Source organism: Sabethes cyaneus, chromosome 1 (genome assembly GCF_943734655.1).
Source record: "Sabethes cyaneus chromosome 1, idSabCyanKW18_F2, whole genome shotgun sequence".
Lineage (NCBI taxonomy): Eukaryota > Metazoa > Arthropoda > Insecta > Diptera > Culicidae > Sabethes > Sabethes cyaneus.
Window position 1 is genome coordinate 7,252,601 of NC_071353.1, and position 144,179 is coordinate 7,396,779.

The following is a 144,179-nucleotide window of genomic DNA, read 5'->3' on the forward strand; positions in this document are numbered from 1 at the left end:
GCCGTTTCATCAGAAGTGTAGTGAAAAGATGTGCTGTTGATAAAATAGGATTGAATTGGTAAAATCCCTTCAACGTGGGAAACCATGGATAATAAAATCAATCTTTAATTTCAGTAAGGTAGCAGGAAAGCAATAGTTTGTGTTCTTGATTTTGTTAAATTGTTTTCAAATGCACAATCTTTCGAGAATTGAACGTATGCAATGTTACTACTTTGATAAATGTTACATACAACGCATGTAGCATGTATATATGTTGCATATAGCATGTATACATGAAGAATCGAATGATTACAAGCATGAATACATGCCACTATCACTACAAAGAGACTTACGTAGTCCTGCGTCACCTATATATGCGGTCGTGTCTTGTACACACCCCTCTGATTTTTTTAATTAGACTGTTATACATGCTTCTATTAACTCGCTATATTCGATACACCGCTACACTCGAGAGTGCCTTGTTGAGGTGTAACTCGTTTTTGGCGCCCCGTTAGAAATTGCTCTGGCATCACTACCCTAGAGAAACCCGTCCGACTTGCCTCCATATGATAAACGGTGCAAATTGCTGGGACTCGAAACCCTCGAAAAGAGGTGTACGACAGTCAGGGATTGTTCGATCCCTTCGACTCAATTTTGATTCATTTGGCAGTACCGTCTCAGTCGAGCAAAATTTAACAAAGTTGTATAGAACTTTGTAGGACTAGTTATTATCTAAAATTTTGCCGATTAGAGTTTTGCGGTATCTTTTGTATTTACGGTGTTACAATGTGAGTACCTCATTAGTGACTTAATAAACGTTCACTTTGTTAAAAATAAGGTACTAACATTGTAGCATAGTAACTACAAAAGATACAGCAAAACTTTGTTTAGCAAAATTGTAGATAATAACTAGTTCCACAAATGTCCCATACAAAACTTTGTCAAATTTGCCTCGGCTGAGACGGTACTGTCAAATGAATCAAAATTGAGTCGAAGTGATCGAACCATCCCTGACGACAGTTCAAGTTATGTTTGTTGCTCAGCTCTCAAAGTTGCGGAAGAAGGCGGAATGGAAGTTAACTTAGGAGTGCCCACGAAAGATAGTACTGTCCCACCACCTGATCTTCGAGAAATCAAATGAGAAATCGGGTTACATAAGACAAACAAAGTTTGGGACCGCTTACTGGCTGAGTTTTATGAACACTGCCGAGAAACGCAGGCAATAGCTTTACACTGGGTTATTTTCAAGATTTGGAAGGAGAAGAAGCTACCGGAAGAATGGATGGAAGGAGCGGTTTGCTCCATCTACAAGAAGGATGATCGGCTCGGCTGCTGCAACTATCGCGACATAATGTTCGCCAACAAGGTACTCTCCCGAATATTAATTTGCCGACTGTCACCGATAGCACAGGGTTTCGGCACAGGGAACTATCAGGAAGACTTCTAGGGAGCTCGCGTAACTACGGATAAGTTATTTGCCATCCGATTGATTTTGCAGAAATATCGGGAGTGCAACGTGCTCACGCATGACATCTTTATTGATTTCAAAGCAGCATACGATACAGTTGATCGAGATCAGCTATGGCAGATAATGGCCGAATATTGTTTTCCGGTTAAACTGACTGATCAGAGCTACATTGAATCGAGTGGCGACAACTTATCATGCATGCTGTTCTACATCACTTTTGAGGTGGTGATCCGACTGGGAAATTGGCGACGAATGGTCCAAGATCGAGTTGAATGGAGACGACTGCTCGAGCTATCTCGGTTCTAGACTCTAGGCTCTGAGTTTGTACACTTTAAGGGAATTTTGAATAGTTTCAAACACTGCTAAATGAGAGGTGTTGAGGGTTTTTAAACGCACGATTAAAAAGAAACGCGTCAAGTTGAGGTCGATAAAATTTTGTTCCACTCCGGCTGCGTGTAAAACGCGACTACTCTAACTCGACTCTAACGACAGTCAATAAAATTAGATTTGTGACGACAATCCGGTCCCTTTTCTAGTTCGATTCGCGTTCTTTCTCACTCTGTGCCACAGACAGCGTGCTTCGGCCTGCAATCCGACATAGTAGGAATCATTTTTTCCCCCGCTCAACCAGCGCCAATAAAAAGTTGACTGTTATCATTCAATTAAGAGCTCTGATTGTTATGGTTATGGTCGTCTATGGCTACTTTGATTGTACCTTTCTAGCGTTCTTGCTTTCTCTTTTCCTCCCTCACGCTTGTACGAAGTTATGCTCCAAAGTGAGCGAGTACGGCAATGACAATGGACATATTTTTCAAACTAAATGGTGTAGTCTAGCCCTGGCCTGGCCAGAGTCCATCATACAATGCACTAAACGAGAAAGCGAGTGTAATTTTGAACAATGTGGCAACAGTTTACGACAATGATGATGCCTTTTATGCTCTAAGCATGCTTATGGATTCCTGAAAGTTTTGTTAAATTTATCATTATATTATCACCTTGCAGCACACAGTTTTCCGCTTCATCGACCAGACCATGACCAATCTGTTTTAACGATCTATCGCTTAAGGTTACTGCATTTCGACGGCGATTATTGTTCATTTGGTCGCTGTCTCGAACAACTTTCTGCTTCAAAGTACCTCAATAAAAGTTAACTGGTTTCTCATTGACTCACCTTTTCATTTTTTCCTTCGTTCTCTTCCGCAGGGTCCAACTGGTCCACCTGGCAAGAATGGTCTTCCGGTATGTATACCCTTTGGGTGCAGCCTCCTGCCCGTGCGTAATAAATACCGGGCCCATAAATAATAATTACGACCTTTAAGGAAGCATCAAAGCAAGCCAGGAAAAACAAACATATCATATTTTAAACCACTCGCACGCCTTTGGCCGATCCCGGCGACTCTGTACAGTACAGACCATACCTTACCGCCACGTTCCCGCATGCCGTTCGCGGCTTTTTCACCTTTCCTGCTCATTTCTTTCTCTCCATCTACCTCTCCCCAAACGCACCGCAACAAGCTGGAAAACATAAAAGAGAAATGATCATCGATTTAATATTATTTTGACACCCAGACCCAGCATCCACCTCGGCTGGCAACAATTGTTTTCGTTCATTAATACAAACGTGGCAAGCACATTTTACCGTCCTTGTGTGTCGATAAAATCATTCATATCGACTGTTATTTCAGTTGGTGTAAAACATATTCAAGCACATAATTAATCTATTCATGTAGTTGCTTTGTCCGGATGATAAAACGAAATCATTTTAACGACACCACCTCCTTTCTGTACTGAATGCTTTGTTTAATGTGTGCATTTTCAATTCAATATTTTTACACTATTTTTTTCGAATTTAATTATTTAATTTCACTTTTTGTAAAACGAAAACAACGCCTGCCGGCGTAAATCGGACATAATGCATCAACGCCGAACAGCTTATGGGCATATTTTAATGACCGTCGTGTTCCGTATTCATTGGCAACCCGAGTAACCCACCCATTTCAGCCCCCACGTTTATGCGCGAAACAAAGCCAACCAATCAAAAAATCGTATCACCTCAAGGATTATACCATTTTAATTCATCATTCGTCATTGCATTTCTTTATTCTTCCATTTCTTTTCTCACCTATCCGTACCTACCTACGCTACTACGTGTGGAACGAAACGGCACGTTTACTGCACGCACTCCCGCATTCCACCCCCGCACGTAAACATTTCTGCAACCGTTCCGCATCGCATCCGCATGGCCCGCACTCTTGGCGACATCCGCGGGGAATCCATCATTTCGAACGAGCAGGGTCTGAAGGGATCCAAGGGAGACCGTGGTTCAATGGTAAGATTCATGTTACTCTTTTCGATAATAATAGGGATTTATTGTTTTATCCATTGATTCAACGTATTTGACTATAAGTAATTGCTGTTCTGTTTCTGCTCCCTACTGCCCTCCTGCCGGAACTCAAAACGGAAGAATTAAAATCGGTGTTCGGTTTCTTTTCATACATTTTACATCATAACCGTTGTTTTGCGGTTGGAGGATTACTTTTCTGACGTTCGTGTGTGTTAGAATAAATTAATCATTTGAAATCCGATTGCGAAAAGCATCTGGACACATTTACAAATTTTAAGCTTTATTGACGGTTCCTACCTATGTTTTCCTGCTTTTTCGTCGTTTTCCAGGTGTTGAATGAACATATTCAGATACAATTTTGGCGATTGTAATTGGAATTTCAGATGATTATTTAATTATTCGCGCTTCTTCCGGAATACACCGAACAGCGGGTAAGTGATGGCAATCAATTGAGACGAATAGAACTAAGGATGTTATGATTGTTAGAGTTTTTTTAAACAAAATAAAAACGAATTTCCAAAATGTATCCCAAAAACTTAGAATGAAGTAAAGTGGGTGCGTTGAATTGAGTGTTTAGTTCTTCGGATCGAGTCTTAGATGTGGTTGCTTGGGCAGACGGTAGAGCCACAAGGCCTTGGTAGCAGGTAAGCTTAATATGTGATTTTAATTACTTGTTTCGTTTTAGCTCATCAAGCTTCTCCTATCAATGAAAACGTTGGCCGTATCAAGTTTAAATAACACACATGGATATCAGAAGAAAAAATTAAATTAATTGGATATTAGATGCACTGATAGAATCTCAAGTGATGCAATTATATTTCATTCTAAGGATTGCTGGTGAGATTGTTCCATTTTGCCCTTATGTACTATATACTTCCCCTACGGTTGTTAGGACGTAGCCAGGTATATAATGCATTTATATATCATTCTACAATGTGCACAATCTCATATGCGCTAATGCTAATGATTTAATTATTTTTGCTTCTGAATCGGTTGACGCGTTGCATTGTTCCTTCTGAAGTACCACCTGAATGGGCTTCCCAAATGTTTCGTAACCGAAACCAGTTTCAATCCGTTCGCACCTTTGCTTTGGGAAACAACCACCGGGTGTATTTACCGTCAAATACCACGCCGATGAGATTAACCCACATTTGTTCGCTCTGCACCCCGTTGAGTTCAAATCAAACTGTTTTAAGACGATTATCGACTCCAAACCGCCGACCCACGTTCATTCATCTTTCACAGTTTCCAAACGGTCGACTGACTGGACTGGCTATATTATTTTACAACCAACAAACACTGGACCCGGACTAGAGAAAATAAAAACAGTAACACCGCAGTGTAGAAGTGATTGCCCTACATAAATCTTCAACTTTGAGTAAATATTGAACACTAAAATTTAATCCAGTTCCCTGCTCCCAATCGGCTGAACTTGCATATTTACGAGAAATTCCAAACCTAGAACTCGCAGCACGGCAATAATTGTAAGCGCAGGGGAGAAGTAACGTTACTAAACGCACCCCGCTGCTCGCACGTCGGGTAAAGTCAAAACAACCGATCGTTTGTTTATTATTAGAGTGAATGATTTCAAAACAAACCACATTGTGCCACTAGCGTCTGCTATTGCTGTTCTTGTCGCTGATGCTGCTGCTGCTAGGGCAGCTGATTTTGGACCAAACCTCATCTGATAGTTCCCTGGTAATGAGTTCAGTTTTGGTGATAAATTTAAGCGCTTTACTACCCATTTATCCAATGAAATCTGACTGTCAATAAATATTGCATCGCAAAGCGTTGCCTCCCGCAGTACAACAAAAAAAGCATAAATCAATTTATCTAGTTTCCAAATCGACAAGCCTGCTTTGTCGACATTTTGTCAAACGACATATGTATTGCTAATGAATAGATAATTTATCGACTCCAAAATTCCGAACGAGAATACTCGAATGTGGTGCCGTTCTTTCCGTCATCCACCACAACACGTGTGTTTGTGTGTGGAAAATTGCTAGAAACCCGCCCGGCCTTTATTCGCGGGAACCCTGCGTGACCATATTTTCTGCTCGATCCAGTTTCCAGTTAGTTTTCCGCTGTCAACGCGCGCAATTTATTCCGTTTTTGTGTGGCCACTTTACGTATACGTAAAGCCGCCGATTGGGTGACGTGCTCCGACTCCGGACTCGATTCGATATGGTTCCCGAGCCATGAACCAGGGGAAGACACATGTATGCGGGCGGGACAGGGGACTTGGGGTGTTGATACTTCCACAAAAAAACTTCGTAACTTATGGCTATCATCTCGCGGCAAGCAGTGCCGCGAGCCAACCGACGACGATCATTGATCGTAGGGTCACGCTAGTTATGAGAGTTTTCAATTCAAAACCATGCCACGGGCAGTGTGTGGTTTTATTATTCAGGATTAAAACATACAACAGTCAGTGACGGGTGACGGGTAGAGTGTCATGGTGAGATTTTTTTTTTGTTTTCGCTGTTGTAAGTTTTGCCTTTTGATGGGAGATTCCGTGCACGCAACTGCGTCGTTGTGGTACCAATTAAAATCCGAATCCCAACGTAACCAACGACAATTCGAAGGCACAAGCATTGCCTGATGCAAAACAGATAACAAGCTAGCTGTTTGTAGCGCTTTGAAACATAAATTTGTAGACTTAATTTCCAAATCGCCTTACGTGCCATTTATAGCCTGGTTGGTTCCATAATCAGCTTTTTGCAGATGACTTATATTTAATTTTTTAAATTTTAAGCCAATGAAATTGATGGAATTATGCTGGAAATAGAAAAATTATTACAGATGTGGTTGATATTGAATGCATCGCTGCAATCCATAACGGGACGCAAGGCCGAATAAACCCGCAGCCGACTGAACGCGAAGACGAATAGAATAGATGTCCGATTTCATGTCTAATCTAAAGCTTGCTTCATTGAGAATTGGAACAAAGTTTTGCTCATATTATGGCGCTCTTGGTGGACGAATTTGGAAGTTCTTGGCGCGCACTTGTCGGAAATTTTGTTAGCTTCATCTATGTATTTTTGACATTCCGCAAAACGACCGTATTTTGGAAACAAACAACATGGAAGCCGAAAGAAGGGAAAAAATTGTGCAATGCATTGTGGTCTACATCTAGGCTAGCTAAACAGCTGAAATTGCCCAGAAATACCGTATGGCGCGTTATCAAACGGTATAAGGAACCATTGACGACGATTCTGAAACCTCAAGCTAATCATCGGTGTGGAACTGTCGACCGGAAACTGCGCGGTAAGATTTTGAAGACCATCAAGAGGAATCCTCATAGTCCTCATAGTACCGTGAGGAGAATTTGACTCCGGGAAGGAATCAAATCGTATCGTGCTTGCTCGTATGTTTGTAAGTTCCACCATAACTCCAGAACGCCTTGACCGTTCTTTACCAAACTTGGCACACATCCCAAGTAACATTGAAGGTTTTAGTACACTATCATGATGGTTTTCGTGACCAAAATTGGTCATAAATGCCGTTATAAGAGTACCATGAAACTCAAATTTTTACTTGGAATGTTCCTTAATATATGGAAATCTGAACTGGAGGGTTGGAAAATGTTGGGAAAGGGGGGTGGGGGTTATAAATACAGGTAGGGAGGTTCCTACCAAAGGGGGGCAGGCTATAACTCCCAAACGCAAGGACGGTTCTTTATCAAACTAGCACACATGTTCTTTGACATAAGGGAATCAGCACTGAGAGGTTGACAAAAGGGAGTCCACGCAATGTCCGAAGGCAATTATTTAACTTTCATGCACCTCACATTTTTCTTCACATGATGTTAGTATTGATCAAAACAATTAATTTAGAGAAGGTCTTTAAATGTTCTATCGTGGGTTTTTTTCACGTAGGACTACGTCTTACGGCAAGTTTTGAGATAGGGTGTCATTCCAAAAAATCGAAAAATGCGAGCGTCACGAAAAATGAAAGGTTTTGAGCGCTAATAGCTCAGCGGTTTTCCGATCGATTTTCAATGTTCTTACACCAATCGATCGGAAAATCTTCTAAGAATTGACCCAAATGAAGAAAAGTATGGATTCTTGATGTTGAACTATTGAAAAATTTAAAATAATGAACCTATGTTTTACCAGAATTCTCGCTTTGTGATTGGTCGGAAGATTCTTTACGATGATCTAAACCTATACCAATTTGATATCTGTGCTTGGGAAGTAAGCCAAAACAAGCGACAAAGTTTCCTCATTTCAACAAGATTTCTTCACACCGCGGTTAAACCTAGACCATTTTGATGTCCTTGCTTGGGAAGTATGCCAGAAAGAGTGACAAAGCCCCCTCGTACCAACAAATTTCTTACGAACGCGATTAAACCTAGTCCAATTTGATGTCTGTGTTAGGGAAGTGTGCCAGAAAAAATGACATAAGTTCATTGTCCCAAGAGATCGCAAATTATTTACTGCGAGACGATTAAACCTCGGCGAATTTGATATCTGTGTTGGAAAAATGTACTACAGCTGTAGTGTTCGGTTATAATACGACTCTGTATGAATGCGCATGCTTGCCGTTCCATTAGAAGTGCAGTGAAAAGATGTGCTGTTGATAAAATAGGATTGAATTGGTAAAATCCCTTCAACGTGGGGAACCATGGGTAATAAAAACAATCTTTAATTTCAGTTAGGTAGCAGGAAAGCAATAGTTTGTGTTCTTGATTTTGTTAAATTGTTTTCAAATGTACAATCTTTTGAGAATTGAACGTATGCAATGTTACTAGTTTGATAAATGTTACATACAACGCATGTAGCATGTATATATGTTGCATATAGCATGTATACATGAAGAATCGAATGATTAAAAGCATGAATACATGCTACTATCACTGCAAAGAGACTTACGTAGTCCTGCGTCACCTATATATGCGGTTGTGTCTTGTACACAACCCCTCTGATTTTTTTTACAAAATTTAATGCTCAAGGTTATATAGGGGTCATTCCCTCTCAAGTGATCATATCCGTTGTAATCGACCACCTCTGATTTCAACCAAATTTGGTATAATTACTTATTCCGACTCCACATTCAATTTCCCAAAGTCTTGTACGGATTGATCAATCCCCCTTGCAGTGACATGCAATGAAAAATGATTTTTTTTGAAAATCTAAGAAAAATGGAGAAGCGTCACTGCAAGGGGGAGGTCCGAATAAGGTTGGCCCGACCAACCTTTCCTTAGTGGACAGAGATGAAGGGATGGTGGATGGCTCAAGTTTTATATGTATAGATATTGCTAGAGTACATTCAAGTTATTTTTTACACGAAGGATACGTTACGCGTGAAGCAAAACCGCGCAAATATCGAAAATCGCGTAATTTCCTAAAACATTTTATAGAATATCAGCAATACGATGCGAAAATGTTTTTTCAACTTTGATACCGATTGATTATTGACGTGAGAAATAAGGGCTTCCATAACTGAAAAGTAAATTGGTTCGACTATTATTCAGTGTTCTTTCCGCCGGTAATCAACCAAAAAGTGGAAACCCAAACAAGATATTTCTGTCGCCTACTTCACCCACTAACCAACTGCGACACCCAAATAACACGCTTCCTTTCACACGTTAATCCGGGCTGGATTTAAAATAAATTGTTTAAAGATGTCCCCATCCATGTATCCACTCTTGTGCGTCTTCTGCCGACGGATTCCGTCGTCATCCAGTCGCGTTCTCTACTAGGTATTTCTGTACATGTTTGACTGATCTGTACACGAGCGCCGCCGGATCTGCGGATGGATTGCCCTGACATGGGTGACACTCGAATGTCATCGGTTATAAATTAATATTTTCGTTTATGTATTCCACTTGATCGGTTGAGGGCAGTGTGTCGCAAGCAAACAAGCAAACACCCGCTCTACTAGCTTAATGGAGCTGTCGTGTCTGGTTCAAAGATGAATTTATCGCTTTCAAGTGGTAGCCTCCGTCTGTCATCCTGCACTTGTCACTTGTGACAGAATTGAGAGAAAAAAAAGAGAATAACGAAATAACGACAGGATGAGGAGGGATTTACGCATTAAAATGGTATGTTAATTTGCCGCTTTCTGGTAAACAATGTTTCCACTTCCATGCCTTTGCAGTTTGTGGGTCCAGCCAAAGGCATGATCATAAATTTGGATTACAAATGGTGTATTTGTTGGATAAATTGGGAACCGAGTGCACGAAATTGTTTGCCGAATCGCTTCCAGTCGGGTTTACGTTCTTTGATCCGACCGGGTGCCGTAGGAAAACTTTGATAAATGATTCAGTGTGATTCCCGGTTGGAATTTATGTTGATTTCGTATTCAGAAAACGTTCCGCTCGAGGCGTACGAGCCATCCACTACTGTAAGCGGGGTTTAATTTTAGGTCAAATTAAAGTTACCAGCAATCACTTTGGTGTCCTCTCCCCTCATTTTCACTCTAATGGGTGGCGTTTTACTACCACTACAGCCAAGGTAAATATTTTTACAGTTGGCCACGGCTGCTGCAGCCGTTGATACGACGATAGAACGTTCGCTTTAAAACTTTTTGTACATTAAAACTCAAACACGAACGCTGAATTTTCCTACCGCAGGCAAAATTTACGATGCCCAAATGTGTCGATCCAGTCAGTGTTTGCACTGAGAAGAAAATAGCTACCCTCCCCTGACCAAACAAGAAAAATGCATAACCGTAAATTATCGTCAAAGTGCAATGAATTCTGAAATTTGCTGTCTAACTTGCGGCCATAAACGAACAACTGGCCTCTCGTGTTTTTTTTTTGCTGTGATCAGGAGTAGGAGAAAAAAGATTATTAATGGATATGTTCGGTCCGGGTCGTAAACCAGTGCAGTGTCTAGCGTTGAACCATCCGGCGGCTCCACCAAACCGATGATGTTCGAAGCCGTGTCTGCTGCTCCCAATCAGTTGACCACCCTCTGGGGTAGATACTCGACTCTCTAGCAGAGTGCAGTGGAGTTCCGTCGCCAGGAATCCGAAATGGATGACTCCGTTGGCTATCAATCTCAATTCCAATCAAACGCCTGGCTTAAAGTGAAGCATTTGGTATTTTTCTCCACTGGCCGTCGTCCAATCCAGACGACGACGCACAGCAGATGATAGGTGAAAGTGTATGTATGCCTAGTGACCCTAGTTAAGTTTTTTGTGCACCCCTTGCACGATGCATTTCGTACCGTTTGTTCTGATGCCTGCAAAGCTGCGGAAATCCCAGAAGGATAAAAGTTTCACTTTCCAACGATGTGACACAATGTCAATGCTGCGACACTTGGTCGGAAAAGGCAAACATTTCGCAGTAATAAACGGGATCCTACTGTTTTCACTGTTAGCCGCGATTCCCGCCAAGTGGTGCAGCAAATTTCCGCGAAGGACGTACGAGAGTTTGACAATTGAATATTTCGTTTCCCAACCTGACGGAAAGCGGAAGCACGGAAAAACGGCGATAGTGTGGAAACTCGCGTGTGTGTTTGACAAGAGCACAATTTTCATCGATGCTGCATCCGATGCAAATATGCACCCCCATAAATGATGAAAATCAGAAGAGTGTTTCTAGCGGGGCTACAGGGTGGGAGTGACAGTGTGAGAGTGACAGACGGGTGTGAGTCTGGGGGCGATTTTCCCTTCGGAGATATGCCGTCACATCTATTTGTCATCGTTATATTGCTGAGCTAAAAGTTTTCCTTGCAAAGTGTGCCAGTCCTAATTGCAACTATGTTCGAAATGTGCATTGGAAGTAGTGTTAATGGCTTTGGGGGGAATTTAACTGTCTTGCACCTCGGTTTGCCGTAGCTGACAAGACAAGTGAAAAGCAGACAGTGGACCAAACACAGCATTCGTAAAATTTATATCCTGTTTTATCTAGATCATAATGAATCAGCTTCGAATGAGTATCAACCAATACTTTAAATGGTTTTATTCAATTGCTTCACATTTTAGAGCACTTGTTTATGTCATGCGTTCCATCATGAAACTGGATGGATGGATATGTATCAATCCAACTAAAAAATATCAATTGGCGAGACTTAAAAACAAATTGCGTTTAGCGTTGTTCTGAGCCCTACTGATAATCCAAAACCCCATGAAGAATGACTGCGTACTTGCAGCGCATCCCGGCTTGATTTTCCCGTCAGTAAACCCCGCCAGAAAGTAACACTAGAGTCATATGAATTTTACTATTACTTTCGGACTTTCAGCCCATTTGGTATGTTATTACCAAAGCAGACGACATCTATTTAGACGTGAGGTAAAATATATAAATAAATATAAGTAAATTTAGAACAAAATTTTAAGGTTTTCATATCTTTTGGATTCACTTACCTCGACATCGGCATCTCCTAGCTTAGCTACTCATTCTCGAGCATTACCGGGTATGGCCACGTAGAGGCGCTAAGTAGGGACTTAGGATGGCTAGAGCCATGTTTGACGCTTCTTAGTTGCCATTTGGAGAAGTCCCAAAAATCATGTTGATTACCAATTTGTGTGTTTATGATATGTAAATATGATATTCAGACTACTCAACCAAACCATTAAATATGGTTTCTAGTTGATGATTCTTCGATACAACGTTTATATTCAGCCGGGTTTTCTTCAATTTCTCTAAGCATAATGTACCGAGATCCGGCCCGGCCACAAGACTACATTTTCCTTCACGTGATACTTGATACTTTTTGATGATGGCGGCAACTTCCGTTTGACACTTCGTACTGAATATTTTCTCGTTCACCGTCGGTGCCAAACCCCGAAGGAAAGTATACTTGGACGGCTTGGACATTTCGTTCTTGCCGATCGTTAACCACAGAAGAACCTTTTTCGGGAATTTGATGTGGAAGACGGATGATAGGTATACGAACATTAGGCATAATGGATGATAGGCATAATGGGTGTTTGGCGTAATTTACAAAACTTCGCTTTCCTACTGATATGCACTTGAGCCAATTATTGCTCCATCACAATGCAATGAGCACTGGGGTCGCTTATTCAATATAAATTCATTTGGCTTAATGGCATAACCTAACATTGGCACTCCTAAGCGTGTAGGGCGCTATATCTCTGCATATTAGCGTTGGTAAGAGGAAATGCTTATCAACTTAGGGACTATATTGGCTCGTTTCATTATCCTTGATTTCCCTGATCGCGGATAAGTTCAAGTTGTTACGTGGTTTTTGAGCCGTAAATCTCGCATGTGCATAGTATTTTTCGATATAAATTAAATTATGGTTGTATATAAGCACCATTGGTATTGTATTAAATTTGTTAAAGAGGTATTTTTTATATCCTAATTTTTGTAGTTACTGATTTTACAAGAAAATTTTCGAATATCCAGGTTAGTCTCATATGACTGATGCTTACATACTTACATTATCCATCTAGCTCCGCCCATCTACTAACAACAATTCCTTTCCCGAAATACTTGTGAAGATGCAGAGGATTCCCTGGTCTTTAGTAGCAACAAGTATTGGACTAACATTCCTTTCCATCCCACCAGGACCCGCATTCGGACGTGGCCGGCGTCGGTATTGATCAGCATGCAGGGACCTGATAAGGTTGTACAATGAAAAATAGCGTGCTATCCCAAGTATGCTTTTTCCAGCCATCATTTTGCAATTTTCATTGGTCCTGGTCAATAACGGAGTAGCAGCACACGGGCGGTATCCTATGCTTATGCTTATGCTTAACCTAACATTGGCACTCCTGTTCCTAGGGCCGGTGGGGTTGTTGTTTTCGTCACACTGTCGTCCGGCATCCTTACGACGTGTCCGACCCACCGTAGTCTACCGACTTTCGCCAAATGTACGATGGGAATTTCTTCAAACAGTGCGTGCCTGTAGCTCGTGATTTATACGCCTCCGCCACTCTTTGCTTTCAGTATGCGCTCTGCCAAATCTCGTTCGCAGTACCTTCGCTCGAACACGGCAAGGGCACGAATGTCATCCCTGAGTAGCGTCACGGCTTCAAATCCATAAAGAGCTGTCGGTCTAATAAGGGTTGTTTTGCGAAAGGTACAGTAGGCCCGATTTCCTGCTTGGTTGTGCCGTTGGATCTCGTTACTGATGTTGTTTTCCGTGGTCACCAGCAAGCCCAATACACGAACTCATCTACCACTTCTAGTTCATAGCCGTTAATGGTTACCGTCCGTGGGAGGTACGTGTTTGTTTTCTTTGAGCCTCTTCCTTTCATGTATTTGGTTTTCGACGCACCAATTGCAGAATAAGCCGTCACCTTGTGTCAACCCTGGCTGTGTCTCGAAGGGACTCGATAGTCGAGATGCATACGAAACACATCACTCGATCTCATGTAGCTCTGATCATTCAGTTTATTTGAAAAACCAAGTTGTACTCGATAGTCGAGATGCATACGAAACACATCACTCGATCTCATGTAGCTCTGATCATTCAGTTTATTTGAAAAACCGTATTCGTGTATTATCTGCCATAGATGGTCTCGATCGATTGTTTCGTATGCTGCTTTGAAATCAATAAAGATGTGACGCGTGGGCACGTTATACTTCCGACATTTCTGCAAGGTCTGTCCGATGGTAAAAATCTGGTCCGTAGCTGCGCGAGTCCGGATAAAGCCCGCCTGATAACTCCTTGCGTGACCTTGTGCTAAAGGCGAACGGTTTGTTTCGACCCTTTCGTAGGTAATCCGGCTCACCCTATATGCAATGCTTTTTTAAACTGAGTTGATTGGACCTCTTACATATTAATGGCAGATTGCCTAACGTCCATTATGCCTTCCGCTTATCATGCCCATCGTCCATTATGCATGATGCATTTATATCCAGCGTCCATTATGCCTAACGTCCGTATGCCTAATGGAGTACAGCCGTGGGAGAAATATTTGACGTCATCGCTTACCTCACTGGTGGACGTCGTAAAGTACCCAGTTCTTTGCCAGACGTTGTCGTCTAGCGTCAAGTAGATCTGATTATGATCACCTCTCCAGTAAGATGTTTTAAGATGTTTTTACTCAGCACCTAAACAGCCGCTGGAAGCATGTCTGTCCCATGTTACAAAACACGAAAATAAGCTAATCGCACTCAGAGTAGAAAAACTAGTTTTTCCAAAATTGTTTAGTTTCGATGTTATTATTTGTCCCTCTTGGAGAAAATATTGAAAAACTTCGATCAATTTTGTATACAACTTGAAAAAATTTTATATGAAATAATATATGTAGTGAGACAAATACGCATCTATTTTTTCAGTGGGACAAACTGTTTTAAAATTTTTTTTTCGATTTTTTTCTAGTACAAACCACATGTTTTCGATTCTGATTTTAAAAACACAAATCGGATTATACCGTTAGACAACAAAATGTCGAAAATGACAACATGTAACATGGGACAGTTATGCTTCCACCACTACCGGCAGTACAACCGCTCCTTCTGGGTGATCGCCTACTGCTCAGACATGGCCGGCCTCGACCCTCGACTGACGCTTCCGCATAAAAATATCGATTTTGGCCAAATACTCTGTCACTGTTTGGTCGCTTACTCAAACCTCCCAGCCAAAAGCGCGGAACAATGAGGCTTTGCTTTTTGTCCAAATGGTATTTTATTAAATTTTGTAAGTTATGATACAATTTCGTTATTTAGATTTTCAAATTTCAATTAACAAAATCTTTACTTCGCTTCTTCGCAATTCCTTTCAAATAACATTGGCCTCACCATGAAATTTGAAACTTAACGGGTTGAAAGGCTCCCCTTTCATTTGCAATGAATTTCGTTCGAATAGAAATAAATTTCGTTTTTGCTTTGATATAACGTAACGAAAACAAAAATAGAGTCGTTTTATTTCGAGGTATTACTGTAGTAACATTTATAACAATCTTTTATATGCTCAATAGTGAAAATGTATGTAAAATTTCTAGGTCAAATTTCCCCATGCATTTTGTTAAATACACCATCTGTTTAGTGTTTAGTGCTTTAGACTAAACTCGTGTTTTTAGTGTTTGACCTTGAAATGCAGTCAGGCATTAATATTTAATATTTTTTGAAACGGAGGTCAAAGACTAAAACCACGAGTTTGGTCTATTTCATTGGTACGGAGCCTTTCTCGTAAAACCCGCGCTAAGAATCGCGGCTAACACGCTGACAGACGAACAGCGTCCCGCGCAAGTCGCAAGGGCCCGCATAGTGTCGTCGTCCTGCCAGTAAAAACAAGGTTGATTAAACTCCTCGGTCGGTGGTTTCTACAGTAGACGGAGGAAGAGGCACAATTTGTGTCTAAAACCCAACCAGACATGTCGCTATCTTAATAAGTGGGTTTTGCAGTCTCCTTTTGTCCAGCGACTCTGCGGTTCAAAGGTACATGGGTACCAGTGAGCCACATACCCTGGCGGATGTTGTGGGTTCGAATCCGGTTATAATCTTAGATTATAGCTTGGTTCGACCCATGCATCTTCCAGCATTGGACAAAAGGTAGGAGTCACAACGACTACTTGTTGAGCGTAGCTACCAATAACCCCCCCCCCCCCCTTCACTTTCCCCACCATTCCAAAAAATTTTCATTACTTTCCCTACCGTCCCTCCATCAATTGTAGAACCACCGTTTTAAAAAATATTAAATTTTAGTGCTTTTACAAAAAAAATAATCCTTTTGTTCCAACAGATCGAAGATTCTTTACGGCGTTTTAAGCCTACACCAATTTGATATCTGTGCTTGGGAAGAACTTCAGGTAAACATTGAATCTAGTCCAATTTGATGTCCTGAAAGTGAAATGTCATAGAAAAGTAAATAAGCGGTCATCCTTTCCTTTCGCTAGATTGCATCCATATATTGCAAGAATTTGTTCGGGACTATTGTCTTGCACGGAGACAGAGCTGATGGAATATTTGTGCATGTGACGTGACGCAGCAATTCTCAAAGCGAGGAAAATCAACGACTGTCTGCTGCTTTGCATCAGTTAGTTGCTTGCAATTCTTTCAATCAGTTTCAATTGTATTTCTGTCGAGTTTGCAAATAGCTGTGAAGTAAAGTGTCGGCAGAAACTAGTAAGTTGCATATGACGTTAATTAATTGGTATTTTAACTGGCTGTCCACATGTTAGTTGTGAGACTCGGTGGACAGTGGACTCTCGGAAAAATTAATCGATTGGGGAATGGGTCGATTTACGTTTTCCGGAATATTCACTTTTTAGAGTAGTCCTAAAAATCATTAAAAATGATAAATACAAAAGCGAAAAATGCATTCCGGGATATATGATACACATTTTTATGTATTTGAAAGTTGTAATGGAAAGAAATATGATTTTTATGAAACAATACTTAGTTCCTTTCAGTAAGCTTAAATAGTCGGTTACACTAGTTTACTTTTGTAGTTTAGTTTAGGATGCAAACATTTCGCAGGAGCCTGTAGTGGAGCACAATTTTGAGTCATCAAGATAGACGTTTGCGGGAATAGAATTGCATTTGCGTTTCGAGTTTACAAAACTTCAAAAGTCTTACGGGTTCCTTCGCACACGGTTAGTTGGCACACGGTGAAGATATGACTTATACAGGGAGACGTTAAGCATACTGGTACGTTTATATTCACGTTTTAATACTGCGGATCTTCGGCGCCGATATTTACGTAAATAGGCATTGTGTGAACGTTTTAAGGCTCGTCAACGTTGCTTGACAAAAGGCAAATTTGATTAAGCTACCAGTTAATAGCGTTACAGAATATACTGGCCATGTCCTCCACCTCGCTCGTTTCAAGAAGATTCTTCCTGTCATAGTTTAATAAACGTTCAGAAAGCAGGCCAAAATCTATTTTGCGGTAGTTTTTCGTCGTTCATTTTCTGGAGGTGAATGATTCTCGGGGCGGTCATTTGAAGCGGGTAACGAAATCAACGAATGTCATTCATCATGTCGTCATTGTATTCACAAACAATGCGTGGTTGATTATAATCACCGCAGGTGAGTATAGCTTCAGTTGAGGGTTTTTTTTTTCTTCGTACAACTCACGAATAGAAGAAACGTGCGATTCAATAACAACAGGATCCTAGATTTTGTCGGGAGGAATGTACACAGCGCCAAATAAAATTTTCAACACACGAGTTTTCGCGGTAATACAGACTTGCTCTAACCTACTTGCTTGTACTGACGTGAGGGCAACGCAAGGATACTGTGGGGCGACAGCGATTAATACACCTCCAAAGCTCCGCTTGTCACTATTACGGGACGAACGGTCGCAGCGAAAAACATTGAACCTTTCGCCGAACAGCTGCGCAGAATTAATGGATCGTCGTTGAGTCCGGTTTCCGTCAATATGATGACATCAAAACAGCAATCGCGAGAAGCCAAGAAGATATCGTCCACTTTTGTCCTCAATCCCCGGAAGTTCTGATAATAGATGACGATATCGTTGAAATACGTGTCACAGTACTGTAACATAGAATTACTGTACTATACGGATACTCGCCTTTGGCGGGAACCCGAAGGTTCCCACCGTCCACAAAAACTTCGCGTTATATTTAATTCATTGCAACAGCATCCTCCATTCGTGAAGCATTAGCAGGTTCCATACGCGAGTCCAAATGTTTTGACCGATCAATAACGTCACGGAACAATAAACCAGCAGGCCACGATAAAGGTAACCCAGAAGAGTTATGAAGAGTGCAGCAAGTCATGAAAAAATGATCGAAATGCGGAAACATCGCCAATTATTCAATTCAAGAAAATTCAATTTAATCTGCAGTTATTACTTGGTGGCCTTTAAAAAGACCGATTGATGAATGATATTCAGAATTGGCCTGAAACATTACTTGGAGCTTGTATGCCATGATAATTATGTGTCTTCTGGGACGGCATTATGGCTAATTCACTCAGCAACAAGAAACAAACGAAAGTCTGAACCTCACAAGCAATACCCGTAGCGCACTTGCTCACTGGTGTAGTGAGCCAAGTGAGAAGTAATGATACTCATAGATACACAGAAAAATACATATGGCAGAAATGCAGTTTGCATTAGTCTTTGATCTAATGATCTGATATAAAGTAATACTTCATCGAGTAAGACGTGTTATCAATGTAACGAGTATTATACGGCATAGTGCTACGTCACCCTTTCGTACAGCCCTCTTCTCTTCAGCCGTCAAGCAGCCGGAACCTGCGGACACAAAATGCCTACGTTCGCTACGGAGTGAAGCTGGCAGTACGAGCAAAGTACTGAGCGTAGTTGCTTGACCATTTTCGCTACTGCGGGTTTTGGCTACTGCAAATCAACTGACAACGCTGTCAACTTTCCGAGGGTTCAAAGGTTCCGAGGGGCTTTCACATTCTCACTTTCAAATTCCGCAGTAAAAATCTGTAAAACACGTCACAATTTTGGTTAGACTTAATTAGAGGTCCAATTAAGCATGCCGAATAGTTTTATCAATCATTCATTTGAAGGCTTCTGATCCGAAACTGTTCCGAAGTAACCATGAGCCATGAATCAAATCCGCCGAAAACAAAGTCAACTGCAAAACGAAGCGATTCCGCGAGAACAGTTTCATTCAATTAAAATGCAATTTCAGAGTTCGCCATCTGAAACTGGAATTCTGTTTCGCTCCGTTCAGGTGCGCAGTTAGCATCGAATGTAGCGGAAAAAAGTGCTCCACGAACGATGGCTAATTTGATTTCGTCGCTTTCGTTCGGCGGCCCCGTGATGGCGTTTTCGTTACAATCCTGAGACCCCCCGCCGATCTTCGACAGAAATATAAAGATTAAAAGTGGGTGGTTCTAATTTCGTTTTCTCGCCGAAAGCGCTGTGATCGCTTTCGTAAATGAAACTGAAGAAAAAAAGGGTGTGTCCACTTTAGAATGGGAAGGTGAGAATGTGATTTCCGGATGGCCGCTTGGCTGTTCGCGGTTCGGACGCAGTGTGGAAAATGGTTACTAATCCTAAAGATCTTGTGGCCTGCTTCTACATGTGCAACTACTTTCGAAACCATTCCGAGAGCAACCGAATATAAATGGCCATCCTGCGGTGATTTGTTTTCCCTTCGCCTGCAAGCCAAAGCAAGAAGCTAAAATGCTGGCTCTGCATTATGTTCGAAGGAGCAGCCCAAGCTTAGCCTTAGACTGCAAGGTTTGTTTGGTTTGGTCGGTCGTTGCTGCAGTCATCCCTAATGCAGCAACTGTGGTAGCAAAACACATAAATTAGCACAACGACTGTCAGGGAAAATCTAATAATCTGACTCAAGTTAACCCAATCTCATTTTGGGAGGTTTATCAGAGTCGTCCGGAAAATTCCATTATAGACTTGAAGCGGAACAATTTATCCCCTGCAGAGGATTTATTCTCGATTTGAGTTGGCACTCTAATTGAAATCTGGTTTGAATCTATTCAGAGCTCTCAAACGCTTACCTAAAGAAGGAGCCATCCTTTATTTGTATTATTTTTTTTTCACACCAGTCAAGTAGGCCTTCATCACAAATAGGAACATTGAAGTAGGGCCTACTTGAAGCCAAGTTGGCAGCGTTTTTAGCCTTCGCCCTAAGAGAAGGCGAGTGAAATCCGCTTTGACACAGAGCTAGACCTCGGCTGTGCTTCTTCACCACTTATTCCTTGCAACATGCACATACACATGTACCCGTACAGAGCCGTGCTCTTGCCGGCTGGGGTAGACACCCACTTGCACTTGCAGAAGGCTTATTGTGAGTACGATGCAGCCACTATCGTCCGCTGTCGAGTCAAGTTGATCCTTTCGAAACGAGAGTAAGGTCCTGCCGAGGATTACGTGTCTGCACTTTTGAACTTTCACTTGACTTTTCCTCAAGCTGAACGGAACGGCACAGTAGGCGAGTAGAAGTTGCACACACGACAAACACATGATATCCGATGTGCCGAAAATTTTTCCGACTACTGAAGGGGGATTTTACTCCTAAGCCTACTTCTCCTACTCCGGATGAAATGGATCAGAAATTAGCTTAAGCTGTTTAATTATAGTCACGTAAATTATGGTACTTTCCTTGACCAAACCGGTGACGAGCACAGACAGACAGGGGAAAACACAGAAATGGCAGGTTTTCCTTCGGTTTCTGCTTCATTTGTTGTGGCAGCACAAGTCCCATTGAGCCGCAAAAGGGAACAGCTCTGATGACTAATGTTTGCCATTTTTTCCTTTACGGTTTTCTTCGTCGCCTATGCGACTACTGGCTGAAATTCACCTTGCTTGTTAGTTTTCGGTATAATACCTTTTATTTACAAAGCGTTTCTCATTTATAATTAATCTGCTTTTTCCGTGTACCATTTTGCCGCAGAAAAACTGCTTTGCCAGTTGCCTGGAAACGAGGCAAGTGCCTCAATGGCGTACCTCAGCGGCAGCAGAAGCAGGCGTTGAAAAAGGACTGTTTATGAATTATGCAAGCGGTGCTCTGCGCTAGAAGTGTGATGTGTCAACATTGTAAATATTTTTGTACACAACCTTTGCTTATTAAGGTTACTTACAAAACGGTAAGTTAGAATAGGACTTGAATTTTCTTGCAATTCAGGTTGTATTTATACTCTAATGCAGACTAGTTATTGCAGGTTCAACTCTGAATGAGTCGGGAGAAGTTTGCAACCGCAAAATAACAACTTCCATAAACCTCTAATGACTTCGAGATATGTTCCGATAAGGATTAAAGGATCAGTAACGGCCACATATGGACTGAAACACTCTCCGTTACTAGCGTACAGGCGGAAGGTAAAACTTTCTTTATAATCTCTGATAGCCAATTCTGCAGCGAAACAAACAACACCCGTTGTCGCAAAATTATTACTGCTTTCCTGCTTCGAGTGTCATCTGCTCGAAAAACTTGTTCCTGCGATGTTCGTTCGTGCCTGCCCTGCTCTACTGAGCAGTGAGCAGAAAGGCTCATTTGCTGGCCAAGCAGCACTGCTGCTGTGCACGACGCAAATTACTTTTTCCAGCTTTTTTATTGCTAGTTTTCCAATCCTCCAGAGTGCCCTATATTTATAGAATACTAGGAGTATAAATAAAGCAATATTTTCGGACCATAATTTGCGATTAATTTGCGTTATAACATTTTCCGAAGCAAAGCGAAGAGACAGAGGCAAACTCCAAACGTTAATCATCCCAACAGACCTCCCGCAAGAATGGAAAACATCCCCGAGTACCCATCACACGCATCCAGCTAAAAAAAAAAATGAACAGCCAATTTACCTTCTTCAAACAATTTAATTTCCTCACGATCCTATCTTGCCAACAAAGCGATGCCGCGCGCTTTGCGTCGAACAATGAACCGAAGAAAGGAGCTGCGAATAACACGCGCAAACAGCAATAAAAATGAGCGAAACGACGAAAAAAAAATAACGCAACATTTCCCGAGCCGGTACACTGAATAAAATCAAGAAAGAAAACCATACAAAGCACAAAAAGGAAACACCTCCAGCAAATTTCCTCCCGTTTTCTCTGCTTACCTCCACATCATCCGCAACGCAAAGCGCCGCTCGACTCACTTTTCGCGTGCTGGCAAATTTACTCGCATAAATTCCCGGTATCTTTTCGCAGGGCAAGGAAAAACTTCACTGATGCGTGCCCTTATGTGCGCTCGTCTGCCTGCCTAGGGGAGAGTGGGGCAATTTTAACTAGCTTTTTGCATATTCCCTGCTGACCTCTTCTCTGTTTCGCTCACAGCAGCGTAACGTGAGCAGTGCAGGCTGTTCGAATTGGTTTCTTCGCACGGAACTGCCTCCGGTGAGCTCCAAGTCCAAAGCGGCGGAACGCACTGCGTGGGTAGGATGCAAAAAGAACAGAAACTTTGCGATCTCTCCCGCCCCCTGCTACTGCCATTGTGTTGTGTGGTGGTTTGGTTCGGCTACCACACCAAGATACACGCAGTGCAATTCAAGGGGGAAAATGAGAAACTACATAAACGGAAACCAATTTCGACATGTTTTACAAGGCGCTTTGAGGATTATTTTCGGAACAGGGTCCCCAATGTGGGCTTCAATTTAGTGGGTCTGTAACTGACCATCGCATATTAGATAATTGAATTATTTGTGCATTCGTCAACCGGTTGCAGACGGCTTCACAACCCTTAGTTCTATCACAGTTTGTCTGGATTACCTTCGAATGGCCGAAATACAAATGGCCGAAATAACAAACGACATAGTATATTTAGTGGCCGAATCACGAACTGTCGAATCACGAATAACCGAATCACGAATGGCCGAATCGCAAAAGGCCGAAAATATTCACGGTCTTCAACCTGCACGAAAGTTGGGTACATGCTGTCCTTACACGTGGCCGTTCGTTCGGACTCAACTAAGGGATAATCCCTACTCGGAAAATGCATGCACCCAAATTAGCAGTGGTTTCCCTAAACAGAAGGGGCAAGCCCCCACCCCCTCCCCCACCGCCGTTGCCGGCGCTTCCCACGGCGGGTCACAGGCGCACACTCGCGTCTCGCGCTGAAACATTTGCTACTGACACGGTAAATAGGTCTTGTTTTTTAACGAGTAGAGAAATCTGCTACCAGACACCTGAGAAGACAACTCAGGGAGTGGGGTTTGGTATCCCGAACCCCCTACTGGTGCGTGAGGATCTTAGGATCACACTCTTAGATAACTACTGGACTATGGTAGTTAGGCTGTTTATCCGCCGCGCCGTTGATCAGCTTTCCAGCGGTTTTGTTGCTCAAGTACGATCTGGGCAGCAGCCGCATTGACCGCTCCCCAGACGTCCGAGCTAGAACACATCCTTTGGACTAAGTTATCCGACTTCTCACGCCCGCGAAACGAGGGCATATGAAGAAAGCATATTCTGCAGATTCCTCAACGTCCACGTATTCGGGACACGCGGGGGACTCCGCATGCCCAAACTTATGCAGATACTGTCTGAAACAACCATGCCCTGGCAGAATCTGTGTCAGGTGGAAGTTGACTTTGCCGTGGCGCCTGTTGACCCACCCGGATAGTTCCGGGATAAGTCGATGGGTCCACCGACCCTTTGTGGAATTAGACCATGCCCGCTGCCATGTGGTCATCGAGGCCGATCTTGTAGTACTCCGTATGCCTCTAGTTCCACGTTGGTTGAAGCACTCTACGTTCTCGCTGATAATGATGCCAATAGGCATCATACCCGCTAAGACGCAGATTGCGTCATGTGAAACTGTGCGATACGCACTCGCCATTCTCAAGCACATGAGACGATAGGTGCTTTTGGTACCTAACGCCGATGACCACACCGGTCCGCCATACCTAAGTATGGACTGGACCACGTTGGCTAATAGCCTTCGCTTGCTGCCATATACCGCAGAGCTATTAGGCATCATACGAGACAATGACGAAGCCTGTGTGGAAGCCTTCTGGCTCCCGAACTTGAGCTTGTCGTCGACCATGACTCCCAGAAGTTTTGAGAACCGCGTTGACGAAATAGTGCAGTCCCCGACGCTGATATTTGCTTGCAGTACCGACTTGCGGTTGTTCACCACGATAACCTCCGTTTTATTATGCGCTAGCTCCAGTTTCCTGGATCGCATCCAATCTTTAACAATGCTTATAGAGTGGGCAGCCGTCAACTCAACTTCTCTGATAGCTTCATCGTAGACTTCCAAGGTGATGTCGTCCGCAAAGCCAACTAACACCACCCCTACCGGGAACTTTAGCTTCAACACCTCGTCATACATGACGTTCCACAACACCGGGCCCAGTATGGAACCTTGCGGGACCCCTGCGGTGATTGGAACGCACTTCCGACCCTCCTCCGTGTTGTAGCATAGCACACGATTCTGAAAATAATTTTCCAGGATCCTGTACAGCGAACCGGCACTTGGACGTTCCGAAGCGAGTTGGCTATGGAGTCCCAGCTAGCGCTATTAAACGCATTTCTCACGTCAAGTGTGACAACTGCGCAATAGCGGATACCTGTCCTCTTGCGCTGGATTGCCACCTCGGCTGTCTTAGTGACAGACAAGATGGCATCCACCGTAAAATTCTTGATCGTTTGCTGACTCATTCTTTTAAATTTTGCTACTTGGTCTGGTCTGATTTAAAAAAAGACGAACGTGCGGACGATAACCGTTTACGGCGACGAAACAGAAGTGGTAGGGTACAGGAGGGTATTTTCAGCAGGTTTCTAAATTCAGCCTATTTGCCTCTTCTTTCGCTAATAAAAATGCTTTGGCGGCATACAATTTTATTATGTTATAACTATTTTCTCAAGTCTGCAAATAATCTACTATTTTTTTTTCAAAGAACGAAACCACCTTTTCTTCCACTAGAACTAGTCCATAGGCCGAAAAAATATATGCCATCGCTTAATGGGCTGAAAATACCCTCCCGTGCCCTAGATGAGTTTGTGTAGGTGGGATCGCTGGCAGCCGCGGACAACAACACAAATAAGGAGATCCAGCGGCATATTCAAGCAGGACGACAGGCCTACTTTGGCCTTCGCAAACGGTGCGATTAAGAGGCAAAAGCCACCTTACGAACCTGACAATGTACAAACCCCCTATCAGACCGATAGACCATGCTGACGGTGGACGTACGCGCCTTTGCGGACGACATTGGATGGAGCTGATTACCAACGTACATTTGGCGAAAGTCGGTAAACTACAGTGAATCGGACACGTCGTGTGAGATGACTCGTCCAGGTCTAAAGCGACATTTTTTATTTTTTAAGTAAAAAAATACGACTTCAGAGATGCTTGGGAAATGGGCGACGAGTAACCCAAGATCGAATTGAATGTAGCTTAAAATACGCCGACGGGGATCATACAATCAGCTCCGTACATTTTCCTGTACTCTATACAACAGCTGGCTGTGAAATTTCAACCTTGAAAGTGTATAATAAATTTTGTCTTGGGTGGAGGGGGGGGCTTGAATAGAGAATAATAATGGCTCTTTTCGCTTGTGTGACCTAACTTGCCACTTCCATAGCACGCCCGAGTATCGTTCCTTTTTTCTTCTTCCTCTTGTCAGCAGCCATTGTAACGTTGGATGGTTCCTCTTCTATCTTTTCCTCAGCGTCCAGGAACAAGCCTCGAATGTCCAAAAGGGTGATACTGTAGATGCCTTGTCTCAACACTGAGTATGCTCGTCTTCTCACTTGCCAAAACTACTTTATCCGCGAATCCAGAATAATGCCAGTCGTCCATGACATACATAAACCGTAGCTAGGTGATCCAGATATTGTTTGGCCTAGTAGCAGTTCAGAACGTAAGCCATTGCGTCAAATTCCAAATATCTCCAAGAACCCTAGACCATTCGTCGTTCAGGTTAGGTGCGGCTCACGACAGCGTCGGATCCGGAGCGGGCGACTGATTTAAGAAATGTGTTGTCTCGGTACTACACCTAAGATGGCAGCCACCTCACGAGACTCGGTAGCGTGATCCTAGTAATGCAAGTACTAGCACGGTTGTTACAAAGTAGTACAAAGTAGTAACCGAATTATGAGTAATTTCAGTTGTAAGCCGGTTGCTTCAACAAAATGGACCTAAAGTGTGCTATTTGAGAACCTTCTCAAACCAAACTAACTACGAACAAATTTGAAAGACTACGAAATTCGACTAAGAACCTTCAGCATGAACAAAGACGACGAAATAAAGCCATGGAATAGATGCTTGGTACCTGAACCTGCAGATCGCTGAATTTCGTGGATGACGACAGGTTGCTACTCGGTCAGTTAAAAAGCCGAAAGTTCAGCATAGTGACACTGCAGGAAATCTGACGTAAACGCGAGAAGACGTTAAGGATCCGTGGCGGCAAGGCCCAGTTTTACCTGGGGGGTAGGGGCGATCAACGAGGGGATGTGTATGTTGAGAATTAAACGCTGTGTCTTCAATTGCACCATCATAAATGTGCTCTATCCAAACGAATGCAAGACCGGGTAAGATCCGGATTGGCTCGTGCTATCTGCATCAAGAATTTTTCTCCACTGAACTCGGTCCTGGGCTACTCGTCGCCAATTCATTGAGCGTCTCGACACATGCAAGTCAACTTCAACCTGGCCACGTTGGGCCCTTCTATTCCTGGTGGGGTTCTTGAAGAGAACATATTTTATTGCGTAGTCGTCCGGCATTCTTGCTAAGTGGTCGGTCTACCGACGTTCACCAGATGTGCGATAGGAATTTCTCCAAATATTCCTTGCAGCTTGTGGTTCATACACCTGCTTCACTTTCCGTTTGTATTCTGCCAAAAACTTGTTTTCCAAAGTCACAGAATCCAGTCCGTAGAGAACTACCGATCTGATTTTCGATTTCCAATTTGAATGTGTCGTTGAATCTGCTTACTCGTGTTGTTGTCGGTGGTGATCAGAGATTCCAAATATATGCACTGATCAACCACTTCCAGTTCATCACCTTCATTGATCGCTGTTCCTGGGAGGCGAACACTGTTTTCTCTGGATCCTCTTCCTGCCATATATTTAGTTTGTGATGCATTGGTTTTTAACTCACTCTTCCTAGCCTCCGTTTTTAGTCTGGTGTAGATAGCTTTTGGTGCCTCAAGTTTTCTAGTAATGAAGTATAGATCATTTGCGAAGACTAACAATTGGTTACTTTTACTAAAGATCGTTTCGATACTCGCTCACCGGATCACACCTATTAATAGCGATGCTGAACAACAATGGGGTTGTCGGCTTAATGCGACAAGTTTTTGGAAATTTGTAAACTCAAGCGTAAGAAAGATGGTTTACCTTCTAGTGTATCCGGAAAACGAGTAAGCTTCTACCGCAAACCGCAAATGTGATCTGATCGCTGGATATTTCTTCGCTTTGTTCTCAGTATGGAGATTGTAGCTGAAACGTTTAACGTTACCTGTGCGAATGTTGCTGAAGCCGTTGACAGAATGAAACAGTACTATTACCCTGAACTAGATGCCAATCCCTGCTGTGCTGTTAAAGGAATGCCGTGAGACTTTGAAATCGCCAATCGGTTCGTTATTCAATATCTTCATGCCATGTCGCCAATTTCCTTGTACTTGGAAGTCCTCCTTAGTCTTTCCCGTGATCAAGAAAGGTGACAAACGGAATGTCGAACATTGCCGAGTAATTACTTTACTGTGCGCTCGCTTAAAAGTCTTCGAAGCAATTGTTTATAAGCATCTCGTGTTTCATATTAAGAACTACATAGGGCACGGGAGGGTATTTTCAGCCCATTAAGCGATGGCATCTATTTTTTCGGTCTATGGCCTAGTTCTAGTGGAAGAACAGGAGTCTTGAGAAAATAGTTATAACATATTAAAATTGTATGTCGGCAAAGTATTTTTATTGGCGAAAGAAAAGGCAAATAGGCTGAATTTAGAAACCTGCTGAAAATACCCTCCCTTACCCTATCTACATCATAGTATGTTTTTTTTTTCATCCTGGAAGATCCGTTTCAATTGACCTGCTGGAGTTCACCTCTCTATGCTTGCGTGCAATGGACCTGCCCTTGCGTTATCAAGTTGATGCAGTATACATTGGACTTACAAGCAGCATTTGATCGCGTGAACTATGCAATTCTGTTGGTAAGCTTGATAAACTGGGTGTGTTCGCTGGCGCTGGTTTGTAAGCCTGAATTGATTCTTATTTACGAGACCCCAGGATGGCAGTAAAGTTTGGTACGTCCCTATCTTGTTGGTTCTGAAATAATTCGGGAGTCCCTCAGGGTATCACGTTAGGACCACTACTGTTTTCCTTCATATCCCGGCTATTACCGTATTATGTTTAGACCATTGAGTCGGTTGAAATTATTCATATGAATTTCAATATCAATATGTAAGTTTTTCTGGCTCGTGCTAGTTTTTCCCTGTATCTATGTGTATTGTAATTTAGTTTAATCAGTTTTAGTTTAATTATGATGACATACGCGTTATCATTGTTTAAGTGTTGATTTTCTCGGATATTATTTCAAAAATTCGTAACTCTTGAACCAAACATAAAAGTGAAAATTTCAAAAGAAAAGTCGAAAGACTATGTTAAGTTTGATGGGCAATTAAATAAATATTTTTTTCTTGTTTGCTAAACTCTCTCAGTGGTAAAAATTTTACGATACCATTTTCTGTTATTCCCAGGTTATGGCCTGTTTTTCTAAACATTTACCTGTTATCTCAAGAACTAAGTACCGAACAGCAAAGATTTTATTATGAAAATATCAGTAAAAAAATACTCTCAAAGTTAAAAAATACTCTAAAAATTTATTACAAAAATTTGAACCATCCGAATTCAATTCTCAAGGATTGCAATTGTAAGTTAAATTTAGAGTCTAATGTAGAATTTTAAAATGCAATCGCACTTGGTTTTTGCCCAGTGCATTCAGCAGCCCGACAAAGGTATGGAGCAGTTCCCAGACTACTACGACTGACGAACGATGCCAATGCCAACGATGAGTTTCATTTTCCTTCCGTCCGCGATTAGTGCAAGCCAACCAAACGAGAGAGAGAGCAGCACGGAGATGCGGTAAAATGTGCGAAATATGCAATACACTCCTGGCTGGCTGGCGGTTTGCCTGCCCCTTCGCTTGCTTCGCTTTCGTGGCCACTTACCTACTTGGCTTTGGCTTCTTGGTCCAGCCAGCAGTGCAATATGCAAAGCACCTTCGCAAGCAGCGGGGCGGGGAGCCGAAGCATCCACGATGGGAAGAAGAACAACAGCAACAACAATGGCAAATGAGTTGCTGGCTGGCTGGTGCTGAATATTTCGCTTATGTTAAACGGAGAGCGGATGGCAGCAGGACACTGCTGCAAGTACATTAAATTGCGGATTAACTTGTGCCATCTGATGTTGAAACTTTTTCTTTTATTTTTTATGCAGTTTGTCCTACAGAAACTATAGGTACGAGTCTGAAACAGTGGAGACAAACGACAATTTGGCAGTATGTTGGGGTTGTAAATTTCAATGTTGTGCTGTGTTATTCAAAACGTAAACATATTTAATTCTATTCGAAATTTGTTAAATTGGTTCATTATCCCTTTGGGATTACAAACGAAACTATTTCCTTTTTTAACTAACCACAAGGCGATATTAAAATTCATAATCCAAAATTTCTCAAAGTATCCCTCAGCTGTGAACCAGAGGATGCAAGGTACAACTTTCTGCTTCGAACAATAAAATATCCAGACCTTTCCGGAAAGATTAAGCAACAATTATTCCCTTACATCCCATTTGCCGGGTGCTAAGAAATCCTTTCCGTAAGCTACTCCCATCGTCCGGGTTCGGCACGGAACAATAACTTCGGGGCTGCGCCCGATGACGGTAGTCTACTCTACACACTCTTCAGAAGAATATATCATTTTATAATTATCTGCATCTTATAGTAGCTATGGGGTCGTCTAGTCTCTAGTCAGTGTGAAGAGTGAAACACTCAGCCTTTCGGGTCCTTTGGTTTTGCAACTCTGGTATGGCTCTTCGTTTCTAGTGCTGCCGAGGACACTTACCCGTAAGCAGTAGGAGTCCCGTTCCAGTTTGGCTTGCGGCACGTAAAGAAATTTTTGATATTGTCTACTTCGAGAGTCCCTCATCGGGGATTAAAACTTTAAATGTAGTTTCTCAGAGCCACATACACGTACGGATGTGTAGTAAAACGGTAGCATCGACAGATTAGAGCAGCAAAAGGAAGCGGGTGGGGAACGAAAGTGAATGTGTTTAATTGAGGTTCTGAACCCTTTCGAACCGACAACGATGACGACAGGACGAAAACTTTATCATACGACAGTCATCGTCCGCTTTGATGAGTGCCTTCTTTGCGGGCCCCCCGAAGTAGATGATAAATTTTTGATCGAAATTTGTGGTTTAATTCCTGTCATAATTCATTACTTTTTTGTCATAATGTAGCTCATAATTGCAAGTTATGGAGTGCCAATCGAGCAGTGAATTCGCCTTTTGAAGATAATGAAGAAACATCTTTGAGTAAGATGAGAAAACTTTTCATTAATACATTTTAAGTGAGTTATCCTTTGCCGCCTCTTCGTGCCCAGCAAGTTTGCATAAAAGTCCATTGCATTAACTCCTTCTGCACCCGCAGTAAATCATTTAATGCTCCCCCGAAAAACCACTTCTAGCAACTAATTCGTAAGTGCTTTAAGTGAACTAACGGAATATTGTCCGGAATAACTCTAACCCTCTCTTATGCTTCATCGTTTCCACATTTTACCACTAGGACTAGGAGGCAGGCAGGCAGGCAGGCAGGCAACCAACTTTCGGGCTTCACTTTATTATTCAAAACTGATAAAAACTTTTGCTCTGCATCCCGACGCACCACAACACAACCCACGTCGGTCGGGGCGACGGGTGTTCTACGAAATCGATCCTCCCAAAACGCCCGCAGCCAGTGGCTTCCGCATCGAAGCCTCACGAAGCCGATGCGATGATGATAGCAATCTGCTTCGGCTTCTGCGTCTTCCTTGTCTCCTCCTCTTGTCTGTGCTCCAGTGTGTAGACCAGCTTTACAAGTAGATTAAATGTTATTCAAACATTACCAACTAATTTATATTAATTTAATTCAATTTAATGCATCTCAAAGATCATACTTTAAACCCGCGCGCGTTCGCCTACGCTTTCCTCCTTTCGTAAGCGGATCATAAAGTGCCTGGAAGTGTTCCTTCATTTTTCAAAGTTTGTCTACTCTTACTCTGCCTGCCGGCTGTCCCGTCCCCATCAGCTTTCCTCCCATCCCTGCGCTGCCATTTTGTGCGCGCGGAACGGCTTGAATGTGAATTTTCCTGCTGATCTAGTAGATTTTTGCGGTATCCATGGATTCTGTCACGTTACGTGGAAAAAGTGGAACGGAACTGCGAGGCGGAGGAGGAAGTTCATTCAATTGTTTGTCGGTGTGCTGATCAACTGCGTTATTTTTTCCGCGATGCAATTTACCACTTTTCCTCTGTGCTGTGGGTTCAACGTTGCAGGGAACATTTCGATGCGAGACCGACCGAGAACGAGCGAGCGGAAGGATGAGGAATTCGGAACATGTGTTTCCCAGCCATCAGAGCAGAGAGCTGCTCTTGGAGTTGCTGTTGCTGTTCCTGCTGATTGCCGTCGATTGACGAAGGTGCGGCGTCGGTGGTCGGTCTCGGTGTCTACCGCCTTCCAGGGTAGACATACCTCCTAACAGAAGTAAAACAGTAGAATTAAAAGTGCTGAGACGACATCCTAAGGCGAAACTTTACCATTACCTGTATCGCATTAAAACTTGGAAATAAGGTGAACATTGTTTCTGAACCACCCTCGGGAGCCTTGGCTCCCACTTTCCATGCAGCAGCATCTGCTTGCGCTAGAAATCGATGCTACTAAACATGTGTGTGTGTTCCATGAGAGCAGAGGATGATGGATTGTGCAAATGAAGTGGATGGATGCTTTGATGTATGGATTTGCAGAATTTAATTCACTGTTGTAATCCCATTCCGAGAAGGTGAGAACATTTATTAGCTTAATCTGCGTTGATTGACTGCGGTAGATAAGCTTTGTGCTTGTGCAGTGACAGGAAATTTCACCGGAAGTAGCTTTCGAAAAGTATTTCCCAACTGCTGTAACGCAAACTATAGCCAAGTAACCGTGGATAAACAAATAATAAGACAAAGTTTCGAGGATAACTGGTTGGCTGGCAACCACGGTGCACTGAATATGCGGAACGTATGCTACACGATGATGGTAAGGATTCCGCATCCGAAACCGCAGCGAAGTCTGCACTACAGAGGCGTAAAGTTGAACGGCAACAGAAATATTTACATATTTTATGATAATCACATAATAATAATTTATAAATTGTCTGCCAGTCGCACTTTTCCGGTGGCTTGGCAAATAGAGGAGCGAAACTTTGTCTTCCAGCTATGCTGCCGCCGCCGCCATGGGCGCAGAACTGAGAAATTTAGGGTGTGTATGACACATTGCTATTTGCATTTAGATTGGCATTCATCCGATCTGCAGAGTGTAAACGCAAACAATTTATCTCAGTGTGTCTTTGTTTCGTTTTAGTTTTTTTTCTTTTACGTCTCTTGCAGGTGACGGTTATAATGATCTGCAACTGCAATTTTCAATAGGTGCGAAATGCACAAGTTGAACAGTAAATAACTCTTGAAAAAATAACTACAAAACTGTAATATTGTACACGGAAGATTATTTCGAAAGATATAATATTTCCAAATGCCGCTGGGCTAGACTCTATCATTCTATTTTTTATAACAGTGTTTTTCAGTAGTTTTTTACAATCGACCGAGAGAACGATAGAAGAAAGTAATGAAACAAAGTTGTTGATAGTATCCAAATAGAACGGGACAAGGCATAAACGAAAAAGAGCGGAAAATTGTGTAAGAGAGGGTCATTAAAGCAACGGTTAAGAAGTTGTGTACCGTTCCGCTTTACCCAAGCTGGGAGATTCGCAGGTCGAAACAAGCTATAATCGGAGCAAATTATAACTGGTTTCGAGCCCACTTCTCCTTTCAGGCTCTGTGGATCACCGGTATTCGTTACCCTTTGAACCACAGCGAAGCGGATCCCCCACCTTGGACCTTGGGTAAAGAGGAACGGTAATTGCTTCAATGATCATCCCTTACCTAATTTTTCGCTCTTTCCGATTCAAACCTTGTCCCGTTCAGTTTGGATACTATCAACACAATGTTAGCACACAATCTTTCTATGTCAAAAGAAAGATATTTTTTAAGGATTAGTGTGGTATAAATTTTGTTCATGGCCACTGTTGTTTTTAGCAAATCTAGTCCAAATGAAGAGCATTTTATCCTACTTTTCTCGATGTAAGCAGTTGTATAGACCATTATCTCTGGGATCCACTGACGTAAATCGGCACTTTTTCGCCATAAAAAGCCTATTTTCATGTGTCATCCGATGGCAAGGTACTTGATTGCGAGAATGATAGATATTTTATCCTCCTTTTCTCTGCTATCCTTTCAGAAATTAGGGTAAAATAACCTTTATTGGTCCAAAACTATAAGAAACAGGGTGTTATGGACAAAAAACGAACCGTTTGAATTCTTATACAATTTTTTTCTCTCTGATGAAAAAGATTTAATCTAGCCCATCCAGGAGGAATCCATTGATTTCCTTCAGAGATTTTTCCTTCGATAAAACTTGAGTAAAATGGCATTCATTTGATCAAAACAACAAGAAACAGCCATGTGCCATAAACTGCCATAAACCTTTTAAAATAGAAACAAGTTTGTTATTGCGAAAAAATATAAATGTTTTCTAGGAATATTGACTTTCAAGTCTGTTTATACGTAGAAACAAGGGTAAAACACCCTTCACTTAGTCGAAAGTTGCTAGAATTGTAATCTGAATACGAAAACATCCTTCTTTTGACATCAAGCGATCAAATGAAACCACACTTTTGTCCCGCATTCGCATGTTCTATGAATTGAATCAACAAATTTTTTAACGGTTACCTAGTAACCCGATAAAAAACCTGTCAATGCTTTAACTATACTTGTTTTGACGTAGGACTATGTCTTACCGCAGGGTGTCATTCCATAATTTAGATTCTAGTTACCGTCAGGAAAATATGAAAGATTTTAAACGCTAATAACTTTATTTTTTTAACGGTAGTTCTTTTACAATTAACAAAGGGACGAGGCACTGGACAAAAGGGGATTGGTTGTGCAGATTAAATTTCTCAATTCGGTGGTTCGACTACAATAGATCGAAGAAGAGGCACAATTTGTGTTTATAAATAACCCAACCCACCAGATGGTGGAGTTTGACGATACGTCTTGTGTTTAATAAGGGGGTTGTGCAATTTCCTTTTGTCCAGTGCTTCTATGGTTCAAAAGTACATTAGTATCAGCGAGCCACATGCCCTGACGGGTGTTGTGAGTTCGCATCCGGTTATAATCTCAGTTTATAGCTTGGTTCGACCCATGCACCTTCCAGCATTGAACAAAAGGTAGGAGTCACAACGACTACTTGTTAAGCGTAGCTACTGATAACCCTCTCACCTCTCTGCTCTTTCATCTTCACTCTAAAATCTCATTACTTTCTTCTACCTTCGTCAATTGTAAAAGAACTACCGTTTCAAAAACTATTAAATATATGCCTGACCTCATTTCAAGTTCATGACTAAAAACACGAGGTTGGGCCAATAACTCTGTCAATTATGAATGGTTTTGCATGATTTGGATACCGATCGACCCATAACAGATGTAGCAAGCAGTGTTGCCACATGTACAGATTTATCTGGAAAAGTACAGATTTTTTCGAATTTTTTGGTACAGATTCTGTACGGTACAGATTACAGATTTTTGCCAAAAAGTACAGATAGGTACAGAATTTCCTGAGAGACAAAACCTCATACTATTTTCTCAGTGCTGTTTCTTGAAATCAGTAGAGAAGCAATTCTTAGTATAAATGAAAACAAAACAAAACGTATTTATGTCTATGTTTAGCAGCGATATGTGCAAACATCATCAAACAAATAAATTATTTGAGACTCTTGCATTTTTTTAATGCTAACAGACCAAAATTTTCTATGCAATAAATATTTTTAATGGTGCAGATTTTGGAACAGATTTTTGAAAGAAATAGTACAGATGAAAAAGATTTTTGCCCCTTCCAGTACAGATGAATATGTGGCAACACTGGTAGCAAGTTTATGTGGTTTCTATTATAAGTATCTTTTTCAATCACGAATAACTGAAAATTAACGAAAAGTTTCCAGGTTAAATATCCCCACACATTTTCTTCGTGAACGCCTTGCTTCACAGACAAGGACGACTGTTAAACACACCATCTGTTTACTCGTCTCAACAGGTCGAAGATTCTTTATGACGTTCAGACTTTATACTAATTTGAGATCTATGCTTGGGAAGTACGCTAAAAGAAAGTAATAAAGTCCATTCATCCTAACAAAATTTCTTATGACCGCTATAGACCTTGACCAATTTGATGCCTGTGTTAAGGAAAAGTACGCCAGAAAAAGTGATAAGCCTCCTTATCCCGACAAGATTTCTTAAACCTTGGCGATAAACCTAGTCGCCCTCGTTCTTCGTTGCTCCCCGAGCTGCCGATGCCGATTACTCGCGAGCGCTCGCGCTCCCGTCCGTGAGTAGAATCGGTGGGCGAAGGTGAAGAAGAAAAGAAAAAGTAATACAAAACCTGTATCCCAGTGCGCCTCTATGCCTCACGGGCAGCTGATTGCTCAGGAGTTATTTGACTCGGGAATAAGCTATGCAGGAGAACGATGTGATGATGTGTGTGCTTGAGTGTGTGGGTAGCAGAATGTCTGCACACAGCACCGGCGGCAGTTTCTTTTACGCCTGCGTGTGCGGCGTAAGCGTTAAATGCTATGTTTCTCATACTCTTTCGCGTGTGAGTAGGCATGGTTGACTTCTCGCTCGATTCGCTACATTGTGAACCAGTGGTAAATGATAATTCACATTTTTTATCATCAATAATATTAATTATTCATTTATTTTTTCCATTCAACCGTAAGTTGTGCTTCCAACGACAAATATTTCATGTTTTGAGCAAGCTCTTTAAACCAATTGACGTTCGTTTCAAGCCAGTTACCTTCGCGGTACGATGTTTGGCTAACAAGCCACTCGTGGTATGTTCGAATCTCGGCTGGGAGGTGCTGTTATAGAGTCAGTAGGATCGTTGCACTAGCCCCGTAATTGTCCTGTACTCTAATAGTCGGCTGCGAAGTCCGTCGATAAAGAAGGGTTAAGTTCTCAACAGGACGTTTATTCCCATGCCTTCGCTTTTTTAAAGTAGAAAGTAAGTAAAATCGCTGCATAGATTTCGTGAAAATTAAGCTTGGAGAGGAAAAGCATATTTCGCATATAGGATGAAACGGCAGGTAGCTTTGTTTTGTTACAAGCTAAAGAAGAGATGGCAGAAAAGCCAACGAGATGTTGTGCATTTTCGCAAACAAAACGTTGATTGGCTGTTAGAGAAAGTTTGTGTTAGCATATTTTAATTGCTTTTGTTCGATATAGAGCAAACATGGCCCGGTGTAAGTTCTTATTGTGAGTTAACAAAGAATTTTTTTAGGGTTATGGAGTGTTTGTTACATATCGCTTACAGACAGGCTGGAGGTGACGTGCTGGCGGGTTATGAAACCAGGTGTAAAATAAATTCTTGCTGCTCACAAATTGTCGATTCAGGAAGCGTTTCGGAATCAAATTGATTTTTTTTTTTCCCGTGTTGGGGACTTACCACCGCGACCATTATTTTGATCTATTGTGGTGTGTCCTCTTTTAATTTACGCCATGTTGTATCGGTGAGCTATCAAAGTTTGATGAGCCACCTCAACTACTGTCGGCATTTATCCCAATCGGGTGATGCATTTCGTATGAAATTTATCACCTGATTAGGAGCAGCATTCCAAATATCGCAGGGCTGAGTCAGCCCCTTATCAAGATATCTACGTCGTTTATGATATAGTGCAACACAGTCGCACAACAAATGTTCGGAGCTTTCAATCTCATGATTACAAAAGCGACAGTTAGCTTCATTAAGTTTACCGATGAGTTTCAGGTGGTACTTACAAGGACAATGTCCTGTTATCAAACCGGTGTATGTGCTCAAGTCGGGTTTTGAAAGGTTTAATAGTTTTTGTGATTGAAGAGCATTTGGCTCTATAAAACGTTTCGATTGCCGGGCATTCGAGGTAATATTCCAGTTAGACTGTACCTTTAGTTTTTCCCAATTCCTAAGTTCCATTTTAAGGGCACATGAAGATAGTCCAAAAAAGGGTTCGGGTCCTATGAACTGCATAGATGATCCCTTCTTTGCCAATTGATCAGCGGTTTCGTTCCCTTTGATTCCGCAGTGACCAGGAACCCAATAGAGGTTGACCATATTGCGACAGGAAAGTTTTTCCAACAGTTTTATGCATTCCCACACCAGTTTAGAAGTGTGAGTTTTTGATTTCAAAGCATTCAGTGCTGCTTGACTATCCGAGCAAATACAGATATTTGCATTTTTGTAGTTTCTTTTTATGCATATCGATACACATTCTAGTATTGCATATATTTCTGCTTGAAATACAGTGGGATGTTTTCCCATTGCAACTGAAACGTTAATCCCTGGGCCTGTTATACCAGCACCTGCCATGTTATTTTGTCTTGATCCGTCTGTGTAGAACACCAGTGATCCTGAGCGAAAGTTTGGTTCTCTGGCATTCCAATCAGAGCGAGTAAAATCAAGAACACGAAATTTGTGATCGAAGTAGTTACGCTTAGGCATATGATCTTCGTTCATTAATATTAAGGGATTTACGGAAAACTCTTTGAGAATACTCAAGTGTCCAACGAGATCACCATCGAAGAACCTCATGGATCGCTTGAGCCTCAAAGCATTTTTCATAGCATCCAATTGGATGAATTGATGTAGAGGAAGAAGGTTGAGTAGAGCTTCTAAGGCTTTAGAGGGAGTGCTACTCATAGCTCCTGTTATGGAGATGGTAGCAAGCCTTTGTAGCTTGTTCAACTTAATTTGAGCCGTTTTTTGTTTTGTTTTCGGCCACCAGATAAGCGATGCATAAGTGATTCTGGGTTTAACTATTGCTGAGTATATCCAGTAAATCATATTTGGTTTAAGACCCCATTTTTTGCCGAAGGTTCTTTTACAGACCCAAAAAGCATTTATTGCTTTACTTGTTTGTTGTTCGATATGCGTGTTCCAAGAAAGTTGTTTATCTAAGGTAACGCCCAAATATTTGACATCTGTAGATAGAGACAACTTAACGTCTCCTAGTTTTAGATCAGTGAAAGACACTTTGCGTCTTTTAGTAAATGGCACAATTGTTGTTTTCGTAGGATTTATGCTCAATCCCTCGCTTTTGCACCATGATAATGTGAAGTTTAATGCGCTTTGCATTCTATCAGCGATGATAGTATCGTACTTTCCGCGGACTATGATAACAATATCATCCGCAAATCCGATTGTTTCAAATCCTTTGTGCTTCAGTTTAACGAGAAGATCATCAACTACTAGAGACCACAAAAGAGGGGATAGGACACCCCCTTGAGGACAGCCTTTGACAGCTATTACTTTTACTTCTGTGTCTCCAAGATTGGCTGATATTTCTCTGCTTGATAGCATTTCCACAACCCAATCGATTATACTTACATTGAAGCCACGATTTCTCATGGCATTCTTCATCGATAGGAAAGATGCATTATCAAAAGCACCTTCAATATCAAGAAATGACGCTAAAAGAATTTCTTTGGCAGCGAAAGATTTTTCAATTTTTGTTACAAGAGTGTGAAGAGCTGTTATCGTTGATTTGCCTGCTTGATAAGCAAATTGCTCTTTGGTTAGTGGATTTTTAGGAAGTATTTCAGATTTAACGTACTCATCGATCAGTTTTTCCATTAATTTCAAGAAAATTGACGAGAGACTAATTGGTCTGAATGCTTTGGGAGAGGACTTATCTTTTTTATTAGCTTTTGGTATAAATATTGCCCTGACTTTCCTCCAAGTTTTTGGAATATATCCCAATACAAGACTTGACCTAAATAGTTTTCCTAAAGCGGGAATTATTACCGGTTTGCACTTTTGAATAAGTGCCGGAAAAATTCCATCTGGACCAGGTGATTTGAAATTGACCAGGTGATCAAATTGATTTAGTAATTGATATGCGATCAGACATATAAATTAACACTTTGAAACGGTAGTTCTTTTACAATTGACGAAAGGACGGTAGAAGAAAGTAATGAAATTTAGAGTGAAGAAGAAAGAGCGGAAAGGTGAGAGCGGGGAGGGAGGATTATTAGTAGCTACGCTTAACAAGTAGTTATTGGGATTCCTTCCTTTTGTCCAATGCTGGAAGGTGATGGGTCGAACCAAGCTATAATCTGAGATTATAACCGTATTCGAACCCACAACACCCGCCATGGCATGTTGCTCGCTGGTACTAATGTACCTTTGAACCATAGAGGCACTGGACAAAAGGAGACTGCACAACCCCCCTTATTAAGCGTGCGACGTGTCTCTTAAACTCCACCCCATCTAGTGGGTTGGATTATTTATAGACACAAATTGTGACTCTTCCTCGATAGATTGTAATCGAACCACCAAATTGAAAAGTTTTAATCTAGCTCGTTTTTACTCACGGGACGACGAAACTGTACAGACACTTGCGACTTACAAGGCACTGCACGTGACGTTGTTCGTCCGTTAGCGTGTTAGCCGCGATTCTTAACGCGGATCTTAGGGTTTAAGGCTCCGTTCCTATGGGTTAGTCCAACCTCATTATTTTGTCTTGACCTTGAAATGCTAAATTTCTAAATTTCAAATCTAAATTTTATTACTTTCTTCTACGGTGTGTAGTTTCTGAGAAAGAGGTACATAAAGTTTGAAAATCGCGGTTTTACAGGAGTGGCGTTTTATTCCGTTGAGGTTGTTCCACGCTGCACTGGAATGCATGTGTGTTCGATTGTTTTTCGGCCACTTCACGTGGTCGGATCATTACAAGATTAGTATCAAAACAAGCGGAAAACCCTGCAGATTTGAAATCTGAAACAAAAAAATTTATGACTTTTTTAAAAAATGTAGTCGTTTATGTCCCCTTAATCGATTTGATGAATGATTTTGATTGTGTCAGGGTATGGCACCAGTTCCGTCGGGTCTACTTCTACTTTGGGCCTGCGCACGATTCTCAATACTCTGGGTGGATAAACACCTTTTTCGGGCTTAGAAATACTTCTGAGTTGTGAAACACCAAAGCAGAGAGTGTTAGACCACTGGCGGGTGTACTTTTTTCCGGAACGTATTTGTACATGTATGGAATGGTTAGACTTGAAGGATAAAATAAGTTATGAGACTATCTAATAGAAGGGTGAGGCTGTAGTTTAATTGCCTAAAACACTCGGGTACCAGCCGAGAAAGTGTGGGTTAGAGTCCCGCCTGCCATTGAACAACCCAATATACTTTTGGCCTCATATCGAAATTTCCCTGTTTCATCCAGTTTACCATTCTTCTCACCAAACAACCACACCTTTACATAAAGTTTTACGTTGAACCGCGGCAGAGTCAGAAACAAGTAAAACAATCTTGGTATTGCATAATACCATAATAAAACCAGTGGTAATGATTACTACTGGACCGAAACCTTTAAAATACAAATAAAAATAATTGTTGCTTGTGATTGCTTAAAGCTTGCAGTAAAGCAGTATCAAATTTCGTTAAAATTACTTTTTCTAAAGTGAATGTAAATAAAACGATGAGTTGGTACAGAGGCTATAGCAGACTCTCAAAACAGACCCGTCCCTATTATCGAATGCTTCCTCAATTACACTCATCTGTTGATTCTTTGTACAACTGCAGCCGATTCCAGTCACGTATGCTGCTTATTCTCTTGCCAGGGATAGTTTTTCAAATTATTCACAAAAGTTTTTTGAACTATCGCTAACTCGGTTTACGATAGAAGAAGTTCTAAAATCGAGCAAAGAAAACTTCTCTCCGAACTCCGAGCTGAATACACGCGTCAACTATCTTCGGGCTAGCGCTAGAGTGTGCAGTTTTCACCGGTGTGAACCGAAGGAGACCGGAAATCATGTGGTTTTTGTTGCTTCCTTCCGGGTAATTTGTCCTGCGTCTGCAGCATAACGATTCCAAGGGGTGCCTTTGTGAAGACTTCATCAAGCAGCATAATTTGTTCAAACCATTTATTCTTTTCAAAAATTGAACAACTTAGCACGTTTATTTAACTAAGTGAAGTGACGTCGGTACTATAAGTTGCTTTCGGGTCCAGCTCGTTTGACAGAGACTGGAGACATTAAACGGTCGGTAACTCTAGGTGTTAAAACAAAACGTGGACATGCCCACTGCAAGCCCCTCGATCACGCAGCAGGCGCTTTGACCATTTGTGCATTAACATACCGCAGTCGCCTTCGAAATGCTTCCGCTGATCCTCCGCACGGCACCCACCTCCCGCCGAAATCTTTCCCATTGCAAGCACAGATTGCTTGAAGCTGTCTATTATTATCAGTCCGACTGCATCTTCAGCTTCGGTAATTTATTACCTCTCTGTTTATCTCCCAGTCATCCGATAAAACATAAACGAAACGCATGCCTGCATGTACCATCAAAAACCGGCCAACCCGAGTGCGGTGGGCAATCTATGAGTTGGGTGGGCAGTGTGGGGAGTAGGGAGCAAAACAGGCAGCTCTTTTCCACTTACCTTCTATGGAGGAAACTAATCGGATTGTTATGCTTTTCTCTTTTCTACGTGTTTTCCTCGCCTACTATTGCTGCTGCTGGTTGCTCCTGCTGCTTTTGTCTGTGAACAAACCATCACCTGGATGACACCCGGCGGCGTTGGCTGCTTCTGCTTCGGCTGCGATGCGCTCCGATGCTCCATTGTTTGTTTGTCTGTTTGCTCCGGACTGGACTCTTCTAAAAACAACGCAACACAACACAACACAACACTCCGCAGGGCCCAATTGGACTGGACGGTCCCAAGGGAGAGCCGGTAAGTAGTCCATTCGTGTGGATATATATTTCCTTTTTGCTTTAAATCTGCCTCGGAATGTTCAATTACATCTATCAATGCGCCGTTTACCCCCTCCGGGGGGGCCTCGGTATGGTCGACTGAACGAGTTTTCAATTAAAATCTTCGTCTTTTTTATGGATTGTTTCATCCCTACAGGGACGGCCCGGCGACAAAGGTTCGAAAGGCGAGGTCGGAATGCCACCGATCGACGTGTTCCAAACAGTGAAGGTAATTTATTCCCTTTTTAGCTGTCAGAAAGAGGTGATTTAAAATATGAGAAGCAACGACCGAACGAATATGGTAGGTTTTTTGCATTGTTTTGAAGAAGATAATAGAGACCTCACACGATGGGGGTTTTGTTGGCCCACAAATTAGTCGGACGTCAGACGGTTTCGATTGCAGTTCAGCTCAGCCTTTGCTACAATCGTATGTAATTATGATCCGTTCAATGGAATTATCTGCCACCTTAGTTGACTAATCGAAAGCTTTCATCTCGATTGAAATAGGAAATATGTGGACACACAGTGCTGTTACTAATTAACAAAAACAAAAAAGGCTTGACGGGCGAATAGCCAACATACTATGGGCATAGTATCGATTGCAACATACTAGAGAAAAAAAAAGAAGCCAATTTTGAAACTGATCTGCCAGGAAAGCGAAAACCTAAAATCGAACGACATAACGAGGGTCGAGGGCAACGACATCGGGTTGAAACGATGGGAAAATTGACAATTCTGGTGATGATGTCGGACGGACGCGCACCGCCTTAGCACTGAGCTATGTCCTTCGTTGGTGCTAACGTGCATTCAGAAATATGTCCATCCCAGATCGAAAGGGTTAATTAAATCTCGCATTCGCCGTAGGCAGCAGCAGCAGCAAAGCAGCAGAGACCCAAGCCGAACCCCGAACCGAACCGTACAGAAAGGGGCATATTTTCACGCTTGACCTGTCAACGACCCTCTCACGGTGCCGTGCTGTCATTTTCCCGGTGACTAGCGAACGATTAGTGCGAGATAATAGGAAAGATAAGCACCGTACTCGTGGTTTCCCGCACCGTTTACTATATGAAGGGGGGAAGACTAAACTGAAACCGACGCCTACTACGAGTATGGTTGGATGTGTCAACCGCTCGACGCCGGCTTTGATGCACCACTGCTGACTGGCACTGGCAGAAGCGCAACAGTACATACGTACCAACCAACCCGTACCGTACTGCGGATCTACAACTCTCGATCCCAACAGAGACTGGCAGCGATGGCAAACGATGGCAGGTCATTTACGTAAAATTAAACTCGGAATTGCTGTTTCCTGCCTTTCCCTGGCTTGACTGTGCAGCACACAACTGACGACGAACAAGCTCAGAGACTCAGTGGAGCTATCTGATATCAACTTTTGTCATTAGATCCTAGATTCCAGCACGACGACTACGGGGAACCATCCAGTAATTCTTGTTCTCTTTTCTTATTTTCTCCATTTTCCCACCCTCCGATGCGGATGACGACGGATTGCCCGCACCCGCCTCCGCCGCCGCCGCCACGATGATGGCTTATCACCGGGAAAACTTCATTGTTCGGTTTGTCCTATCTGCAGGGATTAAAGCGATCCGTTACGACACTGCGGGGCGGCTCGCTGGGATACGCTGAAATCGTAGCCGTTAAGGTAGCCAACCCGCAGATCAGCCATTTTGCTACGTTTTTCTGCTGATTTTCGCTTTCTGTTGGTTGCGTTGTTTTTGCTTAACGTTAAAAAAGAGTATCCAATACGTTCCTCCGCTTCTCGTGCGTCCGTTTTTAATGACCTATTTACTGAACGTCAGGTCAGGGACGGAAAGCAAGGGACGAGATTGGTTACATCAGTGTAGTAGATAGTCATTTCAGCTTTGCTAATCGTTGTGTAATCGATGTTTAGTAGACTTAGCACAATAATTAAAAAAGTAGACAGTATAGTCTTTTCTAACTGGCACTAACTCACTTTGTTCGGTGAACTTCAGTGGCACTCGTTTGGTGTTAATAATAGAATAACATTTCCAACCGGTTCAGTAGGCTTTGACTGGTAACCAATCGAATCGTTGAAAAGATGCTTTCAATTTTTTTTAAGCAGAATCTTATTCAGCTTTCATGTAAAATCAACAGTACAGTTCAATTCCAAAATAATCTAAATACAATACTTGAATCCCAATCCACCCAAATCTAATTCAAATCCAATCCGGATCCCATCCGAATCCAATCCAAATTCATTCCAATTCAACTCACATCTAAATCCAATCCAAATCCAATCCGAATTCAACCCAAATTCAATCCGAAATCAATCCAAATCCAATTCAAATCAAGTCCAAATTCAATCTTAATCCGAACAAAATGCAATCCAAATATAATCCATCCCAATTCCCAATCCAATTCAAATTAAATCTAAATCCAGTCGAAATGTGTTCCAAATCCATTCCAAATATAATCCATCAAAATCCAATTCAAATTCAATTCAACTCGCATCTAAATCCAATCCAACTCCAATGCAAATTTAATCCATATCCAATCTGAATCCAGCCCAAATCCAAATCCAATCCTTCCCAATCCAATTCAAATGCAATTCAACTCACATCCAAATCCAATCCGGAATCAATCCGAATCCAATTAAAATCAAGACTAAATCCAATCAAAATGCAAACCAAATTCAATCCATCCCAATCCAATTCAAATCAAATTTAAATCCAATCAAAATGTGTTCCAAATCCAATCCATCCCAAATCTAATCCGAAATCAATCCAAATCTAATTCAAAGCAAGTCCAAATCCAATCTAAATCCAAACAAAATGCAATCCAAATTCAATCCGTCCCAATTCAATTCAAATCCAATCAAAATGTGCTCTAAATCCATTCCAAATGCAATCCATCCCAATCCAATTCAAATTCAATTCAGATCAAATCTTTATCCAATCAAAATATGTTCCAAATCCAATCCAAATACAATCCATCCCAATCTAATTTAAATTCAATTCAACTCACATCTAAATTCAATCCAAATTCAACCCAAATCCAATCCGAAATCAATCCAAATTGAATTAAAATCAAGTCCAAATACAATCAAAATGCAAACCAAATTCAATCCATCCCAATCCAATTTAAATCCATTCCAAATCCAAGTCCAGTCCAAATTCAATCAAAATTCAATCCATTCCAAATCCAATCCAAATCTAATTCAGATCTAATTCAAATCCAGTACAAATCGAAAACTAATCCAAATTAAATCTAAATCTAGTAAAAACCCAATCCGAATCTCATCAAAATCCAATCCAAATATAATCCAGATCCAATTCAAATCCAAAACAAAATTTAATCCAAATCCAAAACCAATTAAAATTGAGTCCAAATCCAATCGAAATTTAATCCAGATCCAATTCAAATCTAGTCCATTCCAAAACTAATCCTAATTTCACTCAAATCCAATCCAGATCTATTTCAAATCCAACACTAATCCAAATCCAGGAAAACACGATCCAAATCTCATCCAAATCCAATCCAAATTGAACACAAATCCAGTAAAAATTCAACCCAAATCCCATCCAAATACAATCCAAATTTAAACAAAATCCAATCCAGATCTAATTCAAATCCAAACCAAATGCAGTAAAACCCGATCTAAATCTCATCCAAATTCAATTCAAATTGAACCCAAATCCTGTAAAAACCCGATCCAAATCTCATTCAATTCAAATCCAAATTGAATCCAAATCTAATCCAGAATTAATTCAAATCCAGCACAAATCCAAAACTAATCCAAATTAAATCTAAATCCAGTAAAAACCCATTCCAAATCCCATCAAAATCCAACCCAAATCCAAAACCAATTCAAATTGAGTTCAAATCCAATCCAAATTTATTCCAGATCCAATTCAAATCTAATCCATTCCAAAACTAATTCAAAATATATCCAAATCCAATCCAGATCTATTTCAAATCCAAAACTATTTCAAATTAAATCTAAACCCAGTGAAATTTCAACCCAAATCCCATCCAAATGCAATCCAAATTTAAGTCAAATCCAATTCAGGTCTAATTCAAATCCAAAATTAATCCAAATGCAATCCAAATCCAGTAAAACCCGATTCAAATCTCATCCAAATCCAATTCAAATTGAACCCAAATCCTATAAAAACCCGATCCAAATCTCATTCAAATCCAATCCAAATCTAATCCAAATCCAATCCAGATCCAATTTATATCCAGTCTAAATCTAAAACAAATCCAAATTAAATTCAAATTCAGTGAAAATCCAATCCAAATCCCATTTAAATCCGATCTAAATCCAATCCAATTCTAATCTTAATCCAAATTCAAACCAAATTGAATCGAAATCCAAATCAAACTCAATTTAGATCCCATTAGAATCCTAAACTAATCGAAATTAAATCCAAATCCAACCCAAAAACCCGATCCAAATCTCATCCAAATCCAATCCAAACTGAATATAAACCCAGTCCAAATCGAATCCAAATCCGATCCAGATCCAATTAATACCCAGTCTAAATCTAAAACTAATCCAAATCTAGTAAAAATCCGTTCCAAATCCAATAAAACCCCGATTTAAAAACCTATCCAAATCCAATCCAAATTTAATCCAAATACAGTTCAAATCTAAAACTAATCCAAATGAAATTCAAATCTAGTAAAAATTCGATCCAAATCCCATTTAAATCTAATCCAAAACCCGAGCAAAGTTTTAGAGCAAATTTAAAACAAAATTTGATATCTTAATGTAACGGATTTTGAATACTCGGTGTGATTTCATTTTGGTCGACTTTGGGCTAAAATATCAAAATTGATTGCAAAAATTCCACGCCGTGAAATTAAATTGAATACTAGCTTTGCTATCGAACGGAATACTAATCTTGCTGTTACACAATATTAATAGTAAAGCAGAATTAGTTGTTATTTTACTATCATATCATCTTCATTTTACTATCAACATATAATTTGAACCAAGTATTTTACTAGAAAAAAAAATGTGGAAATAGATTAATTTAAATATTGAAGGTTTATTTACACCATAAATCAAATTTGTCAACACATTTTCCTTCAATAAAAATGAAAACAAAATGATAGCAAAGTCTGATGCATCATAAGTTCCATTTTGAGTTGGTAACAAAACATGTTTTCTAGTTGATATCAATAGCAGAATATGTTATAATTTTCATATACTTTTGTTGTCAATCCTTGCTCGGGAATTCAATCTAAATCTAATCCAAATCCAATCCAAATTGAATCGAAATTCAAATCAAATTCAATTTAGATGCAAATTAAATCCAAATCCAGTAAAAATTCAATCTAAATCTCATCCACATCCAATTCAGAACTAAATCCAATTGAAATCCAAAATCTCATCCACATCCAATTCAAAACTAAATCCAATTGAAATCCAAATTGAATCAAAAGGCAATCCAAATCTAATCCAAATCCGATCCAGATCCAATTCAAATCCAAATTAAATCCAAATCCAATCCAAATCCAATCAGATCCAGTTCAAATTCAAAAATATTCCAAATTAAACCCAAATCCAATCCAAATCTAGTAAAAATCCAATCAGATCAAATTCAAAGCCCATCCAAATTGAATCCAAATCCAATCCAGATCCAATTCAAATCTAGTCCAACTACAAAACTAATCCAAATCTAGTAAAAATCCAATCCAAATCCCATCCAGGTCCAATTCCAATTCAATTCAAATCCAACCAAATCTAATCCAATACAAATCTAAAACTAATTAAATCCAAATCCAGTAAAAATCCAATCCAAATTCCATCCAAATCCAAAACTAATCCAAATCCCATCCGGATCCAATTCGAATTCAAAACAAATCCAAGTCCAGTAAAAATCCAATCCAATTCCAATCCAATCCAAGTCCAATTTAAATCCAATCCACATCCAACCCAAATTCAACCGAAAGTTAATCCAAAACCAACCCAAATTGGATCCAAATCCAATCAAAATTCAATCCAGTTCCAATTCAAATCCAGTTCAAATCCAAAACTAATCCAAATCCAATCCGGATCTAATAAATTATTAGATAGAAGTTATTAGATTAGATAGGATCCAATAAATTAAATAAACATCCCATCCAATTCCAATTGAAATCTAATCCAAATCCAATTAAAGTCCAATCCAAATCCAAATTGAATCCAAATCTAATCCAAATCCAATACAGATCCAATTCAAATCCAGTCCAAATCCTATCTAAATGCAATCCAATTTATTTTATTTCAAGTTACAGTCTGATAAGTACCGGAAAAATGAAACACGGAGACGTTTTTTGGCCAAAGTTTTCTTCTTCAAATGCGGTCGCTTTTCGGCGATTTCGATTTTCAATCGGTCCAATAATGATGAATAGTATGCTCCGGTTATGGTTTTACCCTTTTCAAGATAGTTCACGAATATTATGCCATGTGCATCCAAACCCTTAACCTTTCCGGCCCATTGTTGCGTTTATGGACGCTTCGGAGCACTTTGACCCAACCCACTGTTATGCCTGTTGCGTTGACTGAGGAGTATAGTTATGGATCCAGGTTTCATCCATGGTTATGAATTGGCCCAAAAACTCGGTCGGAGGTTAGTCGATTCTCAGTGCTGTAACTTGTAAATGCGTAAACGGAAGGGTCAAGCTCGACAAAAATGGTTCACATTAGTGAATACTAATGCCATCTCTTAGAATTTTCAGGTACTTATCAGACTGCCTAGTATTTTAGGCCGTTACAGATATCCAATTATAAGGTTTTTGTCCTCTTAATGTCGGGCACCAGCGGAGAAGAATGGTGCGTTGAAAAAACAGTGATATTTTTTCAGTCAAGCAAAAAAAAAACATTAAGCGTTTTAAATCTTTTTTCATTGAGTTTAATCGTAAAAACCTAATGTATTCTTACTCTTCCTATATACCTTATTGTTTTTCATACGAATACCAACCAAAAGAGAAGCAAAATTGAAAAAATAAAGTAAAATAAGAATAAAATTGAATTTTATTCTACTGCTTTTCCGTCATTACATTGCACAATGGGCAAACACGAGCTCGTAATCCCAATGCACAGTGGGCAGAATCGAGCTTTCAGTCGAACTTTTTGTTGCCGCTGTTTTTAATGGGTGAAAAGTGATTTTTTTTAATGCAAAAAATCACGAGAAATCGATTGGTGATGGTCACAATGCGCGGAAATGACGGGAAGTAGCCCATTTTGCCCCATTCAATCTCTCTAAATTGCGATGCGTAAGAAAAGAAGAAGAAAGTTAGGAATAAGGTATATGAACAATTTTATTTTAATGCAGCATAATCTAGAAGTCTGTTTTGCTCCATTTTACGCAAGGTTTTTGTACTGTAGGTAATATGCAAATTCGATGCTTTTACCGGAGATTTTCAAGAAGACATGTCTGTTGCGCAGGTTGAAAAGGTCAGAAGATCGAAAGACGATCAAGTTTTTCACTAAAAGGTCGTGTAAGGGATTATGTTGCCTGGCTTTACTCTACAAATTTTACTGAAATCTAGGAATGTATTGATAGGAAAAGGACCAAATGTGAAAGTGCGCCGATTTCGTTCAAAGTTGGTGTGTTTGTTTTTAGTTAAAAAATTTTAGACCCATATTTTTATACTGGGTGCTTAGGGGCGCCCCTTTCTGAGTTAGGGTGGCCACAAAAGTCGTCATGGTTTCCGATTTTATTTAATTCAAAACTTTTGATCCACTGAACCGATTTTAATGATTTTGGTTCTAAATAAAAGATATTTCAGTCAACTTTTCAGAACACATATTCGACCTTAGCTCAAAGCATCCCGAACTACAAAAACATGGGAACTTTGAAGACAGAAAGGGGTACCCTAAGCGTCCAATAAAAAAATATGGGTTTAATTTTTTTTTAACTAGGAACAAACACACCAAATTTGAATGAAAACGGAGTACTTTTACAGTTGCTCGTTTTCCTATCAATACTTTCTAAGATTTCAATACAAGTTGTTGGGTAAGGCAAAACATTCCCTTACACGACATTTTTGTGAAAAGCTTGATCATCGTTCGATCTTTTGACTTTTTCAACCTTCCCAACAAGCATGCCTTCTTGAAAACCTCTAGTAAAAGTATAGAATTGGCATTTTGCCTGTGATACAAAAACCCTGAGTAAAATGGAGCAAAACAGACTTCTAGATTATGTTGTAATAAAATAAAATTGTTCGTATACCTTTTTCCTAACTTTCTACTTCTTTTCTTACTATAGAATCTCAAATTAAAGAGAGTTTGTACATGATTCTTTCAAAACTATTAGAAATAGGAGTTAGTGGGGCAAAATGGGCTACTTCCCGTCATTTTCGCGCGTTGAGATCAATTCACCAATCAATTTCTCATGATTTTTTACATAAGAAAAGTCCCTTTTTACCTGTTTATAAGGCAGTGGCAACTATATTGTCACCAACGAAAACTATTTGTTTTGCTTCTTTAATTATGTTGATATTATTATAAACGCAAAACAAATATGTTTCGTTGGTGGCAATATAATTGCCTCTGCCTTATAAAGGGTTAAAACAGTCGCAATAAAAAGGTCCGTTTTTTTCGATCGGTGCACTGTGCAATGGAACCGCTGGTTTGGAATCTTACCTATTCCTATGTAAAAAAGTGCAAAGAATCGATTGGTGATAGTCCCACCTTGTGCAGACCTTGAGAAGATATCCATTTTGCCCTATTATCCTCAAAATTCATAGTAAAAGCTAATTAAACAGTATAAAAACCGGGGTCAGTCCCGGCCTAGTTGTTAGCATTCACGCCTCTCACGCCGAGGACCCGGGTTCAAATCCCAACCCCACAGAAGTCACGAATGACTCAAAACTGGTGAAAGTGACTATAATCTAAACAAAAAAAAGTATAAAAACTTATTTGCCTCCCTTCAAATGAGCTCAAATAGCTTTCAAATGTTGTCAAAACATCAGAAGAATCAGATTCCATCCATTCTATGCTGTGCGAAATGCAAGAATAGTCTATCTTGCTCTATTCGCCCCTCCTAAATACATAGTAAATCCTAATTAAAGCGATCAAAACTAACTCAAAGGCCGGGGAATCAACTCAAATCGCACCAATTCATTTTAAAAACATTAGGGGAGTTGAATGTCATCGATTTCGTTCCGTGATGAATTCACTAAAGACCAATTTTACCTGATTCTCTCCTAGATCCGTGCTTTTGTGGATCTTTACTCATTTCATTTGCTACTGTGTAAAATGCGTAATTTTTTCTACAATGTTGTTTTTAGAGAATCAATAAAATATAGCGCATCTTCTTACACTATTGGGGTAATCATAAACTCACCTATTAGGGCAAAACAACTATTTGATTTTTTTTAATACGTCCAAAAAAGCTTTTTCTTCAAAAAAATTTTTAGAGCACACTAGAATTGGCAACTTTGTTGAATATAGTAACTACATGTCTTTTACTAGTTGGGAGGCGTAATAATTTGTTTAAAAATGATGCTTAATAATCCATTCTGCACAATAAATTTGCATCAAATTTATGTATTGCTTTCAATTGTTCTCCAAAGTTATTCAGTATGTTGAAATAAACATTTTTTCTGAAGGCTCCAGCCTTCGAGTTAGTTTTAATCGCTTTGATTAGGTTTTAGTATGTTTTTGGGGGTGAATAGGGGCAAAATGGACTATTCTTGCATTTCGCACAGCATGTAATGGATGGAATATGATTCTTCTGATGTTTTGACAGCATTTGAAAGCTATTTGAGGTTCATTTCACGGGCGGTAAATAAGTTCTTATACTGCTTAATTGCTAAAAGCTAATGACTTTTGAGATTAATAGGGCAAAACAGATATATTCTCAAGGTTTGCACAAGATGGGACTATCACCAATCGATTCTTTGCACTTTTTTACATAGGAACAGTTATTTTGTAAGATTCCAAAGCAGTGGCTTCAATTAACTGGGATTACGTCACCCGTCCCTCTGGTGACAAAAACCTTAATGCTAATTTCCAATGGCCTTATTCGAATTATTTCTTTATTTTTATTCAAACATTTTGTAATTGCATCTTTTTGCTAATATTATATGCTAACCTGTCACGGTCGCCATGAAACACACTGATTTTGTTACTCTTCTATGGTTCTTGAATTCCTTTCAGCCAGCTGAATTTGTCAAATACTTTAACTTTATTTTCGTCTTTTTGAGAGAAGAACTAAAATAGAATATTTACACTAGAGTCGAATTTTACGCAATCAATATGTTTCATGTGTATGATAAGCTTGCATTTGACGTTAAAACTTTTTTGTTGTCCAATTTTTCGATTATTTGTGAGCTCCAGTTATTTTGCACACCGTTTCAAGTTTAAAGCATTCAGGACGCGAAAACCCTATCGGACAGAGCCAGACTGAACCGGATCTGAAGGTGGAGGGATGTAATACACCGCAGCACACAGCAATAACTTCGAATAAATAGAGTAGCACAGCATCGTATACATTAACCGCTCTTTCACAATCTTCTACAATCTTCACAAACAATGAGCACCCTTCATCCCATCGCCCTAAGCACCTTCCAGTAGAGCGCTTACCCACGAACACTAGATAAGGCTGGTGGCTGGGGCATAGTCTTTGCATAAGAAGAAAGAAGCTCCTGAACGATATGCTGTGAAACCCCGGCAGAAATGCAGCTTCGAAAAGGGAAAATATTAAACAATTTGCTTATCCCGGCCAAACCGGTGGTGTAGGCAAGCTTTTGCTGTTTTGAGATACCTAGTAAAATCGATGGGAACACGGCAGGCGTGGGGTAGAAGGAAACGTATTGCGATATTTGCGGATTTTAATAAAGAGGCAAAGTGGACACCGGGAATGCAATTCGGCTCAAGGCTCAACTCGATTCCCGAGCCCGGCCAGCCAGCCAGCCCAAAGGTGCACGGGTTCATGTTTTACCGTGTGATTTTAATTAAAAACAATATTTCACCAAGTTTTTCGCATGCTACAGTTACCGGAATCTTTTTGTCGACCGAACAAAATGGCAGAGTTTGGCCGGTAGCAGTTACCGTGTTCGTCGGTTGTGGTTTTCCAATGGGACACAAGGGTTGACCGGAACAGGTGGTTCCGGCAATAGAATTACAATTAAAACAGTGTTAACAATGTAGGCGTTTTGTTTTCGGGTTTAGCTTAACCATGAAAAAATTGAGAATAAAACGTACGGCTACGGACAGTTGTGGATGTTTTTTTTTGTAATCATTTGTTGGTTTTGGTTTTATTTATTTATTTTTTTGTCAACCTGCTTCGTTCTATGTTGCACACAACCGGGCGCCGATGACACATCTGGTAACATGCTTTTTTGCTGACTTTCTCCGTTACATAAACACTTGCACTCGCCGCTTGCACTCCCTCCGCCACTGCGCACCGCTGCTAACAGGATCTTCAGGCGGCTGGCCACAACGTGTCCGCTGCCAACATCATCCAGCTGAAGGTAAGCGTTTGCTCGCGTCGTCGTCGTCGTCGGTACTGAAACCGTATCCATTCCATGGCCTGCCAAGATTCATTCCACGTCAAGCTCGTGAGAAATCTGTCACTCAAACGCCTGTGTCATCCGTCCGTTCGTCCGTCTGGCCAGCTGCTTTTTTTTTGTTTTTTCAGTTTTTTTTGTCATACACTGCAGCTAAAACTAACATTTTGTGAATTTCGATGGATGCATGCCGGTGAGAAAGAGAAAAAATGTCTGCTGAAAGTTTTATGATACTAATGTATGTATGCTATTGCGGAGACCCCCTTCAGCTTAATTTCAGTCGAGCTTCTCCCGTCGTTACAGGGTTGATTCATGTACATACGGAACATGCACACATGAGCTTCCATACATTTTTTTGTTTAATCTCAACTCGACTGTAATGTGATTGCGCTGCTCGTTTCTACTTATCTTCCGCCTGTTCCCTTTCAGCAGGAAGTTACACTGACGCTATGACGACTGTTTCTGAGTTCGTTTTTACCATCATCCACCAGGCTTCTACGATGTCCTTAGCTTTGCACGATGTATGTACACATGTAGCCATTTAATCATCTTGTTTAACTCTCATCGTCTGTGGGGTAATATGCCCCTGACAGAGTTGATGAAAAAGTAAAAACAAAGAACTCTAAGCCGGAACGAGTTGCTCGCTTCAGTGACCCAATGCTATTCTACGTGGAAAATTCAGGAAAAATATAACTTTTTTCATTATTTTCCCTACGAAAGAACAATACATTTAACAACAAAAATCAGTTTGTAGACTAGTTTTTTTTATATTTGTAGAAAAGCTTAACATTTAACACCCTCGAAGCGTCATGCAAATGTGTACTAACCGATCGCACCAAAACTAAAACCAAAAAAAACACAACTAATCAGCTCCACTTGTGCATGTCCAACCCATCATCGGATCGGAGTCGGAAGCATTCGACAGTCCTCTCGCTTCGGTGCATGAAACGTATTCTTGTTGTTGTTTGCTTACGGCTTTTTGTGTTTGCGCGCTTCGAGTGGTTCTTTTCGAGGGCTGTCACCGGCCAACTCGGCCGGGACTGTTTGCACAAATCTCAAACCGAAGCTGAAGCCGAAGCCTAACCAAGCGGCCGCATCCGCAAAGTGGCTGTGAAATGACAGCACAGCACCTAGCTAGAGCAGTAGTAGGCTAGTATGTGGTTACGCCCAGGTGTTGAAATCCGCCTGCTCAGGTAAGATGGATGGCTTTTGTGCCCTTCGGTACTTCAACACACACAACAACCTACGTATGCCCTTTGCTCAACTCGAGAGAATCACCAATTTTGACTGCCGTCTTCTGAAGAGTAAACACTGGCTGATGAATTACTTGTAATGTTGCTGTTGCTGTTGTTGTTTAAATAGTCATACATCTTATGGCTGATGCTGCCGGGCTTTGCTTCGGTTTCTGATTCAGTTCGAGAGCGTGCAGCTGCGAAGCGAACCACTTGACTTGCGAAACGAAATCCTTGAACTAATTGGTATTCTTATCCATTGTTCTGCACCACCACTAGGGAGAGCCAGGTGAGCCTGGTCCTCCAGGGCCACCGGGACCGGTGGGGCCGTCCGGTCCGATGGGACTGGACGGTCGGCCCGGTCCGCCAGGAGATCCCGGTCCCAAGGGAGACGCAGGAGCAGCAGGAGAAAAAGGTCCCGTGGGAAATCCAGGCACACCGGGTCTGGCGGGAGCGAAGGTAAGCTTCGGTGTGGTATCTTCCCCTACGGTCAGTAAGTGATTGAAGTCTGTTTGATTTGATTATTCCCTAGGGAGACCGAGGTGACAAGGGAGACCGGGGGTTAACGACGCACTTCAAGGGCGATCAGTTCCCGGCCGGAATCATCGAAGGGCCACCCGGCCCTCCCGGACCGCCCGGTAAGTTGGATTCAGTAGTAATTCTTATTTTGCTTATATTAATTACAACAATACAATACAATATTAAATGAAGAGGTCTCAAATGAGAGCCTTGAAGAATACTGTAAGTTACGTGAATTAAATGGGGATTATTTCCGTTAAAATTAATTTATTTATCGACGATAAGTTAAGTATGATTTATGTTATATCAAAAGCCTTGGGTCAGTTGCAATTTTTTTAATTTTGGGAACATCATTCCTAAGTAAAAATTCTAAAGCCACACGGTTTTACTTGAATTTTATAAAGGTATATAATACCGCAATATATATTAACTAGTTGAGCCCGAATCTTACGATCCGGAAAATATAAAATATAAAATATAAAATTCCGAAGACTGCGGATACATTCCATTGGCCAGTGTTTGCGAAGATTTTTAATCTTTGAATTAGTTCTTTGAGTTCTTATATTGCATAATATAGCTCTAAGAAGTTGTACCTAAAAGAGTCATAGCCGGAAACTGAAACAAATAGTTTTTATGGTCGTATTGGATTTTATTTAACTTAATCAAAACTTCTGGCTGTTTGCAACATTATGTGCAACATTTATGTGTCTGATTAGAGAAAAATGCTGCTTAGAAAATTCTTGATCGTTTGCTATCATTAACTCATCTTTTAAAATTTTGCGACTTCGGTCGGTTCGGTCTGGGTTAACACCGACCATTTGATATCGCGACAAGCAATCGAGTTGAGCAGGCGAGTCAAGCAGTTGGACCAAGCAGTCGAGTCGAACAGTCAAGTCGAGCAGTCAAATCGAGCAGTCTTGTCGAGCAATTAAATCAAGCAGTTCGGACGATCAGTTGAATCGAGTGGTCGAGTCGAGCAGTCAAGTCGAGCACTTCAGTCGAGCAGTTTAATCGAGAATTTAAGTCGAGTAGTCCAGTCGAGCAGTTGAAACGAGTAGTCTAGTCGAGCAGTCGAATCGAATGGTTTAGTCAAGCAGTCGGGTCAAGCGGTTAAGTTGAACAGTAGAGTCGAGCAGTTCATTCTAGTAGTCGAGTCGAGCAGTTCATTCGACCGGTCGAGTCGAGCAGTTCATTCGAGTGGTCGAGTCGAGCAGTTCATTCGAGTAGCCGAGTTCAGCAGTTTATTCGACCAGTCGAGTCGAGCAGTTGAATCGAGTAGTTCCACGGGGAGTTTATTCGAGTAGTCTAGTCGAGCAGTTGAGTTGAACAGTTGAGTTGAGCAGTCTGGTCGAGCAGTTGGGTCAAGCGGTTCAGTCGAGCAGTTAAGTCGAACAGTTGAGTCGAGCAGTTCAGTTGAGTAGTCCAGTCAAGCAGTTGAATCGAGCAGTTAAGTCGAGCTTTAAAATCAAACAGTTAAGTCAAGTAGTTGAGTCAAGCAGTCGGGTTGAGTGGCTAAGTCGAACTGTAAAATCAACCTGTCAGTTGAGTCGAGCAATCAAATCGTGTAGTCTAGTCGAGCAGTTGAATCGAGCAATCAGGTTGAGCAGTTGAGTCGAGCAGCCGATTCGAATAGTCCAATCGAGTAGTTGAGTCAGGCAGTTCATTCGAGCAGTTAAGTCGAGTAGTCCAGTCGAGCAGTGGAATCAAGCAGTTGAATCGAGCAGTCCAGTCGTGCAGATAAATCATGCTGTCCAGTCAAGCAGTCCAGTCGAGCAGTCGAATTGAACAGTCCAGTCGCGCAGTCCAATCGTGCAGTTAAGTAGAGCAGTCAACTTGAGTAGTAAGTCAAGCATATGTGACAAGCAGTCGAATCGAGTAGCCCACTCGAGCAGTTAAATCGAGCTGTTCAGTTAAGAAGTCAAGTCGATCTGTCCAATCAAGCAGTTGAGTCGAGAAGTCGAATCGAACAGTTCAGTCGAGCAGTTCAGTTGAGCAGTACAGTCGAGCAATCAAATCAAACAGTCTAATCGACCAGTCCAGTCGAGCAGTCTAGTCAAGCAATCGAGCAGTCCAGCGGTCGACTGAGAATACAACCCATTGGTACGAAAGCATGACGTCCTGTCTGGGACCTGGTTTTAGTTACCGATAAGCCTCTTATGACGTCCTTTTAGAGACCTGGATTTCGGTACAGGCATAAGCCTCTTATATAAATAATATAATAGATAGTTGTAACCCGCGCGCATCGCCTCTCGTCTAATGGATCATTGTAGATAGTCTAATTGATCTTTGTAGATAGTCATGCGTATCGCTAGATGGACACTAAAGCCCCACGTGGCATATTTAGTAAACTTTAAGGCTGATACAGATTACACATCATAATTTCTTACCGTTCCGTTGTTGTTGACGGTTGATAACGGTTAATCTGAACCGGTCTTTTTAGGTGGACCAATCAGATTGCAAGGCAGTTTGACAGCCGGTCATAGACGTTCGTCGAAAGTGTTTGACAGAACATGTCTATGCTGGAGCCATCTGTGAAATTTTTTAGCTTTTTTAATGATCCATTGAGAGCAAATAGGAGGTACGCTATGTAACGCTAACGCTATGTAATTCTATGAGGTGCAACTACATTACTTTTGCTCGTCTTGTTTGTAATCTGGTATGATCGGGTTGAGTCTTTGCTTAATGGGGGCGATTATTACCATGAAAATACATATCGAGCCCCTCGTTTTGGCGACAGACATAAGCCTCTTATATAAATAGATAGATTGTTTCATCTGGTTTTATTATGGTATCACGCAATGCAAACCGGATACCAGTCAAAACACACTTGAAGCTAGCTATAAAACCAGGATAAAACTGTTAATAAATCAAATTTATTGTGGTGGCGCAAATTACCACGATAAAACTTGTTGGTTGCGCCACACCTCTTATAAACTTACCATACATGAGGCGTAGCAATACAATGTTCCGCAGCAATCAAAATTGATTTTAATACGGCTGCTTGTCAAACCGCAATAATTCTGTTAGTTTTATAGAGCTAGTACGAAATATCAACAAAGCATAGTGTGAGTTGCAGAAAGAAAGCTATTATCAATTGGTTTTCAAGTCACGGGAAGCAACTAAAATGATTTCGCTAGAAATTGAGACTGACTATCTGAATATTTTTGTTTTGTTAAAACAACCGGTTTTCGAAAACTACAAAATTTCGATGGCGCGTTGATTTTATGCACCTATCTTATGAATATCCACGATAAAATTTAATGCGCATATGCAGCGCAACTACGAATACCGCTATCGTGGCAGCTGTAGGAAGAAAACTTCGCTCAGCTGCCAATTACTTTTTCCATGCTTTGAATAGTTTTTTCTGCATTATATAAAAAATCGTCCAAAACAAGTCCTTTTACTGCCAAAAACTCAAATATTTCTATGTTTAGTTAAGAAACACATAGAAGCTTTCGACGTTCTGTTCTTTAACATCAAAACTGTTTACTATGATTTCGTTACCAATATATTCATGCTCCCTTCTCCTGCTAACCTGTCTATTCATTATCGTTGGCACTGTGGTTCAAAAACGGATATTTTTTCCTAGCGTCTTTTGCTTTCATTTTAGCATGTCGGGTCTTCAGCACTTTTGTTGGTAAATTCCCTCCATAATCTGAAAGTTTGAAAACTTAGTAAAATTGATTACTATTATAAAAAAAATAACTTTTTTATGTTGGGAAATATGGACATGGTTTCTTTAACAAAGTTGTAAAAATAAGCAAATTTCGTAAAGGCATGACATTTGTATCTCTATCGAGTGCAGAGATATAGAGCATTTACTTCGTAAATTCTTAAAAAAATTATTTTTGCTGATTGCATTTTACAAGCGCACATTGTTCTAGGCAATTATCGAAGCACTCAAAACACACGTTTTTGCAGAAAACCGCATATCTCTAGGCTAAGACATTTACATGCTAAGTTATCGCATATTCAAGATCTATTTTTCCTTAGCTTCATGAGCCTACAGGATAAAATGGGGAAAGTGTATTTATGAACTTCATCTTGAAGCTTAGATCAACTAGTATAAACTTGTTTGGTGCCACTTGTCCCCATCCACCCTTATTAGAGTAGGTACGAAAATTGTAATTGTAAATCAAACATATGATTAGCTTTGTTGAATTGCTTCAATCTTTATCAAGCTTTCTGTGAACGTATTGTTTTCCTTTTGCAGTGTGAATTGCAATTCCATTGAAAGCCGCAATTTTCTTCACCATACATTCCCCAAACGTAAGGTATCAAATTTTGTTCTAAGACCAATACTAGATAGTATTTTGCATTAACTTTCACACCCTTGTCAATAAATACAAGAGGAAGGTTCCCTTTCTTTGAAATGCCTTCCCATACCATGACCGCTCATAAATTCTGGTAGCGTGGAATATTTCGTTTATGCTTTGGAACGTCCATGATCGAAACCGACCACAACCGATCATTTTGAGCAAGATGTGGTGTTTGAAGGACAAACAATTTCTCATCAGAATAGTTCACTTGTGAAACATCGTGCCGACAGAGTAGCATTTTGCGTCTTTCCTGCCGTTTTTATTTTGTTGCTTCCATTAATCCATGCATTTTACGTTTTTTGAATGCTTTCATATCCAGATCTATTTTCAAAATTCGACGAAGAGATTTTCTTTTGATATTCAACTGAACTGCCATTTTCCGTACGGACGAAACGAAGAATAGTACCGCATGTAGCACCGTTTCACAATTTATTTATTATCAACGGCCGTAACTCAAACTCAAACACAACTCGAAAATGAAACTGCGTCAAGTAAAACTTAAGTCATGATGCCACACACACATGGTTGAGACCATGTTTAATTGTATTAACTATATATGCCGCTGCAAGCATAAAATGATTTTTGTTCGAATATATATGTGTCACACTGTAAACAAGGCATATGGAAGAAATAGTTTAAATAAGCATTTTATTTTGCTTTAATCTTGCTGCGCGAAAGGCCGCTCTTGAAAATGTTTTATGTTTTCATGCCAACGTCGCTCGTTCTATTATCGTACCAACGCGACTGCCTCTACCTTGCCTTAAATACCCGGGCTTTAATCGCTACATCTCCCCCCTTATGAGCTACTGAGTGTCTCTGAAAGATTAACTTTTGAACATTATAACAACATCTATGGAGTAGGGCGGGGCATAAGTGCGATGTTTGAAGTTGTCATCAGTTTTCGTGAGATATAAAGAAGGACAACAACAAAATATATTTTATAGTGATGCAGTTACTCAATGTCTTCACATTCAACTATAAATCATCTGGAATAATAGTGTTATGCAAAATTAATTCGTCATTTTTCTGATTAGGTGCCGATTCGCACTTTTACCCCACTAGCGGGGCAAAAGTGCGAAGCTCGAATCCATGAAATTAGCACATCAGTAGCTAACAAAACCACATTATCTTCAATCTGCGGTATGTCTCGGTAAGGGATATTCTTAGTTTGCACCTTTCCCATGTTGCGCTGGTGTATTGCAGCCTCCGTCAGATCGAAACTTTTCCAAACGTTTGTTTTTTGTTTCATTAGCGGAAAGACATTGTTTTCCTTCGGTCAACATCTGTAGAGCACACAGTTTTTGCAGATCTTCCATTTCTAGTATCTTTAATATAGTGCCTAAAACTGTATATAATTAGCTATACATTTTTGTCTCTTCCATGAATCGCACTTTTGCCTCGTTCGCAAATCGCACTTTTACCCCGCTAAGCGCTTGACGGGATTTGATTAAATTACACAAAACCGAAATATTGTTTGTAAATTCTTCTCACCGTATTTTCAAAACAGATATGTGAGTGATGCAAAACGCTGCTACAAATTTTCAACAAACATATCGTATTTGCCATATAACAAAAAATTATATAACAAAAAATTACATCAAAACCGCCCTAAAATAATATTTGCACTTAACTCAGCAACTATGCTTCGTAAGCAACCAAAGTTTACGTTAGATTCAAGCGGTCGAAGTAGTCACCGATCCATGGCAATGCAGTCAATTTACTCGGAATCTGCAGCGATAAATCATTGAATCGCACTTTTACCCTCATCGCACATGTACGCCAAGTTTGCTGAAGAACAGTGAATGGCGTTCCGGAGTTATGGCTCAACTCGTTAACTTTTATATACTTAAAAATGTTAAAACCCCACATATTCAAACGCAATCAACCGATTTTAATTCTACTTGCATCTTTCTAAGATACTAACATTTGAAAACGACCTATTTTCAACGCTAAATTTGATATAAGTGTAGAAGTAAAGTAGATAGCCAGTTTCTTTTTTCATCAAAAGTGGCGGCTTATTGAGCCTTGAACGTCATCTGAAGAAGTGTTTTGCGAGAAATGCAAAATAAAAAAGTTATGGAGAAAAATAGCAAAATAGCAGAGTCACTCTAACTTGATTCAGAAAAAACGCCCTAATATGGAAACGGTTTGAGATAGAGAAATTCCGTCTTCTGCAATATTACTCAAAATACTTCAAACTATAAAATTGCAGAAGTGAATATCGCTCTGTCTTGTTTCGTTTTGGAGTTAATTTCTGGTTCTTGGTTAATTTAGGCGCCACCCTAAAATAGCTCATGCCAAAAAAGCAGCATCCTAAATCAAGATTTTGTTGCTAACACAAAAATAGTCTAAAACCTGGAGTATAGTTGCACTGGTCGGCAAGTACGATGAATATGTCGGGTGGAGTTAAACTTCCCAGCCATTATAATTCTAGTCTTTTTTTACCGCGAAAGCAGCATACGGGAAACCTAATCAAGGAGTGATATTAATTTATATTTTGAGCTAATTGGCCAACACTCCAAAATATGCGCTATCGGTTCTATCGAGGTCCAAAATTGGTCATTTTTAATTATCAAAAGGAATTTGTTAAATAGAGCTTTTGTAGGGACATTTGAGTATATTTCAAATGTCCCCCAAGGAATTTATTTTGAAAATTTCTGTGTCATTTCCCGAGAAAATTAGAAATGACCAGTTTTGGACATGAAAGAACAGATTTCATTAACGGGAAACTACCAGTCATCAACTTTTTGTCGAAGAGTTCAATTTCGGAAGCAGTTTTTGGACCCAAATGCGGGGTTCTGTTTATAAACATGTATTCACTGCATTCTTCTCGCCAATCTGAACACAGCGAGTATATTTTCATGAACAAAATTTTTGTTTCAAACAAAAAAACTGCTTTTGAAATTTGCAGAATCGATGACGACTAATTTTACCTTAAATCCTACAATTTCGTGTTTCATCGGCACATTCGTTGAGTCGGGATTTGGCAAAGGGTCCTTGAATGAGTGATGACGTCGAAGTGAGGATGTCTGAGTGAGGATGCCTGAGTGAGGATGTTTGAGTGAGATCCCTGAGCGAATATATCTGAGTGATGGTGTCTGAGTGAGGATGGCTAAGTGATGACGTCTGAGTAAGGATGACTGAGTGAGCATGCCTGAGTGACAATGCCTGAGTGAGGATGTTCGAGTGAGATGTCTGATTGATGACGTCTGAGTAAGGGTGGCTGAGTGATGATGCCTGAGTGATGACGACTTAGTGTTGATGGCTGAGTGAGGATGTGTGAGTGACAGTGCCTAAATGAGCATGGTTGAGTGAGACGATGTCTGAGTGAGGATAATATCTGATAATATCTGAGTGAAGATGTCTGAGTGGCGATGATTGAGTGAGGACGTCTGAATGACGATGTCTGAGTGATGAAGTCTGAATGAGGAAGTCTTAGTGATGATGGCTGAGTGGTGATGTGTGCCACGAGTACACTTAGAACCAAATCATGGAACTGAAAATTTAAATTTAAATAGTTTTGGCCATGTACAAAGCATCGACAATTGAAGCAGCGCAAATTAACACGCTAATTTTTTTCTTTCTCTTAATTATTCCACAGGACCACCCGGTGAGAAGGGCGATCTCGGTCCCGAAGGTCCACCCGGACCACAGGGAGAAAAGGGCCCTCGTGGCAAACGAGGTAAACGGGTAAGTTTCTAGCTTCCGTAGGTTAAAATTTCCCTCCTCTTACGACAGGTAGACAAATACAACTTCGCGGAAATGAACCCTGACTATGAACCCATATTTTGACCGACGATTCGACGAACGAATAATTGCACGCTACTGAGTGATGAGTGCTTGTTTAGCAGCATGTTTGTGCTAGTAAATATACACTTTGATTGTTAAAATTTTTTGCGTGTGATGAATGATTGAATTGCTTTAGTTTTTATCAAAACCATCACCTGCGATTGCCGTCATCGATTTCAGTTTGAACATTGACCATTAAGCAGGGACGTAGTTAGCAACAGTGTGGTATTGCGGTTACAGCTCTCTACGAGGTTCGTTTTTTATCATCACATAGATCAAAGGAACCATGTTTGTCTTGCTTGTCTCCGCAATCTCCGGTCGAAACCGACCGACCGGACGTGCGGGAAAAACGCTCAAAAATCGTATTTATTTTAATTGGATATAAATAATGCAAACTTGTATCGCGAATTGAAAATTGTACACTTTTTCGATTCACTTTCGTATGGTTGTTTGTTTGCCAGGATCAAATCACAGCATGCTGGTGGCCAGCGGCCATGCTGGAGACTATGCATGAGCGAGCAGCATCGCAGCAACTAACAGTAGGCAACAATTTATGACGATGATCGAATCTCAGTGGGCGATGTGTGTCCGATCGAGTTCTGTTTATACATTAATATTCAAAAAAAAAAAATCAACAAAATCAATTTCGGAATTGAAAAATAAAATGCTTGCATAATTTGTTGCTTGGCTGCATGGCGCGTTCCGCTGCCATAAATCAATCATTTCCCTGACCATAGAAGACTTTCATAATACTATGAATTTAAAATTAAAATCTGGAGCACATAGAAATAAAGTCTCACCTCATCGTTCTTCCCGGGCAACACTCGACTAGTTGAGAGCATGTTGTAAGCTCGTTTGCAGTCCATTTGTCATCACGAATGTCACAATATCTCCCATCGAAAGCATCTCTCCGTCTCCAGCCATGGCCTAGCGCTGGTCCTGGTAGCAGCGCCCTGCAGTGAAAATTGAAGTTGATTTTGCGATAAAATATATTGCACATTTTAGTCCGCGTCTAACTAGGACGTTGGACCGCCGCGGCCACGGGAACCAGGGGAAACCGCCGGAACGGGTTTCAAAATGAAACCACCAACCGGGAACCGCAAAAACCGCACGGTTCATCCAGTGAGCATAAATTATGCTGCCTGCCTGCATTCAGTGAAGTTTATCGCGCACAAGCAGCGGACGGGCCGTTTGAATTGGTTTTGAGGGGCTGCTGAAAATTGTAACGCAGAATGTGTGAGGAAATAATTACTGGCAAGCGTTTTATTTCTAACTTTGATTATGAACATGATTATTGAAAAAATGTTTCCACTTTATTTAATCAGAGATTTCGAATTTCCCCCTTTTTAAAAAGCAAAGTTAGTGTGTAAATCTGAATTAATTCTGATAATCACTTTCAGCAGAAAAAAAGTCCTGTCTGTAAAAGTTTCACAAATTGTTTGGAAACGCGTGCTAAAAAAGTTGTTATCCTGCATCAGAATAAATTAAAATTTCGTTAACAAAATGTAAAAATGAATTTGAAAAAAACCTCCGCATGATATTGAACGGAAAAGTTTTTTTTTTCATGGCAACCTCAAACCTCGAAAGATGAGCTCTTTTCCAACCACTCCTGCCAAGCAACATGTGCAAAAATGCGCATCACCTTTTCCCACTCTCATCCGGTTTTCTCCTCTGCCGGGCCATCACTTCCTAGCGAATGCCAACGCTTGTTGCGTGTTCGTTCGTTTTTTTTTTCGTTATGTCCTGCCTTCCTTACTCACCCACAAGCTGTGGGGCTCCTCGGCGGAACAGGAGAAACCCACAACCTCCCTAACCACGAGCTCATAAATAATTTAGATGTTATTCATTTTGATGGTTTAGCATATTATGTTTACATGTTTGCATGTTTATTCCAGCGCATATTTTGTTTCACTGTTGATTTTTCTCTCCATCAATTTCCCGCAGTTTCAATCGTTCGAAGTTCGAACTTTACCCGAGCTTTTCCAACCACGACGGGGATCAAATGAGGTTTTGGAAAATTTATTCCCGCTCCATTCGCCACCAAACAATGCACGGCCCATTGAGATTTAGCGATGGAAAAGGCCTAGTTTTGTTTTCAACTTTTAAACGGTGGATTACACACTCAAATAAATCTCCCCCCAGCTAAATATGTATGAATATTCTAGAATTCCTTCCATTGTAATCCTTGCAGTTTGGAATTAATATCTAAGTGGAGCACAGAATTTCACCGCACCGTCCCGGTGCTGGCAAAAACTCTCGTAAAACACAAAACCTAAACCCAAATTTTCCTGTCCGAAAATCAAACAATCGCCCAACGCAAACCGCGGCCGCGGCTTCAGCGACCGACCTCCAGAACTAAATTGAGCGACACATTTAAGCACGCGGGAAACCCCGACAACCTTCGGTGGTCGCTTCGGGCTGCACGCCAAACTTCGCTGATCATGGCAGCAGTACCGTCCCAAGCCCAGGGGCGGCGGCTGCTGCTGTGGTTTTCACCACCACCCCCTTCGCTAATATTCGAACTTTAATTATACGCGGTTTGATTTTCCACTCGGTTCGGTTCGCTGTAAATGTTTTGTACACGTGCGGATTCACTCATCCGCAGCAAATTTCCACGCCCACATACACACATTCACTTTGATTGTTCGTTCGAAGTTCAGAAATTTTATAGGCTTTCCAATATCATTAATTTTTGTGACCGATTTTGCGGATGCATTTTCTAGCGAAACAAAGACAAAATTAATGTAGATAAAATTTCACAACATGAAAACACGCATATACCTACTAAAAACGTTGCTTGTGCTGCACAATCCGTAGAATTCATTATCGAATCACAGTATTCTGGTTTTGTTCGAATTTGAATGTCCAATTAAGTTCCAGGAATTAAAGCATAGAGATTCCGCATATTTGTATTACAGCTTCCAATGCAGTAATTTGCGCCCATTCCGAATCAGTGTTTGCAGCTGGACCGAAACGATAGGCACACACCTCGGTTGTTGAAAACTCGCTGAAAACGTGGCATTTCGTTTAATTACGTGAATGCATTTTGGCCTGTGTTTATATATTCAATTTTGGACGCGTCGTCACACTTGCCCAAGGCCCGCGCGCGCGCTTTGCTAAAATGGAATGGCCATCGTGTGGTGGTTGAGCAGAATCGCACCACCAGCTCGACACCGGTCTCTTCTCCGCTGGGGCACAATTCGATACAGTTTCTAACTTTACATTAATTAAACAGTGGGCGAATTTTGTGAAAATGAGTGTTAAATTTTCAAGATTTATTCAGCTAAAAGTAAGGCAAAGTCCAGGTCGCTGTATTCCGCTTTCGGTATTTGATCTGATCTTGATTTTTGTTAGACCTCGTGTTAAAGCTCTTTTGGTGGCGTATTGATTGCCGTTGCCCAACAGTTTCCTAGTTCGACGGTCGATCTAAACTATGGAAGTTGTCTCGAAAAAGTCTGCGTTTCTGCTGTTGTCAGAGGCATGGAAGTTTTTGCTTGTTAGCAGTTTACATTCCTCCCGACAGAAGCAAAATAGTCAGATTCATAGCCGAGCATATTCTCTCGATTGGTGAGCTACGTGCGAAAGAGGTTTCTGACCGCAGAATTTTGATTCGCGGTGATTACAACCAACCGCAAATTTCCTGGTTTTATGGGGAGGATGTACAATACGATTCCCTCATTGATGGTTGATGGATTCGAATTCCTAAATTTAAAACAAGTAAATCCACTGAGTAATTACCTTGGACGAACACTCGACCTCGTGTACTGCCTTTCTGATCAAGAGATCTCAGTGATTTGCGCAATATCTCTGCTGCTTCCCGTCGATCCATACCATCCTCCACCGGATTTATTTTTGCCTACAGTGGTAGATCCCGTTGACGCTCCTGCTTCCAATGTCGGAACGGCACCTCTAAATTATCGTCATATAAACTGCCGCGTTCGACACAGTAAATCATCAAATACTCTTGCACAAGCTCTCTAAACTGGGTGTTTCTGACCTCGTGGTTGAGCTCCTATCTTACAGACCGTACGTTACGTGTCAAGCTGAATTCGACAGTTTCACGTGAGTTTTGTAATACTTCTGGTGTCCCACAAGGTAGTAGCTTGGGTCCTTTGCTTTTCGCCGTGTACTTTAACGATATTGCTATGACGATTGTCGCCGCGAGCAAATACTGCTGGACATCTTCGCTGATTGGTGTAACAGAAATAATTTCATTTGCCTGTCTCATTTGACTATCAGATGAACGGAGTTGTTCTAGAACGCGTCGATCAGATTAATGATCTTGGAGTTTTGTTGGAAGCTCACGTTCAGCAAACAATATACTGCTGTCATCTCAGGAGCTTCACAGCAACTGGGATTCATCACAAAAATCGCTCGTGACTTTAATGATCCGCATTGCTTGAAAGCATTGTACTGCGCATTAGTACGACTAATACTTGAAAACGCCTGTTTCATCTGGAATCCCTCCCTGTCCCAGTCCCAGTCCCAGTCCCAGTCCCAGTCCCAGTCCCAGTCCCAGTCCCAGTCCCAGTCCCAGTCCCAGTCCCAGTCCCAGTCCCAGTCCCAGTCCCAGTCCCAGTCCCAGTCCCAGTCCCAGTCCCAGTCCCAGTCCCAGTCCCAGTCCCAGTCCCAGTCCCAGCCCCAGCCCCAGCCCCAGCCCCAGTTCCAGTCCTAGTCCTAGTCTCAGTCCCAGTCCCAGTCCCAGTCCCAGTCCCAGTCCCAGTCCCAGTCCCAGTCCCAGTCCCAGTCCCAGTCCCAGTCCCAGTCCCAGTCCCAGTCCCAGTCCCAGTCCCAGTCCCAGTCCCAGTCCCAGTCCCAGTCCTAGTCCCAGTCCTAGTCCCAGTCCCAGTCCCAATTTCAATCTCAATCCCAGTCCCAGTCTCAGTCTCAGTCCCAGTCTCAGTCTCAGTCCCACTCTCAGTCCCAGTTCCAGTCGCAATTCCAATCCTAATTCCAATCACGGTCCTACTCCCAATCCCAATCCCAACCCCAATACCAATCCTGTGAAGAAAATCACTGGTATGCCCCGCCCAAGGTCAATCGCAATCCTAATGCAAATCTATGGTCCCTGGTAAAAATTTCATTTAATCCTCTAACGGGCAACACCTTAAAAACGATGCAATCAAGCAAATTACTACTTTATCGTGAAAGTACACTTAAAAGAAGCTCGATAGACGATCGAAGATGATAACTTTTGAACGCATGGTCAGAATTTTGTGATATTAATATCAAAAGAGAAAATTTGTTGCGAATATATTTTTCATATTGTCAATTCAAGACAAATTTCGTATGTGGTTCTGGATCTCCAAAAGCGAAGGGCGTCTACAGACGGTCTTACCCGTTAGAGGGTTAATATTTTCAAAAATCCCCACTCTGTTTGTGGTTTTTACGTTAAGTTTTTGTAATGGTAGTTTTTTTTTTACAATTAACGGAAAGAACTGTAGAAGAAAGCAATGAAACACAGAGTCGATAGCATCTAACAGATCGAGATAAATAAATAAACACCTTAACCAAGTGAAATTCGAAAACGTGAAGTATGTATGGGGCATTTATAGAGTCAATTATAATCTACATTATTGCTGAACTAAGTATTGCTCAATCTGGAGTATTTACGGTGCACTCCCAGCACCAACTGGCTGGTGAGCAGAGTGCGCTCTTGGTGCACTGCCCAGTGCACCTAATAGTTACCTAAAACTACAGTTGTAAGATTAGGAACTGAAAATCACAAGACCCCGCACCTCCTAACTTGGCTACTCAATTGTACAAATATAAATATTTCCAGGTATGGCCACGCGGAGGCGCTAGGTAGGGTCTTGGAATGGCTAGAGCTTTGTCGGGTGCTTTTTCCTAGTTGCCTTCCCCAGTTCATAAAATTAAAATTTTGTTCTCTCTACAAAATTTTACGTAACAAAAATAATTCGACAAGGTGTAATTAGGAAGTACCAGAAGTGTAACGATCCTACCCTTCGTGTAACGAATTTAGGAACCGGGCCTGGGCTCGGAGGATTAAATTCCGGCCAATTCACGCCAAGTAGAAGCATCCGAGTTGGTCAGGAAATAGAACGACCAACGGGGGTATAATATAAAATATATGAAACACCTTAAGAATGCGCGGCCCAGTTTCTCCAAGGGTACGCGCAAAGAATTTGAAATTAAATCAACCTTTAATTAAACTGCTTCTTCTGCGTTCTTTTTCCCAACTAGCTATGTTTCAAATCAAATTGGCAGTAGAATATGTTCGGTTGGATTTTCGGCTCGACTGAAAGAACCTCCATTTTGTTTATTGAGAGTCAAACCTGTTGATACATATTTGCAAGATAAACGGATTACTACTCTGTCAGTTACTCGTATCCTTTTGCTGCGCATTCCGTAATTTATCCTATAAAATTCAAAGCAAATGCCAATAGGGCAAAAGAAATATGAAATATTTCCATCTCTGCAATGAGAAATGGCTTCTAAAATCGGTTAAATTTGTTAATCCATCAAAAACATATGAATACAATAAAACAGATAGTATGCAAGAATAATAATACTAACTTACTCTCTGGATACAGATTGTTGTGATCATTTGTGTAGGTGTTCGTCCGACTATCAATTTCGACTGGACATCTGAAAAAAATATGTTTGAATATTTCAAATATATATAATTTAATTCCCGAAAGTCCTACAATTTTAATGTCTTCGGTAACTTTACATAACAAACAACTTTTCTGAAGACGCAAAGCTTCTAAAGTCATTATTTAAAAAGTTAGACTTCAACACCATCTGTAGGAATAAAAATCCATCTACTCAAAATATACAAAAAAGATGCGAAATTTTATAACAAACAATATTGTTGAAGACAACTAAGCTCTAGACAACGTAAGCAGGCTAAGTGAAGAGAGCGCCTGAGACGCTCTTCACTAAGCCAATTTTTGTTTATTAGATTTCACGCTTCGCGGAGCCTGAATATCACGGCTTCAAGGTACGATGCTGGTCTAACAAGCCAGTCGTCGTCGTATGTTCGTATCTCGGCTGGGAGGTGCTGCTATAGAGCTAGTAGGATCGTTACACTAGCCCCGTAATTGTCCTGTACTCTAATAGCCGGCTGCGAAATCTGTTGATAAAGAAGGGGGTCAAGTTCTCAACAGGACGTGGCCATACCCATGGTTTTACTTTTTTTGGGGCCTGAATATATTCGCTAGTGAACAGAACGGCAGGGGCACTCAGCACTCAATTTCAAGTTTAATTTCAATTTTGATTTGAATTCCAATTTGAAATCAAGTCCCAAGTCAGATTTTATGTCTGATATCAAGCAAAAATTCAAATTTGACTTCTGTTTCAAGCCCAATTTTATATCTAATTTAAAATCCAATTGGGAGTTTTCTTTTAAGTTCGATTTAATTTCGTAGTCCATTATGTTCGATCTCAGTTCTTATTCCAATATGAGCATAATGAACTTAATCAGTTTTAAGTAAAATGTTATGCAGTGTTGCAAAGCCCGCACTCGTGTGGTCTAATTTTCTCACACACATGTACTCATTCTATCGAACACGCCGGCACAAGCATCCCTTTAAAACTCCCGCACTTATTTCTTCATGCACTGCAACGAGTGTTTGCGACATGGTATGTTTAGCTAACAGCTATAGTCGTCGCTCGTCGTTCGTCGTTGCAGCCCGATCTGCTGATACCGATTACTCATGACGGCTCGTACTGCCGCCCGTGAGTAGGATTCCCAACGATTTTTTTGACTTCTTGGGAAAAAACTATGCATGAAGACGATGTGAGGATGTGCGTACGCGAGTGTGTGGGTAGCAGAATGTCTGCACACAGTACCGGCGCGGCGGCTGTTTTTTACGCCTGCGTGTGCGGCGTAAGCGTTGAATGGTTGACTTCTCGCTCGATTCGCTCGACATTGATGTTATGTCTAATTTCATGTTCTAATTTCAGCTCCGATTTTAAAATTAATTTCAAGTGCGTTTTCAAGTCGCAGTTAAGTCCTGTTTCAAGTTAAATTTCATGTCCAATATCAATTCGAATTGGAAGCCTAAATCAAGGCGAATTTTGAGTTCAATTCAAACTTCAATTTCCAGCGTAATTTAAAATTAATGACCGTCTATGCGTGCTGTGGATTAAGGGCAAATTCTTTAACTACACGTGGGACTGCGTCTTATGGTAAGGTTTGGGATAGGGTGTCATTCCAAAAAATCTTTCTTGAAAAGTGGTCAGGTTTTGAACGCCAATAGCTTAGCGGTTTCCCGATCGATTTTCAATATTCTTACACCAATCGATCGGAAAATCTTTTAAGAATTGATGCAAATGAAGAAAAGTGTGCATTCTTGATGTTGAACTATTGAAAAATTGAAAATAATGAGCCTCTGTTTAACCAGAATTCTCGCTTCGTGACTGGTTGTTGGAAATGACGTCATCACGTTTAACGTGTTTTCACGCTTCAGCTTTTAATTCAGTCAATTTTCAAGATATTTTCACCACTTGATCGGAAAATCGAATTGGAAAATATAGAAAACTACTGATTTTTAATGCACGTCATTGAAAAACTGGAAAACCCGAGTTAGAGTGGTCGTACTAGAAATTGTCGCTTTGTGATTGGTTGGAATAATTTCCAACTATTATCGAACAAGTCTTGGTACAATTCAGGAATCAACGAGAAAGTCGATGGCAAATTCCATTTAATTCGACTATAACAAAGTTACAAGAAAACTAAATAAAATCCTACCATTTCTCCTTGATTGCTATTTGCCTTGATAATTCCCGGCAACACGAGCGGTGCCGCAGTTAGTTTAATTTCAAAAATCGTCACGTGAATAAGTGATAGCAGTTAAAACCCAAGTTAACACCAAATTAAACACCATTGATCGCAACAAATACGCAGAAAAACGCATTAAAACTAAACCGAATGTTTTGTTTTAATAATTATTGCTGGCCCAATCAACTTTATTGTAATCAGCGGAGAACATCAATCTTTTATATCTTCATATAAGCAGTATTAGTATTAGCAGTTTTAGTGACATCTTTTGCATCTTCAGAGAAGAATTTAAACTAGAAAACTTGGATCTTGGGACTTTTCAGTCGGTTTTCTGTTGCAGCACAAATCTATCCGTCACCAATGACAGTAATACGTAGCGTAATTTTTCTTTGGTAGTAAAAGGTGAACAGCTCACTGGTAATTTTGCTCTTTTGTTCAGTCAGTAGATGATGGAATGATGGACCATGAGAAATAGGTGGGACCATTCATGCCGCTTGCTCTGGTATATAACACGAGGTAAGCCGGCGAACAGCATTATTCCAAAGCTAGCTGAGCTACTGTCAACATCTTATTGGCATATCTGGGCGTGGCATAGGAGGAAGCAACAAGGGCAAGCGAAAGTCACGCTCGAGTCGTGCACGTCTGTAGTTCCCGGTCAGTCGTATTCATCGGCTGCTGAGGAAAGGAAACTATTGAAGCAGGAGCTGGCTGCCGTGATGGAATAATTAGCTGCGTATGTGCTTGAGTTGGCAGGAAATGCGTCTCGCGACAACAAAAAGACCAGAATTATCCCATGTCACTTGCAGCTGGTGGCCACCTGGACTAGTATTTCATCGTGACTCCATACACAAACTGCTTCGTCGATAGCATAGCTGGTAAGGCTTTCCTGGTGGTCCGTTGTAACAAGCCGTTCCTGGTTTGCGATCATCGGAACTCCAGTTTATCGAAAAGAAAATTACGGTAAGTGCGTTAGTGCAAGTTTATTGCAAGCTGGAGTTATGATAATCAAACAATCGGTCCTTTTAGGGCCCACGCAACAATTGAAGAGTTTATTATATTTTCTTGCCCAGTTAATACGATAGCAATTTTTCGCCGTTGCAGACGCCCAACAAATGACGAAAATAAGTTTTCTGGTAATAAGTTTTCTTTTCTGGGCGACATTTTCTGTCTCTTCCAAAACGTCTGCATCTGCAGCTTGTAAATGCTTTATTATCAGTGTTCAGTAGAAGTAGAATCAGTAGAAACAGATCATGAAATTTTTTTACCGTTTGGTTTAGTGTAACTTCGATTCGTTTTAATAAAATAGATTCTATCAATTCATGGATATAACTCCGAAATCGGTTGAGGATTGAACTTATACAATGTTACTACTTTGATAAACCTTACGTATGTAGCATGTATACATGAAGAATCGTATTATTACTGTATTCGTACTGTTTAGTTGTATTTCGTCCTTTCAACATTCAACATACAAAGCTTGAAACCTTTTGTTAAAAACCATAAATCCGGGATGGATTTATAACATTTCATTGTTAGAAAACATCGGTAAAACTGCGTATATATTTCATTAGCATCGTAACAATACCTTGCTAGAAAAACGATTAATTCAATGTAAACGCAAACAAACGGTATTCACGTTCCTATTTATAGTTGAACAAATTAATTATTTCAAAACAATCGTCTCTACCCGAGAGCGAATGACACTTTTCCCACCGTGAATCGATTCCGTCAACACTCGAGTCGAAAGCAGCAATATTTATCCTATCAATAGCATTTTACCAATTGCGGTATAATGCAAAAGGATCGATAACACACAAAAACCCCCGCCCTCCCTGTGTGTGTGAGTGCGCCCCTACCAAACGCGTTCCCCATTTCATCCGATCAAGTAAGTTCCGCGCATGGCGACCGACCCGGATGGACGGACGGACGGAACACGGACACCATATGAGTTCCGCCCGAAGGCTGTGTTGCACGAAGCGGACGGCACGGCACGGCACACGCACGGTGAAATTTGATCCCACGTGGACAGCATGGCCTGCATGGTTGCCCAATGCGCTGCAGCAGATTCGAAACCCGCACCACGGCCGGCAGCCCACCAGCGTCTAGCCGGCCGGCCGGCCAGGGCAAGGGGAATGGACGGCGATAAATCTACACGGCCGAATCAAAGGCAATGATTTATGCAAAGTTTTTCTTGTGTAGTCTCGCTGTTGCTGATGCAGCCATTTGTAATGGCAGCACTTCGATCGACCGCGGGGCAACCGGTCGGGTAAGACGCCTTAATCCGTGTCCGTTGTAAAGCAAACTTTTCACCGGAATCGAATCGTCTGTCGCTCGCTTGGCTCCGAACGGTACGCTGTCTGTTATCGCTGGTTTACTCATATCCCTGGGATTACCCGGGAATACTGTGTCCTCTGTGTTCTGTGTTGAGGTGGGTAACGCTGTTGTGGGCACAGCGCACAGGTTGAATTATTCTACCTCCGAGAATCACCGTACACGAAGCAATTGAATTGGTGAAATAAACCATGCATCGAAAAAAAGGAGGAAAAAGCTGCTCTGAAGCCACACGAGCCCATAATTCATCCCGGAACAAAGTCAGCGACCAGCAGAATGCCAAATGCATATCCCTATCGACGCGTGTCACCAATACAATTCATGGCATCGGTTTACATCCCCTCGCGCGGGATCCGTCACCACCGCCGTTCGTGGCTCAGTCTGCTATAAACGCAATTTACAGCGGTCACCATTGTAACTCGCCATTCATCAGCTTTTTGATTTTACCCGACACCGCCATTTCGCTTCCCGCCGCCGCGCCGGTCTCCGCAATTAATTCAATAATCAACACCAGACCAGCTCGGGTCGGAGACTCGCTTGCTGCGGCAAACATCCCGCCGGGAGTGTCCTTGTTTGCTCTGCTTTTTTTTTCCACCCATTTATTCTCTTTCGCAGCCGGTATATGTTGTAGATATACATTTATTTCGTTAAGCATGCTGGAAGCCGCAAAAATTGAATTTAATCTCTCTGTTTGATGACCGTCCAGCGGCGATGGTTTCATCTGATTGGCAAGGGAGTGGTTGAAACCAAAATAAAAAAAACGAACAGAATCTTCCCAACTTTGTACGGCCACCCACACCCGTTCGTGTGGGTTCGCTACTAATTAAAGGGAATTGGTTCCCAGCATGTTGTGGAAGTGATTGCGTTGGCATTCGATGTTTTTCGATCCACTTGCTACTGATGGGATTGAGCTGGTGATTTCCATTGTCTTCTTTAATCTTTAAGACTCGGCTCAAGATGTCTCTCACGATGCGTGCGGAGCTATCCCAAACTTATTGATTGAAATGGTTGGTTTCTATTTAAAACAATTGGACACTGCCTTTGACCTCGGTGCTGACCTTCGATCATCATATTATACTTGACAAAATCTCACGATTGGTTGTTTCGGAACGAGTTGTCACATGGTTATGCTCATATGTGTGCAGTAGAGTGTTTTTGCAAGTAAAGCTTGATTTGAAGGTCCCATCCACATTTACAAATAAATCCGGTGAACCACAAGGCAGTAATATGGAATCGCTTTTCTTTATTCTAACACGCTACCGAAATTATGTACGAGTTCTGATATGATTCAATTCGATCTTGGGCTACTTATTGTCAATTTCTCAGATGCCTCGGAAGCCGCAAGTCGCTTTCAACTTGGTCAAAGAACCATCTTGCACGTTGAGCTCCTCTGTTCTTGGAATCAGTGAGATTGTTGAAGAGAAACGTTTTCGCCGCACTGTCGTCCGGCATCCTTATGTAGCTCATGATTCATGCGTCTCCACTAGTCTTCGTTTTGAACGGTAGAACGAACGCATTTTAAACCTTTTTTACATTTTCGTTTCGATCAAGTTGCCTTTACCGTTTGGAGCAGCGAATGACTGCAAAACAGTCAAATGACTGGCAGTCACCACGCTAACGAAAAGCAACCGCGCTATCGTATGATACTACAAAAAACAACCACTACATGTGCATAGAAGAAGCCGGTGTGATTCCGTCCAACACAAAGGAACATTTTGCTTGCGTCGGATCGATGTTCGGGTGACAAACTATTACTGTGAGCAGCCGATTTGGAGACAAAAAGAGAAACGAAAAAATACGTCACTTTATGCTTCCAGTCAGTTTGCAGTTTGCATTCTTCAATATGAACGCGCAAAGCGGCTGTTGGCTTCTTTTGAGAGGCTACATGAAATATGAATTATAAGACGGCAACAGCGCAAGCGGCAGATTGACTGGACTCAAAAAACAGTCAAATGATCGTCCAAAAAGCGCAAGTTGAATGAATGCGGAAAGCGTACGCATTCACGAAGTCACATTAAACTTGCGATCCCTTTCCAAGCCCTGCCCAGGCACCATTTGTTCTAAATATTAATACCATTTGTTCGTTGACTTCAAAGCCACATATGATACCATCGACCGGAAAGAGCAATGGAAAATCATTCCCAAGGAAGCTCATCAAACTGATTAAATCTACGATGGATGGTACACAGTGCTGTGTTCGGATCTCGGGTGGATTGTCAAGTTCATTCGAATCATACAGAGGGCTTCGTCAAGGTGAGGGCTTATTAGACCGGTTATTCTCTACGGGCATTAAACATAGACAATGCTCTCCTCCTTGAGCATGGACCTGGACGAGTGCTAAGAACGCTGCAAATACATTTGTTCCCTACTGACCGTGACGTTGATATTCCCAATGGCGATCTTGATGTCTCGTTGCGAACAGCTATTGTACTTTGCCGTAATCGCGCGTAGAACGCTTCCTTCTTATCGGACAGTGCATGTTGATCTTGCTGTAATTGAAGAAACGGCGCTTTACCCTCAATAGACACATCCTCTCGTTCATCAATTTCCAATCTATTATTGCGGTTCTACATTCTGCCCTGCTGCGGATCTTCCAAACCTTCTCTCCTCTACGATAGATTTCTTCCAAAGCTACCGTGTTTGTGGGATTCAAGCTGTTCGAGCAGCACCCGGTCGTCATCTACGGAACTCGGTGATCTACAGTTCCGAGTACCATTCGTCGTCCTTATTTCGTCGCGTAGGTCGATACCAATTATTTCGATCCGTGGTTGCTAGAATGTTCGTAGGGTTGTTTAGGTAGGGTTTCGTGCTGGGGTTGCCATCTTAGCCTTACTGTCGAGATACCACGTTTCCTAATTTAGATGCCAGCTCCGGATCCGACGTTGTCCTGAGCTGCTCCTATCCTGGAGTTCAGGCGCTCACTCAGTTGTGGAATGTAAAGGTAACCCTGATCCTGAATTGTCCTGTGTTGTTTCCTGCTTGGTACCATATGTAGGTAAGGATAGAAATGGTTGAACAAAAGACTGAGAACCACTGAGGATTAAATTTTACGCCTTCAGATTCGTGAGGAACCAACGTTGTTACTAGTTAGGTTTTAAGCTCTAATAACTGAGTGATTTCCCCATGGGTTTTCAATGTTTTTGTACCAATCGATCGAAAAAACGTCTATAGGTCGACTTTAATAAAGAAAGCTATTGCTTTTTAGAAGTACAATGTAGAAAAATTGCGAAAAGGCTTGTCATATCTTATTTTTGCCATTTTCAGTACATTTGTCAAAAAAAATTATATGTTTTACAAGCACAGACATCAGTTTTATGTGTTATTAGTGCAGCTGCAGACAAACATGCGCTTGATGAAAAGTATATTAGTTGTGCGATTTTTCAACACCGAATATCACCCTTCCCTTCCCATCTTCAATGTACCAACATGCTCCCATAGACTCGGGAAATCATCACAAAAAAATAAAATTAGTTCAACTAACCTGCTAGCCGTAATAAGATCTTGCAACTCGAAGCACTAAACATTGTATTCTACAGGTTCTATTACTTTTTGGGGCATAAATTACACTAAATACTGAGTTACAGTAACGTTTAGAGAAATAGTTTCACATGCGCAGTAACATCAAGAAATGATTCATAAAATGCAGTTATCAAGATAAATATAAAAACAGAATGTCAAATTTCGATAACGGAATGTAGCACCTAGGATTTGCTTTTTCATATTGAATAGCTATTAAACGTGTAGTGACCGTGTAGCGATCCTACCCTCTAGCTCACTTAAGTTAAAAATTTATCCTGAATCCGGAAAATTAAATGGCAGTTATTTCATGGTAAAATAAAAGTCGCCGCCTTGGTCAAGAAGCAAACGAGTAAGGCCAGCATAAAAGTATAAAACATCTTCAGAATGCGCGTCCCAGTTTCGTGCACTGAAGTTAAACAACATTAGAATTAAACGACAATGTTTAGTAAACATACGAACTATTCTGCACGGTCCGCACAACGTGACCGATTCCGTTGCTTTCGCTAGCCGCTTAGGCAATAAAGGGTTAACTAATGTTTATTTGAGCGTCTTAGTAGAATACCTGAAACGATAAAAAAGAAGAAAAACAAAAGTTATTTATATCCTTTAATTCTACTACTGTGTTTCACTGTAGTAAAATTAAAGGATATAAATAACTTTTGTTTTTCTTCTTTTTTATCGAATTAGGGGTTGCTTCTCGTCGTCACCGACCGCCGACGTCTCAGAGAGCACGAGTTAAGTGTTTATCAATTTGTTCACCTTCCGATTACACTGGGGCTCAAGAATGAACGGCGCAAGCGGGATGGGCGATAAAGCACTCACGGGTGGAGCGTAATTCAACAAGTAACAAAAAAGGAGGAAGCGGTGGATGGAGGACTCACGTAGGGACACAAAGTAGGTGGGGAAATTTCGCTTTAATTTAGGCTAGCTGAAGACCAAATACATCAATCGATTCTGGTGAATCGTAAGTTGCCTGTTGACTCCTAAGATCGGAGTGGTTCAGTCAGAAATGTTTCTTTTATTTTCCAATTTTAAAACCGAAGAATTTCAATACATGTTTCTTCGATTTTTAAACATTGGCCCAACCTTTACAGCATAGTCCGACTTTGATAACATTTTTTGTCTTTACATAAATGCCTATAACTCTATTATTTTTCAAGCAACCAGATCGAGGTTGTCCAGAAATATACTTTATTCTTAGGCCTTTGCTTACTTACTTTAGTGGCAATGGTCCGCTACCGATACTCCGCCGGGCGAATTATGGTCCTCCAGTATCGTCGGCCCTGGGCTGCCGTTCTCCAATCCCCACGAACGCCAGTTGTACGTGACTCGTCTTCGACAGCACACTCCCACCGGGTGCGGGGTCTGCCTCGGAGTCTTCGGCCTCTTCCTGGTTCTCTGCTGCAAACAGTTTTGGCTATTCTTTCGTTGGGCATTCTGGCCACGTGTCCAGCCCACCGCTGCCTGCCACTTTGCACTACCTTCACTAAATCAGCATTGTTGTGACGCCGCAGAATAAAAAACGATCTTTGCAATTCGAGCCTTTTTAGCGTCGATCAAAACTAAAAGATATATTTTGACCGTTAGTGTTATTTTGGTCTTAACGTTATTTTTACTTCCTACTTACATTATTGTTTTCTATCTGCCTTGATTTATGCGAACTTCTTTTGCTATCTATCGTGCCGTAAATTGAACCACCCTAATAAATATTTTCCCGGCTTTAGTTTTCAATGTTATTGTAAATCGTGATAAATTACTCACAGCTCCGATATTTGTAGTTTGTGTTTTTGCCTTTCCGTTTTAGCTTTTCCGTATGAACACTCGTATCTCTACTCGTACCTATAGTTGTAGATCAATTATTATAATCACTTCAAAGCATAGAATTCTCTTCATTCGACTTACTCAAACTATTTTTCTTCCCGCAAAACACTTTCTTGACACTACAACAGCTATTTCTTCGTGCTATCTTTCAACTCACTTTCGAGAACTCTTTCCAACTATCGGCCTTTTATACTCTATAAACTTCAACTATCTTCAACTATAAATTCTATACACTCCGACTATCTAAGATGACTTTCACTATTCAATCAATCTTCTATCCGCTGTTTATTTTCTTCCAAGTCTCACTGACACAACTTTGTTTATTTTCTCCTGTCAACTTAAGTTCGTTGCGCGAGGGCCTCACCAGTGTGGCCAGAACAAGCATATTTGTATATTTGGTACAGCTCGTGTTTCTTCATTTTGCCACTAAGTATAGATCGCAGAATTTTACGCTCAAAAACCCCAAGCACTCGCCGATCAGCTTCCTTTACCGTCCATGATTCGTGTCCGTAAAGGGCCACCGGGAGGGTTAGTGTTCTGTAGAGCGCCAGTTTTGTGCGAATTTGCAAACTACGAGAATTCAGCTGGCTACGTAATTCGTAGAAAGTCCGATTCGCAGCTGCAACTCGTCGTTTCACTTCGCGGCTTACATCGTTGTCACGAGTGTACCAAGGTATATACATTCTTCCACTACTTCATATCGTTCCCCATCTAGCTCCACCTCGGCAGCAACACCACTTGGTCTCCCACGTTCCCTACCAGCAACCATGTACTTCGTTTTGGCGGTGTTAATGGTAAGTCCCAATCTCGCCGCTTCCCTTTTAAAACGCCTGAAGGCCTCATCCATTGCTCTACAGTTTATTCCGATGGTATCGACGTCATCCGCAAAACCAAGAAGCATGTGAGATTTCGTGATGATAGTTCCATTCCTTTCCACGTTTGCCCTTCGTAATGCACCTTCCAAGGCAATGTTGAATAGCAGGTTAGAGAGTGCATCCCCTTGCTTCAGTCCATCCTACCTCACGAAAGCAGCTGAGGTCTCACCCGCTATTCTAACGCAAGATTTGGATCCGTCCAGCGTCGCACGAGTCAGCGTAACTAGTTTCGTCGAAAAACCATGTTCTAGCATTATCTGCCACAGCTCATTTCGTTTAACTGAATCGTACGCCGTTTTAAAGGCCACAAACAGATGGTGTGTCTGCAAGTTGTACTCACGGAACTTGTCTAGCAACTGACGCAGGATAAACATCTGATCCGTCGTGGAGCGATCCTCACGAAAACCAGCTTGGTACTCGCCGACGAAGGACTCCGCTAACGGTCTAAGTCTGCAGAACAGGATACGGGAAAGCACCTTGTAGGCAGAATTGAGCAATGTAATTCCTCGATAGTTTTTACACGCCAGTCGATGTCCCTTTTTGAAAATTGGGCAAATGAGACCGGATCCAATGATCCGGTGGATTACTTCGTAGAGCCGCTCGCTCCCAGCTTTTAGAAGTTCAGTCGGGATGCCGTCCTTCCCAGCAGCCTTACCGATTTTCAGCTCACTGATTGCCTTCTTAACCTCCTCCTGTGTTGGTGGCTCCACAGCTTGGCCATCGCTTACAATTTCTATACTGTCCCTGCTGATGTCCGCATTTACCTCTCCATTCAACAGTGTCTGAAAGTGCTCCTTCCACCTGGCTGCTACCGCCGTTTTGTCGGTAAGCACGCTACCACCACTATCATTGCACATCACCGGCATGGCAAAATTCCTGCTTCTCACCATTTTATAGAAACTTCGTGTGTCGTTGTTGGCGTATCGCTCCTTTGTGTCGGCGAGCACGTGCTCGTCATACTCGCGTTTCTTTAAACGATGGAGTCTTTTTTCCGCAGCTCTAGTTTCTCTGTACCTCTCTCTATTTTGACGCGTTGCCGTAGTGAGCATGCGACTCCTGTCCTGGTTCTTTTTATTTTAGACCTTAGAGGGGTTAAAAGAAGCAGTACACAACTTCTTAAGCGTTGCTTCAATGATCCTGGTCCCATTCTGTTTCTTTGTTTCATCACTTTCTTCTACCGTCCCCTACGTTGATTGTAAACCAACGTTAGGCCAGCAGTAGGCCCCGATGAATTTTAAAAAACACCGTGTATTCGGGTGAAATCGATCACATTTTTGAACTGTCGGTACGCTTAGTGTTAGAGTACAGTTTTCCATGAAAGCTAATACTTTTTTCGCCTCAAATCCAACGGTAGCTGGAATGGAATGCGGCAAACTGTTCGGCAGAGTACAGAAATCCGACCACTTCTGCTTTTCGTCAGTTCCTATTTTTCCACTAGCAATGTTTCATATCACATCGAAATACTTTTCACTGCAATTTCATTCCGGCAAACCGAGTTTGGCTAACTGAGCTGTTGTTTTGGTTATGCGTGGATGGAAAAAAAATCTTATGCACACTAGATCATTTTTCAGCGTTGTTGTTAAAACATTGCTGCTTTTTGTTTGGCTACTCATTGTTTATCCTATACATACTGCCTATCACCGATTTGGTAGCATTTCTGCGAACGTTTTGTGCACTAATTAGTAGCGAAAAGTTCTGCAAAATAATCTCAATCTGTCACGACTTTAACTTGCTGGATTTGCCATAAATTTGATCAATTCTGTTCATAATTGTCACCTGAACATAAAATCTTTTATTATTATAAAGCTTTTTACAGTTCATTACAAGCGATTGACGCCATTTTATACGACAATCACTGCTAGAGCATGAGCACGAAACATCCTGCTATTTTACTATGCAACAAAAGTATAAATCCATCTCTGCATGCTTGTTAATAATAATTCCGTAAGCTTAGTTTCTATTAAACCCAGCAGGTGTCTGCTAATGTAGTCGCCAATCCTCTTCCTTCGAGAACCTTAACCCCTCAGTGGGACTGGGGATGGCACGCTCGTAAGAACTAATCCTTCGTTGTCAGCAAATGACGCCCAACCAACAAGCCGGGCCTGTTGATGTTGACAGCACACAGCAGCGCACAGCAGGTGAATGTGACGCAATTTATTACACGTAAGTAACCGTAGTTGGCTGTGGCAAACGGTGTCACTGGTGTGATACGCAGTCTGGCTCTGGCTCCTAATCCTCAGTTTGTTTTTATTGCGTTTAATCCATATGTGCGTTGTAGTTGTCGTTTCTGGTTTAATTTTCTAGCACGGTAGAATCCCTAGCAATTCGCACCCGCCTAGCACTATCATTAGCTGTCGAGGGATTTCAGACACACTAACACCAACCGCCCGACCCGGGAAAAGGGTGAAAGGGGGAAGGGAAAGGGTCAACCAATAACCGGTCGTCGCAGGGTTCGTAGAGCGACTAATACCACTGATCCTTAGCAACGATGAGGCGAGAATCGTTCCGTTGAAGGTGAAAGGTAAGTTTAATTTAATTCTAATTTTCACACTTAAATTTTCCACTTTCACAACACTTTGCACACCCGCTTTGGCGCACATCTACTAGGTAGAAGCAAAAACGGTTGCACCATACGTGACAAATGTTTTACTAAATGAGCAAACAAGACCCAAGACAACGGCGAAACGAGAGAAAAAAAAGCGAGAACAAGTCTGCCGGCTGATGCTATGTTGCGAAAGGTGCCACAAAACTATGCTGCTTACGCTCATCATGGTTGGCGTAGACTACATTCCGATGGTATGTTTTGCGACGAACGCAGTAGGTTGCTTTTCCACACTGCTGGCGTCCTATTTATTACCGGCTCAGACGCGAACAGACAGACGGCTCTTACAAACAGACGGAAGCGATTACTCGCTGGTGTGTACGATTTGGAGAAAACGACTGTCGCCGTTAAAGTGCTCCCGGTGCCGGCACCGAAACGTATCCTCGAACAAACGGCAACACGAGTGCTGTTACAATAAGTGACACCTAGATGCGTCGGATTTTCTTCTCTAATGATGGAACTGATTGGAAGTGACACTCCGCTCTAGTAGGGATGTCCCATTCACGACAGCAAATTGTGATTTTTCTTTTCGGTTTTTCTCACACAAACTACCACGCGACTACTTCGCTTCCACACTCGATGAAGGCGCACTATTGTGACGTTCCATAAAAGTCAGTCGCCAAATCTTAGCAACCCTAGACTCAGTAACAAGTATCACGTTCCTGGCTGCTTGGAAAAAGAAAGAAAAGAACAAACTCTTTTGCATCGCGAGTAAACTCGAAGATTGGAAAATGCAGCAACAACGCAAAAAAAAGAAAGAACTTAAAATCAACATTTCGGTGAGGGCCCACAGCTGCAGCGCACGAAAGTGCGATGCAAACAGACAAACCAACCAGGCAGAGCCAGCGCCAGACAGACAGACAGCCTATGAATAAAATATACGGAAAACATGCTCGCGAAGTTATTTTTGCAATAAATTTACTCACTCACGCCAAAACACGTGCTCCCTGCGACCGACGACGTCCGTCCCCAGCAAAACATACTAATCGAAAAAGAGATGACAATCCCACATCTTCTTCTGGTTGTCGTTTTTCTTTTTGTGTAGAAGAAATCATCACCCGCTGATGACAATATTTCTACCAGTGCTGCCGTGGACAAACGAATTATTATTGGTGAAAGAGCACGCAAATTAATTAGTCCCATAAAATCGCATTTATGCTTCCACCTCCGCTTTCGCCGCCTACTACTTACCACCTACCGCCTACTTTGGTCCGCCACCGATGAAAAGCTGTTAAATTGGTGTTTCGTTATTATCATATTTTTTGTGTCGTTTTTGTTCTCCTTTCATTGTTTGCTTTTTAATATTGCCCTGTTGGATAGCTAGCTAGCCAGGCACTTTTCAGTTCCATTTTTTTGCTGTTGTTGTTGTTGTTTTTGATGATGTATGATGTGTTCGTGTTCGCAAGAATCGAAACGTGTAGTCGCCCCCTTGTTGTAGTAGGCAAGCAACAACTACCTCGAACGGACGTCATTCATAATTCACGTGAATTCATTCTGAACGAATTTATTGCTTAAAATTTCGTTTTGTGTGTGTGTTTTTTCTTCTTCGAACAGGGCCCCGGTAAGGATGACGACTATGATGAAGCTTTGCTGGCACAGTTTAGAGGACCACCTGGTCAACCTGGGCCACCGGGTCTTCCGGGACGCGATGGTCTGCCCGGACAGAAGGGAGAATCCGGTGAAGTGGGTGCCCCGGGCTCGCTGGGACCTCGAGGATTAGATGGAATGCCAGGAGAACCAGGTCTGTTGTATTTCGAAGAAAATGGGACACCATTAGTACCGTTTTTCGTTATGCGAATTGGTTCCTTTTTCGTCAAATTTTTAGAAAATAGTTGGAGAAATAGGGAATTCAATTTTTCAGTGGTTTACCGAAGATTTGAGGGCCTAGGAACGGATTCGCATGGATGGGACGGTGTCCCATAACGCGCGAAGGTGTCTAGCAATTTCAGATACTAATGTTTGCTAAATTTTACAGGTGTTGAGGGTCCTCCGGGTTTACCAGGTTACCAGGGTCCACCCGGAGAAAAGGGGGACCCAGGCGATATCGGTCCACCGGGACTGATGGGACCGCCGGGGTTGCCAGGCCCGCCAGGCTATCCCGGAGTAAAAGGCGACAAAGGTGATCGAGGCGATTCCGTGAGTATTCCAACCTCCACCGACAAAAATAGCACTAATCTAACCTGCGCTACTCTCCTAGAAGTTTAGGAAAATGCGACGACGACAGGACCACGAAGGAATGGCCGATGAGCCCTACCGGGAGGTAGTGTATGGGCCTCCTGGACCACCCGGGTCTCCGGGCCCGATTGGACATACCGGACCGCCCGGTCCACGGGGGTACGATGGCAAAAAGGGAGACCGAGGCGAGAAAGGGCAGAAAGGGGAGTACGGACCGATGGGACTGCCGGTAGGTATTCGGGACACAATGCTGACTACAAAATGAGTGCATCCTAATTTCGATTCCTCACACCTCCACAGGGTCCAATGGGAATGCGAGGCGACGCCGGTCCAGTCGGTCCAGTTGGCAAAGCAGGCCATCCGGTAAGTCCCTATCTCCTTTTTATCTCATCATAAATAACACCCATAGACTGGTGCTTTACTTGGGAGACCAGCTCAGTGTCCTGTTCAGTAAGCCACTCTAACAATTGCCCTTTTTTGTATTTTTTCTTCTCGTTTGAAAATGCTTACCAAAACTGGACAATTTGCTAACCGCTGCAGGTGTGGGAGTACTAAACAAAGGAGACGGTTTCATTAACTGAGAGAGTGACTTTTGTGTTGTAGCCAAACCCCCTAGCAAGCAGTGTCAGACATTTTTCCTTTCCAGAAAGTAAGGGACAGTCGAGGTTTGTTTGTTTGTTTGATCGTTTCTTTGTTAATTGAATTTTTTTTATCGCATGAGCGAAAAAAGTAAGAAATCAAATAATCAAAATCCAACTTTCCGTCTTAAAGCAAAACCAAACCAAAAGTGTTAAGTATTATAAAGATGTAAACGTTTGAAAGTATTATTTATTCTGCGTGATCGGCGATCCTCGCGCTGGTCGTTCATTTCGTAGGCTAAGCAAATTACCATTTTTAGAACGTAACTCGTCCATTTCCAATAACAAAGGAAAATCTACTAAGACTTTGATTACGTATTCGAGAGAAACAAAACGAAGGGGACATTATTGAAAAGTAATAATAATAAAATTAACGTGTATAACGTGGTAAAAATGAGGGGCTGAGGCACACAAAAAAATATTTTTATAAGTGTTTATAACAAGCGGTAATAGAAAGGAACAGCGGAGCAGTAGAAGAAAAAAAAACGAACAAGTGCGATGTATAATCTCAGAAGGTCAACTCTTACAGAAAATTGTTGTTAGTAATTGAAATTCTTCGCCATTGTTTTTCAGTGTCATTTTTCGCTTTTCCACGTTTTCTCTTATCGGACCTCTCGTGGGTAATCCCGAAATAATGGACCGAAACAAACCAGAAAAACGGCTATGTATTTGTTCCGAATGGACGGTCTAACGAAGTGAATTTCCCCTATTTTTCTCGGTTGTCAGCCCAATCGAACGATCTACTTTCTTCTACCTCTTGCTCTGATTTCAATCTATTGCCCTTTACTTTTGATTGAAAACCCAGCTAGGATAGGACAAAACAAATTTTATAGATTCATCCAAAAACCAAACAAAAAAACACACATATCTCTATGCGAAAAATCAACCTACAAGCGACTAACGAAAAAAGTATCATAACTTCCTTACCTTAACGAACTATTACTAAACTAAACTCTATCGTGTTGTAAGTTATCTTCTATCCCTTTCGATGCTATACAGAGAATGAAACTAAGCAACTGAAAGCAAGCAAGTAACCCTTTCTTAAAATAGCTTGTCCATTTCTTCGTTCGAAAGCGCTCATCGATCCATAAGTCATCGACAAACAAACCATCCATTGAGAGAAAAAAAAGAAACAAAAAAACACACTCACACGTACACACATTCATACAGAGAAACTGTTTGTTAAATATTGTAAAGAGTCATATAGAAAGAAGAAAAGATCAACTAATAAAATCAAACCAATTGACAAAGTACACACCATCGGACTAGTTCCATTCAAGAAGAAGAGGCCAACTGCAGAAGTTCTAAACTAATCATCAGAATGTCCCATGATGACTGCTGCACGTACTATCTTCTATTCTTCAGCTACTCTTTTTAACCGTGTTCTATCGAATTCTATCAGGTGAAGTGTTCTCACCATCTGAAAGTCCTGTTCGGCACGTCTGTCCCCTTTGCCAGCACGCGACGCAAGGGGAAAAGGAAAACTCCTGCACTTTAATCATCGCAATTAACCTAGTAAATTGCACTCCACTCTGGTTTCGACTTACTTCCGGCACATGTTACTACAGGAAATCATACGATGCTCACCAAAACAAGGAAAAGTGTTTTCCGAATGATTCATTTTCTGGATTGCTGAAAAATCTATCCAGTTAACCAATAAGTATTATCAAGGTAATTTAAATGCAAGCCAATAAACCTTTAAGTTACCTTAAATGCTACTTAAATGCCACTTTGGCAAAATATGCACAAATACTGCTAACCTTCTTATAGTGCTGACAATACTAATTTGCAGTTAATTACCAACTAGAAAAATTAGAATAAAATTTTGGATGCCAATTTACATCAACTATGCAGTCAAAATGCTCAAATACAGCAACGTGCAGTAAAAAGTGCCAGCTATTCCAATGATTTACAGCTTATGCTTAAGCTTATTGGTTACCTGGATATTTACATTTTTTATTAACGAACATTGCACTACGATGTTTAACTCCTGGAATATGAATTTTTCAAGCAGCTTAATGTTCAGGATAGTTGGTTTAGTTGTAAGTACTGAGTATTGTGTTGACATCGTTTCAAAACTAAAATGAAAAAATATTCGATTTCTAATGAAAATGATTTAAACAGAGCTTTTGTAAAAAAAGATCACCAATTCATGCAGGTATATTTGAGAAATTGGTTATTTTATCCCAAACAGATTGAACCAGGCCATCAATCTACAGGGCCAGGACAGCTAGTTATAATCAGATTCGAACACAACTTATCCTCCAAAGGCCTTTATTTTATTTATGTGGATTGCAAATATTGGTGAACCTTTAGACCTGGCGAACCTTGTTAAGCGTGTGACGTATTGCAAACTCAACCAACACAGAAGGGTTAGAGTTATTTTTAGACCCAAATTGTGCCTCTTCCTCCGTCTGATAATCAAACCACCGACTGCGAAGTTTATTTTAATTCGCTTTACTGATGGGACGACGAAAGTGTATAGCCAACGACGAAAGTCGTTCCGTCAGTAAAACGAGCTAGAATAAACGTCTCAGTGTGTAAAGCATAAAGCTTGCTGTGATAAAAAAAATCTTATTCAGCCAGAAACCTTTGTTAACTCGTGAGTAGAAAAGTGAAGCTTTTACCGCCAAATTATCCCGATCGAATCTAGCAGTCCAACACGCTTGGTATGGTCGCCATACCACACTACTCAACTCAAGAACTGAGCAGGCTAGCAAGCAATACAATGCCCGCAAGCATAGCGGGCCGGGGAAGATGCTAGAGATTTTGAATATAAAATCATGTTGTCTTTTAGCTTTCATCAGGACATTGCTATAGTGAGGTTCGAAAGTCGGTTCACACTCAAGTGTAACTCCAAAATCTCTAATCTGGTGGTTTTTGTCGGCGAATAAAGGTTGTTACGTTGCATTTGTTGTCAGCCGCCCAGTTAGCTTCGAGCCATGATGCTGGCCTGACAAACCAGTCGTCGTATGTTCGAATCTTGGTTGGATGATGTTAAGTTGGATCGTTGCACTAGCCTTTTAATTGTCCTATACTCTAATAACCGGCTGCGAAGTCTGTCAATAAAGAAGGGTAATGTCTAAAGACGATTAAACCGAAGGGTTTGTTGTTTTGCACTCAAAAGTGCAGGGAACACCAGATTTGCATACCATTACCACGATTAGTTGCAAGTAGTCGCAATTAGGCGGCTTCCAGATTCCCAAGTTGTCGGTGGAAGACAAGCGGCATCCAGACGGCAGCATAACCAAAATTCGTTGATTAACAGCGAAAACAAAAGGGATCCAAGATTACTCCTCTGGGCGACGCCTAACACATTCGTAAACACTTCAGAAGTTCATATGTTCCGATCTTAATCCACGATATGTTCCGATCTTAATCCACGTGATCCACTCGATCAAATGCTGCCTTGAGATCACTGTAGACAGCATCAACTTGTCTACCGTTGTCCACTGTGCGAATGCATATTCGGTCAAATATGTCGCAAAAGGCCGCTTAGAATAAAATCCATGTTGAGAAGTTGAAATGTACTTCTAAAATACATGAGCAGAAAAGCGGCTCGTCGATAATGATCTTAAAAACTTTTGAACGTTAGCGTAAGAAGGTGACGCAAGGTCGTTTTCGCAAGCAACACTTGCGAGCACAACTTCAGAATGGGCACTGAAATGACATCTGGACCAGCAGCATATAAAAGTTTTAATTTTGGAGAGCAAACGCAACGATGTGTTCACTAAAGTGAAATGGGCGGAACTCAAAAGCATCACTAGGACAATTGTTGAGGCAGATGAGGCAGAGCTTTCGTTAAACGATTTCGTAAAGTGTTGCACAAAAAAATCGCGCTTCTCAAAGTTAGCAACTTGTTCACCGGCAGACCAGCTGCTTTCTCCTTAGAACTTACGAAATATGTACCAGAATTGCTTTGGATTCCTGCACAAAGATTGCTGCATACGGAGAACATAGTGTTGGCTTCGTTTCTTGTTGTCTTTATTCGCACAGTTGAACTTCTGTTTCGTAAGGTGAGAACGATTCCGACAGTATTTCCATTGAACTCTAGCCCTCAACCGGTTTAGTCTAGGACAGGACGTGACACGTGACTTCTTATTCTTCTTAACGTTGTTTTGGCGATTCCCTTTCAAAATTTGCTAAGACAATAAAAAGTGTTTCCGAAAACGTTTAAATTTCAACTGCAGTTTATGATAACATGCCACTTGTCCAAGTTCATCACTAATTACACAAAAATCGATAGACAAATTCTAAAAAACCTAGTAACGGGAAAAACTTAATGGTTTCGGTGTTTGCTGTGGTTTCCAGCAACACTTTTGTGCTTCCCTTGCGAATTTTTGTTTCTTCAGCTGCACGCATTAAATCAGCCAATCAGGAAGCTGGCTCTTTTTTGACGTACAGAAAGTTGGCTCTTTTGCGATACAACATGTCACGTTCTGTCCTTGGTTTCAGTCTGCGTGGATGATTGTTTAACCAAGGAGGCTTTGGCGAAGGGTAGGCGTCGGGTAAAACATTCAGCTATCATGTTCAAGAGTGCTTGCTAAAAATATTCGACGGCGTCGTCAATATATGTAGCAGAGTTTAGTGTTTGCCAGTGAACGCGAGTTCACTGCCATCAATTCATGTAGGGCAAAACCGTCGAATCATCGAATCGGGTGTACAATTAGCGGAGATAAAGTCGTTTGGGAGTCCAGAAATGTTATTTGATTTGAGACTTTGACTTTGAGACAACAGCACCGATAGAGTCCACTTGGTTTTGACTCCTGCTAATATCGTTACGACGATCCGACATTCACAACTCAACGAGGCGTAGCGATACTAGCACATAGCTGCTCTACAGTATCGAAAACAAGCGTTGGATCGATTGTTTCAGTGAGTAGAAACAGCAATCAGAACACCCCCGTCACAGGTTTTTATACTGTTCGAGGGGTTCCGATCGGTGCGATGGACAGAAAAGTCATTGCTGAACTGTTGCACACTATATAAACGTTTACCAAGCCATGTCCCGGTCAACACAATCACATCGTAGTCGTACTCGCGTGCAGGCAGAAAGAATGGATCTACCTTTGTCCGCAATACTCGCACGTTTTGGTAGTAAAAGCGCGGAGTGGTTATATTCCATGCCTGGAACTGTTGGAGCTCTGATGACAGGAACATGCAAACGTAGAGGGGGAGAGAGTGTGACGTACCTTGGCTGGAACGATGTGAATCGAGCTTTCCTGGATCTTGGCGGTCGCTCTATTCACGGCGCTCGTGAAAAAGGAGAGACTCATCGGTTGTGGCGTCGAAGAGCGGAAGCTAGGCTCAACCAGACTTCCTCAGGTCTCACCCTGAGAAACGTTTGTCCCTCTCGATGAGCACGTGTGACTCGACGATGGCGTTGCTCATCGGTCACCAGCATCTCTGCTGCCACCGGTGACAAGTGGTTGAAATCTCGGCTTACTCTGCCGGAACAGGATATCAGAGATGGTTGGAGATATCTAGAAACCGGCCGATGTTGGCCGCGCTGATGACAATAATATAGTCAATTCCCGTTACGTACGCTCCCAGGATACGCACTTCTCCTGATGGTGTTTTCCGAGATGGTTGAATCCGGGTTTGTTAGCACTAGCACGGTTAAATGACAGCTGTTTTTCCGTGACGTAATTTCACACGTGGACCGATCAACTACAATACAAAAATCCTCCTTCTAGGCAGGCCGTTTTTCCTTTCGTAACGGCTCGACTACTACGGAATCGACTTTTGCACCCGGCAAGGACCTTTTCCCGAATTAAAGAATAACTTGTTCGGTTTTACTTGAGAACAGGCAACAACGATCCTGCCTCTTGATCGGTCTAACCACGAATGATCCTGTCGCTCATCTGTCATCACTCTCTATCCCTCCAGTTACACACTCTCTCTCTCTTTCGCACACCGGACACAGTGGTGTTGCGTCGATTTCGGCGATTCACCGAAGAGATGTTAGTAGTATTTTCAGGATTAAATATTTTCTTAATGTGGTTCTTTGCCGTCTTTTTTCTGGTCTGTACAATCTTGTATTTTTTTGAGGTCGACTCCATGCGTAGTCTTACATAACTTATTTGGGGCTGGGTGACTAATTAACTGGGTGGTCAGTTTAGGGTTAGTACTTAACTTACTTAAATCTATTACAAATAGAATGAGCCACCAGAATCGACTGTATCGTATGCTGCTTTGAAATCGATAAAGATGCGATGCGTGGGCACGTTGTACTCCCGACATTTCTACAAGATCTGTCGGATAGTAAAAATTTGGTCCGTAGTTGCGCGAGCCCCCATGAAACCCGCCTGATAATTCCCTACGAAACCTTGTGCTATCGGTGGCAACCGGTGTAACAGGATCTGGGAGAGTACCTTGTATCGATAGTTGCAGCAGTCTAGTCGATCACCCTTTTTGTAGATGGGACAAACCACTCCTTCCATTCATTCCTCCGGTCGCAGGGTGGCAACTACCTGGAAAAACCTGGAAAACCTGGAATTGTCAGGGAATTTGAAATTACCTGAAAAAACCTGGAATAATCAGGGAATTTTTAACAAAATCAGGGAATTTTTCAAACAACCCCAATGATCGATTCATTGAGTAGTCAAGAACACTTAGAAGTAGATAAAGAAGTACGGCACACAAGCGATAGATTGGGTTATCGGTAATTAGCTCAGTGTTTTGCAAAGGGCGAAGCAAGTGAAGTGATATAACAAATTTAGTTTGCACTCACTTTGCGCGTTTCGTTTGGCGTTAGTCAAGTCGAATCGAATGACATTAAAGTTTCAGGACGGACATTTTGCGGCATGTGACACAATTCGCAGACCATCGAAGTAAATGCCAGTGGCACCGCAGTGAAATTCGGTTTTCGAGAAAAATGTTGGAGAAATTCCACTGACTCACGGCAATACATAAACTTGCCACTGTTGTAACAAGTTGTAACCGAAATGCGGGTGTAGCGACCCTACCTTCCACATTACGAATTTTTGGCTCTATCTTGGACCCGGAAGAGTAAATCCCAATCAATCCATGCAAAGTGTATTAAGCCGCGTTGGTCAGAAAGTAGAACAGCCACCAGCGGTAAAGCGAAATTAAAAATTAGCTCAATTAAATTGCTTTTTTGCATGGCTTATGGCTCGAAGAACGAAAATCAAACATATGAACATTTCCGCGTGGCTGGCAGGAAAAGCACCACGGCGGGTTCGAGAGCTAGCCGCAATGGGCACTAAAACTCCACTTGCGCCTGAGTTTACGAATAAACTTGCGCGGGAAAAAGAACAGATGAGGAACTCACGGGAGGAGTGTAATTTGCTGGTCGGCAGAATAAGAGAAAGTGATTGAAGAATTCGCCTAGGGAAATAGAGTAGGTGGGGAAATTTTTCTCAATACCTCGTAGATAGATAAACAATTAAAATATCAATGATCGAAACACATTTTCAGTTAAAATTATATCGCAATATGAAACCTAGAATTTTATTAAACACCGGGAAAAACCTGGAAAAATCAGGGAATTTGGTTTTTCGTATCCAGTTGCCACCCTGGGTAGGTTTTCCTCCTCCCAAATCCTCGAAATAACCCAGTGTAGAGCCTTTGTTAGCGTTTCTCCGATATGTTTATAAAACTCTACCGGTAGGCGGTCCTTCCCAGCGGCTTTATTGGTCCTCGGCAGCCCAATTTCTCGTTTGACTTCTTGGAGTAGTTTTGTTACACATGTATTAATTTCAGCTTTGTCTAAAGTGTTTGGGGAGTGAGCTGCGTTTCTTGCTAATGTTCCGTCAGGGGTCTGGTTTTCATTACAGACAGAACAAGGCACTTTTAGTAGTAGATAAGTCCATCTCAATTTCTGGCAAAATCATTCCAGTTGCTTTCTGTGACATGAAAACCGACTGGTGAGTAAATTTCTTTCTGCGTCTCATACTTTGCTTTGATGAACTTTTGTTTGCGGGCTAAAAAATAGGCTAGAATATGGCACTATGAGCTCACGTGAAAAAGTGTTTTTGCTGTAGAACTTTAATATTTTTCATAATAGAAGTAAATAATATGTTGTCAAACTAGCAGATTTATTGCGGTTTGACATGCAACCGTATTGTGATATATTTTGTATTGCTACGCCCTCTGACATTGCCAACTAGTTTTATCTAGTTTAGCAAGCAACCACAATAAATTTGCTTTATTAGCGGTTTTATTGTGGTTTTATAGGCTAGCCAGAAGTATTTTTTGACTCGTATTATTTTATTTTTTGCCAATGCCATAAAGTCTCCGTCAGTATTTAAAGTCTCCGAACTACGCCGAAGAGCCACGCACACAATAGGCGTTTTGAAATACAACTTTCGCCAGGTTATCACTGATATAGGTACGGCTTCCTTTGGTGTAAAAAAAAATTGAAAATTAGAACTTCGCAACTATTTCTCAAATGAAATCCCAAATTCATCGCAAATAATATCATTTATCTGGCTTTTATACCAATTTACGAACTATCGAAATCCATTTTTTCGTTCGAGTTTTGTCAAACGTGTCAAACAAAACCTGTTTCGAATTCTGCTGATTTTGCAGTTTCGCATGCATTGTACTTTTTTTCAAGAGGACAATTTTCCGAATAAAAAGCTTAAAATGACTTGTCTGCTAGCGCTCAATTTGCAACATGATACAGGACAAGGCTAGTGACAACCAATGACAACTTCCACAAAGGTTCTCTGCATGCATTTTAACTATAATAGGGCAAACGGAAGCAGAAAGGATAAGACGCCGATTGCATGCAAACCAAAGCAAAACCAATCAGACGAACAAAAAGCAAACAACTATCAATTTTCTATCATTTCGCTATAAAGGAAACAATGACAGTTAGAAGAACGAACGAAAGCTGGCTTTCGTGTTTCCTGCCCTTGTTGTCTCCATCTTGATCATGTGAAGTGTCATTGTGGCACTATCCTTTGTTCGGTTTGAAAGCCTCTCCTACTAGGTTTAATTCGAAAAATTTAACTCCAACATTTACCATAAGTTTACGGTCCTGCTGGCTCACTAAAGTAAACATTTCTCCTTCTCGTTTCGTTTCTTATACAATTGAAGCGACTTTAATAGAACACACTTCAGCTGCCACTCTGCCGTCGTCAGGGCTATGTGAAGTGATGCGTTGTTTGGGGAGAAACCTGGGGGGATGGAATACGATAGTAAGGATAGCCTTAGCCACATATGGCCGAACGAAAATTCGAGTTTCTTTTTTTAGATGTTCCCTATAACCGGGCGCACAAGCCAAGGGATAATCCCAACGAATCAGTGTTGAAATTTCACCATTTTTCTCCGCTCCATAAATTCTGATAACATCTTATGCGGTGGGGAAAAGAGCAAACCACTGAAGTTGTTCCAGTTTTCGTCACTGCAGCAGACTCGCATTACATTTTCATAAATTTCTCATCGAAATTCACACAAGCGGGCGCACATACGTACACACACACAGAGACACGTGCCATCATACGAAGTAGTGACAAGAAATTCGCTTGATCTTCCGCCCTTTGTGTTGCATCGGAATTTTCGCCAAGCACTAGGTTAGAGCAGTGCTGCCATTTGGGAGCATAAGATGCTTCGAATAGCAGAAAAAAAATTTGGTACGCTCATAATAACGGGCATCCTGCCACACGAGGGAAGTCCATTCCGCAGCCATTACCGGGGCCACCAACTCTGACATTTATGCGAAGCGGCACTGGCATAACCATGATACCGCACCGCACCGAAAGTTATGATGCCTGCCTCCATCAGTGGAGAAATGCTGGACTGGATGTGGGGAGCCCTATCTTCCGGAAGATTTTCCATCGGAGACCAACAGTATCTAACATCGATAATAACATTTTCGCCGATGGACTTCCCTGCTGGGCGGGGGCGGCACGGGAGCGGGAGGGAAGCGGAGCAGGACCACACATGTGTGTGAAATTCTCGGCATGCTGCGCACATTCGCGTACAGTAGGTACGGATCACGGATGGAATCGAACCGGAACTGTTTCCGCACTGTGCTGTGCTGTGCACTGGCCGAGCTCAGGTGCTGGGAATGACTTTTGCCCGCTTCCCGGGGTTCGCCAGTTTCCTGCATTTCGTTGCGGATTTTTTTGGTTGTTGGTTGCTTCTTCCGTTGATTCTATCGGTTTCGTTCTACTGTAGGAGAAGGAGGACGGAGGTCCTGTACTGTTAGTATTTGCCATGCAGTTTGAATCGTAGTTCGATTTTTGAGCTGATCAATTATTTAGAAGTATGATTTGTCATAGATGTACGTTTCGTGACGATTCTGTTGAGTTCCGTATTAAAGATCCTAAGAATGCTTATTCAACCAAAAAACGTCGAAGTTCAGAACTAGTAGACAAAGTATTTATAGTCAAATTGTCGATTATACTGGACAATCAGAGTGCACAGTAGTCTAAAAGAGCGAAAAGTGGAACTTTTTTCCTAGTGGTTTTTGTTTTCATTTTATCATTGGTCTTGAGCACTTTTGTTAGTATGAATATCCCCCTTAATCTAAAATAGTCAAAAGTTAGTCATCGCTTACTATAACGAAAATAAAAAAATAACTTTTTTGCGTTAGGAAATATAGACATGGTTTCTTCGGCAAAGTTGTTAATATTGTAAAAACAAGCAACTTTGCTGAAGTTATAAAATCTCTATCTTTATCGAGTGCCGAACTATGGGGCATATTCTTTAAAACTTCTTTAAAAATTGGTTTTTCATACTTAGCTTTTCTTAGTTGCATTTTACAAGAATACAATGTTCTAGGCAATTATCGAAACTCTCAAAATACACGTTTTTGCAGAAGACCGCAAATCTCTTGGACCTTTACTTGCTGAGGTAGAATGGGGCAAGCGGATTTATGAAATCAGCGCTTCATCTTAAAGCGCAAGTCGAGTACTATAAACTTGTCAGGGTTTCGCTTGTCCCTAACCACCCAAATGAGAGTACGGCAAGTATACGTTTTATGTGTTTTGCGTGCGCGAATGGCTCGATACACGTCCATTTTTTTGGTTTCGTAGATAGACACATGATTTCTTCGGCAAAGTTATAGTAAATCTAAAGATAAACAATTTTGCTGAAGAAATTACATTTCTATCTCTTTCGAGTGCAGAGCTATAGAGCATTTTCCGTGGAAATTCTTTAAAAATAAGTTTTCCATATTTAGCGTATGTTGGTTGCATTTTACAAGAGTATATGATTCTAGGCAATTATTGAAAGACTTAAAACACATGTTTTTGCAGAAGATTGCAAATCTCTAGGACCTTTCCTTCCAAAGTTATCGTTTATCTAAGCTTTATTTTTCCCTAACTTCTCGCGCCAAAAGCGATAACTTTGTAAGGAAAGGTCCTAGAGATTTGCAATCTTCTGCAGAAATGTGTATTTTGAGTCTTCCAATAATCGCCTAGAACCATATATTCCTGTAAAATGCAACCAACATAAGCTAAGTATGAAAAACTAATTTTTAAAGAATTTCCAAGGAAAATGCTCTATAGCTCTGCATTCGATAGAGATAGAAATGTCATTTCTTTAGCATAGTTGTTTACCTTTATATTTTCTATAACTTTGCCAAAGAAACCATGTATCTATCTACTATCACATAAAATGGATGGAAGCAATGGTTCATATTACTCGACTTAAGCTTTAAGATGAAAGGCTGATTTCATAAATTCGCTTGCCCCATTCTACCTCATGGGCTCGTGAAGCTATGGAAATTTAAAGCTTGAATTTGCGATAACTTAGCAAGTAAAGGTCCAAGAGATTTGCGGTCTTCTGCAAAAACGGGTATTTTGAGAGCTTCGAAAATTGCCTAGAACATTGTATTCTTGTAAAATGCAACTAAGAAAAGCTAAGTATGAAAAACCAATTTTCAAAGAAGTTTTAAAGAATATTCCCCATAGTTCAGCACTCGATAAAGATAGAGATTTTATTTCTTCAACAAAGTTGCTTGTTTTTACAATATTAACAACTTTGCCGAAGAAACTATGTTTATATTTCGTAACGCAAAAAAGTTATTTTTTTTATTTTCATTGTAGTAAGCAATGACTAACTTTTGACAGTTTTAGATTAAGGGAGATATTCATACGAACAAAAGTGCTGAAGACCATAAATGATAAAATGAAAGCAAAAGAGATTAGGACAAAAGCTCCGCTTTTCGTCCTTTTGGACCACTGCACAGTGGGACCATTCTGAAAAAGGACGGTAAAAAATCTTTTCTCGCTTTTCCTGACGTTTTTGAGCTTAGGTATCTTCGGAGAAGTTTCTTAAAAAAGTATTCTGCATCTGTTGACATTTTCATGACATGAAAGCTCGGTGCAATTATATTTTCAAATAAATCCGGCAAATTCATATGTAAATTCATAATTGAAATAACCAAAATGATTAAAGAAAAACTCAAAACGCCCAAGCAGACCCAGCCGTGATTTTTGGCACACTTATACTATATTCTATGGCGGTTCAAGCGATGCCAACTTCAGTTGCCAGTAGGTGCCTATTTACGGACAAAATTACTTGTAGAAACGGTAAAATTTATACTTCAAATCAATTTTTAAAGCAAATAAAGCAACATACGATATTTACACTTTCTAGAAAGTTACGTATATTGATAGTGTCAAAAAGTTTGTAGAACATGTCCAACCTGTTAGATGAGGTTTTGTGTACAAAAAGTTTAATAAACTGATTTTAGGGGGTCACGACAGAAAGTCAACTATATCTCGCAAATCATATGATGCAGATACTTAGTATCTTCGGCAAAGTTTAATGAAATTCAAAGATCTACAACTTTGCCGAACACATGAATATGCTATCTAGTTCGTATAAAAAGTTATTTCTTTCAAATTTGTTATCCCCTTAATATCTAATTATATGAAAATGTCAACAGATGCAGAATACTTTTTTAAGAAACTTCTCCGAAGATACCAAGGCTCAAAAACGCCAGGAAAAGCGAGAAAAGACTTTTGACCGCCTTTTTCCAGAATGGTCCCACTGTGTACTGTGGAGTGAACGCCTATGATGAACTATAATGCCCGGATCGCCTGTCCGGTACAAATCATTCATATCCGCGGTAACTCTGCTCGCTTGAACTCGCAACAAAAACCACCGGTAAACTGTCCTAACCGGCCTAACTACAACCGCGTCGCGCCGTCGTCCGACGACCGATCGGGTAAACCTTTTAAGGCTAATTGAGTCATTCATCATGGCTGGCCGTGGTCATAACGCCCGCGGCGCCCGGCAGCAGCAGCAGCAGCGGCGGTGGCACGTTGGGAAGAAGATTGCCGTGATGTCGATAAGGTGGATAAATTTCAACCATCCACGGAATTCGATTGGAGGAGCGATCAATAATGGTGCGCCGGCCGCTAAATAAAAACACCTTCGCTTTGCGGATGGCATTCGGATGGCAATTGTTGGCAATCAAATCGAAGAAAATAGCAAATAACCAACAGCAAACGGTCATAGTTCAGCCGATTATTGGTGGGAAAAGGCATAATTGCGGGCAATAGACGATTATGATTATCATTATTTATTGCTGGACCACCCACTGCCAAACCCAAATGCTGGCCCATTATCACAATCATAATCATAGTCATAACCATAATCGAGCAGCTCCGTGCGTGTTGCTCATTAGGTATTCCAGCAAACACATACAAAGAAATGATACTGTTATAGCGATTGTTGTGTGCTCGGTGAATGAACGTAAAAATGGACGTCATTTATCATAGGAATGAACAGGACCTCATTCATCGAAACGAACCAACGTTCAATGAATTACAAGCACCCAGAATTGATGGAGGGAAAGTGATTCAGCCGTGGTCGGGAAATTAATTAAGTGAAAACGTGGTTGCTGGGATCGATTCGAAATCTTTTTTTTTGCCTTTTTCCTACACATGAAATCTAAAGCTGAGGGGGTGGGTCTTGAAGCCCACCCCTTTCGAACAAATCGACGGGTTTTAAATCGTCGGCATCTTTCTGGAAATCAATTCCGGATTATGACGAGGTCGCTCTGCATCGCCTAATCCAGGGTTAAAGATGTGGCCGACCGACCGGCCGACCGACAGACTGACCGACCTGAGCGAGCCGGACAGCAATAAACGGCATGGCAATTTCACGGACCGCATACGCTGCTGTATGCCGTCATATTTTACACGCCATTTCTTCTTCGGTTCGCGGTCTGGGACTGGGTACGGCTCGAGAAGAAAAATCATAATAAACATAGCATCAATAAATCCGGTCATGTTTACAAACGCTTGCTTCGGACAGGAACAGGAACGGAAGAATAGAGAGCTCTTGAGCTTTAGGTAGGGTTACCATGGCGCTAGATGGAACAGATTGAAGGCCGAGTGGTAACTTTGATGTTCATTTTAGTACGTCGAAAGGATGATTTGACATAAAAATGAATTTCAACCATTTCATCGGATATTTTGTGGGTCGTTACCTCACCCATCAATTCTGTCAAAATTTTCCAATCGCAGAGAATAGTAAACAGCTAGTTCATTGGTGTTTGCATTTTATTTTATTTTTTATGCTACGAAAATTGCTGCATAAAAGATATGTGATTCTTAATACCAAGTCAGAAAAGTTAGTGCCATAGTTGGTATTAACTCTCTAGCAAAAACCAAAGCCTTGGGCTTAAACGTCATTCTACGACTTGACCATTTTTTATCGACAGACTTCACAGCCGGCTATTAGAGTACAGGACAGTTACGGGGCTAGCGCAACAATCCTACTAGCTATATTCTAGTAGCACCGCCTGGCCGAGATTCGGACATACGACAACTACCTTGTTAAACTAGCATCGTACCTCGAAACTAACTGGGCGATCAACTCTCCAGCAAATGTATTGTAAAATTAAGACAACAGAGAACAGGAAAATACAAAACAGAAAACAGATTAAGGAAAAGCGCTGACACGAAGAAATAGTAAATCGGAGAAAGATAATTTCTTTATTTTCCCTTCGACCTCATCTGACATTGCTGTCTTAATGAGAGAACGATGGAGAAAAGCCTTTGTATATAAATCTGACAAAAGGCACACATACAACGCGTAAAACCCCATGTCTTTTCACATAATAATACAAAATTTACGGAAAACATTAATATAACAGACTAGCTGACCCGACAAACTTCGTATTGCCACAAATTAAACTGTGTTGTACATAAATCGTGAATTTCAGATGACCTTTGTTACAATCTCAAGTTTTGCAAGTTTCTGAGAAGTTCATGGGTGTTTTAATATACAAATTTTCCTCACAGTAAAGTAGAAAACAACTCCCCCCATTGCTCAGCCTGATAAAATAAGGCGGATATCATTTAAATATTCGCCATCATTACAAACCATTTCGCCGAATACCATTTTGCGGAACACCAATTCTCGGTTGACCATAACGCCACAATAACGCGGAATATAGAGTTTCGCAGAATACCATTTCGCGAAAATCCTTACGCGGGATGTACCATTTCACGGAAAATCTTTTCGTAGAAAGTACCATTTCGCAGGGGTGACCCAACTGAAGGAAAGTAATAGAGGAGAGTAGACCTAAGAAAATAAATAAACCTAGATAGAGGTGATCTCTACGGGGGGCTGCCCCCGCAGTGGCCGGCACTGCGGACGGCAGGTACTCGTGGCCTGTGGCCGTCTCGCGCTAAATTATCTAATGTTACTATTGACAGTTTTTGGTGGTCTTGTTATTGATTAATGTTTTATGAAAGAGTCTAAAATTTCTCGGGTTCGATTAGCTTTTGAGGTACGCAAAAATTTCTCTTTTATTTGTATGAGAGTCCGTATCCCCCTACCACAGAGGTGAGGGGTCTCTAACCATCATAAGAACCTTCGCTGGCCCCAAAAAACCCTATATGCAAATTTTCACTCCGATCGATTCAGTAGTTTTCGATTCTATAAGGAACATACGGACAAACAGACAGACAGACAGAAATCCATTTTTATAGGTATGGATAGTTAGAGACCTCTCACCCCTGTGGACTCTCATACAAATAAAACAGAAATTTTTGCGAAACTCAAAAACTAATCGAACTCGAGAAATTCGAGATTCTTCCATAAAACATTAGTCAATAACAAGACCACAAAAACTAGTAACACTAGATCATTCAGGACGAGACGGCCGCGAGTGTTGCCGGTGACCCGCCGTCGGAAGCGCCGTCCACTGGAAGGAGACAACTCCCCGCAGAAATCACTACTGTCTGGGTTTATTTGTTTTCCTAGGTCTACCTGGGTTTCCTGGAACGAGCGACAGCGAGTAAGGAGAGGATCGTGAAATGGTACTTTCCACGAAAAAGTTTTCCGTGAAATGGTACATTCCGCTTAAGGTTTTTCACAAAGTGATATTCGGCGAAATGTGGTACAATCATGGCGAATATTACTATCCGCTTTCTGGCTATGCACTGAGGGGACAGGGGAGTTGTTTTCTACTTTACTGTGAGGAAAAATTGCAAATTTGTATATTAAACTACCCATTCCTGGTAACTAATGAGCATTAACATTAGCAGCAAATCAGCATATCTGGCATTTTATACTGCACGTTGTTGTATATTAGCTTTTTGACTGCATGGGTGTTGTAATTTGGCATCCAAAATTGTATTCAAATTCTTCGTGTCGGTAATTAGCTGCAAATTAGCATTGTCAGCACTATAAGAAGGTTATCAGTAAAATAGCTGTATATTTTGCCATAATAGCATTTAAGTAGCATTTAAGGCAACTTAAATGCTTATTGGCCTGCATTTGAATAGCATTGGTGATGCTTATTAGTTACCTGGGATGCTTTCATAGTTACGTAACTGCCAAAATGAATCATCTAAGGTTGAAATCTTCAGAAACTTGCAAAACTCGAGATTGTGACAAAGATCATCCGAGATTCATGATTTATGTACAGCACAGGTTAATTTGTGGCAATACGAAGTTTGTCGGGTCAGCTAGTATTGTATAAATGCTTTCCTGATATGGCAAAGTAGTTTTACATTGCGAAGAGAATCACCACTTAACAAAAAGTTATTTTGCTTATAATTTTACATGAAAATTGGGATATTGCTTGATTTAAAACGCTATATCTCGGGGTTCGGCAAAGAATACCTCGGGGCGATAAGTCATTCTTATGTAAAAAAAATCTGCAAAACACGATGAAGTTGGAATTTTTTAGATCAAATTGTCTTCATTGAGAGAAAAATGAAAATTTAGTTTTCAAATTGAGTTTAAAAATGTTTGGCAGCACTGGTGCTTAGAAATAATTTTTTTTTTCGAATTCCTTGGGTAATTTTCTTCAAAAATGTAAAAATAGTGTCTTTCTAAACCCAATAGTTCCGGAGATATAAGCAAAAGAAATAAGAGGTTTGGTCCTTAAAAATGGAGGTGCTCCCATTAATCAAGGCAACGTCATATCGGCACCAAATTTTCGATTTTTGCTTTCTGACCGAAAACGGACTATCTTGCGAAATTTGTTTCAAATTCGTGAAGGTCGATTACACGGGGCTTGCACACTTCGCTTGGAATGACCCATAGACTAAAACGAAACCACATATTAAAAAACAAATGGAAAAAAACGTAAAATAATTGGCGTAATGTTCAGTTATTAGAAAAACGAAACAGGGTAATAAGAAGAAAATAAAACACTTAGACTTAAGAAACCCTGCAAACATAGAAATGAAAAATTAAAAGCAAAAAAACTGCAGAATATTCCGAGAAATCTATAAAAAAACAGGAATAAATGGAAATATCAAAACAGCCAAATAAAAAAATACAAAAATATAAAAACACAAAAATTCAAAAATTCAAATTTGTCCATTTATTTACTGTACGTATCAGGCAAACCAAACACCATTATACAAGTGATTGGCCACTTGCCGCTACACGTTCCCAGTCAGGTATGATATGGTTTAAGAAACCAATAACCTTCCCGGGATTAGCAGACCAAAGCTCACCGGGAGATAAACAACTCTAGTCATGAAATTTAAATCTGCTCGTATATAACGCACCACAACTGCATAACAGATGTTCCGAAGTTTCACTTTCAAGAATGCAAAAGCGACAGATATCATTACCAACCCGACCAATGTTTTTAAAATGATATCTACTCGGACAGTGCCCAGTTACTAGGCCAGTGTATGTACAAAGAGCTCTCTTAATGAGCTCTATGAGCTTTTTGGTGGTTTTTGCATTTGGAGTTATAAATCTTTTGGACTGATTACATTCTCTGACTGCCATCCAATTGGCTGTCACTTTTTGTTCTTCCCAGCGCCAGCGTCTAAGTTCCATTTTTATTGCGCAATTTGATATTCCGCAAAAAGGCTCCGGACCAATAAATTGTGAGTTAGAGCCTTCCTTTGCTAAGTTGTCTGCTATTTCATTGCCTTCAATCCCGCAGTGCCCTGGAACCCAATACAGATTGACTGAGTTCATTTGACATAGACGTCGCAAAGAAAGAATGCAATTCCACACTATTTTAGAAGTACATTTACAAGCACTCAGTGCCTTCAGTGCTGCTTGACTATCAGAGAAGATGCAAATATTTGCATGTTTATATTTCCTTCTCAAGCAAACATTTACACGTTCAGTTATTGCGAAAATCTCCGCCTAAAACACAGTTGGCCATATTCCCATTGCCCAAGGATGGTTCGATCACTTTGACTCAATTTTGATTCATTTGACAGTACCGTCTCAGCCGAGCAAGATTTGTTGAAATGAAGTATTGGACATTTGTAGAACTAGTTATTATCTACAATTTTGCGGAACAATGTTTTGCTGTATCTTTTGTAGTTACGGTTCTACAATGCTAGTCCCTCTTTAGTAACTAAATGAACGTTCATTTAGTCACTAAAGAGTTACCAGCATTGTAGCGCTGTAACTACAAAAGATACAGCAAAACTTTATTCAGCAAAATTATAGATAATAACCAGTTTTACAAATGTCTCATACATCATTTTGTCAAATTTGGCTCGGCTGAGGCGGTACTCTCTAATGAATCAAAATTCATTTAAAGTGATCGAACCATCCCTGCCATTGCCACTGATATTTTTGTTCCAGGGCCATAGATTCCAGCACCAATTTTTGAACCAATTTTTGAGCCATCAGTGAAAAATATCGTTGAGCCTTGACGAACCATAGAAACTCCAATCTCCCAATCGTGGCGCGATGTTTCGCATACTTTGTAGGGAGTGTCATAGTTATCCTCAGGTTTAACCCAATCTCCATTCATACTTAACACAGGCCCTATTTTATAGTAATTCAGAATGCTCATGTAACCAGAATGATCCGATGAAACATTTTTAAATTTATTAAGCCTCAGAGCACATCCCTCTGCTACCAATTGCACAAATTCATGCAAAGGAAGCAGATTGAGAATTGCATCTAATGCTTTCGATGGAGTACTACGCATTGCTCCGGTTATTGCAATGCACGCAAGTCGTTGAAGTTTTTGCAAGCTTTGATTCAGCAATAGCCTCCTTTGTTTTTGGCCACCAGACTAACGAAGCATACGTAAATTTCGGTTTTATAATAGATGTATAGATCCACATTATCATTTTTGGCTTTAAGCCCCATTTCCTGCCTTGTTTATCGCTGCGTCGAGATGTGCATTCCAGTTTAGCTTTGCGTCCAGAATTAAACCTAAGAATTTTACCGTTAGACATAATTTACAAAATTTCGCTTTCTTACGAATACCCACTTGAGTCAATCGTCTCTACCTCACAATATAATGAGAACCAGGGCCGCCAATTTAACATAAATTCATTTGGCATAATGCTGCTTGGCATAACGTCGTTTGCCATAAAAACATCGGCATAAACACAAGGGATATTTTGGCAAAAAACATTTGGCATAATGACATTTTGGTATAGTACCGCGAAAAATATTTAATGGCTTTTCATGGCGCATTCAGGGCGCAGGCAGCGAGGGTTACCGACGACCCGCCGCCGAAAGTACCGGCCTACCGACTAATTTTGTATGTCGATATTTGTTGAACAATTTGATTTTGAACATTGAGCAACAAAAATAAAAAAAATTATTTGCATATTGGTAACTCCTGATTAGCATAATGGTATTTTTCGTGCGTAAAAATTGAATATATAATTAATTGGAATCTAAACTTTTGACACTGATAACATAACCAGTATACATTAACAATAATCGATTCCTATTATTCACCTTGCTGCATCTGCTGTTTGTTGAACGAACCGAATGAAGCTATCAACTCGTCGGTATTTCAAAGCCTGAACCGAATCGCTTTGCGATAAAACTCCTAATCCAACTGCTCCATCAAAGCGATAAAAACGAGAAGATGAGGTGGAAAAGTAATCAACATAACATTTTATCTTCAGGGATGAACGATTGAAAAACTGTCTTTGAAAACGTAAAAAAGCATGCATTGCACCCTTGTTCACTCAAAGCACGTGGACGTAACAAAAAATGACACTTAAAAGCACACTCAAAAACCCGACTAACGTAAAGCAAACGATTATCGACAGACATGACCGATGACGACTTTCCACAGACAAGTGGACCAATAATGTAGAGAGGTCAGTAGAACTCTGCACAAAAAATCGGTAATCGATTCCCTCTGCTCCGGCTTCCGGTTGTAGATTGCAGTTTTCCGAATCACTTAGAAGCTTTTAATTTCAGACTTCAACGTCGGTAGATAATTTGGCTTTTCTCGGTCCCCTGATTTGATGAGCTAGCTACCTCTTTGCCGGGATCCATTCTGTATGCAAATTGGCACCAATAAAAAGAAACTCAATCACCTCCTACCTACAGCAAACAATCGATAGATTCCCGGTGAACCGGTGTCCCGGGGCTTCTCGACAGAAGCGGCAGCACCAATTGCATTGCATCGTCTTCACCCGCTTTGATTTCTGTGATCTATTGATATGAATCAGGGACCAAGCAGCGAAAAAGAGACCGAACATCAGTGGCAATATAGAGTTTAATATAGCTAGTGCTAGTGCTAGTGCTAGTGTAGCATCATTTTATCCCTGCACAAAGCGAACTGCCTTGTCACATTTGTTCATATCTAACTTGAAAGATCTACTGACGAAGACGCCTATGGACCATTATGTTGGAGGCCAGCTTTGAATTAGGAGTACCTACGATATGCACTTTTGCTCCTTCGCTACCTTTTGCCATTAGTACAGGTACCTACCAAGACCAGAGACGGCGAACGACATGTTGACAAATGACATTTACGGTCGGTTTCTGCATTCTGTGCCTGCACTTCTTCTTAGCTTACAATTTGCATCGAATATTCGCCAACGACGGGAAACACTTCACTTTGCTACTGCTGCTGCTGCTGCTCCTTTAAAGCAATTGTCGTCGTGGTCGTTCTGCAGAAAGCTTTGAGAACAATACCTTTCCTCACCGGGCCATCCTCCGGAAGTCTTGAGCATCAATATTATCAGAGTGAAGATCAATTGAAAATCAAATTAAATTCCGTTCTCCGCTACCCCGATTGCGTTGCTGTTGATGTTATCTTCTCGTCTGCATGCGTCACAGCTTGAGGATTTGACTGCATTTTCCTGTCACTAGTGGCACTGGTTCCTGTTCCGGCCATTATCGTCATCATCTGCAGCAATCTGGAGGTGGGTGGGTGTGTCTTCCATTATACGTACCCGATTTAAGTGAATTTACATACAGACCAAAAAAGCAGAAATGCTTTCAAACTGTAATAATAGAAGTCTCACTCTTTTTTTCCTGGATTCAACAATCGCTTCCGAGTGATTTATTCTCCAGCGGCACCCGTGCCAGCAGGAACTGATGGAAAATCAACGCCTGCTTAGTGTGCGGGATGCCAACGTACCGACATACTTTGAAATCGTTTCTTTCGATCGCAAACTTAGTGTGCCATAACGATAGAAAAGATGAAATACAAATGAGGTACGGAGAGGGGGGTAAAATGGGACCCCATAAATCTGTACAAGCGTAGCAATTCCCTCCGGATGAGAATTGCTGTTTGTTGCTGTGCTGCTGGCTGGCGCAGATTTATGACGGCTCGCTACCGGCTTTCCGGTCTTTGTCTTCGCTTCGGAACGAGGAGTGACACTCCTTGCTATGCAGGCCGTGTGACGGTAAGCGACCTACTAAGCAGGAAAATAACTAACGGCATTAATCTTATTAAAAGACTTTTTTTAATTGCGTCCTCGAAACAGTGTACGAGAACTGCATCGCTCGCGGAATACGGCTAATGAAGTTGAAATTAATTTCCATACAAATGATTCCAACCCGGTTCCAGACCGGAACGGGCTCCAATCCCGCAAACAATCATCGTGCAAATGCACTCCACTTGAGAGAAGGATATACTGCAAGCCGCTTAATCTTCCCCACATTTTACGGAACTTTCGGCATTCTCGGCTTATCCGGCGAGTAATTTTTCCACGTGGAGCAACAAAATAAGCACCACCAAAACAGCGGCGAACAAAGGGACGACAGAATCCATCCAAAGATAAGAACTGCGGCGAGCAATGAATAGATTTCCACCACCGTCGCCTTGCCTGGGTGGATGGTGATGGTGGTGGTGGGTCCCAGTGGAGGACGAAACATTATCGAAGCATCGTATAGAAAACTTACCGACCAATTTTCGTTCGTACTGTGTTTTTTTTCTGCAACCGTCCTTCCAATCCGCTGGCCAAGTAAAAATTGTAGCTTTGTATTTTACTTTATTTTATTCGGTTTTAGTTTTTTGTGGGCTTTTGTGTGCATACTCAGCCCGCACACTACCCCGGCTTTCTGTTGAAAAGGCTCAGCCTGAGTTGATAGCCAACCAGCTTTGCAATGCACAGTGGTTTAAACACAGTGGCGCGGTAAAAATTATTTCCCCGTGAAAAATTGGAAAGAGTTCAAACATATTTTTTTTTGGCTTTTTGGTTTACTTCACTGTTGACAAAAACTGTACGACAAAAAACCTCTGGTGATGTGTGCATATTTTCTGCTACCGACACACTCGCGAGCACACAGCGTCGTTCTGCACAACCTACTCACGAAACCAACAACTCGTGAACTGTCAACAGCCCGGGGGCGCGAGAAGAATGTTTGGTTGCAGATTTTGTTTTATTTCTTTTCTTCTTCATCTTACGCCCTCGCTTCACATGCGGGTGCGACTGCGGTCCTTCGTGAGCGTTCGGTATCAACTGCTCTGGTTGCAATGACGCGCGAGAGTGACGATTGTGGCGATAGCTAAATATACAATCGTAAAAACTCAGTGTGTGAGGAAATTAGAACACACGAGTGCGGACATCACAACAGTGCATGAATGTCCTAGAAGGTGATGTTGAGCGAGTGAGAGTACTGATCAGGCATTCGTTTGGAAACGGTCTTGGAGTGTTGCTAGCTTACAGCCGGAGTGGTTTTGACTACTGTCGAATTTCGCCAGATGTAGGATAGGAATCTCTCTAAGAGTGCCTGTAGCTCGGATTACATGCATCTCCGCTGCTCTCCGCTTTCAATTTGTACTCCGCCAAATTTCGTTCGCAGCACCGTCTGCTCGAACACGACAAGGGCGCGTATGTCCTCGGTGAACAGGGTCACGGCTTCCATAAGATCCATAAAGAACTACCGCCGGTCTAATAGCAACATTGTCAGCTTCGCATCCTTGGCTTGGCTGCCTCTCGGATGATCTTCTAAGGAGCGATGTTGAACAGTATAGTATGCAAGATAGGCCGTCTCAAACCTCGCCGCATCTCGAAGGGACTCGAAAGTAGTGTCACCAAGATGCGCACGAAACACGATCAGTTTATCCGGAAAACCGTGTTCGTGCATTATTTGCCATAACTGGTCTCGATCGACTGTATCGTATGCTGCTTTTAAATGAATAAAGATGTTGGGCGTGGGCACGTTGTACTCCTGACAGATCGGCAGGTAACCATAAACCCCGCCTGATAATTCCCTTCGAAACCTTGTGCTATCAGCGACAACCGGCGTAACAGGATCTGAGAGGGTACCTTGTAGGTGACGTTTACCAGCGTTATGCCGCGATATCTTTGCGTGGGAAAACACTACAAAGCCCGTTTCCGGTTCGCCACCGCTCTGGTAAAACAAAGCTACGATGCCGAGTTTGCGGGGTTCAAGCTGTTCGAGCGATCTGCAGTTCCAAGCTCCTAGTTTCCATTCGTCGCCCTTGTTTCGTTGTCTAAGTAGATATTCAGATCCTTATACGCTTGAATTTCCGTAATAGTTTAGGTAGTTTTAGGTAGGTTGCCTTACTAGCGATACGTTACCGAGTCTCGTGATGGGGTTATCATCTTACATGCCGACAAAACACAGTGCCTCCTTAACTGTCGTTATACGTCCGAGTTGGTTACCCGATGTTCGCTATGGTTACTCGTATTCTAGCTGGTACCACAAGGAGGTAGGGATAGGATTTGCTGGATAAGTGGTTCAGGATCACTATGGGGTCTATGTTACGTATTATCTAGTCATTCACCAACCACGTGGTGGGAGGTGGGAGGTGGACATCATTAGGGCTTTTAACTGTATTGTAGTATATTTTCAAGTCGGCAGCGTATAATAATCTCAAATATTTGGGTATTGAACGGTCCCAAACGACTTCCTTGGGGAACGCCGGAGGTGACTGTGAAGGGCGACGAAGCGTATTCACCGGTTTTGACAGATATAGTTGTGCCTGTGTGGTGTGGTAGCAGCGAAACTAAGTCAACAGATTGTTGTGAATGCCCGATTTGTGGTATTTGGTACGGTCGGTATATATGATGTCAACTTGATGATCTTTTTGGATTGCACTGGTGATGAACGATGTAAAAGCGATTAAATTGGTTGTAGTCGACCGTTTTGGCTGGTCTTGCATCAACTTTTCCAGAACGATTAGTTCAAATAGTTTATAGAGAGACGGCAATACCATGATAATTAGTAAAGATTCGTTGGCACCCCTTTTTGTGCACAGGGAAAACAAAAGAAACTTTCCAGCAATCGAGAAAACCCCATGTCGTCAAAGATATATTGAAAAATTTTACCTAAGGGCAATGCAAGGGTATTTAGACAGCGTTTCAGGACTATGGAAGGAATGCGATCTGGGCTGCATCCAATAGGACTCCGCCGCTAGTTTCTGATAATAAAGAACAGAATTTGGCGCTAGTGTTTCATCATGCGCCATGCGTGAGAGTATGCTTGAAAGTATAAATGTTTCCCCGTTGAATACAATAGATGTCGTTACTTTGTAACGCATATTGTACATTTCGAAAACAGCTCAGTTTTGCGCGACAGGCAATTTACTTAGCGCAGCGACAGTACTCTCTCATGCATCTCAGTTTCTTTTGTGTTTATCGCTAATAGCACTATAACGTTTGACACCTGAACCAATAAATAGTTGGAAAACATTGTTTTTGTTTTTGTTTTCATTTTGCGAAATTTAATTCCTTCCCGGCATATTCCCGGTTCCCGGCTCTAGTACGGTATCAAAATTACTTTCCCGGGCTCACGGAAGAATGGTAGTAAGATTGTTTTTTATCAAAATTAGGCAGAAGTTATGAAAATTAAGCATAACAGAGTAATTGTACCACCAATAAAATGTGATTTGTGATTGGTTTTTAGGTAGATAAACATAGATAAGTGAGAAATTCCGAGTTTACTACCACTAGAAAGCGTCATCTCTTGAAAAGCAACGGTTCGTGTTGTGTCCTATTGTGGATTACATATGTTGCCCAGCAGAATTCATCTAGTATCGCCAGTAACGTTGAACAGGACATTAGAACCAGCCAAGCGAGGAACGTTACTTGTGGCGGCTATAATGTTTTGAGAATTGGCGGTCTCATCGAGTAAAACGCTATTGAATTGTGTGCGAAACAAGTTGGCGATATCTACGGCTGAGTCCGCTGTCATAACGCCGTCAGTCAAATCCAGATTCTTTCCGTTGTTCGTTTACAAAGCGCCAAAACTTCTTGGGGCAGCAAAATTAACGTCGTGACTTATGAGTAACGAATTTCAGATCGAACTAGTCAGAAAACTAACTAAGCTACGACCCAGTCGGGGAACTTATTCATCGATTAGGCTACTGTCATTGACAGTTCCAGTAGATATCACTACCCACAGATGCACGACCGAAGTTTCTTCGGGAGGTTTTAATTGACGTGACTTGAAGCAGGGGCGTACGGCCAAAAGAACTCCGCCGCCAGAGCTCTTATTACTATTCAAGCACAGAAAAAACGGACGAGACACACGCGTTAATTCTATCGTCCAATCAAAATCCTTTCATTTTTGAAAAAAAAGCATGTTTCGTAACATGGCCACACCGCGGCACACTAGTGTTGCTTCGAGTTTAAAAAGGAGAAAGTTTAAAACCCTACAACTGTAGGAACCCTACAGCATAAAACCCTGCAAATGCAAGCTACTCCGCAACATGCATAACAGAGGATGCTAGTGTACAAGCAAAATGTGTCATTTATTGATACCTCCAATGTTCTGATAGTAGAGAAGAAATTGCGATCTGGTAGTTGCTAGAACAGTTGACTGAGCTGAAAGCGGGAGCGATATCAGGTCGAGCAACGTCCCGAGAAAATGAATACTTGTCAAGGAGGGCGGTTTGGTTAGTCTTTAGTTAGTCTTAAGCACAAGACTCAGAACCGGAACGTCTTTGATGGTGGGAACGATTTAACTGTAGGTAATTGTATTTAACCGACAGCGGACAAGGTTGAGTTAGCCTGATCTTGGGATGCCATATTGCTTTGTGTCGTGCGCCCCGGTCTGTTGCATTCCAATATAGGTTTCTAGTAATGATGTCAAGGTCGTCTGTGAAGGCTAGGAGTTGTCTATTTTTACCGAAGTTCGTTCCTCTTGTTTCGATGCCCACTTACCAAATTTAAGGCGATATTGAATGACATACAGTACAGTCCATCCCTTTGTCCCTTTGTGCGCGATTCGAAAGGACTCGAAAGTGCCCCCGAAACAGATACGCAGCACATCACTCGCTCAAGGGTAGCTTTGATCAGCCGCGTCAGTTTGTCCGGAAAACTGTTTTCGTATATTATTTGCCATAGCTGATTGCGTTCAACTGTACCATATGCTGCCCTGAAATCCCCGAAAACATGATGCGTGAGCACGTTGTACTCCCGACATTACTGGATTTACTGCCCTACGAATTCTTTTGCTAGACGACGTAACCAAATCTTGGAGAGCACCTTGTAGGTAATTACAGCAATCTTGCCGATCGCCTTTTTTGTAGGTGGGATAAACCACACCTTCCATTCACTTCTCCGGTAGTTTCTCTTTCTTCCAAATCCTAGAAATTATTCATTTAAGTACCGTTACATTTTAGTAGAGTGCTACCGGGAGTCGATCGATTCTGGCCTTTCGTCTATTGTTCTTCAACTGATAAATTTTCTGCCGGATCTCTTCGACTACCTCGCGCTCGTTTGTGACTAGGTTTCCCTTCTCGTCCCTACACGCAGTTGGCTTCGATGTGTTTCCTTTACGGGATTGGTTCACCTTCTCATAGAACTTGTGCGTCTTATTAGCCTCGAATAGTTGTTCCAGCTCATCACGACCTATGCCTTTCTGGTGCTTTTTCATCCTCAAGATTGTGGTCAACTCATTCCACGCTCGTCGATACTTGAACAAATTCTTCTTCCTGACTTTGGATACTTTTGACGTAGGACTTCGTCTTTCAGGAAGGTAGCTGGCATCGGGGGTCATTCTAAAAAATCGAAAAACGTTAGCGTCACGGAAAAGGAAAGATTTTTAGCGCTAAGAGCTTAGAAGTTTCCAGATCGATTTCAAATATTTTTGTGCCAATTGAACGGAAAATCTTCTAAGCATCCACCTCAATAAAGAGACCTATTGATTCCAAAGTACGCACTATTGAAAAATTGGAAATAATGAAGCATTGTCCTGGAACTGGAAATCCTCGCTTCGTGATTGGTTGCAAAAGACGCCATCATAGTTTTAACATGTTTTTAGAAAAAAAGAGACAAAATCTCCCCGTCCCAACAAGTCGAAGTTTCTTTGCGACGATTGAACCTAAATAAATCTGATATCTGTGCTTGGGAAGTACGCCAGAAAGAGTGACAAAATCTCCTCGTCCTAACAAAATTCCTTACGAACGCGATTAAACCTAGTCCAATTTGATATCTGTGCTTGGGAGGTAGGCTAGAGTGCAAAACCACTCCTCTTCTTCAACCGATGTTGTCGTTTGAACATTGAACCTGGTCTAATTTGATGTCCTGAAAGTAAACAACTTTGTTAAAGCATAAAACTATCTTTCAACCGAGTTTATCTTTAAAAACATGGAATCTAGTCCAAACTGATGTCCCGAAAGTGAAACGTCATAGAAAAGTGGGCGGTAATCCTTTTCTTTTGCCAGATTGTATAATTTAGGTACTGCAAGAATTTGTTCGGAACTGTTGTCATTTACGGAAACAGGGCTGAAGGAATATTTGTGCATGTTACGTAATCTTTTATCCGAGAATAGTTTTGAACGTTTCTATCGAGGCATCTATCTTCAGAGACGCGTAGTTCTCGGCAACTTGCGGGTTGTCTATTTGCCGAATGTTTGACTGAGGAAGGTGGCTTTGTCGCGAGGTATAAACCGTCGATAGTTTTAAGCGCACATGTACTGCTACTAGAGGTAATAGTTTGAGTCGATATCTGCATCCCGTAGGGAGCGTACGTTGGCGATGTTCAAGACAAACCGGCCCTCGATGAGAATATGGTTAATTTGGTTCAAGGTTCGTTTGTCAGGTGATCTCCACATAGTAGCACAGTTGTTATAAAGTTATTATAATGACTGTTATATGACCAACACAAGTCATAAACAAGTTATTTCAACTAAATGTGGTAAAAGTGTGGCTATGATAGTGTAGTTGTAGAAACAGCCATTTATCCTCAACACACTCATCCTCTTGTTGATTGTCTTTTAAACCATTACGCGAATCTGCATTTTGCCGATCACAAGTCCGTTCCCAGCTCAATGGTTGCTCCACCGCTTGGTAAAATTGGTCCTCGCCGCCACGGATCCTCCACCGTTTCTCGCCTTTGCGACAGATCGTCCGTCCTGGCGAATTTGTGTCTGTTTGTGTTTGAATTTGAATGGCAAAGTGTGTAGAGATTCCATTACTGTTACTTTTTTCCTACAAAGCATGAACTCGAAATTTTGTTAGAATACTTATGAAACCTTCTTAAAAATTTAAAAAAATAGTAGGAAGGTCTGTGCCTAGAGGCACGAACGAGGGGCTCACGTAGGAGGACTACGAAATCGATTCGAAAAAAATTGGCATTTTGCAAATTTTCAACTTTTTATAAATTTGATACAAATTTGATGATTTGAAACATTCCTATAAATTTGCTACAAGAAGACAAGCTCTAATTTCCTAAATGCCCGTGCTCTGCGTATCAGTTTTATTGGTGTCCTAGAGTTTGTAATTCCACTAAGAGTTTCATTAGGCCACAATCACATTTCTTCTGGTGATTGGCGACGATATCACAGTTTGAAATTTTTTTGTAACTTGTAGCACTAGTCAATTTTAGGTAATTGGCTTAAAACGAATGTTTACTGGCTTAAGGATCTTGCTCAAAATATTTGTTATTGGATGCATAATTTACGATTGAACGGAAAAAATAAACAAATAATCTGGGTTATCATTTACCACTGGTTCACATTCGTCGATTCCCATGAAAATAGTCAATTTCCTTGAAACTAGACATACACTGTGTTTATCAATTATTTCACACTTGACAGCAATACAATCGCAACAAGTTAAACGCCCAAAACCTATTTTCGGATCAGACAGTCGCTAATTCTTTCTCACTTTCAAAATTGCTGCATCACATCCCATGCATGAATATTCCGTCAACCCATTTTTACATATAAAACACCTGTTTTGAATAAATTCTTTCAGTATATGGATACAATCGGGTGAAAGATAGCGTTGATCGGTTACTTTTTTATAATTGTTCACTTTCAGGACATCAAACTGGACTAGGTTTATCGCGGTCCCAAGAAAGCTTGTTGGGATGAGAAAACTTGTCACTTTTTCTGGCCACTTCTCTAACACAGACATCAATTTGGTCTAGGTTCGTAGCGGTCCTAAGAAATTTTATTAGGAGGAGAAAACTTTATCGCTTTCTCTGTCGTACTTCCCAAGCACAGATATCAAATTAGTATCAGTCTGAACGTCGAAATGCATCTTCGACCTGTGGAGACGAAGGGGCTATTTTTATAAAAATAAAAGAAAAACAACGAGAAGCATTAAATGCAAGTATGGAAAAAACTTTTTTCATAATTAATTACTAGTGTATTGGTAGTCCAAACTGAAATGAGTATAAATTTAATCACGGTTCGCTACGGCAAATCAGCACTACTTATTCCGACCAAAACCTCAATATAGAAATCAAGGAATTGAAAAATAAGTTATTCATTTCATATATTATTTAACAATCTACAATTGCAATTGTTTCACCATCGCTCACGACCCCAAAACTCACTAGTTCCTAGTCATTTATTCTGCCCACTAGTGTACCATCTCTGTCCCACTGTGCAACGATAAAGCGAGAGGCTTTCGTTCTCGCGCCATCTCCTACCCGCCGGAAATCTATTCGACCGGGAACCGGCGAGCATCATCGTTTCGCTAACTCATTTAATTGAAATTATATGATTAATGAAATGAAATGGAATTTTAAAAGTAGCTTCTTGTCCCGGCCAGCGGCCGCTGCTGGTGGTCCTTTCCTCTCTTCGCAACAAAGCAGATTGCCATTTCGAGTAACTCTCGGTGCGCCGCGCTTTATTCTACAGCTTCAGTTTGCGGGGGTTTGCGACTGTACATTTATTGCAACTTTTTTTTCGTTGTTGTTATTACTGTTGGTATGCACGACTAACAGTTTGCAAACTGTGGTAAAAATTTGCATGTGATTACCGTAATTTGTGGTTCTACTTTCTGGCTGTTTCCAATTTGTTGTAACCGAATTGGTTTGTTCATTCGATTGTGCACTTTTTCGCATTTTTTCTCTGCACTGGAATTCGGACTGCATGCCAAAGCAATTCACTAACCGGCTTCAACTAACTAATTGCTCGAAACGGAATGGAATGCCACTAACAAACAATCTAACCGCCTGGTTTTTGGACAACTTCACCGACTGATGAGGACTCTCAATCACACGGATGCTAACACTCTGGCACTTCGAAGTTAATTAGAAAGAACCATCGAAATGAAAAACTGATCAAAATATTCTTCAATTTTCTCTTTACACCAACGCGCAACGCCACATACAGGGACCTCCCGGACTGGACGGAATGAAGGGCGCCCAGGGCGAAACCGGCATCAAAGGAGAAAGAGGTGATCCCGGATTGCCTGTAAATATCCTCTCGTGTCTAAGCACGGTTTGCGAAAAACCAGACATCTGAACCGCATCCCCGTTTTTTCTGCCATGAAAAAAAAGCAATTTTCCTCCATCATCATCTCCTTTCCCGTCTCCTACACATTGTTCTGTTTTGCTCGATTTCCAAACAGGTGAATCATCCTCCATTTATATTGGTACATTTTGCTGTTCGTTTGGATGATTCCTACCTCGCATCTCCTTTTTCCCGCTACTCTAGCAATGCTCTCGAGAATCGAGTCGACCTTGACGGTTCCACTCGAGCACTATAGCAACCACTCGATGTCGGGAATTTTAAGCCAGATCAAGGCCAGCTGAGAGCATTCAAAGTTAAAAACGAAACAAAACAAACCGCATATGTTGTACATAGAGTCAAACTATGGAACTTTGTATAAATGTTATAGCCAAACTTTTCCCTACAATAGTATTTAATATTTAGTCTGTAGAACCCGCTCGTTTTGTAAATATGACAAAGTTTCAATTAAATTAGTTTCATGTACAAATAGTACGCATGAATGAAAGTCAGTCACCTGCAACCACCTGCTTGCACACTCAAAAAAAAAATGTAGTTTTTTAAACCTTCCTGGCATGACGACAGTATTCATTCCTTTGCTTAACTACATCCATCGTTCGCCAAATCTGTCCCGCCACTTTGTACGTTCCACTGCCGTTTTCACCAGGGAACGGACGGGATTCCGGGCCAGGAGGGACCTCGCGGTGAAAAGGGCAACAAAGGTGATCCGGGACCGATCGGGAAGCGAGGTCGCAAGGGTGACCGAGGCGACAAAGGTGACCAAGGAGTGCCCGGTCTGGATGCACCCTGTCCGCTCGGCATGGACGGTCTTCCACTGCCCGGATGTGGCTGGCGGGCACCGAAAGTGGTGAGTTTTGCTGGCGCGCGCTTCGATGGCTTCGGGAACTTTTGTAACGTTTTGCTTTCTGCCCGACAGTACCAGGAGCCAGTGTTGCCGTCCCCGCCGCACAAGGATTACCTGCCGGATGTGACCGGGACGGAAAACAACGAAAGCGAGTACGCCGAGGAGGAGGACGACGGGACCGGCGGCGGCGAAGGCGAAGACTACGAGGACGAGTACGCGGAGAACGAGAACGGAAACTGAAAGTCAAACGGACCGTAACTGACAACGACTAACTTGCGATGCGATTCGGGGTTCGGGGAATGGGCAAGTTAGGGGGCAGTGACCAGTAGCGTGACCAGTGAAATGTAAAACGAATACGGAATGTTACAGCTGAACGGAAGTGGAAATTCGCACTTGCCATGTCGATGATCCACGTAGTCAGACACAGATGCTGTTGGCAGGAAGAGCGAATCCGTTTTCGTAACAACGAAAAAAAAAACAAGTTGGAGTAATGGGGCTGGAAAAATCTCTGCTATCGTAACTAATCAAAGAAGTCCACGAAAAAAAAACAGGTGTCTTGATGACGATTGCGGTTTGACACATTATCAGCGGTAGCCAATGTTTGCTGCGATTCGAATTACGTTCATATGTCAACTGCCTGTTCGGGGGGCAGTAGTACAGCCAAAGGTTAAATTTATTGCTTGTGACTTTAATTTATTTGATGGGCGTCTACAAAATTACAGGGCTTTTTATAATTAAATGTACACCAATGAATGTGTGTGTGATGTATGCGTGCGTGGGAAAATATGGTGATGATGATTATTGAACATGGATGAATGATTTTTTTGTGTGATTTTATTTTAATTTCAACGAAATAAATCGTCCGTTATGTTCCTGGGGGATGGGAAAAGCCAACCGTGATAACTCATCCACTGGCTTTCCGCCCTTGTGTGAACGAGATGACAATTATGATAATCGGACTTGTAAAAATGCGATTTATTTAAAATATTTTGACTACAATTAAGGTTCCTATGATAGATCGTAGAATATGGTTTAGTTAGTAAATTTGCACTAACAGCATCTTACGAAGTAAGCAAATTCTGTAAAGCTCGTTTCGATCAAATCAGCAGATTATAAGCTATTTCCACATTTTACCGAATATTGTTAGCATAAGAAACAAACTTTTACCAAACGCATCAGAGTTTTAATTATCCGAAAAGAAGACGGGTGAAACCGAAACAAATTTATCACACTCGAAATTATCAATAAAACCCTCATTAAACGTTCACAATCGGAAACGGAAAACTCTGATTGAAACTGTGAAGGTTTTCCAATTATCGCCATTTCGCGTGCGTTCGGCGAACGAGCACCACCCACGTAAGCTGTCAAGCCTTCCCCCCGGCCAGCCCAATCGGCGATGAATTATCGAGCTCGGGTCAAATCGAGTGCTATTGGACATTTAAATCACGGGAAATTGCACCCAAAATGGCATCCCATTTTATGTTGTCTACCCCTTTTTATTGGACGTCGCTCTGCTCGCTCCCCCCCCCCCCTTGTAACCTTGGAGGGACGGCCAGCGGCGGCGACAACACACGGCAAAATAAAAGTCCGTCCAATCAATTTAATCAATATAGCATACCAATTGGACAACAGCAATCGGTACTGCGCTATTAATGACAGTAATTTATGTCAGCGGGTCCGAAAACAACAATTTATTTCATCGATATGTCTCCGCATGTCTGTATAAATGTTTTTCCTTCCATCTTTTGCTTGTAGGATTTTTCCGCCCAACCTCCGCAATCGACTGCCATCCGTCCCGGATAATTTATTTACGCTCTCCTGTAGGTACTATTTCGCTTTGTTTTAATGTGTTATAAATTCCGGTTTTCTCCCAACCCTGCCCAACTTGCCTGTCCGGGGGCAACGCGGGAATTTGCATACATACCGTAACCCAGATCGCCCCCATTCCATTCCATTGGGCTGGGACTGGGCTGGGATGCGTCAACCTCGGCCTATAACCCATACCGGAACGAAGACGATGCGATGGGAAGATGAGATAACGAAACGTGGCACGTGCGAGCCTTTTTTGTCGGCCTGCTTCGATTTTCTTGAATAGCAAACCATCATCGTTACTTGTATGTAGTAGACTCAGTGATTTTTGCCAAATTCAAGGCAAATATCTGTTCGCTCGAACAGCGGTTTGTTTGTGCACCGAAACTAGCGCTAACGAACGACTTACTGTGTGATTTTTTTTTTCGTTTTATTCGTTTAGCGCCTACCGGTTAGGCAATTGAAGCTCAACGTTACATTTTTTGTATACGCAAAGCAAACAGCGTTTTCGTGTGATATGTACAACACTCTGAGCATACATGTAGGATGAATGGGCAGCTTGCTTTCCTGTAACGCCAAAAGGTATGCAAAGCACGTAGCTTAAAGAGCGTTACGTAATTTCCCAATAGAAAATTTTGACTGGTGCTGTTTTACGCACCTTCTGACGAAATAACGAACTAACTTCATCGGATTGCGTTGATTGGTTGTCTTTGTCGTCCGATGCATTAGGGAATTTAAGCTGTTATCGTCGGGTGTGAACTTACGTTACCTCTAATTTATCTATCTGCTAAATAGTCAAGTTAGTTGGGTCCAGCCGATTGATTTAGCATGCCGACGAATCAGTGATTCCACTGTTAGACCTCCTCAAGAATCGGGCAATTAGTAGGACCAAATCGGGTGATTCAGCCTTACTAAACAGGGGAAAAGTAGGAAAGATTTTTTATCGAGTATGTCAGTAAACTTAAGCGTGCAAGCTAGCCGGTGGCCGTAACAACTTTCAAAAATTTAATAATTCCGCGATTTTATAGTGAAAAATTAGCTGACAATGAATAAATCTGCTGCTCCGGGTAAACATATAGAGTAATCCAACAAAAATACAAATAAAAGTTGGTATAATTCATCGCCGCTTGTACCATTCTCATTGTTTTGACGTAGGAGGTCATCCCAAAAAATCTAAAAATGCAAGCGTGACGAAAAAGTGATAGGTTTTGAGTGCTAAACTGGTCATTTCCCCAAAAAAACAAATGATCCATATATATCATTCGCTCAAAAATCTTTCTGCGAATTGAACGATATAGCACAGAGAACAGATTAACAGGCTCGAAGGAAGTAATTGATTTTTTGTGTGTAAAATCTGTCGGTAGCGCCCTCCAGAAATAGTTTGCCAAACGCATTAAAAATATTCATGTACCTTTATCAATATTTCTTTGTGCTGGAGTTACAAATCAGCGATGGCAGCGACATCAAGATTTAGTTTGACACTTACTGCTCGAGGGGTGCTCTATTGAGGGATTACTCGTAGATTACATAAAAACCTTTTACACATTTTTTGTCAATTACCTGGTAGTCTGTTCTCTGTGGATATAGTGCAAAGCGTAAATCATAATTCATTTGTAAAGATTGATTATTGATAAACGCATAAACGTCAAGCTTTTCAAGTCTGGAACGACAACATGCGATTTCATTCGTTACCTTTTCTGAGAAACAGTGACTCCCCGTCCCAACAGGTCACGAATCAAACCCCTCTATGTCAACCTAAACAAATTTGATGCTCTGAGGGTGAAACGTGTTCGAAAAGTATGCAACAATTTTTTACTCTCAACCGTTTGAATCTATATTCTATTAAAATCTAATCAAAATTGATGTCTTGTGCAAAAACTTGTGTCACGGAACATAACATTTCGTGCATTACACTGTGCTAAACTTAATAGTTAATCGCGACACAGTTAGTAAGGAATCGCAAGTGAGCTAATACCACTGACGAACTGACATGATATGGGCGTTTCAATTTTGACTCACAAGATCTTGCAAGCAAACGGCCACTTTCTTACAAGCGAGCGATCGCTTATGTCAAACAGCAGGGAGATGTACAAAGGTACGGGAAACCGATTTACGCAAAATTCAGTTTGTTTCAACGGAAATCTGTATGAATATCGGAAATTCGGAAAGGGCTTTATTCATTCACTTGTGCTCCTAATGTGTTTTTATTTTTTCGTGTCAGTCATACATAGTTAGTGAATGACATTCTGCCAAACCTGTTCTCTACTTTTCCAAGATAAAGGGCGATCCGTTGTGCAGATGGTGTTACTGTTTAACGTATTTTGAGTCAAATTTTCGGACACAAGTTTTTTGAGGAAAATGCATGGAATGTCATGTCGGTTCGTTGGTGCTAATACTTTTATCGCAAAATCTATTAAGAATGTTTTATTTACTTACTCGCACCAGTTATCTTTGCAAACCTCCGATTGCATTGTTGTCGCAGAATGACTTTGCACCATGCAGTGAAATGATCGTTGAACTGGTGGATCGTTGGTAAGCTCAAAAGTGTCTATTATTCGAACTAAAGGGTGCCCCACATAAATTGCACCACGGAAGAAACGCTGTATAAAATTACCCATATGGTATTTTCTTTTAAAAATTTGGGTAGAAGTAGTTTAGAGTGTATTGTTTACACTGTATTTTTATCGCTGTCAGTTATTCAAAAATTGAAAAAATGGCGTTACCCGAAAAGCAACGTCGCGAATTGATTTTGCACAAGCACCTGCCAATTCCTCAACTAGTCATAAAAAAAAGGCAATAAGTCAATATCAAAAATGATAAAAAGTTGTCTCTCAGCGGGACATCGGAAAACAACTTGGGATCGTGCAGTCAACGGTGAGTCGTGTAATTAAACGTTACTACGACACTCTGAGCATCGAACGGAAGAACACATGGAATCAAAATGGATGTTCTTTTAGTGATCATGATCACAAGCCACGGTGGTCCGGTTTCGAAAAAAAGCGGACATTAGCAATTGGGTAAAAAATGCTTAATTTTTGAAGGGTGGTGTCTCCGGAGAAGTTTAATAATAAAATATAGTGAGTCTTTCTGCACTATTAGGGTGACTGTGAATTCACCTATTAGGGTGTTACGAACTTTTGTTTTTTTTAAAGAATCTAAAAAAAAATTCTCCAAAAAGTTGCAGAGCACACTAAAATAAGCAACTTTGCTGAATGTAGTAACTATCTATCTCTTACCAATTGCGAAATACTATTATGATGTGTTAAAAAAGAGCACTTAAGGGGGCATAGTAGCTTTTCAATTTTTAAAAACCAAATTTTTTTTATTGATTATTTCGAAAGATTAACATTTTGACCATATGTGTTTGAAGCCGTTTGGATGAATTCCAAAAATTGAGAAAAACGAAAGAGAAAAAAGAAAAAAGTGAATAAAAACTTCAACGGCGTTTTTCTCGAAACCAGGTTTTCAAAGTCGGTACCATAAATATCTCAAGAACGGCTCAAGCAATTCTCATGATTCTTTTTTTGTTTTAAAGCTAACAAAATTATCTAGTGTTTGACCCATTATTTTTTCGATATTACAATTTTTGTATTTTTACCTTTGTTATACTATAACAAAGGTTTAAAAATTGGTCGAAAAACACGAAATCGATCCGAGGCCCGGAGGGCCGAGCCACATATACCAGTCGACAGAGTTCGACGAACTGAGCAATGTCTGTGTGTGTGTGTGTATGTGTGTATGTGTGTGTGTGTGTGTATGTGCGCGACGCAACTTTTCTATCGCCTGTTTCTCGGAGATGGCTAAACCGATTTGTTCGCTATTACTTTTGTTTGAAAGGTATTATTGCCTAGTATATCACTATTGAATTGTTTCGCGGTCCGACATTTCGTTTGGAAGTTATAAGTAAAAATGTAAAAATTACGTGACACGATTTTCTCCAGAACTACATGACCGATTTCAACGATCTTAGTACCAAATGAAAGCTCTTATTAACGCTAAATTTTTCGGGTAAATTTTATTGAATAAAAACAAGTAGTTTAAAAGTTATGCTTAAAAAACCTGTTTTGACAAGGTAATAATTATCGCATGTTTCTTAGAGATGACTAAACCGATTTAGGTGCTATTAGTCTCATTTGAAAGGTAACATAACCTAATAGATCACTATTGATTTGTTTTTTGATTGGACGTTTAATTTGAAAGTTATGAGCAATTAAATACAACACATAAAAATTTACAATAATATATAACGAGATCATCTAAGATAATTTATCTAGTTTGAATTATTTTGGCATCAAATTAGAGATTTTAATGCTGTAAATATATCTGCAAAATTTCAGAAGAATCGATTTTGCCGATCAAAAGATATTAACCCTCGAACACTCGCGCAAACTTTTGTAATACGATTAGTCGCGCGCACAATGGCCCAAAGCCAAAAAGACATGCGCACTAGAATTTTGACTGGGAAAACTTGGTTTTAGGTTTATGGAACCTTTGGAAGAATTTCTTGAAATTGAAAGTTCTATCGTCTGGTGCAATTTAAATTTTGATTAATCCCCCTAAAAGTGAAATAAAAAAATATTTTTCTTCAGTTTCAATATAACACATTGATGTGTTCTGCAAAGTTTTAGAATATATTATTACAAGAAATTTTGTTGAATACAGTAACCTTCTATCTATTCAGCGAAGATATAAAAATCTTATTCATTGTATATGAATTTGTAAAATCAGTTTTTTCTATTTAGCTCTTTTTGTAATTGTTGTATGACTTTTTCAAGTATTACAAAATTATATAAATAGTAAAAATACACAACTTTGATGAATATAGTATACCTCTATGTTTGTTTGTTTAGGTACTGTAGAACTTTGATTAAAAAGGCACTTTTTTAATTTTGACCCCGAATGACTCGACCACCAACAGATACATTTTGAACATTTTATATTTGCTGATAGTTTTGCTGCATACAGACACCATTTTTTCATGAAGAAACGAGAGAAAATTCCAGGGCCAATCGCGGTACACCTCACATGCTGATTGCTTCGTTTCTGTGATGTCAGTTTATGCTGATCCATTTTCCCAACAATTTAAAGTATTAATGCATTGAATAATTATGACGTTTTGCTCATAACAAGTTAATTGCAGAATATACGTTAGTTAAACAGCGATTTGTAACTTTATAACAATATGGCATTCAAAAACCTACACGTGTTGTACAAAATGCAACTGCGTGAGTAACCGAAGGTTAATAAAAATTGATGAAATTTATTCTAGAAAACTTTATTGATGTCAATCGAAAAGAATGGCTTTATAGAAATTTATGCGTAGTTCAAAAACCTATAAACTAGACTTTTACTACGCAATGTATATGTTGAAGAATAATATTTCCTCTTACAATTTGCTTTTACTGGCACTTACTCAAATTAGTAACAACCAACTTACCCTTACTCAGTAATTTCATGAAAAAAAGGATCTATCAAAATTTATAGGTGCTGCTATTTTGTTCAAATTTTGTAAACTTATTCAATTTCCAAAATATTTATGAAAACCAACGCACTACGCAACGTTAACCAATAGATGAATTATGTTCCGAAGACGTGTCGATTTCTATCTCAAAGAGCAAGTAAGACCGTATAACAAAGGTTCCTTTCACCACTAGGTGGATTAAATTGGGTTTTTAGAAATGTTTAAGCTCCATTTTTTCGACTAAAAACGTTACTTTTATGTTTGAATGTCCGCCATTTTGTTATGCGTCCGAATTTCAAAAAAAATGATGGGTCAAACATGAGATAATTGAACATACTTTCATGTCGTTTTGGAATTTTTTAATTCGGATACGCCCCTCAGCGCCTATCCATGGTACCGCAATTCATGTTTTTTAACCACTTCAAGGAGCCGTAGGGGGAAGGGGAAGAGGTACCCATATGAAATCAAAATTCTAAATATGAGTATAAAATGCAATGTTTTGAATGCAAAAAACCTGATTCGATTCGCTTTTTGCGTTATCGAGAAAAAAATATTTGAAATAAGGCAAAAAATATGGTCTAAAAAGTACTATGCCCCCTTAAATATCAATTATGCTCAATAACTTTGCGCATGATCTTTTTATTGCTTTCAAGTGTTTTACAAAGTTATTCAGTATGCTAAAATACACATTTTCTCTGAAGACTGTTTGTCGGTAGGACGCATATTTAATAAATTATAAAACATATGAAAAAAAAATTTGCACTATTCACAGTGTTTGCTATGACTATTCGGTACATACATAGGGTTTTTTCTCATTCCCGTCGTAATAAGTAAAGTCATTTTAATTTTCATCATTTGTTGGTTGGATTTAATGAATACTCCAAAAGTTCTTGTGCTGATTTGACTAAAACACACTTACCTTCCGATCCGTGAACTTTGAAATCACTGAAAAGTGATAATTAAAGCATATTATTGAAATTAATTGGTACCGTTTTAAAATCCGTCCATCAAAATTTTGCAACGTCCGAACTAAAAACACAACAATGTTTATGAAGCTAACGAGCATGTATTTGTGTAGGACGGCATGACAAATGTTATTCTGCAAAAGTTCTGCAGGTCAGGCAAGTTTTCCTAGCTGTAGAATAACGACAATACCTTGCGGGAGTTATTTTCATTTATGAATGACGGAAATTAAAACGATTAGTCGACATTTTCTTCTTCGTCGCACGAAAAAACGTAGGAAATTTGGCTGGTAGGACTTCTTTAATGATGCATTGTGTGTCATAAAAATGCTGATATTTTCAATAATTTGTGTTGGATTGGACGGGAATAGGCAATTACGACAAAGCAGCAACATGCCCTAATTATTACATTATGATAGCATTACATTGTAATTTTTTAAAAAATTAACACGAAAAGACAAACTATAGTAAACCGCTCTCTAATAATCTACGACGATACACGGATGAAGTCTCATTTAAACTGAACAATTCAGCATATTGGTTAAACTGACGGGCCATTGATGAGATTGATGAGAAGGCAGCATATTGGGTGGTCTGGAATTCCACCTGAAGCATAGTTCTTGGTCGCAGGACTCTAGAAGGTGCGTAGAAACCGATTTGCGATAACAGATCCGGAGCGTCGTACTCTGCAGTAATCAGTTTTACGTTGAACACAGCTTGCGATGCTGTTCGACGCTGATCCAATGTTTTGGTGCTCAACAGACGACAGCGATCTTCGTAGGAAGGCAAGTTGTGCGGATCATTCCAAGGTAGATTCCTTATGACGTAACGGACGAATCTGCGTTGAATGCTCTCTAGTCTATTGATCCATATTGCCTGATACGGGCACCAAACAACACTGGCAAACTCTAGTCTTGAACGGACTAGCAAACAATATAGGGCTTTAAAGCATAATGGATCATCAAACTCACGAGCTATTTTGAAAATGAACCCAAGTTGACGGCTAGCTTTCTCAATAATCGTTGCGATGTGAGGACCGAAGGAGAGTTTTTCATCTAGTATTACTCCGAAATCCTTTACCTGCTCGACTCTGCTAAGTTTCGTCTCTTAGTTGTTTGATCATAGCCTTGTAAACTGTTTTTAATCTCGCTAATAAACATGAGCTCTAAACTTCCTTGTTAGTTGCGTTTATTGTTGCTAGGTGACTGAAAAGTTGGCAACACTGTTAAGGGAAACTTTCTTATATACTAAATAAATGCTTTCCCGATATGCCAAAGTATTTTTACATTGAATAGAGAATCACTACTTCAAGAAAAAGTTATTTTGTTCTTAGTTTTACATGAAAAATAGGACGTGGTGCAGCCAACAAGTTTTAACGCGGTAATACAAGCAACCACAATAAATTTGCTTTATTAACAGTTTTATGAAGGTTTTCTAGTGAGCTATAAGTGTGATTGGACTCGTATCCTCTTGGTATTGCGCAATACCACCTTTATCTTCAACCTTTTTATAGAACCTTTATAAAATTCAATTAAAACCAAGCGGTTTTAGAATTGTTACTTGGGATGAGGCTGTGGGTCTGTCTCTTCTTCGTTGCCCATTCCAATCGAGTGCTTCTCTGTAGATCTCGTTCGCTCCTCTCCTCAAGGAGCGTCCGATCCAGTTCCATCTGAGCGTTCCCGAATTTCTGTTGTTTTCGACCGTTGGTGACACCGACGATGCAGTTCCTCGTTGGATATCCAGTTGTCAGGGCACCAGCCACGAAGCCCAATGTTTCGCAAACATAAAAAGGCACCTCTGGCCTTCCTGATCCGTGTGGCAATATCAGTCTGGGTATCGCCATCGGGTATTGCCTGGCTACCAAGATATCAATCGGATCGCTTGCGTACAACAAGAAAACTTCTTCTCCACTCACGACTGATCCAGATGTGGTCAATTTGGTTTTCTGTTCGTCCACTGCGGGAATCCCACGTTATTTTATATGATGGTCTATGGGAAAGAGCGGTCCACCAATGACCATGTTGTTATTACCGCAAAACTCTATAAACAGCCCCTCGTTTTTGCTCATTTTTGCTAGGCCATGGCGTTTCATGACGCGTTTAAGGTACGCGTTGTCTGAGCCAATTAGAATTAGATAGTTATCATTGTTAAATCAAAATTACTTAATGCAATATTCTTAGAAATCTCCATCCGTTCATTTCGAACGAAATCTCGGACACATCCAGAGACAGTCTGAACTGCCAAGCTCCTGGAAAATTCGGCTAATCGTTACACTAAATCAACGTCCAAACAAAGGCGGAAAAAATAACGAGCCAAATTTTCAGACCAATCGATTGTGTTTTTGTCCCCGTTTGGCTTCTTTGTTGCTTCTTCCTTGTTGGCGATGCGATGATGCTCCAAATCCGAACACTGACTGCATCATCATCAGAAACGGATTACCGACGACCGACCGCTATCGCTTACGGAAACAGGACGAAAGACGACGGCCGAAAATTTACTGCGAACATCTTTACCGCTTCGTCATTGTCAATCAAAGTAGCCCTTTGAATTCAAATTGGTTGTCGGTGCGGTGGTGCGACAGACAGGACGGGGAGGAAAAAATTCATCAATCGTCTGGCTGGACTTTGCCGCCAGGCCAGACTGCTGTCATTCTATTGTGACTGACAAAGGGCTACTGTTGTTGTGTATAGTTTTGCCGTAGTGTTTTTCGACTTGTCATGATAAAACGGATGCGGTGCAGATTCTGTCGGTAGGACGCCGGAATAAGTAATCTTGATCTTGAAAATTGAAATGAAAACACAAAATAGAGGGACCGTGAGAAGTTGGGTAGAAAACATTTAGTGGCTGTTTTTCGCTTTTCCACGCCCGCAGCCGCCGCCGTCGTTCGCAGATGCCGTCCGTCCTTGGTTGCACGGAACGGACACGTAGTTCCGAAAGCGTAGAAAAGTTTTGCACTAACAACGAGGACACTCCGAGTTTAATAAGAAAGCGGGAGAAGAAAAAAAACTAGGACAGCCCGTGTAAGTGTCGAACATTGCCTTGCGCCAAGCAGTCTGTCGAAGACGGCTGCAAGTGCGCTACGCGTTTGGAATTGAAATTTTTCACTTTTTGAACGTTGGAAAACTGTCCAACCGGAGGAGAGCGGACGAACAAACACATGCAGGGGACAGGGAGGAAAGCTAACGGAAAAGTTTTTTAATTTTTGGTTCGATTTTTTTTTTGGACAAGAAGTGTGGTCTGAGGATGAGTCCGTAAATGTATTTGGGAATGACAGGGAGTCTCCGAAACCACCATTTTCTTAAAGAAAAACTTTTTGATTTAAAAATGTTTAAGTGATATCTGCTCTGTAATATCAAAAGAAAAACACCAAAAGTAACTCATGAATATAAACATCAGTTTTCGCGAAAGAAAAAAAAGCGCTAGTCAGTTGAGGAATTTCGGTTGGTTTCCCTCGCGCCGCACTGGACACCGATCAGCGATTGATGGATGTGACCGGTGCTAAAAAAGTCTCTGCTGATGGTCAGACGAAAAGTACACACACCGGTCCACAGTGGGACCATTCTGGAAAAAGGCGGTCAAAAGTCTTTTCTCGCTTTTACTGACGTTTTTGAGCTTAGGTGTCTTCGGAGAAGTTCCATAAAAAATATTCTGCATCTGTTGACATTTTCATACAATTAGATATTAAGGGGATAACATATTTGAAATTTTTTTTTTTTGGGAACTAGATAGCATGTTTATGCGTTTGGCAAAGTCGTAGATCTTTGAATTTCATTGAACTTTGCCGAAAATACTAAGTATGTCAACAGATGCAGAATACTGTTTTAAGGAACTTCATCGAAGACACCTAAGCTCAAAAACGTTAGGAAAAGCGAGAGAAGACTTTTGACCGCATTTTTCCAGAATGGTCCTACTGTGCACCGGTCTTTGCCTTGCATCTGTGGTAAATCTAGAACCAACCAAACCGAAATGGTTGAGCTTCATCGAAGCAGACTAGTAACCAACCAGGAAACACACACGGTGAATGGCAATCCGTCGAATAGTGGAGTAAATTTCATAAATAGGTCGGTGAAATGTAAGTTGTCAAAATAGGAGTTTGACGGATTTCACGCCAACACGACCAGAGGATGGCATGACTCTCTAAGAATTTAATGAAACTTTGTGTGTGTAAAGATTTCATGTAAATAAACAACTTTTCAACATTCATCTAGACTAACTTTTGGAAAGGGCTTAATTTATTTTCTCTTTTTTTAAATAAAAAATATAACTCGAAAACTATAAGACCTACAAAAAATGATCTATGGGTGACTTTTAGAAAATCTTCTGAATTTTCATAAAAATACTGAGAAAAATAAAAATCATTTCTACACTGAGAAAAAAGCATTTTAAAAACTAATATTCATTTTTTTCAAAAAAGATCCATTTGGGAAATTAATGAAATTATTTTTGGAGGTAGACCTATATAAGGCCTACAAGTCTCTCTTATATTGTCATCCCCCGATTTTATCAGCTTTTTATCCCGATTTTGTCAGCCTACAAATTTTGCTTAGCTTTTGTGCTTTGAAACATGGTACTTTTCAGCCTGCTTGAAACTATTCTGATTCTCTGGGAGAGTTTTTGAATAAAACGACGCCTTCTTGCGAGTTATTCGGGGTCAAAATTAGAGTATTTTTATAGAAAAAGTTCTATAGTTCCTAAACAAGTAAAGATAGAGGTATACAATGTTCAGCAATGATGTGTATTTTTACTATTTGTACAACTTTGTTCAACAGGAAAAAGTCATACAACAACTACAAAAACAGCCAAAAAAGAAAAACTGATTTTAACGATTTTTCATTTATGAGAAATAGGATTTTTCTATCTTTGCTGAAGAGATAGAAGGTTACTGTCTTCAGCAAAATTTCTTGTAATAACATGCTGTAAAGCTTTGCAGAATACATCAATGTGTTATATTGAAACTAAAGAAAAATAAATTTGTTATTGTCACTTTTAGGGAGATTAATTAAAATTTGAATTCCACTGGACTATAGAACTTTTTTGTTAGAAAAACTTTTTTCCCTTAAATATACCTATTTTGCTATGTATGCAAGAATTGTAGGCCATATAATTATCTATATTCAAAAAAAATTACATCAATTTCTGAAATGGCGTTTTTTGGAAAATCGATTTTTAGCTTTTAAAATGCTTTTTCTCAGTGTAGAAATTAATTTGTATTTTTTTCAGTATTTTTTTTATGAAAATTCAGAAGATTTTCTAAAAGTCACCGATAGATCATTATATGTTCAGAACCTGAAAGAGTTAAAATCGCAAGATGTGGTCAGTCCCGGCGTAGTGGTTAGCATTCACGCCTCTCACGCCGAGGAGCCGGGTTCAAATCCCAACCCCGCAGAAGTCACGAATGACCCAAAACTGGTTAAAGTGACTATAATCTAAACAAAAAAAAAAATCGCAAGATTGCGAAACCTGGTACAGGCTAGTGTAAAAAATTCTTGCCATGATGTGGTTCACTGTGCAGGCAACTAAGGAAGGATCCGATAAAAATCATCGAACAGTAGAAAAGTACACTGGAGGAAACGTTCGCCAACAAAGCGGGAACTGTGGAAAAGACGATGAAAATAATTTAAAATTTGCCCTGTTGTTTGGTTAAACGACTTTGCAGCTTCTTGACTGACCAAGTTTTTTTATCTCCTACTTTCGTTTGCTGCTGCTCGAACCTCCAACGGGCTCTAAACCCACTCACTACCAAAGCAGCAGCAGCTGCTTGTTCGAGAGGATTCTCATTTTCGGTCCACGTTCCCCCTTCCAGCCTCCCAAATTTCTTCGAAGCGAAAAAAAAGCCATCGAGCAAAATTTCTGCTGATTTTCCACTCTTGTGTGATGCATTTTTTCTCGGATCGACCGAACAGTGAAACCAGACTACGGCGGCGGTGGAGCCAGATGTTTCAGATGCAGTTTTTATTGTTTCCCCTCTTTTCAGCGCAGTTTCTTTTGCGAGGAAACTTGGCCATCCAGCAAACCGGGCTATCTTGCTTGACGACAACCAAACGAGATCGACTCAACTTGAGGACTCAGCCAAGCGCTGCTGGGCTGGCTGTGTTGGCCTCTTATCAGTTCCATCCAAGCTTCGGTGGTTGTTTCCGGTTAGACGAACTGAACTTCGATGACAGGATAAAAATCTTCGAGAGCACCAGAGAAGCGAAAACCACAGAAAAGACACAACTTTTCCTGGTGTTCTTATTTATGCTGAGAACCGGCGAAAATTGCGTCGATTTCGGTTGATTTTGAGTATCCTGCTAATTGTGTTTCTAATTTTCGAACAAAGCTGCATTAGCTAGTTGGCAATTTTCCACAATTAGTTTTTTTTTATTTGATTCTGTTTGAGGATGAGCGCAGCTTTTATGAAGCAAAGATTGGTTTTTACACGTTTTGCAGTACGGTTTCCTGCTGCTGTTCTTTTTTCGTCAATCGGAAAGCGCAAGCGAATTGCAAAGTCAAGATTAAGCCACAACCGCGCGCAACAACAACAACAACGCCTGAGGAAGTCGGAATTGATTAGATTTTTTTTCTCTGCTGCTCTTCCTTCGATTCACGGTGAATCCGAGACCGTAGTTTGCGAAGAATGCTCTTGTTTTTTTCGCTGCTGCTCTTACTGCTGTTGAAATCTGGCAGCGGCTCCAGGAACATCCGATCCATGTTCTGCTCAGAATGAATCCCGACGAGAGTTGATGATGCACATAAATTAGACGCAAAATTGACAATGGGGTTGGGCTGAATTTAATAAGTTTTGTGGTATGTGTGAGCGAACACATGACGACGAATTCAATCAAAGATCGGAAGGGTAATCTTCCAGCATCTCGGAAACGTGGCGAAACAGCGAGTGAGAGAGACAGTGAGGGGGCAACATCCTGACAGGAACTTTTGATTTAGTATGCCGAATTGAGCGAACACATTCTCTGAAGCCAATTATGAAGCGCTTCTAATATTCACGCAGGAACTGCGGATGATTGGCTTGGCTGGGGAAGTGGAAATTTATGGCTTTTACGGCTAATTGCTGGAGCGATCCATTGCAATAATTACTTTTCGAAGTGCAAAACCCCCCGCAGCAGTGAAGCGTGGTTTCAACGTTGGAAAACCCGTCTTAATCCACCTAATGGGAAAGCAATCTTTTTCTCATTCATGAGTTATCAGTAATTTTGTTTTATTCGCAATCAAACTGACGATGCTAAATGACACTGGCAAATCCGACTTCCATGGGGCGAGAAATATGAAATGTCTTTTGAGCGGCTTCCAACTTCGTCCGAAATAACGCAGCGGCCATTAAGTAACTACAAATCTAGCATAACGAAGAAACTTGCAGTTCAATTACTGACAGGATTGCCAAAAAACATTGCGCAAAACCGACAATTACAGTGTCCACGACGACTGGCAGCCTCTGACTCTGTTCGCGTCATTTGCGTACGCGTTCGCGTCGCGACGGGATCGATTCAACCGAAAATAACCGGGTTGCTTCGATCACCTTGCGCGCTGGCCGACGCTTTGTCGTTTGCAAGGTTCAAACCGAACAACGAGGAGATTTTCGATTCCAAACAACACACATTCCCTCACCCGGAGCGTGTGTCCACGTCCAGTCCAAGTGCATCCTTATCGAAGATGTCAGCCGATGAAGTATAGGAATCGAAAAATTGACTTTTGTTTTCGCAAGAATTCCACTTAAGACGGTAATTATTATGACCGGTAATGACACGGTTTGCGCAAGACGCTCTCCGGCAGCAGCAGCTTCTCTGCTGCATGCATATATTTTTGGTCAAAATGTTGCGAGTTTTGTTTTTTTTTGCGCTTGTCTCGGCAGGGAAAATTATAGACCTCAACCGACCAAAAGTTCATGCAGCTTCCGTTCTTGGTGGAGGGAGAAAACAAAATAGGATGGATATAAAAAAAATGTCGATGCCGAGCGTATGATTAACGGATAAAACAGAAACACTTCGAAAGGACAAAATATGTATCCGGTGTTTAACGAAGTTCGTTTCCGCTGGAAGCTAATTTCGATTTGCGATGAAGTTGTAGGGATCACTGTCCACGGCAATTCTATCATGCAAATGACAGGGAAGAAGATAAATATTAAAAGTTTATTGGATACAAAATATAACGCCAAAACTTGCTACAAAGTACCTTGATAACGACTTTTTCATATTTTTCTGAATGTTCAACCGGCTTGCGTCTTTTGAATCATTTGATATTGATACCGTCTTTTACCTACTTATGGGTAGAGCTGATTAAGGTAAGTTTTGTCACTGACAATTGACCGCTTGACGCTACCAGAATAGTCATTTTCATTAGAGAATCTATAGTAAGATAATTGCCACTAAACTAAACCAAAGGTACCGCCGTTTCAGAAGTTTCTGCTTCATAATAGCTCAATATTTCTCGATTTGCCGTAACACGTCCTTTACGCAATGACATAAAGCCAAATCCGACCAACAGATCGTTGTAAGCCTTACAAAGAGGAAGAAGTCGCTTTTGGAGACACTTTTTCAAATACAACTAACACACACCTACACCTGGTATCCGCTTTCCGTATGAACAAAATGCTTGCCAAATCAAAAATTTCTTGGTAAAGAGGTTTTCTGGAACATCAAACTAATCCTTGGCAACAAAATACTGGTTCCCCGGAATCCTGTTGAAGTCCGCTTTCACGTTGGTCTCGTCGTCCATAACGCAGTAGTGTGATTTCGTCAGTTTTTAAAGCCATCCCTGACACAGCTAACCAGTGCATTTAACTATAAGGGTTATTTTTGCACTGTCAATAGGTCTTATCGGGATAATATAGAATTCAGCATGAAGGAAGGGTGATGAGGGGGCTGAGAATAAACCCATGCTAAAGTCACTTTGACATCGAATGGTCTGATTCTACTAAGATTTGAACCCAAGACCATTCGTTGTCAAAGCGTAGCCATGCGTCTACAGAGCCCCCCGCCCAAGTACTGCTTCTCCGTTATTGACCAGGACCGATGAAAATTGCAAAATGATGGTCGGAAAAAGCATACTTGGGATAGCACACTGTTCCTCATTGTGCAACCTTATCAGGTCCCTGCACGCTGCTCAATACCGACGGCAGCCACGTCCGAACGTGGGTCATGGTGGGAAAGGAATTGTCGTTAGTATAAGGGGCAGCTAGATAAAGATCCATCTTAATGGATAATGTATCTGTCGAAAGCTACGCGCGGTTTCGGTGTGGTTTCATTAAAACGCCCGCGAAGTCTCTTAGCACCAACTGAGATATCGTAAATCGCTTCGTCTATCCCGGTAAATGAGTTACTCATTCTTGTTCGCACACGAAGTTTTAAAATGTCATCGAGACATATTGAAATACCTCACTCTTCTTCTATAAACCCAATATATTGGTAGCGAAAGTTGGATGATGAATAAACACATCAGTGTAAGGAACAGTGTAGTATCATTAGATTACGCGCGCGAGACTATAATATCATCGGTAGTTTAATGCATCGACAACGAGAACGAATTCGAAGACCGCACGCCCGAAACAACACGGCATCTCTCATAGAACCGAATGCATGGTTACAAAAGCAAGAACTACCCACGCAACTACCACGAACTATACCAGCACAACACAACCACAACCAGCGTGAAACAGCGCGCCAAGCGGCTGCGCTCACAAATTCACAAACTAACGCAATCTTCTTGGTAGGCCGTACTGCATTGTTCAACCCAAAACACTAGAATCTAGCACTATTAGCGTCGGAAATCACGATATTTGACCATTGCAGAGTGGTCCAGCAGCGAGAATTAAGTGGAAAGTTTTTTGTGGTTCGAAATAGCTCCCCACAATGTTCAACAAAGTTGTTCAACTCTAAAAGGCAATTAATGTGAAATCAACGTCGAAGTTTCAATTTGGCTTGTAAATACATAACACGTAATAACTTTGTATTGAAAAGAGATAGAAGGATAATTTCTTGAACAAAGTTGTTGCTAAAGATTATATAAGTTAACTTTGCCAAAGATATAGTACACACTTAAAAAAAGTGCCGAAGTCAGCAAAATTTTGCCGAGATTTGGACAGCCTAGCGTTCGGTATGATGCCAAACGTTAGTAAAGATCCGTAAACGTCGATTCGCAAAACTGAAATTTTCACCGAACGCTCGGCTGTCCAAATCTCGGCAAATTTTGCTGAGTTTGTTAAGTGTGTAGGCGTAATTTTCATAGTTTCTATCTCACAGGTTGTTTTATATAAGGACCTCTCAAAAATCAAAAGAGGTTTACATTTTGAGAGAAATTAATATGGTTCTTGAATCTTGACCCTTTCACTTTTTTGAGATATTCTATTCTGAAAAAGACTAAAAAAACGCAGGAAAAACGTAAGAACTCGTTATACGTATAAGTTTTCAACATACAATGTTCTACACAAATATGACTTTTGATAAGAGAAACAACTTTGTAAAACAATATGATGCAATAAAACCATTAAATTTAAAGTAACTAGCGAAAAAATGATTTTTGAGAGGTCTTCATATAAAACAGCCTGTGAGATGGAAACTCAAAAAAATACGCCTACTATGTCTTTGGCAAAGTCACTTATATAATCTTTAGCTACAACTTTGTCGAAGAAATTATCCTTCTGTCTCTTTTCAATAAAAAGTTATTATGTATTATGTGTTTACAAGCCAAACTGGAACTCAGTCATTGATTTCACATTAATTGTCTTTTAGAGTTGAAGAAATTTGCTAAATATTGTAGGGAGCTATTATGAATCGCTTAACCGCAAAAGTAAATTTCCACTAAGTTTTCGTTTCTGGACCACTGTGTATTGATAGGCAACAATGGCACTCTATTCGTGGTTGCACCTGTATATAAAAATAAAAGAAAAAAAGTTGAAATAGAAAATGGTAAAGAACTAGAGAGGAAAAGAAGAGAAATAGAGACACGGAAAAAGAGCGACAAAAAACTAAACAGAGGAAATTTAGGACTCAGAAAAGAATGAAAAAACGTAACAAGAAAAGAAAAGAATAGGAACAGAGAAGAAGGAAACAGCGGGCTGAAAACAGACAAAACAGAGAATACGGAATAACGACAGAAACCAAAAGGGAAAAATGTAATAAATAGAGAAAACGATGGACAAAATTATAAAAGCGGAAAAAAGTCAAACGGGATATAAAAGAAGAAATATAGGAATGCGGACAAACAAAGAAGAAATGAACAACAGGAAAAATAGACTAAAGGAAAAAGTAAAATGGAACAGAAAAAGACGAAAAACAAGAGAAAAAAGGAGCCAAAATAGAATAAAAAGACAGAAAAGACGAAAAGCGGAGCATCAAAAAGATGAAAACGGTACAAACGAAGACGAAAAACGAGAAGGGAAGGAGAAGAATAGAATTAAAAAAGTGCGAAAACCGAAAACAGAAAAAAAGGAAAAAGAGAAGAGAAAAGATTGTAAACAGGAAAGAAAATAGCAAAAAACAAGTGGAGGAAAGCAAGAGGAAAAACTAGTCGGAAGATAAAAAAATGGAACGACACGAAGAAAACCGGAACAATGAAACGTGAAACATGGGACCAAAAAAAGGAAAACGAGAGAAAATGAGTAAAAACGGATGAAAAGTGTATGCAAAAACAAAGAAAACAGTTCAGGAAAGGAGAAAAAACGTAGAAAAAAGTGGAAAATGGGACTGGAAAGGCGAAAAAGCGGACCAGGTAAAAGGTAAAACGTGTAAGAGAATAAGAAGAAAAGTGTCAATTTTCATTTCAAGTAAATATTCTTGTCTAATTTCGTGCACATGCCCTTTTTGAAGTAAAGTTTTAAGTCACAATTAGTCCAAATTCAAGCCTAATTTAATATATAATGTCGAGTTCGATTTCAAGTTCAATTGCATGTCCGATTTCAAGCACAATTTTAAGTCCAATCTAATTCCAATTTTAGGTTCAATTTTAAGTCCAAACGACCTTAAAGCTATCGTCAAACTGAATGCATTAACTTTTTATTATCACCTCGGTTTACGGTACCTACATGTTTACAAAGACCCAAAGTGTCATACAACAGCCAGAAACTTCCAATAAAAACCCTTCCTTTTTTGATCTAATTTGCTGAATAGATCGATTTATAGCTTCAACCAATCGAAAAGAAAATTTACGTACAATTTGGCAGCCGCATCAGCGATAAATCCTCTTGCAAGGAATACAGTCGAAAGGAAACGAACAATTTGGAATTGTTATTTGCGTCCTTGCTCGAACGTTTGGGGTGCGGATTTTCCACTAACGAAGAAGAAACCACGACGTGCAGTTAACAATACAAACAAATAAATAGCTCTGGGCAAAACTAACCCACTGCACAAGAGTTGACCCTACACCCTACTTTGTACCTACATTCTTTAAGTTCTTAGCCCAATTTGAATTTGGTCCCCCAAATCCAACTCTCCGTAACGATGAATGAACTCACATTGACAGACGGTTCTACAATTGCGTTCTACAATGCGTGAATAACAAAAAAACTCACCTCTTTGACTCGATGCCGTTTGTGTCGGACGAATTTCTTCGGTTTCTATTCAAATTCTATATAACTTCCTGAAGGGGTTGAAGCATTCTTGTCTTCAGCCTACCAGCCACCGACCGGCAAGGACTCGTACTCGTCGCACGATCGCGGCTGATCGGAACGGTAATTGTATGGAACTGACTTTTCCTGTCACGAGTCAAAGAAACTGGCAGAATAAAATGTTTTACTTGGGGTCGTGCTTGCGGCGGAAACAATGGCAATTGTATGCTATTGTTTGGCGTTAAAATTTAACGGTTTTTTAACTGTTGTGTTGTTGAAATATCAATCAACGTAAACATTTGTGCAAAAAAGTACCTACCGTCAGAATTTTAATTGGTTTTTTCCTTGCATTTCTTTATGGATTCCAATCAGACCCATTCATACGAGAACTGCTTCATACCTTTCCGGTTGCTTTGATTTGCAGTTAGATGAGAATTCTGACATGAGTTTTACGGTGACTTTTATGATAATGATGATGATGATGATGATGATGAAGATGATGAACGACGGTTTCGGTGCGGCAGGAAACATTAAATACACTCTAGCTACTCGTGCTCACGCGGTTTGCCGGGGAAGAAAACGGCGACAGATCAAGATCATGTCATTTTTCTTACCGGACGGAGCGCGAGTTGGCCCCGACATCGGCGCTTGTGTCGAACAATTCTGTCAGGGAGGGGCGAAAAACATTAAACGGGAACGAAGCAGGTTAATTCACAAATTACTCTAATGGGAACAATTTCGGGCAAAACGGTTTGCTCTAACGATCTCGTCACACGCAGTTGTAATTATTTTGCGTCCGAAAGGAAGTAGCTTCTTACGGAGCTATTGAGGGGATAATTGGGGTTCACATCACCATCACACTTGCTTCTGGACGAAGCGACGATCGAAGAGATCAGATTAGAGGAGATGAAATTGCCCAATTTCGGGACGCATTTGTCCGTAACGGGCTCTGGCTGATGATAATGCGTACTTTTTTTTCACTTGTTCACGATTGCGAACTCCCCTGGCGGCTGTCACAGCAAGCGGACACGGCCGATTCATCCCATGGGATTGAGTGGCAAGATCGCGCCGTCATGATCTGAGGCGGCATTGCGCATATATTAACAAGCAAAATGAAAGTAAGAAGTTTTTTTTCCTCTCAAAATATGTCCCAACAACCCTGGCAGCAAGAACGACATACATTTAGCACATGTGCAATCAACTGCACTCCTGGCGAATAATAAATTTCGGTCGCAAAGGCAAAAGAAGCGAACTTTTGCGCTTTCGTTTTTCTTTCGGACCTTCTTATTTTCGCTCTATTGAGCGTTCCGCAAAAAAAGTCGTTAAAAAGTGATTGAATCCGGGTGAGTTGACGGTCCCGCGACGGGACCAAGAATGTCCACATCATGACACGCTTGCTGCATTTCTAAAAAGCTTGAGGATGGCAAACTTTTTTTTTCGCTTTCAGAACCCAGTCCCGGACCGACGGACGGCCGGCCGGTCGGCCAGCGCGGAATCATGAATCTTATTAGCATGAGAGACGCGTATCGGAACATAAAATGTGCATACTCTCTTCTCCTGAATGGTTTCAATGGGAAGCGCAGATCCTATGTAGTAACGGGTGATTGGGAATTGCAATGCTTCGGGACTTAATGCGCTCGAAGTTCCTTTGTCTTGTGTGAGAGATCCGACGTTTGATGGTTACTGATTTCGGAGGTCATCGTAATGGGACGCTGAAATATGGCCCAACGTGACGAGACGGTTTACTGCTGGCGGTTTAATAAAAATAAATCAGTCGGTCGAAAAATAACAATCGATTAATACCATCAGGTTGCTAGAATGTTCTCAGGAAGTTTAATATTTATCAAAATCGACCGAATGGTTTCGAAACAAGAAAATATGCACAAAAAAAATTTGAGTTCTCACTTCAAAAACCTAAATGCTTTTCATCGATCGCTCATTCGCTCACAATTGCCAGTGATCAAAAGGGTCAAGGAGCATCAGACTGCCAAGACGAAGGACGCCTAGGACGGTAGTTAAACAATTCAAGCGTTAAGCCAACTTTTCGATTTGGGATACAGTAAAAAAGGTAAATAAATTTGTATGTTTTATGCAAAAAATTATGATCCGTTCTGAACTATATGTATAAAATGTATATATATATGTTCGGGAAATACCGCAGCGCAATGACAAGCAGACCCGAGCAGGAGCGAAGAGCAAAATGATATCAAAATGTGTTATTGGAAATCGAATAACTCGTATCAAAATTTGGTCTTGTTTTGGCTGACATAGTTGGTAAAATAACAAAAAATAATATCAAAAGTTTACTCCTTTAAGGCCAAAAGAATAACTACTTGTGTTATTTGAATAACAAAGCAATATCATGACTGTATACAGAGTTTGGAATAACATATTTTAGTATTATTACGATATTGAATAACAAATGTACTACTGCATTTGAGATGAGATATTAAAATATCATTTTATAAAATAGTTGTAATCTAAAATCTCTTTAATCCATAAAAAAATTGTAAGAAATACTTCGAATGTCATATTAAGGCCAAAATAAGATATGATAACAAAATCAGTTATTAAACTCATCTTATATCCACTGTTCTAAATATCTACTCAATAACAAAATGTGTTATCAATGTATCTTCATATCTATTCAATAACAAAATATACCATTATAACACAGTTTGATATTGTTTTTGTATTATTTTGCTCTTCGCTCGTGCTCGGGGAATACGGTGGCCAAAACTCGCGCAAAGAAGTTATACAGGAAGTAGCTTACAAAACCGTTCTCCACCGTGATAGATGATGAAACCTACATTAAGGCTAACACCTTCAAGAGTGCAGCTGTCAAGATCCGTTAAAACATGCTTTTTTTATTTTTTTTTTTAATTTTTATTGGTCATTAAGGTATAGGCTACAAGCCCGTTGCCAACAAAAACTTAATATTAACACAATGAATACAAATGAATACAATGATTAAAAGGAATGCAGTTGTCCCCTTAAATATAAACTAAGCCTATTTTTAATGGTAGTTGGTGGCATAGTAATTTCCACTACATGCTGTAGATCATTGAAAGCTCTCATAAAACGGCACGTTGGTTCATGAAGAGAATTATTCCTGTTTCTATGAGGCGGGTTGAAAACACGTCTGTTACGGAGCACGACCTGAATGACCTGCATGACCTGCTCGTCTGGCAAGTGATCTGCGTCATCCGAACTGGTATTCTCATCATCGCTGATCTTCACCGACGGACGTGTTGACGAATCCACGGCTCCATCCGTTCAGCAGCTAAGATTGTAAATGTTTTCCGCAGGAGAATCCGCAAGTATCATATCTTCTTTACAATACTTCCGTGTCTGACAACCCACCTAGTCTAGTTCGACTGATTTTGTTCAAACAGCGCCTGTGGCTCGTGATTCATACGCCTCTGCCACTCTCCGCTTTCAGTTTGTACTCCGCCAAATATCGTCTGCAGTTTGGAATCCTCATTTGAAATTCGCTTTCCTTGGAATCAGAGTTTCATCACTTTGGTTTCGGTCTCACTTAACACTGACCAATTGGATTTGAAATTGATATGAAAACTCAAAATGAAGTTGGACTTGAAGACAGATTTAAAAAAGGACTCTAACTGAACTTCAAATTGGACTTGAAATTGTTCAAGTTTGGACTTGTTTTACTGCAAATTGATGTGAAAATTTTTCTGGACTTATAATTGAAGTTGAAATTTGTTTTGGATTTGTGAATTTGAAGTTGAAATTTGTTTTAAGAAGAGATGTGAAATTGAACCTTGTCTTGAAACTAAAACAGAACTTCAAATTGGATTTAAAATTGGTTGGAATGGGATTTGAAATGGGATTCCGTCTCAATGATTACAGTTTCCAGGGCCTTATTCTCGGGTTTACGGGGTATGTCGACAATTGTCCCCATTGCCGCTTTAACAGAGCGTCCAGTCATCGAAATGTAGAACAAATTTTTCGCCATTTTGAGAGAACTGCGATGGATAGTCTCTGATTATGGAGCAGCCCACTCTTCGAAGGAGTGCTGAATTGGGAATAACGCCCGTAAAAGTTGGTTTCGGAGAACCTGGCGCCAATGGTCAGGTCGAACGAGAAAATATAAGTGTCCTGGATGTTGTACGCCGTATGGCTAAGACCGACGATAAGAGCACACCTCAATGGCGAAGTTGCAGAAGGAGGCGGAATGGAAGTTAACCATGGAGATAGTAATGCCCAAGAAGTCTAACGAGAAATCGCGTTACTGAAGACCAACAAAGCCGCGGTTAAGGACCGCCTACCGGCAGAGCTATATAACCATGGCCGAGAAACACTGACTACGGCTCTACACTGTGTTATTTCCAAGATTTGGGAGGAGGAGAAGCAACCGGAGAAATGGATCGGCTCGACTGCTGCTTGAAGTCCAACTTCATTTTGAGTTTTCATATCAATTTCAAACCTAAATGGTCAGTGTTAAGTGAGACCGAAACCAAAGTGAATGGTTTGAACTCTGATTTCGAGAAAAGCGAATTCAAATGAGGATTCCAAACTACGGAGCAATACGCAAGAACTGAACGAACGAACGAGTGAACAGTAGAGAGATTTCAGGCAGTAAATGTCCGTAAAGTTCCTAGACACTCGCATTATGGATCCCTCACATCCTTGAAATAAAATAGGGATATCAGGACCCTGAGATAGTTGCCCTGTGGAATTCCGAAAGTGGCAGAGAACTCTTTGGACATGCAGTCATCCACATCTTGACAAACGAACGACGATCACTAAGGACTTGGATTTGAACTTAGACTTTGAATTGGATTTATATTTTGATCTGGACTTGTAGTTGCACTTGGACTTCACTTTGGACTTGGACTTGGATTTGAACTTCGACTTGGATCTAAATTGGGACTAGAACTAGGATTTGGACTTGAATTTGAGCTTGGCATGGATTCAAATTTGGATTTGGCGTTGGACTCTGATTTGGACGTGGACTTGAATTTGGACTTCGACTTGGATTTAGATTCGGACTAGAACTCGGACTTGACCTAGGATTTGGACTTGAACTTGGCTTGGATTTCA

General features: G+C 40.9%; 1 protein-coding gene across 1 annotated transcript; it reads left to right on the forward strand.

Annotated features, from left to right (window-relative positions):
- The first annotated feature begins 3,686 nt into the window (after window positions 1-3,686).
- LOC128736333 (collagen alpha chain CG42342) lies at window positions 3,687-118,588 on the forward strand. The gene is made up of 14 exons (XM_053830813.1): window positions 3,687-3,776; window positions 42,072-42,107; window positions 42,285-42,356; window positions 43,719-43,787; window positions 55,126-55,305; window positions 55,379-55,484; window positions 63,286-63,374; window positions 84,922-85,108; window positions 85,343-85,503; window positions 85,565-85,771; window positions 85,843-85,905; window positions 117,367-117,447; window positions 118,151-118,351; window positions 118,421-118,588. The coding sequence occupies exons 1-14, from the start codon at window positions 3,687-3,689 to the stop codon at window positions 118,586-118,588; spliced, it is 1,710 nt and encodes a 569-aa protein (XP_053686788.1).
- Window positions 118,589-144,179: the final 25,591 nt, after the last annotated feature.

Bases quoted from the DNA above. Each gene is read 5' to 3' on its own strand.
- LOC128736333 (XM_053830813.1), top strand. From the start codon at position 3,687: ATGGCCCGCACTCTTGGCGACATCCGCGGGGAATCCATCATTTCGAAC. The intron at 85,772-85,842 runs GTAGGTATTCGG...ACACCTCCACAG, and splicing joins ACGGACCGATGGGACTGCCG to GGTCCAATGGGAATGCGAGG. The intron at 117,448-118,150 runs GTAAATATCCTC...CGTTTTCACCAG, and splicing joins GAGGTGATCCCGGATTGCCT to GGAACGGACGGGATTCCGGG.